Here is a 144179-nt window from a genome sequence, read left to right as displayed (position 1 = left end):
TTTTTAATAAAATTGGCTGTGATAACTGCTGTGTGGTAAATGTTTCTAGTTGTTGGCAAAACCCACTGGAGTTGTTCATCGCCTTTCCTAAGGCTATAGATGTAAACAACATGTGCACCCCAGATGAGCTATGACATCGAGGCTCCACTCTGTGACACTCCTTCACAACACCACGAGCTTCCAGACGCATGTCCTCAAGTCAGCTTGTCAGCTTGCATGCAGGCGACTCTCCAGAGAGAACTCGGAGTGACTAAGATCTTCATGTCAGAAAACGCTTTACATTCAATTTCTATCTTGGCAGGAGATTTTATATTTTATGTTATTCCTATAGAACACAATGGGGGTATATTTGGATCGGCCAGGGCAGTGGGAAACTGGAGGCAAAAAGATCGGCAAGAATTTTGGTCCTAATAAGTGTGCTGGATGGTTTTATGTCAACTTGACTCAAGCTAGAGTTATCTGAAAGGAGGAAATCTCATTTGAGAAAATGCCTCCGAAAGATCCAGATGTAGGTTATGTTCTTAATTAGTGATTTACTAGGGAAGCTCCAACCCACTGTGGATCATGGTGGCACCATCCCTGGACTAGTGGTGCCTGCTTGAGTGGAACCCTGCAGGTATCCAGGCAGGGAATCCAACCGAGGGTGAAAATTTAGTTCAGACTGACCTCATTGACCTGGATAAAAACTTTGGGGAGTCTGATATCAAGCAGTTTATTCCCAACACATTTAAGTACAGTATAATTTGGCCAGGGGTGGGGGAGAGAAGAGTTTCCTGGTGTAATACAATCCCCAGCGCCCAAGGAAGTGTTAATTACACTGAAAGTGGACTTGTCATTTCTTCCAAGAAGATGGGTTCTAGAGATTGAACCTATGGCTTAAGGCCTCGGGAGGCATCTGGCCTGGTCTGGGTTGTATTAGCCACCTCTTAATTTGGCTGTGAAAGCTTGGGGGAGCCTTTGGCTATACAGATAATGTAAGGGTTATTTAGACTATGAGGTACCTCTGGTTCTGGTTGTGGAAGCTTGGGTAGCCCCTGGCTATAAAGGTCATTTAGGTGACCTCCTGTCCTCAGTGTAGGAGCTTGATATGGTCCAAGAGATAACACAGACTACCAGGTTGTTAATCACTTCCAAGTCCTGGCGCTCTGGATGGAAGAACAGGTTTCTACCTGTTTTCCTGGTAGAAAGATAATCCTGCGAGCTTAACATTCCTAAATTTCTCCGGAGGGAGGTCTGTGGGCATGAGGAACTCTAGCCATGTCACCAACACTGGCTTCTATAAGAAAACAGGCCGAGCAAGCCATGGGGAGCAGGCCAGTAGGCAGCCTGTGCTCCTGCCTCCAGGTTCCTGCTCTGATTTCCTGCCCTGACTTCCTTCAGTGACAGACTGCGATAAGGAAGTGTGGGCCAAATGAACTTTTTCCTCCCCAGCTTGCTTTTAGTCATGGTGTTTCACCTCAGCAATAGAAGCCTTACCCATCCCTGTGTTTACTCCTTCCTCATTTTGACTGTGGGTGTTGTTTGGTTGTTGCTGCTGCTGCTGCTACTGTGTTTTGTTTTTTTGAGACACAGTTTCTGTGTAGATATAGTGACCTGCAACTAGCTCTGCAGACCTCTGAGGCTGACCTCGGACTCACATCCCTTACATTGGTTTTGTGACTGGGATAAAAACTCAGATCAGTCTACAGGACCCCAACTCAGTTCTCAAACTTTCTGGACCAGCCAGTGCCCATTCACTTCATCCAGTAGTGTCTAATTGGTAAGTTTTCCCTTACTACCCATCCTAGACCTCCCCCAGACACTGTGATAAATGTCTATATTGTGGGGCTAGAGAGAACATATCTCACTAAGGCCTTCAGAGGCCATGGTGAATTTCCTGGATGATGGTTAGGTGTGCTCCAGCCGTTCAACTAGTTTAGCAGTTTTTCTTTTACTTTTGGTGGTTGTTCCATCAGAATCCGGTGTTTACTAATCATCTGAAAATCCTGCCATCGTGGTTCCTCTTGGTGACAAAACTTGGATGATGAACCCTTCCTCAGAGAGGCCTTATCACCTACTCAAAGCCCAGAGGATGTTGGCTTGCCAGTCACAGTAGTAATAGGGTCTGCCCCTCTTATCCCAACTGAAAACCCCAACTCACACCCAACATTACTCATGTCTATAAAGCCCATGAAGCATCTGGTTTGTTAAGAGATTTTAGTCTGAGTCAGTAAAAGTGAGAATGAATTTATCTAAGGCTGGAGTGAGTGGACTGAGAAAACTGCAGGTGATACAGACCTGAAGCCACTGGGAACATTCATGTTAAGTTTGCTGATGAAGGATTTATGCTGAGGTTTTTGTTTTCCTCTCAGGGACCCAAAGTTCTGGAATCCAAACATCTTGATTTTGGGTAAGGGGTTGAAGAGATGGCTCAATGTTTATGGGTACTTGTTATTCTTGCAGGGGGCCAGGGTTTGATTCCCAGCACCCACATAACATCTCACAAGTACACATATGGTACATGTAAGCAAACCATACCAAAAAAAAAAATAATAATAACTTTAAAAAATATTGTAAAAAAATCAGTTTAGAAGAAGCACCTCTTTCCATTTTCTCTAAGGAATAGCTATGTTATAATCTTAAAGTTATAGTCTTAAGTTACACCTGCATGCGTTTATTCTGGGACCTACTGAGGCTAGAGGATGTTGGATCCTCTGGAACTGGAGTTATAGGTAGTTGTGAGACACCTGATACAGTGCTGGGAACTGATGAACTCAGGTCTCTGGAAGAGCCTTTAACCACTGAGCTGCCTTTCCACCTCTGCAACATTTTATTCTTTTCCTCTGGTACTAAGTTTCCCCTTAGAAAAGTAATATCTGAATACCAGGACATGGCCGATGTCCCACTCCATTCCTTCCCCTGTCCTGTAGACACAAAGTCCTAGCTCTTGATGTCACTGTTTAGCTCTGACTGATTAGGTGCCAGCTGGTTCCATCTGGAAATTCCAAGGTTCTCACCAATTGCATCTCTGACAACATCTTTGGCTCCCTCTCCAACCTTCCTTTGGTCTTCCAATCCTCTTCAACACCTTGTTCTCCTTGTAACACAAATCCAAAAGTCCAGAGAGCAGGCAGCCAAACCACACACTGTTCTTGTCTTGATGGTCACTTAGCTTCAGGGCAGCTTAGCCTTTGGGATGATAATTGGCAGTGATCTGAGAATCACCTTGGATGTCACCTGTGCAGATGAAACAGACATCTTTTTGTATATTGTTTTAGTATGGAGTGAAGACATTTTCCCCCAAAGTATCTGATTTCTGTTATGTCTCATTGGCCTAGAAAAAGTGACATGTTTATATTTATTACTTAATTAAATTGAGAAAAGGTATCTCTACGTAGCCTGCATTGGTCTGGAACTCTTTCTGTAGCTAAGGCTGGCCTCAAACTCTTGATCTTCCTGCCCCTTCCTTCCGAGTGCTGAGACTGATCGTAGATATGCACCACTAAGCACAGCACATTCTCTCTGTTAAAATCCTGAGCAGGGGTCTAACATAACTACTGTGATGTTAAGCCCCTGAGTTAGGGCCAAGGGTATCTCTCCTCAAGTGTAGACATCCACACGGAACTGGAGCTTCTCTATTAAGAAAGATGGGGAAGAAAGAGAAGGATGTCCTATAAGTTCCCTTTTGCCACCTTGGTCCCTGTCTTTGTAATCTACCGTAGGTAGATATCATAGTTATCTAACTTGTCTTCCAAATTCTCTGCCTTGAAGTCTGAGCCCACTTTACACTAACCTGCCAGATGTCTCTTCCAGAACATTACTGTCACATTGCCCCCTTTAAAAGAATGCTTCTCCTCAACTGTCACAGAAAGTATTCAGATTTATCACACTCTTTCAAGACATAGAACATCCCAGGAACTTGAGATGTCTTAAGCTGACTTCAAGAACTTTTATATGTGTCATAGTTAGGGTTTTACTGCTGTGAAGAGACACCATGACCAAGGCAACTCTTATAAGAACAACATTTAATTAAGGCTGGCTTATAGGTTTAGAGGTGCAGTCCATTATCATCAAGGCAGGAGCACGACAGCATCCAGGCAGGCATGGTGCAGGCAGAGCTGAGAGTTCTACATCTTCATCTGAAGGCTGCAAATAGAATACTGACCTCCAGGGAGGTAGAGTATTAAAGCCCATGTCCACAGTGACACAACTACTCCATCAAGGCCTCACCTACTTCAACATAGCCACACCTTCTAATAGTGCCACTCCCTGGGCCCAGTATTACAAACCATCACATTATGTGTTAAGCAAAACCTACACTTCCTCTCAGGCATAGAAGCACACATGTATGTTCTCTCTAAATAGTTAATTTCCCTTACCAAGGCATAATATATAAACATGTCCATACGAGAGCTCTCTGCACACTGGGTTAAGCAATTCTTCTGAGGAGGTGTATAAGAGTATGTTTCAAAACAATGAAGTTTTATACGTATGTGTATATATATGTACATGTATATACATGCATCATGCGTGTCATGTGCATGCAGGTGTCCTCAGAGGCTAGAAGAGAGTATCAACCCCTTAGAACTATAATTTTAGGTGATTGTGAACCCCCAGGGTGCTGGGAACCATACCAAGGGTCCTCTGCAATTGCAAAACTGCAGATGTTCTTAACTACTGAGCCATCCTCTCTCTATCCCTCATTTCTATGGACATCAGGCTGGTTTTGAACTCACACAGATCTTCTTGCCTCTCCCTCTAGAGTACAGGAATTAAAGGTATGCTCAGATGGTATGTATTTTCTTATTAATTGATTAATTCATTCATTCATTTACCTACTTTTGCTAGTGATAGGGTATCCTGTAGCACAGATTGGCCAAAATTTCAAAGTAGTTGAGGATGACCTTGAACTCCTGATCTTTTGCGTTCACTTCCCAATCCTCAACTTTCAGATGGATTTGTTTGTTTGTTTGTTTTAGATAGGGACTAATGTATTCCAGGCTGGTTTCTGGGACCTTGTTATGTAGATGATGATGTCCTTGAACTTCTGATCCCTCTGAGTCCAGGAATTACAAGTGTACACTGCCAAAGCAGTTTATTTTAAGATATCGGTGTTAATAACATGATGGAAGTTGTAACTTTTGCAATCATTGAACATGGAATGCTTTGGATATCCTCTACATTTTTGACAATACCTGCTTTCAAAAAACGATTTTTGGGGTATCCTAGTGTATAAAACTTTCTCTAGTATGCATTCAAGCCTTGAACCAGCTTTGGAGGAAACGTGACTGGGTTTTGTGACACACATCTTTAATCCCAGCACCCAGAAGGTGAGACAGAAGCAGTGTTTTACAGAGTACTACAGGGCTAGAGAATGGAAATCTTCAGGGCTACTCTGTCTCCTCAGCAAACAAAACAACAACAACAACAATAAAATTTGAAAAAAATTAAACATCTTTTAAAAACCCAGAACTAGAAGGAGTGATGAAGCATTATTCTGGCCCATTTCTGCCTTTTTGAGCATCCATGTCCAGAGTATCTTAGACAGGATTTAATCCAGAAATGTCCTCTGCTCACGGGTTCTTGCCAGTGGTGGGCTTTATCTAGCCCTACATCATTTCTTCTGACTTTAGAATGATTTTCTATAGACCCAAAATTGTGAATACTGTTTGTTTCCATCCTTCCAAAAGTTGTTATTTCTTGGTTGTTTTGACGATTCACGAGTTGAACATTTTCTAAGTACTTTTCACCATTTGGCTGAAAGTACAGAGTCCTGTGTATTGTTGTTGGATAGAGGAAAGGCATTATCCAAAGGAGAAATACCAATTTCTTTTCAGGACACCCAGAAATTACTTTAAGGATTCTAAAAATTATATCACTCAAGCTGTACTTAGCTATTGACTAGCACTCTTAAAGCCCTAGGTTCAAACCCTAGTAGAGGAAAGAAATCCTGGAAGCAATAGAAAAGATGATGGTAATTGCCAGCAAGCCTGATGATCCTGAGTTCATTCCCCTGAACACATACTGTAGAAAATGTCTGACCCTTGGAACACATGCTGTCCTATGATCTCTGCACAGGCACAGGGGCACACGCAAGTATATGCACACACATATACATACAAACATACAAATAAATAGATGTAAGACATGAGCCTGGTTAGTATCGTTAAGGTTATCCGCTATCTATAAAGATTCCCGAGAAGGGTCCAGGCAGGGTCACACTGGCTGACTTGAGTTTCAGCCACAGCTCTCTGGTGTCTTGGATGGGCTTTTAGGACCACTGTTTGATACAGGGAAACTGCCACTCATTTTCCAACCATAGTCCATTTCCAGGGAATGTGAAGGACCATCACCGATGACTGGAGAGTAGAGCCACAGGAGGGAATGAGTCATCACTGAGATGTCCAGCATCATGACCAGTGAAAGAAGTAGATAGGTGAGAGAGAATAGAGTGAAGGGGAGAGTGGCTGCTGGGTTCCGGCTGGCGCTACCTTCCTGCTCTTCCCATTGCTTAGCTGTTAATTTCTAGATGGTAGAGGCTAGAGGTTCCAGATTGCAAGAATTTGATGACTGAAGGCAGCTTGCAGCATATGTGCCTGGGTTTTAACATTGAGAGGTGCATCCAGGGATGGATCTAAGGCCCGGTCTCTGGGTGCTTGCCTCACTCATCCAAGTCCCTGGTTTCAATCTGGGGCAACTCTATTTCAATAGAAAAGGAAAAAGGTGAAATAAAAAAAGGAGAAAGAATGGAAAGGAGGGAGGGGAAGGGAAGAGAGGAGAGAGAGTGTGTTTTAATCAGTGTTCTGTTGCTGGGAGGAGACACCAAGACTGAAGCAACTCATAAAAGAAAGCATTTAATTTGGGCTTGCTTATAGTTTCAGAGGCTTAGTCCATTGTCATGATGGGGAATATGGCAGTCACAGGCAGACTTGGTACTGGGGATGCCACTGAGAGTTCTAAATCTAGATCCACAGGCAGTAGGAAGAGAAAGGCTCTGGGCCTGGCTTGAGCTTTTAGAACCCCAAAGCCCACCCCCAGTGACACACTTTGTCCAGCAAGGCCACACCTCCTAATTCTTTCAAATAGTGCTACATCCTGGTGACTAAGCACTCAAAACATATGAGCCTATGGGGATCATTCTCATCCGAATCACCATAGGGTGTTTTAATGATTTCTGCTGTGACAAAATGCCACGACCAAAAACAGCTTAAGGGAGTGAGAGCTCATCTTGGCTTATGGTTCTATAGAGAGAGTTCACAATGGTGGGGAGGCATGGCACAGGGTGTCAGCAGGAGCGGGGAGCTGACCAGTCTCTTTTTCAACTGTACACAGTCAGCAGAAAGTGAGAGCAGAGGTGAGGTGAGGCGATAAACGCTCAAAGTACATCCCTAGTGACATTCCACAGCCTCCCAAACGGCACCACCAACTGGGGATCAGATGTTCAGGTTCTTGAGCCATTTCTCAAGCACAAACCACAACCAGCAGGTGAGAGGGCTTCCTTGAGGTACAGGGCTTCACTGAAATCAGTGTGTTAGAGGGGAGCTAAAAAGCCCAGGGTTGGACCAAAAAATAGCAAATTATTACTTTTATGGCTATTTCTACATTTCAAATGGAAAAAGATAAACATTTATGTTTTCCTTTGTTGTGTTTACATAAGAGACACTAGGTCAACTTAAGAGAAACTAAGTCAGCTCACACAGTCATAAGAATTTATCGGTCCTGTATTTATACAGTAGCTTAGCAGAAGTAGTGCTATGCCTGCTTCAGATGTTTGTGAACCCCAAAAGACCACTAATGACTGGATTCCAGTGCCATTCACACTAGGGTTTTTATTCAAGCTTGGGTTCACCACCGCCCCTGATGCAGAAGGACAGGAGGTGAAGCCCTGAGCCCTCAGCTGGACAAGGTTCTATAGGAAATGGCAGGTAAGTAAGGAGGTTGTCAGCCTGGCAAGCGTCTAATCGGATGATTGTTATGACGCCTGCTGCCCTTTAAGCCGGTGGTCTGACAGCACCTCTGGAACTACCAGACTAATCTTGCCTGGCTGTTGCTAGGGAGTAACTCTGGGATATAGGCTAGAGAAAACCATGCAGATCTGGAAATGGGTGCAACTCATATTCAGCTGCCGGTTCATTTCTCAGGCTCCGTTTCTTTTAAAATGGAGGCCAGTCCCAAGACGAAGTAGGTTTGGGCTCTCAGCAGTATCTAGTAGCTTAAATATGTCTTTATATGCTTGCTCTGTCTTTATATCCACGTGCCTTTAATTGGCTTCTTTCACGTGGGCACTGATTTTTGCTTCATGATCAGACTCGTACTTTCCTTCCAAATGTAAGAGAAAGAAACTAAATCAGCTGTGTATGTTGTCTGTAATCTCACCACTCAGGAGGCCAAGGCAAGAGGGTTGATGTGAGTTCTAGGCCAGCCTGGATTACAGAATGAGACTGTGTCTCAAACCACAGCAAAGCTAACAAGAACAACAACAAAGAATTAGCTAATGGGGCTGGAGAGATGGCTTGGGGATTAAGAGCACCAACTGCTCTTCTAGAGGACCCTGGTTCAATTCCCAGGATCCACATGGAGGCTCACAACTGTCTGTTCACTCCAGTTCTGGCCTCTCTGGGCACAAAGCACACAAGTGGTGCACAGGCATATGTGTAGGCAAAGAATCTATATACACATAGATGACAGAGTGAGGAATAAACTAAAGTACCAACTTACATGCAGCATACTGCAGTGTTGGGATGCTAGTATTTAGTGGGTTACATGCAGTATACTGCAGCGTTGGGTTGCTAGTCTTTAGTGGGTTACATGCAGCATACTGCAGCGTTGGGTTGCTAGTCTTTAGTGGGTTACATGCAGTGTACTGCAGCGTTGGGTTGCTAGTCTTTAGTGGGTACTATGTTCATTAAATAAGAGACTTTTGTCACTACTGGGAAGAATTATATACCTAAGAACAATGGTATACAACCAAGAGTGAATCCATTACATTCTCTGTGGCCGACTGGGAGTCTTTTGCTTCCTACCACCATATTTTAAGAGGTCTGATTACAGGGTATTATTAAACTATAATCTATAGATGCCATATCAGTGTGTTAGTCTCTTGTGTCTGGGTACAGGTTAGGAAGAAAAAAACGTGATCATTGTTGTGAACAATGGTCTCAAGAACTAACTATGCTCATTAGTGTACAAAGAGAAAACAGGAACATTCGTGTAACAAGGTTAACTCACTTGGGTGCCTCTGGGGACACCCTTGCTCAATTATAACTGAACGGGCACATATGAGAGCCCTTAGGTATGATGACAAGATCCTGGGGTCTTTAGGAATGGAGACTTGAGTTGTGCTAGCAGTCTGGGTCATGCACTTTTTCTACAGAACTGAGAGCATTGAATGTGGGAAAAGGAGGAAGAGAACAAAGGGTTGTGGTTTCAAGACAAACCACATAAACAAGAACTGTGGTTTGTGTCATTGATTTCTTTCTTCTTAATTTTCACACAGGGGGAGAGGGAGAGATGGGCACAGGAAACTCAGAAAGGACCACATCCTAAAATACATGCATGTACGTATGACGTGTGATGGTAAAGCCCTGCAGGTAAATTCTTAGGGATTGTTTGGTTGCAGATAGAATCCATGGAGAGGCCCCTAGTGAACTGACAGTGCCAACAGTTTCCCCAGAAACTGCACTATGAACCCTCTGGACCGTCTCCATTGGTTACATCCAATAAGACATGAGAGCCAAGCCACTGTAGATCATCATGGGCCACGCAGTGGACAGTCATTACCTTGGAAGCCTGAGATCATTCTCTTAGAACTGTACTATAGACCACGGCTCTCAATGCCTAAACCTCCTTTTCTTTTTTCTCCAGCTGTGCCACAGGTACATCCCATATGGCTTCTTCTTTCTCCTCTTCAACCCTGGTAAGCATTCTTCCCTCCTGCTCTTCTAACTAGCATCTATCTTGCTCATCTAACTAGCATCTGGTTTCTGGTGGGTCTGAACTGACCTAATCACACACTGCTTATCCTTTCCCACAAATTCATCTATCTTTTCCCCTTCCTTCTTTCTTCCCTCCCTTCCTCCCTTCTTTCTTTATTCATTTGATGAATAGTTGCATGCTGAAGATTGGGCAGATCTTATGAATACAAGTATTGTTTCTGGTCAATTTAGTGTAATTGAACTCTCCCAAGTAGTTTCAGGATAGTTTAGATTCTACAAGAATCATAGTAGAGAAACACAGGTCAGCCTTTGTCTATTTTCAGAAGGCAAGGAAACCTTCAGGGTTTTCCTGGATTACCTTTGTGCTTACTTTCTTTCTCTCTCCCATTTAGCAGGAACTTTGCCTCCTGTATTAGGTTGCTATGACAAAATACCCACTCCCATACCCCCCAAAAAGGGAAGGTTTTATTCTTGCTCACAGTTCAAGAATACAGTGCACCATGGTAGGGAAGGCATTCCTGCTGGAGCACAAGATGGCATTGCATCTGCCTTTGGGAAGCAGAAGAGATGATAGCTGATGTTCTGTTGCAGTAAATAATAAAAAATAAAAATCAGTTTATCTCTTTATCGGTCCTGAGGTCTCACTCCTCAGGCCGGACCCTGATACAGAGCTGTGCTCACTTCTGTCGCTTGGCCTGAGCCACCCAGTCCCAGCCCCCACAGCCCAACCCTAACCACGAAACTCCCTTTCCTTGGCGGTCTTCCTCCGTCTGCCTTTCATCTCCGTCCCAGGTGTTCGTTTACCCCAAAACTCAACACAAACACAACTCCACAGCCTGACTGCTTTTCACTCAGGTTCATATATTCAACTCTCAATCCACAAACCCTCTACACAACAAGATTGCATCAAGTAGACAAAAATACAACTGCCCTTCTATATGAGATATTAGACTTATAAAATCCTTAATGCTCTTAGCTTTTTAATACCAATAAATCCCACTTGGGTCCAGTTGGTCCTTGGGAAACTCCATGTTGCCACAATCTCTAACCTCCATTCTCTGACCTTTTGTCCCCTGACCTCTTAGACTTCCCTTCTCTCTACCTCCTTTGCCTCGCCCAGTCACTGGCTTTCCTTTATTTACTAATTTAATTATTTTACTAGTTAAAATGGGAAGGTTCAGTTGGAGTCATATGACTAGGCAGCCCTTCTTGGGAAAGTGGAATTAACATTAAAATACAAACTGCTTCAGGATAATCTACAAAGTTCTGTTTTTTTTGGTTTTGTTTTGTTTTTTTTTTTTTTTTTTGTTTTTGTTTTTGTTTTTTCTTGTATTTAATCTGGAGCTCTAGTCATGGAAAAGTAAGGTCAATTAGGGTTGGTTTTCCCATCTCAGCTAATGTAGAAACTCATTAATAGATATGCCTAGAGATTTGTCCTGTCCATAATCCTAAATCCTTTCAAGCTGACAATATTAAGCAACATATCCCCAAACACATTTTCAGGAAAATGGAAATTTCTGATAGATGTGATGCTTTTTTGAGTTCAGTTTGTCGGGTGATGACAAAAGGACAGAATGCTCTTGTTTTACCCCGACTGCAGCTTGATAAACCGGACACAGGGGTCACTCCTATTGAGGTCTCTCTTGGTGGAAGTTTTTTCTTTTCTTTCTTTCTCTTTTTAAGGAAGACACCTAGGAGAGCAGTTCTTAATATCTTCCAATAAAAACAAAGCCTCTGGTGAATGGGGAAAATGACTGCCAGAATCTAAAGGCTTGGACTCTGCACAAAGGCCCTTGGTAACTTTTGGTACAAGGAGCAGGTCTTCTCGCCAGATTATGCCTGTCCTTTTAGGCAAACAGTTGGAGAGTTCTGGCAATTTCTGTGTCTTCCCCCAGTCTTTAAACATAAACATAAAAAGTGTTGGAACCCAGGTGACATATTTCAGTGAATGGAGTGTCTGAGGGAAGTTTTTCAGGAGAATCAACATAGACAGTTCCAAAGCTGTCAGATTCCAAACATTTACCTCCATCTTACTAAAAATCACTTGTTTTCTTTGTTACCTGCCTCCCCCGAAATTAATCTGTTTTGTTTATGAGATGGGGCATCACTGTGTGGCCTAGGCTGGCTCTTACTCACAGTGATCTCCCTGTCTACAGGCTCTGCCATTATGCCATTAGCTAAAACTTCTGCAATTACTGTCTATGACAGTGTCAATCGAGGCTCTTTCCCGACAGAGACTGCAATGTCAGGGGTGCAGGGTCAGAGATAATGATCACCTGCATCTGGCTAGTTAGCATTGAGTCAGCGGAAGTAGAACCGTTCAGTGGCTTTCATGGAAGGCTTCTCTATTCTGAAAGAGGGACCCACCATGGTGGTGTGGCTAGATTGCTTCTCAGTTTGCACAGAACCCTGAATTCCATCCTGAGCATCTCCCAGACCAAGTGTGGTGATACACCCCTATAACCCTATTACTGTTCAGGAAGCAGCAGGGCTGATGGGAAAGGTAGGGTCTGTAAAGGAATCCTGTGAAAACATTAGGCCCAGAAGCTTGTCTGAGCCTGTAAAAGCACTTAGCGTGGAGGGCTGACAACCCGAATCTGACCCTGAATTCCACTGTAATAGGAAGAAAACAGACAACTTAAAGGTGCCCTCTGATGTCCATATGTGTGCCATGGTTCTCAGCTGCACGGGAAGTAATAACAACGACAACAACAACAACAATAATAACAACAACAACAACAACAACAATAATAATAATAGTAACAGCGCTTGTTATTGTTACTATTGCTTGCTTGTTTGTGTTTGTTTGTTTGAGACAGGGTCTCACTGTGTAGCCCTGACTCTCCTGAAACTCACTATGTAGACCAGGTTACTCTCCAACTTGCAGAGATATGCCTACCTTTACCTACCTTTACCTCTCAAATGCTAGGATTAAAGAGGTATACCGCCATCCCTGGCAATAATAATAATTTTTAAATTGAAAAACAACTAAATAAGAAACTTTGTTCTTGGGGCTGGAGAGATGGTTCAGTGGTTAGAGCACTGACTGCTCTTCCAGAGGTCCTGAGTTCAATTCCCAGCTGCCACATGGTGGCTCACAACCACCTGTAATGGGATCTGGTGCCCTCTTCTAGTGTGTCTGAAGACAGTTATAGTGTAATTATATATAATAAATAAATAATATTTAAAAAATACCACTTAAAAAAACTTTGTTCTTTGCTGAAAGGTATAAGATATATTTAATTAGAAACAGAAAGTTTATATTGTGTGAGAAAAAGTCTATTTTCAGTACGGGACGCGGGTATTTGGAAGACTTGCAAGGCAAGCAGATGATTGAAAACCCAGATGTCTTTTCTTTGAAAATTATTAAACTACTTTTATTTCTGCTGATTCAATGTTAACTAGTCACAGCAATTTAACATTTAGATGAACTTTGCAGTCTATCTCGGAAAAGCCATGACAGACACTCTCATGGATAGTAATTACAGAATTCTTGCTGGGCACGGTGGTAAGCGGCCAAGGTCCCAGCTGCTTAGGGGGCTGAGACAGGAGACCACCGTGAGCAGGAGCTGGCCCAGACCCTGTAGTGATACCCTCATCTCAAAACAAAACAAAACAAAACAACTTGGGGCAGGGAACCACAGCCCAGCCCACACAGGAGGAAGTACTTAAGACTGATACATTTAAAAAGCTACAATAAAAACAGAATTTGAAATTCCCCAGGGTTGGGGTGAGGGTGGGTATGAGCTGTGGGGGTGGGTGGGTGTGGGGTGCAGGATCTAAGCCCTGGTACTCTTTTTATTAATTGCTCTTCTGTGGATCCTGGTTTTCTCATTTCTGTAGGAGGACTCTGAATAGGCTTGCCTACCAGTTCCCACAGGGTTCCCTCCAAAGGCATGTGTATGTGTGCTCTGTACAGTACCATATGCTATTATCTATCATTAGTATGACAGCTGAAATTTTTAATTTTTGGTTACCTGGATTTGGAGATGAATTCAATTAAATAGAAAAATTAGAACTTGCTAAGGGTAAATGCTATGTGATGAATAAATCCACCTTCTTATCTAATATTGTTTGGGAACATGTGTTTAAATTGTTTTATATTTTTAATTTATCATACATGTTCATAAATGTGTGTGAGGAAGAGAGAGGGGGAGAGAGAGGGAGGGGAGAGAGAGAGGGAGGGGGGAGAGGGAGGGAAGAGAGGGAGGGGAGAGAGAGGGAGGGGGAGAGAGGGAGGGGGAAGAGAGAGGGAGAGAGAGAGGGAGGAGGGGGGAGAGAGAGGGAGGGGGAGAGAGGGAGGGGGAAGAGAGAGGGAGAGAGAGAGGGGGAGGGGGAGAGAAAGAGGGAAAGGGAGGAGGGGGGGAGAGAGAGAGAGAGAGAGAGGGAGAGGGAGTAAGGGGAGGGGGGGGGGAGAGACGGTGTGCTTATGAAACTATACCTCAAAGTCAGAAAAGCACTTTCTTTGAACTGAATAGGGCTTTTTCTCAGAACTGGGACTAAGCCTAGAGTCCCACATACACAAGGTAAGTAAGTACTCCACCAGTAAACTCTATCCCTGGTCCAAAGGATGCCTCTTCATGAGGTATCGACAGTGGCCTAACTGGAGTCCGGACATGGCGTGGAGGAACTAACACGGTGCTTATAGAAGTTTGGCAGCCGTCAACAGGAAAAATAAGGCCAGGAAAGAGAGGTGGCTTGAACAGCTGGTGGAACCAGACTTAGGGGAGGGAGGAGCTGAATGACATCACCACCCCATGAATGTCTTATCAGGTCATAAACCCTTCAAAGCTCAGCTTGAAAGATTGCTTCTGGCCTCCCACGTAATAGGCACGCACAAAACTATGTGTTTGCAGTTTACTCAGGAGGTCCAGGATTCAGCTCAGCTCCAAGTCAGCCTGGCCTTAAGACCCTATGCTCCATCCCCAAAGTATTCATCACCTGGATAGATAATCCCCACACCTTGAAATTCCCCTCCAATCACTGCTAAGTCATTCTCTAATCGGCCTCATTAGTTACTAATAATAACTATATCATTTAGGCGTCTGAAAACAAACAGTTTGTTATATGGCATGTTCACACAGATCTAAATATACAGAGAGAAGCATTCATTTAAAATTTTTATGTTAAGTACCTGATTTTGGGTCTATTATTTCAGTATCTTTCACTCATTTCTAATGTTTTGGACAAAGTTATGATTATGCCATCGGAATTGTCCTTTTTTTTCATGAAAAATACTGAAAATGCCTTTTAAAGAATGCAACATCATCTTCATTAAACACAGTTCAGCTAGCTAACCAAACCAGAATAGGCTCTGTTCAACTGTCAGATATACCAGGCATCCTCTTCCTGTCACCTGGTCCTCTCAATAAGAAAGAGAGTAATAAAGAAGAAACAGCTTACATAAAGCACAAAGCCAGGTCGAGACACTTGCAGGAAGCAGGCACAGCGGCTTTTCCCACGTTCCCAGCCTCCCAGGCCACAGAGCGAGGCCTTGTCTCCCAAAGCAATGAGAAGGTAACTGTCATTCTTTTCCCATGGCCCAAGCACTGCTGAGGAAATCGACCGTCTTCATAGCAAGCCCACTTCCCTCATCATCAAGACATGGATGTTTACTAAGAGCAGCAGAATGTCCTGCATCTCGGGAGTCACTGCAGGAATGGGTTGCTTCGGCCTACGCTGTGATGTACGCTGTGTGTGTCACTTGTTCGGAGTATCAAGGAACCAATCGACTTTTATCTTGATGTTTAAGTAAAAATCAATCTCATTTTACAGTTTTATGGACTTATTTATTTAAAATTAGGGTTCTTATGTATTAAAGTCTTTTTCTGTGTTACCTTTCTTCCATTGCTAGTGATGACCCAATCCTGTCTCTTGAGAATGTTCTTCTTACTGATTCAGCAAGTACAGACAAGTTCTGGCCCAGGGACTTCTGGGCTGTGGTCTTTTAACAACACAGCTACCTCACGTTTTCTAACAGTTCTTCTAAGCTGGAATCAGCCACTCAAATCTAGTCGGTCATGCAGTGGGTGAGACTTTCCTAAGACAGAAAAATGGTGGATGAGTCGTTGGGACAACACGCCATTGGTCTAGCAGCCAGACACACCAAATGACCCTGTCCAGAAATACTGTATTGAACATGGGAAAACAAACAGAAACTGAAGTCATTTTTGTAGGTGCATCATAACCAAATTGTAGTGATTGCTGGTCAGATGCATTATACACATTTAGACTAAACGGATGGGTCTGGAAAGCAGAATGGGAAAGATCATATTAGAATAATTTTGCCTCCTCAGGGGAATGCCATAAAAAATGTATGAGAGTTCGAGCTCCCTAGATCTGCAGTCTAGTCTAGGGAGCAGGAGCTAATGAGGTTAAGGCTGAAATATAAAATATAGTAGTATTCTCTCTGATTATATGTCACTGGGATCAAAAAGAGAAGGACAGTGGAAATGTAGGGAGAGAACAAAAAGCCCAATGGAAACATGACAATAGGTAGAAGGTAGTTCTGAGTTGGATTTAAACACTGGAGTAGGGGCTAGTGAGGCAGCCAAGCAGTTAAGAGACTGGCTGCTCTTCTTAGAGGACCCTGGTTTGATTCCTAGCATCCACCTGGCAGTTCATAGCATCTTTAACTCTGGTTCCAATGAATCTGATTCATGACCTCTGGGCACCAGGCATGCATATGGTGCACAGACATACATCCCCCACGCCCCAGCTCTCACACACAAAGGGGTAGTAAAGGAAATATTCGTGGACCAGAGCCTGGTTGGAATAGCAATAATAATAAGTGCTATTCTTTCTTGGATTATGTGAAAAGCAAATTAAAAATTCTAGGAAGATGGCAAGTTGTTGAGAGACCTTGGATGGTAGGTTAATAGCTTTGACCTTTAGCAGTTGTTAAAAAGCTTCAGAGCCAAGGAATGACATCATGAAAATAAGAGGCCAGAGAAACCAGTTAGGAGGCTACTGGGAACATTCTGAGATAAGGTTTTGTTGTGAAAGTGTAAAAGGAAGGGCAGATTTGAGTAAGCCAGAAGAAAGAATCGATAGGATAGCATTTACTTCTGATTGGATGTGAACACATGGGTGTAGTGTGGAAGGCTGGGCAACCCAAGAGCAGCTCTAGGAAGGGTATTGGGGGAGGGTTTGGGGATGGATTCCTGGTGGAGAGCGAGAGAGCGAGATTTACATATCAGTAGGAGTGTGCTCTCAGCTGGTTATTTACAAAAATGGTGGCAGTTCTCCAGAAACCAGGCAGAAGGCACCACAGTGACTTCATGTGCATGTCTAGGCAGCAGTGCATAGCACACACAGGTCACACAGGAGGATGATGTGCTAGAGGAAAGAGCACACTGTGTGTGCCGAGCCACACATTTTTTATTTTATTTATTTCATGTTTTTGTTGTATGTATTTGGACAAAATACTTTAAAATCTATTGGACTGGCTGTCTTATCTATAAAGGGAGAATTTATCATGCCCTGGATCTTGCATAGGTCTTTATGAGATATAAATAACAGCCATTTGCAAGGCTTGTGGTTGGTGTTCTTGGCATTTTGGCTGGCTCCTATGCTGAGTACCCAGTACCCAAACCAAACAGTTTCCACTTTCTTAACCTTTAGAACAAAAATTCTGCATATAAATCCTGAATTTCATGGCAGAAAAAAAATTCATTCTATAACATACAGTCTGTACTCTGGTCTCACCCCGGCTTTGTCGGCTTTTCGGGTGCTTACCGATGTCTGTGCACTGGGCTGCTAATGTCTGTGCAGTCTGGCTGGAGACCAGCCTCAGCGTCACAGCTAGTCTTGTCCCCTCTTCCACTTGCCTCCCTCCCTTTCTTCTCACCTCTCAAATGATCTTTGCTTTTATTTATGTGAGTGATTGCCGGCATGTATGGATGTATACCATATACATGCCCCATACCATGAAGGCCAGAAAGAGCGTATCAGATCCCTGAAATTAGAGTTATAGATGGTCGTGACCTGCTCTGTAAGTGTTGAGAGCCGAACCCAGGTCCTCTGCAAGAGCAGCCAGTGTTCTTAACTGCTGAACTGTCTCTCTCACCTCCTGATATTACTTTTGGATAAGGTCTTGTCAAGTATCCTAGGCTCACCTTGAGCTTTCTCTGTAACCTAGGAAGGCCTTGATTTTGCAGTCTTCTTTCTTTAGCCTCTGGTTAGCTGGGATTAAAAACTTCCAGTAGTGGGCTCTGCTGCCAAGTGGTTCTCCCCTGAGGCACAAATCTGCCTAGGTTTTGGTTGGAAGGCTCTGGTGTAGTTTTACTACTATAGTCTCCTGGTTAAGTTAAATCTCTGGCCTCATCATATTTAAGTGGAAAAGATTACATAAAGGGTTTGAATAAAAGGCATGGATCTTCCTGGAAAGGAAATACAGTAAATAGATTTTGTGGGTGGACTGGGGGCAGGTGAGAACAGGAACAGGAAGGATCAGGTCAGGGGGTGGGGAATAGAGGGAGAGCATGTGAGAGACATGAAACTGAGGGTCAGGCAGGAACCGAGTGCAATGGAAACTTCCAAGAATCTATAAGGGTAACCCTAGTGAAGACTCCTAGTCATGGAGACAGGGAGCCTGAACTGGGCATCTTATGTAACTCGGCAAGACTTCCAGTGGAGGGATTGGGACACCTACCCAGCGATAGAACCTTCAACCTACAATTTGTCCTGCCTGCAAGATGTACTGGGGCAAAGGTGGTGCAGAACTTGTGGGAGTAGCCAAACAATAGCTGGTCCAACTTGCGACCCATGAGGTGGGTGGGAGGGAGCCCATGCCTGACACTGACTAGGGGGGCAGAAACCAGAGGCTGGATACCCCAGAGACATGAGACAGAACCGAACACTAGTAGGGGGAAAAGGTCAATGAAAAGATTCCTATTCATAGATTGGTGCCTAGCCCAGTTTGTCGTCATCCAGCAACTTATGGGAACAGATACAGAGAGCCATAGCCAAACATTAGGTGGAGCTCTGGGAATCCTGCAGAAGAGGGTAAGGGAGGGAGTGTGTAGGAGCTAGAGGATTTGAGGATGCCACAGGAAAACTGCACAGAATCAGCTAAGCAGAGTTCATAGGGACTCACAGGGACTGAAGCAACAATCCCTGTATGGGTCTGATGTAGGTCCTCTGTATATATGTTAGGGCTGTCTAGTTTGGTATTCTTTTCTGGAAGGTGGGGGAACTCCTAGCAGCACGAGAGGGGGTTCTTTGACTCTCTTATCTGCTTTTGGGACCCTTTCCTCTTACTGCATTGCCCTTGTCCAGCCTGAATATTGGAGGATGTGCCTAGTCTTATTTTATTTTATTTTGTTGTTTTTGTTTTTCCAGACAAGGTTTTTCTGTGTAGCTCTGGCTGCCCTGGAACTCACTGTATAGACTGGAACTCAGAGATCCACCTGCCTTTGCCTCTGCCTCTCAAATTCTGGGATTAAAGGTGTGGGCTACCATGTCCTATGACTATTCTTATTGCAACTTGATATGCCTTGTTTGTTTGATATTCTTGAGAGGCCTACCCTTTCTGAAGGAAGATGGAGGAGGAGTGGATATAGGGAAGAAGGGAGTTGGAAGGAGGTGGGAGGAGAAGCCTGTGGTTGGGATGTATTATATGAGAGAAGGATATATTTGTTTTAAAGGAGAGTTGTCTACTGGCTTCAGCAGATGATCGCAGATTCAGTAAACGAGGGGAGTGTGTGTTAGGTGGCTATCTGCCCTCTGTAGACGAAGGTAGCGCCAAGTGCTGTACAGCTTGTGTTCTAAGGAAAGTGTCAAGAAACAAAATTTGATTTAATTTTGTTCCTATTATTGAGACTGTCTTGTTCTGTAGCCCAGGCTGGTCTAGCAGTTTTGGCAATCCACTGCCTCAGCCTCTGAGGTGCTAGGACTAGGGGGTGAGTCACTGTTCCTGCAGGATCTCTTTTATTTTTAGACAGAGTTTCATGTAGCCCAGGCAAGCCACACCATAGCTGAAGACGACCTTCATAGTCTGATTTTCCTGCCTCCATCTCTCCAGCTTTAGGATTATAGTTCTGTCCCACTAAGCCAGGTTTTGCCTTCAAGTAGGGTATTGAGATGTAGGGAAGTCTACAAACCGAGGCATGGCTCATTTTTGTCATTGTTATTTGAAAATTTCACACTTATGTATAATGTTTTGATCAAACCCAACCCCCCATTCCTTCTTCTCCCCCCACCCCCATTCAATTTCTTTTAAACTAACGGATTCTACCTGATGCTGCCTGGGCAGAGGGCCATTCAGTAAAGTCTCTTAGATCACACATCCATGAAGAAAAGTCTCTCCTCCTTCCCCAGGTGCCACCAACCCTCACAACTCCTCAGCTAGCATAAGTCTTCATGGACTCTTCCCCCATCCATACCTGGATTGAGCTGGCTTGTTCTTGTTTCATTCTTGGCCTTAAACGTGGGATTTTGTGAAGTGGGTAGTAAGCACTATTTTCCTGAAATTACAAAAGAGGAAGCAAAGGACTAGAGTGCTTGACTGAAGTAATTTGGGTGGCTGAAGGAATTACACATTTATTTATTTATTTATTTATTTATTTATTTATTTATTTATTTAGGGGGAGGGCAGCCTCATATATATCATTGGCTATCCTGGAACTCACTATGTAGACCAGGCTGGCCTTGAATTTACAGAGATCTACCTGCTTCTGCCCCTAAATGCTGTGATTAAAGGTGTATTCCACTACGTCCAAGCAAAGGAACCATACTTCAACTGTCTTAGTTAAGGCTTTCGTTACTGTGATAAAACACTATGACTCAAGTCATCTTGGGGGGAAAAGAACTTATTTCATCTTACAGCATCCCATCATCCTGGGAAGACAGGGTAGAAACTCAAGGTAGGAACTGAAGAACACAGCACCGGGACCGCCAGTCCAGTGTTAGTACTGCCTGCAGTGAAATTGGCTCTCCCAGATCAAGCGTCAATCAGGTTTGCCTACAGGCTAATCTTGTGGGGGACTTTTTTTTTCTTCAATTGAGGTTCCTTCTTCCAAAATAGATCTAGATTGTGTCTAGTTGACATAAAACTCGCCAGCACATCTGGTTCACCACCACCTGATAGGTATTTACGTTATTATTGTTGGAAGGATTGGGATGGCAGCATATTTTATTGAATCAAATACTATCAGGTTTGTCTGTTTATTTATTAAGACAAAGTCTCCTTATGCTACCCAGTCTGGCCTGGAACTACTCGGCTCAAGCGATTCTCTTCTGCCTCAGCCTTAGACTGCAGATGCCTGCCCTATGATCAAAGATTACGCTTGTTTAGGAAGAGGAAGCTTTTGAGTTAGCAACCATTTCTGACTTATGCTGTGTTCACTGCTGTTTATGCCTTGAGACTTGGCAAGGAATAAAGACTGAATCCTTGGTTATCCAATCTCAAGCCCTATTTACACCTTTCTGAGATAAGAACCTTCTGGGAATGGGACTGGCCTCCAGCATCCTCACATCAGCTCAGCAGCTTCGGAATTAGTAACCTTTCCATCCCAGGCACTTCCTCCAGCTCCACAGTTCACTCCCTTCCTCTTACAAAGATTTTGTTTCCAAGGGACAGAGCCTCAGCAGCTTTCCCCATTTCTGTCTGTCCTTCAAAGACAAGACTTGTTTCTGGAAAACAGCAGTTTCAGATTCCTGGAAGCAACTTCCTCTGCTTATCTTGGTAGGTGACCCAGGTGCCTTTCTCTGTTCGAAGCAGAGTCTCTTAAACTCTGGGTTGTGAACTCATATGGGTTGTATAATTTATTGTGAAGCAGGGACTGTGACAAATTTGGTAACTGTGAGAGGCAGAAGCAGGTAGATCACTGAGTTCCAGGCCAGCCTGCTCTATAGAGAGTTCCGGGCCAGCCTGGTCTACAGAGAGTTGCAGGCCAGCCTGGTCTACAGAGAGTTGCAGGCCAGCCTGGTCTACAGAGAGTTCCAGGCCAGCCTGGTCTACAGAGAGTTCCGGGCCAGCCTGGTCTACAGAGAGTTCCAGGCCAGTCTGGTCTACAGAGAGTTCTGGGCCAGCCTGGTCTATAGAACAACCTTGTCTCGAGAAAAATAAAAGTTTTTGACTATATACACAGAACCAAATATTAATTCAAAATCAAACATGATTTTCATTTTTGGTAGTCAGCACTTGATTGCACTCCTGGTGTGCACACATGTGTGCACTTCGCTCTGTGCACAGTATAGGGAAGACTGCTTGACCTTCTACTGCTCAGGTTTGAATTGTGGTGGTCAAGCTGGGCATGGTGTTTGACCTTTACAGTAAGAGATGTAATTACGGAAAATGGACAATGTTTTTCTATCATCATTCCCCAGTAAGTGTCATATCAGCATATCTTTTGGTTAGGATGTTTGATGTTAAAAATGACTGAGTTGCTGAATTGACTTTCATTAAAAAAAAAAAAAAAAACATTCAATGAAATTTTGGCTTGGACAGAACTTCCAATAGTTTCTGAAATGGCCCTAAACATACTTCTACCATTTTGTATAATGCCAGTCTCAGGACTAGCAATTATAAAATAAAAAAGTGAAAAACGTTGAAGACACCCTATGCCCTGCAGTATTAATTCTGTCTATAGAAACAATCACATTCGTTTTATTATTTATTATTACTAGGGAATGATCGAGGCAAGTGCCTGCTCTGCCACAGAACCCAGTCCCGGCCCAAAACCCAGCTTTACTGTCTTTAATGAATGGCAACATTTCATTTATACTTGGGAATTGTTTTTAAATTAATTTATAATTATCAGCAAATGTCTGATTTTTTAATACAAATATAGTTTGGGGTAAGATAAATATTTTTTCGGCAAAAAAGAGTCATGAGTGGAAAAGTTCAAGAGGTCTCAGTACAAGACGACCCTGTCCTTTCCCAGTCTGTAAGGAACCTGAACCTGGAGTCACAGCTCATGAACGGGAACTGGGATAGGATACAGCTATCTCAAATTAAAAAAAAAATGTGTTGGGGAGGCTAGAGTTGGCGCTTTCCTTCCACCAGGGAGTGTGGGGGACTCGAACTCAGGTTGTCAGGATTGCCGGAAAGGACTTTTCCCAACTGAGTCAAAGTGCTGTCCACTCTCTAGCTCTTAAACTAAGAGTTATGGAGTGGCCTTTTGCCTTTGTCCCTTCCCCTTGCTGTTAGGTCATAGTTGTCTTCATTTTCCTGTAGTACTGCTGTACTTCAACTGTGGATATAATTTTCTTTTACTTCGCTCTTTAACATAGTGAGGCACCGCGCCTGCATCTGATATAATTGTGCTGACAAACTTGCATCCAGACCCGGCTAAGCAAAGTGCTTTGCATGTATTGCCTCATTTAGCCTGTCTAATGTACGTCTATTAGAACCTGTGGGTCGGGTAGGGGCTTCCTGGAATGTGACTTACAAAGCGGCCACCCTTTCTTGGAGAGAAGGAATAGAGTGGAGCAGCTGGCAGTGGGAAGGGCAAGGCCTCCTCCCTCTTCCCGGGCAGCTGTCTTACCAGGCCCGACCTCCTCTCCCCACAGGCTGGGGTCTCCACCTCTGGCCCAGGTCCAGTCCGGTGGAAGGGTGTGTGGCTTTTTCCGGGTCACTGGCACACCCTCTCCATCCCAGCCACCTGCCCCGGTTCCATCCGAGTTCCAGGCTCCCTGGAGGGACCCAGGGACATTCCAATCCTCCCACTACCCTCGCAAACGCCGCGGGAGGAGGGAAGGGGGCGCAATTGCTTGGCCTTCTAGAACGCAGCTTTGTCTCGGCCTTTTTAGTTGGAAAAAGTACCCAGATTCACTCCGTAGAGAAAACTGAGGATCGACGAAAGGTTCGAAAGTTGGTAGTTTACACTCGACTATTTGGCGAAGCCGCATCTTCAGCAACAGCGGCACTTTTTGGAAACCGTCTTGCAGACAATTGAAAGCCAAACGGCCAAGTTGTCTCCTCACCAGACCAAATAAGGTCACAAGCGCTAAGCAGCCTTCCGTGGAAAGTCTGGCCTCGCGGGTGTCTCCCTGAGCCAGGGTGCGCCCCGGTCCGACCTCTGGCAGATCCGCGCCCCGTGCCACATTCCGGGTGCTGGGCGCTCCCCTCAAGGCGAAGGCAAGCGCCCTGGACAGACTCATTCTGGGCCCTGGACCCTTAACCGCTTGCCCTCCGTTATTCCCCGATTTGGTTTTTGTCCATAACTCCTTGATTTAACAGGCCTGAACCATGTTCTCTTTGATCCCGCCCCAAGTCAGTGGTAAACTCAAAGGAATGCAGATAGAGCGCTCGGCGGGAGAGGTCGGCGCGGTGCGGCGGGGCGGGGGCACGGTCTCTCCGGAGCTGCGAGGCGCCCAGCCCACCCCCGCCAGTCGAGCCGGGGTGGGAGGAGGAGGAAGAGGAGGGGCGTGGGGCAGGCTGGCTCCGGCCAGGAGGTCATGCATAATTCAACAGCTCCACTTTCGGCCCGCCTCTTTCCTAGGGGTGGGAGTTTGCAGCAAACTTTGTTTATGGGACAGTCCGGGAGCCGCGGCGGCTACGCTGGTCTACGTCTTCTCTGTCGCTTCCTCGCGCAGTGCGAGCGCCCGAGGCCGGCTCCGGGGATGTAAGAGGATAAGCCTTCGGCTGCTGAGAATCCGCTCGGGATCTGCCAGCCGGGGCCGGGTTCCAGCTCGTCAGTTCGGGAGGCGCCCAGGCTTGGCTTCCCCGCGTGCCCAGGTAGCTCCCGCCGCGCCCCGCACCCTCCCTGGCGTCCGGCTCTTAGACGACCGCAGTCCGGACGCTTGGGGTCGGCGGTGGGCTTATTGGTCAGGGGAGGCTGAGGCGGGTCTGGTGCAGGCACCCCCCCTCCCGCGGCTGCCTGCTCAGGGGAGCTTCTCTGCTGCGGGAAAGTTGCATAATCTCGGAGGCCAGGGGCGCCCCCTCCCCCACCGGCTGGTCCCTGGACCCATACCTAACTGTCTCTGCTTTCTCTGTCCTTCCCCAGGACACCCCCCACCCCTGACTTGAACTATAAGGCAGACCAGATCGTTCTTTTCTCTTGTAGAAAGATGAATCCGTCCTCGGTGCCCCATCCGCTCCCGCCGCCAGGGCAGCAAGTCATCCACGTCACGCAGGACCTCGACACGGACCTCGAAGCCCTCTTCAACTCTGTCATGAACCCCAAGCCCAGCTCTTGGCGGAAAAAGATCCTCCCGGAGTCCTTCTTTAAGGAGCCCGATTCCGGCTCCCATTCGCGCCAGTCCAGCACCGACTCATCGGGCGGCCACCCCGGGCCTCGACTAACCGGTGCGCAGCACGTCCGCTCGCACTCGTCGCCCGCATCCCTGCAGCTCGGCACCGGTGCGGGCGCCGCCGGAGGCCCTGCACAGCAGCACGCACACCTCCGCCAGCAGTCCTATGACGTGACCGACGAGCTGCCGTTGCCCCCAGGGTGGGAGATGACCTTCACGGCCACTGGCCAGAGATACTTCCTTAAGTAAGTCTGTCCGGGCGCAAGGTTGCGATGCCGTTGCCCCCGGACGTTTGTTCCCTCATGCGTTCGTGGTGTGTGTGTGTGTGTGTGTGTGTGTGTGTGTGTGTGTGTGTGAGAGAGAGAGAGAGAGAGAGAGAGAGAGAGAGAGAGAGAGAGAGAGACAGAGACAGAGATTGACTGACTGACTCGTCAGAGGTGCTTCAGAGATCTACAAAGCTAAAAAAGTAAGGAGTCTCTGGGAGTTGGACTTGACTAGAGCCAGAAAACAATTTTGAGAAGTCAGTTTAACTTCATCCATAGTGCTTTAAGCCCTAAGAGATCCAGGACATCGGAACACAGAGACTTGGGGAAAGGAAGTTTGAGAGATTTAGGCCTAAATCTGGGTCTTAGGTCCTTAGCGCCTTCACTTAAGTTAGCTAGTTCAGAACCAGGTGAGTAGGTAGGTGGTCTGGGTTCCTCAGCCACAGGAAAAGCAAGCCGGGAAAGAACACAGTGCTTGGTGGGCTTTTCCTCTCTCAGCTGGTGACACTATGACCACACAGTTCAGTAATGTAATTACCAACCGCACTGTAAAATAGTTATGGGCTGGACCAGCGAATTGTGTGGAAATTGGGTCAGGAGTCTTACGTTACACTTGGTAACCTAAAATACCATCACAGCAGCGGTGTGCATTGTCGTAGCTCTTGCCCCATCCGGTTAACTTCTTGATGTCATGAATTTTACAGTAGATTCAGCTTTTGAATTAGATTGAACAGTCAAATGTATTTTCAGTTGCTAGAGGAGATGAGTTCTTGAGGCAAAAACAGGCTGGAACGTGAATCATTATCAGAACCAGTGAGGTCATAGGGGTCAGGCTTAGAAAAGACCTAGACGGAAGTTGTGGTTGACCGATCCACTTGGTGCAGAATCACGTCAGCTTATCTAGTCTTCCCTGCTAAAAGGGAAGCTGTCTAAGAACGAGTCTTAAACTTCATCTTAGAGCCCTTATTTCTCTGTTGGAAGCCTTGCTTCCAAAGGTTCAAATGTAAGACAGCATGTACCACTTTGATACAAAGCTCCTCCTTGGTGTTAATCTTTGGTCCTTTGATTACTGAGGCCCTCTAAGAATGAGCAATTGGCGATGGATGCTCTGGGCTTATCTGAGAGTCGTACTGGTTGTTAGCTCTTTCTTCCTCATCCCAAAGCTGTTGACATCATGTGTGTATTAAGATTTATTTAGTTTTATGTATGTGTGTGTGTGTGTGCCTGGATATATGTATGTGCACCACATACATGAAGTGCCTGTGGAGGCCAGAAGAGGATGTCAAAGTTCCAGGGATGGCAGTGTTAGCTGCAACTGTTCCCCTAATGTTCCAGGGATGGCAGTGCTAGCTGCAACTGCTCCCCTAATGTTCCAGGGATGGCAGTGCTAGCTGCAACTGCTCCCCTAATGTTCCAGGGATGGCAGTGCTAGCTGCAACTGCTCCCCTAATGTTCCAGGGATGGCAGTGTTAGCTGCAACTGCTCCCCTAATGTTCCAGGGATGGCAGTGCTAGCTGCAACTGCTCCCCTAATTTGGATTTAGGTGCTAGGAACTGAACTCCAGTCCTCTGCAGGAGCATCAAGTGGTCAAGTGGTTTTAACCACGGAGCCATCTCTCTAACCTCTTGGAGATACTTTTTATTCTTTTTCTTTTTTTTTTTTTTTTAGTCTTTGTTTTGGGGCTTAGTGTGGTGCTGGCATCCTGAAGCCAACTTAATGGCTTTTTCACACAGTTGATGTCTGGATTATTGAGCCATGGAGTAGACACATGCTTTGATTTCTAAGTGGCAGTAGAGGTCAGAGATTCGATGTCATAGCCTGGCCTTTTTTTACAAAGGAAGATACTAGTTTCTGTATAGCATAAATGTTCAAAATATCATTGTGCATTAAATTCACTTAAGTAAATGCAGCTGTATGTATTTTTTTTTTAAAGATTTATGTATTCATTACATATAAGTACCTTGTATCTGTCTTCAGACACACCAGAAGAGGGCATCACATCTTATTACAGATAGCTGTGAGCCACCAAGTGGTTGCTGGGATTTGAACTCAGAACCTCTAGAAGAGCAGTCAGTGCTCTAACCAGTGAGCCATCTCTCCAGCCCAAGCTGTATGTATTTCACCATGACTTTTTACTAAAATGACTTCTAAATAAAAACAAATTCTTTTCTACATGTGTTTTTAATGATTAAAGTTGCTCAGATGTGTTTGTGATTTAGGACAAAAGTAGACGTTAGCCTTGGGTATTGGGAACGTTGCAGTGATCCATTTCTGTCCATGCAGCTGTGGGCACACCTCCAGCTAAGCCAGAATCTTCATTTCATTTTGAATGGTAGATGGAGTGTAAGTAGTATACTGGCATGACCTGATGCCGTCCCTGGAAATTTCTTGGCTAAGTGACTAAGAATTTAAGGAATTGTGTTTTTGTGAATATTGTCTTGTAGAATAAGCATTCTGCCAAGAATTCTTGATTCCTTTTAGAGCTTTGTTTGAACTTTGAATAAGGTAAATGTTCTGTGCCCCACTTTGTTAACACAGTCTGAAGAGAAAATGGTAGCTGCTCACCCGGATTGAATTCTCTTGGAATCAGTTCCTTAGTCAGCTCTATCACCCACAGGCGGGACTAGCAGAAGATTCCCACTCTTGACTGTGGTGGTGGTGGGGCTCAGGGTCATATCAGCCAGAAACCAAAGGGATTTATAATCCACAAAGATCAATTTGAGGGTTTTGGGGGTTTATTTTGTTTTGCTTTCTCTGTGTGTAGCCCTGTCTTGGAACTAGCTCTGTGGACCAGGCTGGCCTCAAACTTAGCACTTTGAAGGTTTTAGTGGCTTTTGCATTTTATTTTTATTTTTGGCTAGAAAAATTGAGCCTAGGGGAGGATGAAGGTGTGATTTGGCAGAAGTCATGTTATTTAACAGTGGTCTCTGAGTGAAATGATTTCATCTGTTTTAAAGCAGGCTTTCTCTTTCCTTTTCAAAACTCCCCTTTTCCCATGCTGCTTCCTCAGCGGAACAATAGCTTTGTGGGCAGTAGAGCTGAGTCATCTATGAACAGTCTTCTGCCATTTTCTTAGGTAGGATGGATTATTCCTGGGTATACGTTGTCATTGCTTTCTGTTCTTCTCTTTATAAAGTAAACAGGGTCTCACTCTTGTCGCCCCAGCTGGCCTCCAACTCACACATTTGCCTTCCTTCCTCTGCCACTTGAGTGTTGGGATTCAAGGCAGCCCTTTCTGTTTCTTAAAGGTCCCTTGTAGAGTATTCGAACCTTCTTTCTGCAGTGGTTGTCTTTAAGGTACTAGATAGAGAGGAAAACCAAGTGTGGGGGAAGCTGAACCATTGTTTCTCTAAAGCTGCTGCATCAGCCCAGGTGTGGCTGGTTTGCTGATAACTGAACCACTGAAGGCTATCTCTTAGTTTATTTCTCGGGTCAGAGTTTTCAGATCCACTTGTGCTGGGAGCCCCAGTGCCCTTGGAAGAACAGCAGGCTATCAAATGACCCCTACCGAGGTTTTCATTTATTTTTAAATTTCTGATTACAATGGCATATGTGGTTTTTGTGTATGAACCATAAACAGAATTATAAAGAAAATGATGATCTTCAGTCAACATATTCAGTCTTCATTCTATAAATGTTACTGTAGAAAAGGCATAACAATTTATGCTCTTAATACAATAACACTGGCCATTCTGAAACATTTTTTACTGTTTTTCTTTTTTGAAGACAGGATCGTAGTTGTAGCTGGCCTGGAATTCCTGCCACAGCCTCCTGAGCCATGGAATTAAAGGCGCGGTTACCACACCCCGCTGTTTTGCCTTTTCTGAAATTTATGTTAAAATATTGTTTTTGAACAAGCCTCTCCACACTTGGTAACTGACCTAGTAGCATAGTCATTGGTTGAATAGCACTGGTTTCCTTTGGCCCTTTAGTGTTCACTTTTAAACTTTTAAAAATTGTGTCTGTATTTAATTTGGGTTTCCTCTTTAACCCCTCGGTGCTAGACTGATAAGATAGGGAGAGCATAGTTCCTGTTCTGCTTTTCTTCCTTTACTTATTGCGTGGCTGATGGGTCTTCGCTGTTATTTATTTGTTTTTAAGAGTAGGGTCTCACGTCTTCACCGGCTGAGAGTTACCTTGAACTTCTGATTGATAGGTCATCCTTTATTTCCTGAGTGCTGCTGGGATTTCAGGCACATGCCACCCTGCCTAGTTTATACTGTTGAACCCAGGGTTTCACATATGCCTAGCAAGCGCTCTGTCAGCTAAGCAGCATGCCTCCACCCATTCTGTCGATTTTGGTAGACTGCCCCATCCTGTAAGTCAGATGTTTAGCTTGCTACTGGTTCTTATAGGTTGTCTGTTCGAAAGGACCTTCTACTTTACCAGAGCCTAGAACCTAGAACTGGAACTTACGCTTTGTCTAATGGTTAGACAGGAGCTCACTGTGAAGCACTGGCTGTCCGGGAACTTGTTCTGTAGGTCAGGCTAGCTTTGAACTCCCAGAAAGAACTCCATTGGCCTTTGCCTCCTTATTGTTGGGATTAAAGTGGTATACCATTATACTCAGATCTTTTTTTTTTTTTTTTTTCTTTTAAAGAAATTGTTCTTACTATTTCTTATTTGTACGAGTGCCTGTGTGGATAGCATGTGTGGGATGACTCTCAGAGGCCAGCTTAGTGTCAGCTTCCTCGGGGTAAGGCTCAGAGGAAGTTGTCAACTACAACTGTTTCTCTATGCCCCTCATAAACAATTCTTAGGGCTGAAAAATCCACAGTCAACAATCTGTGATTTTCAACTTTATAAGATGATTAATTTCCTTATGTATTAGTTAGAATTGGATTTTATCTATTGTTTTGGCTTTTTGAGACAAGGTCTCACTAGACTGACCTTGAATTCCTAGGGATCCACCTGTTAATGCCTCCAAGAGCTGGGAATGAAAAGGTGTTGCCTGGCTCAGGTTGGATTTTAAACCAGCATTGTGTCCGAGATTATAAATCTTTAACCAGTCGAGAGAGTATATCCAAGCCACATTGAAATGATTTTTTTTTTTTTTTTACTGTTCATTGATTAAATTTACAACCCCCTTTCTTCATAATTTGACTATGATTTTCTTTCTGACATGGTCTTATTCTATAGCCCACATTGGCCTCTAATTCACGATGATACTCCCATTCAGTGCCTGAGAATTTGGATTATAACTGTGAGTGACCATGCAGGATTTTGGACCCTGATTTTCTTTCTTTCTGAGGGAACACTTGTTATTTATTATTCAATTACTATGCATTAATTCTATGTAATAATAGTTTTCATCATTACATTTTCATAGATGAGTGTCATGTATTGTGATTATATTTACTCCCCATTACCTTCTCCTGACTTTCCGTTGCCTGGACCTTCCTTCACTTCCCCAGCTTACCCCTCTTCCACTTCAGTGTCTTTCTTTTTGAGCCCCAGTGAATTCAGTTGGGATTGCTTACATAGCTTGGGAAGGAAGGGGTTATTTATAGGACATGTCACCTTACTAATGGTGACATCACTGAACAAAATGACTCTCCCTCTTCAGCAACCATATCCCCTCAGAGAGAGATTGGCTCTCGAGAGCTCCGCCCACTAGCAATGGTTGACTCAGGGAAGCTGGACCATGACTTTCTAAAAATGATTTTTTTCCTAGTATGTCTAAGTAACTTTTAATGTGTTTTTGCATTATTTGCCCTTATGATCAAGGGTGTGTTCCGTGCTCTGTCCAATCCATTTGGCCTTCTACCATTGAGATACATAGTTAGTCTGTTATGTCAAGATTGGAATCCAAGTGTGGATGGGGTCCCATGGGCTTCACATAGAGACGGTCTTGTAGATCCTGTAAAGGACATGACGGTGAATGGTCAGAAAGGTAGGAGGAAGTTTTTAAACAGTGTGCCTGGAAGCCTGGAAGGAGAATAAGAAGGAATGGAAACTGGATGACCAGGAACCATATTCTCCACCTAGGACAGTTTCCTGTGCTAAGGCAAAAACGGGCCTGATGTATGTTAACTTAGTATGTTAATTTAGTGACAGGGTTTGGAAACATGAAGAAAATATGAATTCAGATAGTTGTGGGCAACATGCTGTCTTACAGCCACACACGCTCTCTTACACATCTCTAGTGCCCCCGATGAGGATATTTCCCTCACTTCAAAGGTCAGGTGTTTTGTGGGGACTCTGTACATTTGCTTAAGCACTCTTCCACAATGAGATCTGAAGCCAGTGTTTTTGTAACTAAGTTACAGGATTTGAATTCTGGGGCTGGAGAGTTGGTGTTGCAAAGGGCCTAGGTTCAATTCCCAGCATCCACAAGGAAGCTCACCACAGGCGTCAGGCATGCCTGTGGTGCACAGACACACACGCTCGTAGTTAATACGTATACCCCACCCCCAAATAAGAAAAAAGTCAGATTTGAATTCAAGAATTACCATAATTGATAAAATAATCACTTGTCCTGTTTTTCATCCCTGGCTTGTGGTCAATCTCTGTTAGTGGCATGTCTCTGTTGTTGGAGTGTGTCATACTAAATTATAGCCGTAGTAAGAGCAGCTGGTTATGTTTGAAGAGCATCGTCCATACGTAAGTGTGGTTCTGGAACTATAAAGTATAGCTTTGGATGAGGGTTTATCTTCACTGCCTTTTTTTATTGTTTGCTGGAACTGGGACTTGGCAAAGGCAATTCTGAGATTAATGCAAGAAAATTCTTCTGGTTATATTTGATTCGATTAAACTGAGTTTGGTTACATCTTATAGTTAAAGCCTCTATTGAGATTAAAAGACTATTTTATGAAGCTGGAGAGATGGCTCAGCCTTAAAGAGCCCTGGCTGCTCTTGAAGAGGACCCAGGCTGAGTTCCTACACATATGGTGACTCACAACTGTCTATAGTTCTACTTCTAGAGGACCCTCTTCTGGCCTCCAGGGCCACTAAACATACATGCAAGTACACGGGATTAATTAAAGAAAATTAAAGGCCCTCTTATTTGTTTGCATTTTTCAAATTGAGAAATAACTGAGAACTGCACAGATTTAGGATTTGTATAGACATGAATTTAATAGAAGGGGTTAGGGTTCAAATAGGAAAAGATAAACTAGTTCTGTTCATGACATTCTTGAAGTTTTCTTTTCCTCCTCCCCCTCCTCCTCCCTTTCTTCCTCTCCCTACTCCTTTTCATCACTCCTCCTCCTCCTCCCCCTCCTCCTCCCATTCCACCCCTTCCTCTTCCCCCTTCTCTTCCCCCTCCTCCTCTTCCTCCCCCTCCTCTCCTTCGTCCTCCTCTTCCTCCTTATTTTATAGTGTATGAAGTATAAGTCTGTGTATATACAGCTTTGGGAAAATAGGGATTTTTAAATGATATCATCTAATGTATATTTGGCTAGCTTATGCCAAATGTAATATCATAAAATACCACAAAATTCAGCCATGAATTTGCATTGTGGAATAATCTGAAGAAATGAAAGCTAGGAATAAAGGAGCAGCTGCTCGGAGGTTGAGCTATAACTGTGATCTTTTTTTTCTTAGTCTATTAAAAAGTTACCCCATTGCTGGTGTAAGACAAGTCCAGCTTGAGTTACTGATTGGCAGTTTCTGCATGTTGCATGTGAAGACAGGCGAGGCTGGGCTGCCCCAAAGGAAGGCCTCAGGACTGATTCTTAATGTTCTCAATGCAGACATCTGCTCTTTATGTTTGTCTGTGATCCGTGATCATACAACATACAGTTGGAGCCGTGTAGTGTTGGGTCATTGTGGAAAACGGGGTGTCCGTTAAACAAACGACTTTAAAGCCTGCATCCCAAACTGAAGCTTTGTCCCGAGTCTCACGGTGTTAGAGGAGTTATGTACTCCTGCAGCCTTTGTAATTATTAGCCACAGCCATGGGAGTCAGGTGCTGCCCCATGCCTCCCATTTAACCTGTTAATTGTTCCATCCTAGTGAATTGCTTTGAAAATCACCACAGGATGCAGATTTCTCACTTGCACATGCATCGTGATACCCAACTTACCTCATGGTGAATACATAGCTTCAGGACAGTAGGAGAGCATTTCTTATGCATGCCTTAAAGCAAAGTGTGTGAGTTTTAGTGGCTTTTGCAAAGCCCTCCTTAGTCCCGGTAAACCTCTTGTGTGATTCATGCCTGCTTTATGGATCCTAGGATTGTCAGCTGAAGTAAAAATGAGTTTTTATTATATTTTTATATTACATTTAGTTATTTAATGTTTGTCTTCATAGCTTTGTGTGCCACACTTGCCTGTGCCACAGTGTGAGTGGAAGCTAGGACAGTTTGCAGAAGTTGGTTTTCTCTTTTGTCCGATGTTGGTCCCAGGGATTATGTGCCTTTACCTGCTGAGCCATCTTGCCAGCTTCTAGATGTAGCCTTTGATAGAATAAAGTAGACCTGGATATATTCAGAGATAAAATAGAATAAAGTATACCTGGATATATTCAGAGATAAAATTATTCTATATAATAACTCATTGGTATGCTAAAGAAAAATCAGATTTTTAAAACATTCATTTAGAAGCTCATATTTAAATTTTGAATGAAATGTACCTTTAGAGTGTTTGTTTTTTAATTAAAAACATACTCCTTTTCTCATACAATATACTCTGGTTACAGTTTGCCTTCTCGTTTCCAAGTTCCTTCTTGCCTCTCTTTCGCTCTGCGTCTACTCCATTTCTGTCTCTTATTAGAAAAGGAAAAACTTCTAAAGACAACAACCGAATATGACACAGAAAATATAAGATGAAGCAAAAACTATCATCGCCAAGTTGGACGTGGCAACCCAGTAGGAGGGAATTGAAGGAGTCCAAACAGCCAGAGACTTGTTCTTTTCTTTTTCTTAAAAAGAATTATTTATTTATTTCATGTATGTGAGTACACTGTCGCTGTCTCCAGACACACCAGAAGAGGGCATCGGCTCCCATTACAGATGGTTGTGAGCCACCATGTGGTTGCTGGGAATTGAACTCAGGACCTCTGGAAGAGCAGTCAGTGCTCTAACCACTGAGCCATCTCTCCAGCTCTTCAGAATCATTCTTATTGTCAGGAGTCCCATTAGAAAGTACTGTGCCAAAAGCTGCAGTATTTCCACAGTGAACCTTGTGTGGACCGTGTAGGTCCTATGCCTGCTGCTTTAGCCTGTGATCTCATGTGTCATAGTTGATTCCGAGGGCCATTTTCTCCTGGTCTTCCATCCTCTCTGGCAGGACAGAACCGGATTCTTGCCTCCTTTTCCTCGAGGTTTCCTGAACTCTGAGGGGAGAAATTTGATGGAGACCTCCAATTTAGACTCTTCTCTAAGTAATGTCTGGCTGTGGGTCTCTGCATCTGCTCGCATTTGCTGCAGAGGAAGTCTCTCTGATGACTGGATAAAGCACTGCTCTATAAGCATAGCAGAACACCGTTAGGAGTCATTTCATTGCTGGTTTAATCCCAGGTCTCTGGGCTGTCTAGTCTCTGGTTCTTGGGCAGTGTTGGGTTTTGGTTCCTTCTCGAGGAGGGAGCTTTAAGTCGAATCAGTGGTTGAGCACCCCCACATGTTCTGGGCTACCACTGCCTTACTTAGCACATTTTGCAGGTGGGACCGATTATAGGTTCAAGGTTTTGTGACTGGTTGGTTCTTCTTCAGTTGCCTGCAGAGTACCTTCCTACATCAAAGAGACTAGAATGTAGGGATAAAGACTCTTTGTAGGTACCAGCTCAAACTCTCCAGGGTGAATGAGTTGTGTGAGTGTTGTCTTTGGCAATGGGGTACCCACTGGCAGTTTGCGGAGAGCAAACTTTTGTCTTAGCAACAGCTTGGGTTGTTTGGGGATTTCCATGGTACCCTCTTGGCCAACAACTCAACTGAATGCAACCCAGTTCTGCCACTGGAAGCCTTTCCTAACTACAAGAGATGGCCTGTTAAGACTCCCTAGCTCTACCTAGGGTTGCTGGTGTTTTGAATAGGAATGACCTCCATATGGCTCAGGTTTGAATGCTTGGATCTTAGGGAGTGGGGCTGTAAGGTGTGGCCTTCTTGGAGTAGGTGTGGCCTCCTGGAGGAAGTGTGTCACTTCGATGCCTCCAAGGCTCAAGTCAGCTCTCTTGCTGTTACCTGGGAACAGATGTAGAACTCTTAGCTCCTTGTCCGGCACCATGTCTGTCTGCATACCGCCATGTTTCCTGAGTCATTACTATAATGAACTAAACCTGACTCTTCAAGCCAGCTTCAGTAAATTGTTTTCCTTTATAAGAGCTGCTGTGGTCATGGTGTCTCTTCACAGCAAAAAAAAAAAAAAAAAAAAAAAAAAAAAAGCAATAAACAAACAAACAAAACAAACCCTAACTAAGACAATCACCCTCATATGTTTTAGGAAGTTTCCATTGCTCTAGGTTTCCACACCACTGTACAAATACCCCTCACTTTCAGCCTTCCAACCCAACCCTCTGTCCTTACCAGCCCCACTCTGCCAGTAAATTTATTCTATTTCCCTTCCCAAGCTTCACTGTGTTGTATTGGCTGGCCTTTGTAGACGTTGGCTGCCTCAGTATGAAGACAGGGCTGATCTCAAAATCATGGCGACCCACCTGCCTCTGCCTCTTGATCCTGGGATAAAGGGATTTGAAGGGGATCAAATTCAGATCTTCAGGTTTCGCAGTGAGCACTTTATGTCCTGATTCTTTGAGCCTCCCCCTCTACCCCTCTTGGTGCAGGTTCTTTTTTTTATAGGCCAGCTGTCCTGAAACTCACTGTGTAATTGAGGCTGGTCTCGAACTCAGAGTTTTTGAATGCGGACATGAAAGGTGTGTGTAACCATACCTGGCTCAAAGTTGCTTTTTGTTAGAACAGATCCAAAATAGTTCTTTGGCTTGAAGTAGAACATTTCATTTCTAGGTTTCTGAGGTCCCAGTGATATCAGTGGGGATGGGTCTGTATTTGTCCTAACGAGAGAACAGCCTCTTTAAAGATGAGCCGAGATGCAGGCTATCAGAACTTTAATGAGTCATCTGAAAACTGAGTGTGAATCTGAGAAACAGTTTGTGCTTGGTGGGCTTCAAGCATGAGGCGTGATTGCATGAAATTATAAATGGTCTTAAGGGGCGTTTGTAAGAAAAGTGGCGAGATTCCTGTGAAAGAGAGCCTCCTTTGAGAGCAAGGGAGACCCAGGAGGCTGTGCTAGGACCCGTATGCTAGCATGAACTTTCAAAACTAAACTATTGGTCCAGGCGAGGAAGGTGAGCAATATCAGTAATACAAGTGAGTAACGTAAATGAAGGTCTGGAACTAGAAATACTCACGAGACTGAGGTGTTACGTAGATTTCCTTTGTTACAGGAGAGATAACTGTCTTTGCCCGCGCTTGCTGGGGTTAAAAAGAGCTTACCTGAAGAATTTTACTACTTTAAAAACATTTAGACACCAGCTACATCCTTACATTCTTACATTGTTCAGACTTAAAACAGAACAAGCCTTCAGGTACGCCGGCATGCTGGCTTCTCAGGGCGAGCCACATGAAGCAAGGTTGCGGGCAAAGCCTGACTCTTGCAATGTTGTCTGCCTTTGTTCCTAAGCATGATGTTAGAGTGGCCGGCTTTGGTTTGTTTCTGGTCTGGAGCCTGCTTGGATGAATTTAAAAACCTGTTTGTTTCATCCATCAGCCAGCTGGGCTTTACCCATAATTCCTGAACTTTGATTATGGGGGTTATTATTGGACAAGAGCGTCTTTGTCAAGGAGCATGTTTAATACTCTGGGGTCTAGCGTGACTAGTGGATGTAAATTGTATGGAAGTAATTAAATGTGAAGGAAATGTCATGTGGGTTGAATTTAAATGTTCAGACATTGTGGCATTCTTTTTTTTTTTTTTTTTTTTTTTTAACCTTATACTAAGAAGGATGGAAAGAGAAAAATGAAGGTTCAGAGAGTTAAGGAAGCAGATAGAGGGATCAGACTCCTTGTCTCTCCGGGCTAAAATGTGAGGTCAAGAGCAGGAATTAATGTGAATACCATTGCCCTTCAGGTGAACCCTTGGTGTCTAGATGCTAGGAGAGCTTGAGCCTCTTCCCAGCCAAGTGTCATTTCTCTACATGTGTGTAGAGCAAGCCGACGTGGAGGGAGCTGTGTAAAAGATGCTTGCTTCCAGTCTTTGTCCATTTGACACATAGGAATGCCACACCTTTCTGTGCGAAGGGGATGCTCTTTAGGTTTCTGGGCAGAGTTGTAATTTCTCTCCTTGCATTCAGTGCCTTTTACCTCTGTGCTGGATCATTTAAGACAGCTAGCTTCATCTCCTCCCGAACACCCTAGTGGTCCACACAAGCAGAAGACCTTTGCACCTACCTCTTCCCGATCCCCATACTAACTTAATCTCTACCTTGTAGTATTTGGCCATTAAAATGTCGTGTAATGCTTATTGTCAAAAGAAAGAGCTTCGTTCATTTCCCTGACTTTGTTATCTGAAAATATAGACTGGACATTGTGTCAGCTTTAGCTTCATGCACACCGATGCAAAGAAATTGTGTTGGCATTAAATGTTATAAAATTGTGTGTGTGTGTGTATGTATATGTATGTACACATGAGTGCAGTACCTAGGAGGCCAGAGGCATTGGATCCCTGGAGCTAGAATTATAACTGGTTGTAATCTGCCTTGAGTGGGTTCTGGGAATTGAACTCAGATCCTCCACAAGATCTCTTAACTGCTAAGCCATCTCACCAGCTTTTGAAATCGTGACATCACTGGGTGTTCAGAGGGAGAAGTGGACACAGTTAGATTGGATATGATAGTACACGTTTGATTTGCAGTTGAGTTTGGTCCTAGTAGGCTACCCTTGTCTGCTCTGATGGAAGGCACTTGTGTTTTATTTTTGCTCTTTATTTATAAGTTTCAGATAAGAATCAAATGTTGACCACTTTGTATTTTTTGAGCATCCAGCATAAAACCAGATATATAGTAGGGATTCAGTTCACATGTCTTGAAATACCCACAACTGATTTTTTCACTTCTCTACTTGATCATTGATTATTTTCCAGTTGATTTCTGTTGAGCTCATTTTTGTGTCCTGCAGTCCTTGGCATAGTAGGTATAAAGTCGATTTATATTATAAAGTAGATTCCGTTCTGTGATATGTTCTACTATTCTTGGTGTTAGCTTTCTTGTCTGACTGTACATCCTAAGAGGTAACCTCCTCAGACAATGAAGTACAGCGTGTGAGTAGCATGTTGTACACATGCATCCCCAGATTATTTTCATGGTCTACTTGGTGGAAATTTACCACCCTTACCCTCCTGCTTTCAAAAGCTCTTGAGACTGAAACTTTCCCAGCTGAGCTGGAGAAAGCTGTTTTTGTTCCAAGGGATTTTATAGGAATTTAACAGGATTGTTACATTTACTACAAGAGATTAAATGGGAATTTGGGATCTTTGCTGTAATTAAGCAGGCTAACTTTATCAATAGTGAGTTTATTGATGTCAGAGGAGCTAGTCAGTCTTGAATATTAAACATAGCCTCAGGTTCATTCTCAGTGGCCCACGGTAAATAAACTGGCAAGGAAATTTAGTTAATTTAGCCAGATAAATCCAGGGGAGACTGTACTCTTGGGTATACCCCATTCTGAATCATTCGTTTATTACTAATATTTTCAAGGAGAGATTTATCTTGAAATGTTTATCACTAACATGTCATTGAGGATTATATAGGCTGGCCCAAGAATTCCTTTACCTATTCAACCCCTTGCTGCCTGCTTCATTATTTTTAGGGGAGAGTTTGATTATCCAAAGACAAGACACTCAACAAGTTTAATTACTAAATGTACATTGTGTATGAATGATAGTTTACATTTGTTTATTTTTAGCTCCTTTTTTAATGTGTGTAAGTGTGTGTGTGTTTCTATCTGTGTGCATGTATAGATCATGTTCAAGCGTTCATGACTGTTGGACTTTGGTAGGAATAGTCATTAGTCTGTTGGCTTGTTTTCTCTCAGAAGGCCTATCCTCAGAGATCAGGGCCAAGTCTTATTTTTTTTCTAGAATGTAAGAATGCATAACTGACCCAGACACTGAAAAGGAATGTATCAGTTAGAGACTCGTGAGGCTTTCTCTTGATTCTGCTGTTGACTTCAGGAGCTGGGTCACCTAGTTACTGATGCACCTACTTCTACAGAAGCCCTACTCTGTGTCAACGTGTGTGTGTGTGTGTGTGTGTGTGTGTGTGTGTGTGTGTGTGTGTATTTAAAAATGGTTTAGGCAGCATTTCACTATGTAGCTCTGGCTGGTTTGGAACTTGGGAGGCAGACCAGGCTGACCTTGAACTCATGGGAATCTTGCCTCTGCCTCCTGAGTACAGGGATTAAAGGTGTGAGCCACTATGCCCATATTCATTCTTTTAAATACTTTCTATATTTAATTACCCTCAAAATGGTTTACCCTCATTTTACTCAGGAAACCAAGATAGAGATGTTTAACTTGGCCAAAGTCATATATCAGTCAAACCTTGGCCTTGGCTGCCCATTTCCATCCTTGACATGGTTGACTGTGCTGTCTCACCTCTTTGGGATCTCATCTTTCCTTCCTGCCTTTTCGTTCTTGCTGCCTCCACCCTCCTGTGACATGATTGTTCCTTTGTGGGCTGTAATTCCTTACACCAGACCTTAGTCCCTCTGGTTGTAACTAGACACTCCCACCCCATTGTTCTCAATTCTACCCCTGTCAGAGGAGTCCTGTCCTGTCAGGGATGACCTGGCAGGCTTCTTACCCTCTCCGGTATGAACACCCTGCTCTGTTCATCTGGGCTCACTGTTTGTTGGACCCTGAGTGCTACTTACCTCCTTCCCGCAGTATGCCCATCTCTTGTCTGATCTTTTACCTGGTGCATTCTATTATGTAGGTCTAGCTTGGCTTTATTTCCTGCCCAAATGCTCAGCTTTTAGGGTCTTTACCTCCTTTGACTCTAGTAGGAAAGGCTGTTGGGCATATCTTCACTTTCTCAGACTTAAAAACTCCAGTGAGGCATATATCCTTTTGTGGGGTTATACCTGGCCTAGCACTGAAGTGGGCTTCCCAGTGGGGGGCACTGAGTAGTGGATCCAGTAGGCAGAGTACGTTAGGAAATTGATTTAGAATCTGAATATTGGGTTTATTACTTGGTTTCCTCATTCTTGAGTGAGGAACTTGGAGATATTAGCCAAGGTTCCTTTTAATTTTGTTAATGGATTTTTTAAAGAAAGATTTATTGGAATATGACTTGACATAATTTACCTAAAGTGTATATAATCCAATCTATTTAGTGTATTCACAGATAGTTAGAGCTATTGATTTTAGAACATTTTCATTACCACGATGAAAAACCCTACTAGCCAGACAGCTGTTAGCTGTCACGGCTCTCCATCTCCACTCCGACCCATCTCTTTATCCTTCCTGGCTTTTAAACAATTATTTGAGTATTTGATGCTTTTCTACATTTGCTTCTTCTGGCCACCTTGTGCAAATAAAAGCATGTCACCATGGGCTTTGATGGCAGGGCTTTCCAGTGTAGCATGCAGCAATGGTACCTCATTCTCCGTGTTGCTAACTGTTGACGATTGTTATGCAAACGTTTGTTGATCTGCTGGGGAACACTCAGGTTGTTTCTTTTGGCAGTTACTTTTGTTTTTGAGAGAAAAGTGGCCTCTTCCTTCTCTTCAATAGTTTCTATGGTTGGCAATTGCAGTTTCTATTCACTGCATCAGGCAGAGGAATCTGGGCCTAATGGTGGTGTGTGTATCGGGTGGATAGATAGATAGGTCAGATACTTGGCTGTCGTGATCAGCAGAGAACAGTCAGGGAGTACTCATGAGTTTTGTAGTTAAACATTCTGGTTTGAATCATGGCTGTACCACTGAATGAGATTACATAACCAGCAAGCTCTCGTTTCCTTGTTTGTAAAGTGTTTTTCCTTCGAGTCAGCGCTGTGCTTGAAAGGGCTTGCAGCTCAGCAGAGCAGAGGGGCCTTATGGCTATAAATGCAAGGTAAACAGAAAAGTTATAAAGTAGGTGCTCAAGTGTCAGTTTTTAAACTAGTGCCTTCAAGCCTTCTTTCATACAACTGCAGTGGGCAAGTGTGTGTGTGTGTGTGTGTGTGTGTGTGTACATGTGCTATGTGAGTTTGTATGTCTTCCATGCATGAGGAAGGTGCCCATGGAGTCACACTGTACTTATAGAGCATTGTGAGCAATCATGTAGCTGATGAACCTAACCCGAGTGAGTCCTCTGAGAACCGCAGCTCATGCTCTTAACCGTCCAGTCTTCTGTCCAACCACTCGCTGCCCTAATTCACGTTGTCTAGGTTTCTGCTCTGGCTCCTGATTCATCAGGCCCTTTGAGAATAGCAGTCATGACTGAGGTGCCTGCCTCAGTTTGGAAAAGATGCAGAGGGTGCATGTTTTATTCTTTATGGGGACAAGATGGGTTACTTCTTTCATAGGGTTTACTTAAAGGTTGTCTCCCTGAGCTAAATTTCTAAAATCTACTCTTGTATTTCTGGAGATTCTACTATGATGGTATCAGTACTCCCCCCCCCCCCCCCCTTCATCCCTCCAAACCAACCCTCCTGCGCACATGCCCCCTCAAATTCACGGTCTTAGTAAAAAAGATGTTGGTATGTGTGTTTATAACTTTTGTCTGTTTTAAAAACACGAGGCCTTACTGTGCAGTCCTGGTTGGCCTCCGACTCACAGAAACCTGCTTGCATTTGCCTCCTGAGGACTTGGAGTCATGGTGTGCCACGCTGGTTGTAGAGTTGGGGTTCATACATGAAGCCTGAAATATTAGGACCCCCTCCCCATAATTAGTTGGATGAGAAATGGAATATAATTCGGCACTAACTTTATTTGTAGGTTGTTACTCAAAACAATTATTCTGGGTGAAGTAGTCAGTAAATTGAGGAAATTGTAAAGAATCCTTGAGAATGTAGCTTCAGATTTTAGGTAAAACTTTCCTGCACATACATATTAGGCATTTTAAAAAAGTATTTTAAAGTAAGGCCTTAAATGCATATAATTTTATATTTACAATCACTGGTCTTTAGAGAGAAGTAAAAATAAAATTTCCCCCTAAAATAAAGAAATAAATCCAAACAGCTTCTACCTTCACACTCTTAAACATCTAAATTGGATCTGTTTAAGTCTAGAGTCCCTTGACCCAGGCTAGTGGGGCAGGTCCTGCCTCAACTCCTTTGTGGCCCTTGGACCTATGGTCATGAGACAGTCATTTCCTGACTAACCATATTTTGTGTAGGAGATGCTGAAAAGGAGTGTCAGTAACTCTGTCCTTCCTGACACTAGATTGTGACCCTTTGGAGTTAAATAGAACTTAGACACTTACAGGGACACTTGTGGGCCTCTCCGTCCCTATCTTGGCCCTGCTAAAGGAAGGCTTAGTCATGGAGTCATTAGCCATTCTTGTTACCTTAGGCTCAGGCGCCATGAGTCAGCTTCCCCTTGCTCTGCTTCAGAGGTTTCCTGATTTACATGCAAACTCCTGTTCACCTGCCTAGCAGGGCTCAGGCATGTGACCAGGGCATCACCTGGAGTGGCAGTCCTTGGCCCTGCGTTGCTGGTTTACATAGAAACTAGTACCACCATGCTGCTCTGAAGGAAGAGCAAGAGGGAATTCTTACCATCTTGTTATTTTGTCCCCAGATGAATGTATAATACAAAGGGAGCTGGCAGTTTTACAATTTTATCTTTTGCTATTACCTAAGTGATTTGGGTTTTATTTACTTTATATTACTGATGGTTATTTTCAGAGCTAGAGGAAGAAACAAAATTTAAGAGTGATTTTTATATAAGTTATTGTGAGACTACTCCTTTTATAATTATCCTTTCCTCAAATGTCAGCCTTAAAGTTATTGTAGAAATAATAAAATAATGAAGTGGGATTTAAAATAAAAATGTGTGTGTGTGTGTGTGTGTGTGTGTGTGTGTGTGTGTGTGTGTTTGAACCCTGGCACAGGCTTGGCGAGTACTTTACCAATGAAGCTGGAACTTTCTTTTGGGGTTAAGGTGAGCAGGGTTCAAGGCCCAGTGAACCTTGACCTGGCTCTCAGGTGACCTTTAAGGCTGTAAGTAGCCTCGGTAAGTGGGTAGAAAATGTGTTGCATACGCTTGTGTTTGTGAGCCTGAGGAACTCCGCTGTAAGATCAAAGGGCCATATTTTAGTTTGAGAAAGAAGGGAACTGCAAACAACAATATTCATTAAAGAAGGCCAAGTATGGTGGCACATCCCTGTGATCCTAGTCCTCAGAAGTCTGAGGCAGGAGAATTTATAGTTTGAGGCAGGTTTGGGCGGCCTAGTGAGAATTATCTCAAAACAGAACAAAACCAAATGAAAAGAGGAACAGGGAGGCTAAGGTTTTCCTGCCTTCAGATTTGATAATGGTGTAGGAGGTGGGAAACACCTTTCCTTTTCTTTTGTTCTTTGAACTATTCGGCAGAGATAACTGCAAGACCGTATCTCCTGATTGGAAGTTTTCTTGGTACTGTTTGAAATACACTCCTAAATAACCATTTTCCCCAAGCCTCTGGAAACTCACATTCTCTCCTCTTATTAAGGTTATGCACATTCCACCAGTTGGGAAAGACTGTGCCTGGCAAGGATGAGCTTGCTACCTCCAGTACTAAAGCGTCCCAGTGGCCAGCGTTTGCTTCAGTGTCTTAGAATTCGTTCATTTGATTTTCTTTGCTGCTAAGGGTGCAGTTCATGAAGTTTCTCTAAACTGCCACAGTGATAGGCCTTTACAACAATAAAACTGCACAAGAGTTATACTCTATAAAAAAGCAAGGAGGACCTGACCTGTTCATGAAACCTTTTTAAATGTTGTGGCCTCATAGGCTATACAACATGGATGTGTAGTTGGTTTGAATCGTATTTGGCATGTGCGGTCTGAGAGTGCGCCTCTAACTACAGTGCTTCTTCTTAAACTGTTGCAGTGAATCCCTTTTCTCCGGGCTTAGCTGTGAGGCCCCTGGCGTATGTTCCTTTCTTAAGCCTCTTCACCTTTACAAGCATCAGGAGGATGGTATTACCATCAGAATTTGGTGTTCCTCAATGCTTGGAGTAAATACGAGGTTGACTTCCTCACATTGAAGTCTTCCTCCCAATTCCCAGTGGTGACAATGAGGTTAAATGGTTTCTGACTTTGGGTTGCTGTGCAGAAGGAGAGCAGATAATGGGTACTCAGCAGCAAAAATGCTTGCCACATAAAATGTGAATTTTTTGATAAGCATCGGATGCATTTTTTTTGTATGAGTACAACCCAAAATTTGCATGGGACATACTTGTAAAAATAATTATTTATTGTTTCCTTGAAATTTATATTTATCTGGGCCTACTGAGTTTTTATTTGTTTGAGTGAGGGTCTCATGACTAGGCTAGTTTTACGTAGATAACCTTGAACTCAAAATCTTCCTGCTCTTATGCCTTTCTCCTCCTCTCCGCTCCTTCCCTCCTTCCTCTCTCTCCTCTTTTTCCTCTTCCTTCTCTATTTCCTTGTTGTGGAGAGCGGCCCGGGAGTGGTCCAATGGGCAGGATATTACACTAGTGTGAATTCAGAGAGGGCAAGGCATAAATAAAAAGTATTGGCCAAGCAACTGCTTGGTGGCCTCAGGACAGAGTGGGTGTTCAACTACCTGCTTACTATGTGACAAGATTGGGCAACACCTTGTTTTGGATGCTATTTTTGGATGTTCTCCTGTGTTGCGTGTGTTTCACCATATCACCCACACCTTGAGAGTGGGCGCCTTTCCAGCTGATGCTCTTGTCCACATTGGCAGCACCTGCAGGATCCTTCCTGGAACTTATTTCAGAAAGGAACCAGGAACACAGAGTTTGCTTTGGGGGGCTTAATACATATATTAATAAAGTGAGGGCTGTTTATATTTGTATTCTAAAGATTACTTTGATTCTGGTCAGTTTTTTTTTCCTTTAATATGCTTCAGAATACATTTATGGTTGCATTAGGCATTTCCTTTAAATTCTGGCTCATATGAGATATATGAGGGTTGGTTTTAGTTTTTGAGACAGAATCTTTCTATGTAGCCCTACGTGTTCTGGAATTCTGTCTAGACCAGGCTGACCTCAAGGTCACAGAGTTCCTCTTGCATCTGCTTCTCTGTTGGGATTAAAGGTGTCCGCCTGGCTATTGCACAGCCAAATAGTTTTGTTAGTACTTGATTTGCGGATCTTCTGATGGGGTGTGAGATGTTCATATGTCCTGGTTTGCTCTGTAATACTGACTGTCTCTGGGCTGTTTGGGAGTCCTGATTACTAATAGTAGGATTCAGTAATACTGGCAGTAGAAAGAATTGGTACTCAAGTTACTCCCCACACAGTCTCCCCACCTTAAGACCTGCCCATTTTAGCTGACGTCATCTTAGAAGGCCAGCTAAGGCGTTTTTATTTCCCTTAGCCCTGCAGCAGAACTCCTGTTTCATGAATGACAATTACTTTGCTGTCATTACTGTGTGGTTGTATGGTTTAGGAGTGTCACCTTGATCGTGAGCTCAGCTGTGTGTCAAGCATCTGGGGTGGGACCTGTTAGATGCATAACGTTGAGTGGAGGTGTGTCAGCGATTGTGGAAGGAACACTTGGTTTGAGTCAGGGAATTTAGTGTCAGGGCTTGCCTGTTTCCTTAGGAAGCACCTCGTTTGCTGTTGTCTTAGTATCTGCTTCATCACAAAAATAACCAGCTTTTCTTAATATGACACCAATTGTGATTTGGTTCCTAAATTTTGTAAGAAACAGAATGTACATACATATCCTTAGTGCAAACATAGGTGTTTTTCTTTCTTTCTTTCTTTCTTTCTTTCTTTCTTTCTTTCTTTTTTTTTTTTTTTTTGGACTGTCCTCTTCTTTTTCTTTTAATTTAAGGAATTATTTCAAGTGTGTGGGTACATTGTTGCTGGCTTCAGACACACCAGAAGAAGGCATTGGATCCCATTACAGATGGTTGTGAGCCACCATGTGGTTGCTGAGATTTGAACTCAGGACTTCTGGAAGAGCAGCCAGTGTTCTTAACCTCTGAGCCATCTCTCAGAGATGTATATTTATTTATTTACTTTAAAACTATTTTTAGTCTGTCTCTGTCTATTTTGAGACAGGATTTCTGATCTGGAACTCCAGCTGTAGATGAGGCTGACCTTGAACTCACGGAGATCTGCCTCTTCTGTCTCCTGAGTGCTGGGATTAAAGGTAGGCAGCACCTCTGCCCTACTATTTTTATTTTTTAAACATTTACTTTATTAGATTCTTGTGTATATGTTTGTGTTTGTGTGGGTCTGTTCATGTGAGGCCAGAGTCATCAGATTCCTTTGAACAGGAGTTACACACACTTGATCTGATGTTGGTGCTGGGAATTGAACTCAGGTCCTACAAGAACAGTGCATTCTCTTAATCTTTGAGGCCTCTCTCCAGCCCGATGTTTTAGAAAGATACTGCAAATTGGGTCATTACAGGGATATATTACTTCCACGGAAGAACTAGTCTCACTGCAAATATCCAGTCTTTAGGGTTTGGTTTGGGTCTTTGGCCATAAATATAGCACAAATTAATAGTGCTCTACTTTTCTGCCTGCTGTGATCAAGAGTGACCCTGTTCCAGTCCCACAAGCCAGGACTGTTCCAGCTGAAACTGTTGGATGTCCAGTTCAAGCCCATGTACCCAGTGAGGCCCACGTTGACTCTGCATGTAGCGTTTTTTTGGACTCTTCAGCTGTTTCCTTGGTGTCTCTACCCCTCGGTCACATTCTCTTCTGCAGCTGATGGTCATATGATTTCGGGCAGCTGGGGGCTTCCACATCCCAGGTGAGCAATTTTAGAAGAGATGAGAGGTTTTCCCCCCAGCTGCAGTGAATGTCGTACCTGTTTATGTGCCTTTCCTATGGCTCATCAGAGCAAGGTATTGGATTAGTCACTGTCCAAGAATCATCTAGTTACCATGAAGTAAGAGCAGTTTCCTCAGTTGGAATGCTTATGTTGGTGGGAGGTAGGGTGGAAAGTTCTGCGGCCAGGAGGGATCGTCTGGGCAGATAATAACCACATATTACAAAGAATGCAAGCCACACAGGAGGTGAGGAACCTATTATGACCTTGTTTGTAAGCTGGAAAGAACAGAAACATACCAATGTAGTCTGTGGCATGATCTAAACTATACAGAGGTAATGAAGAAATTCTGGCGAAGTGTAAAGAACCTTAGTGATTCTGAGAGGTTTGTGAGGTTTTTATGTCATACACAATGTCCCATCTGTGGTAACTTTATCATATTCTACTTCTCTTGTCTGTACTCACTCAGGAGATTATTAGTTCTGAAGGTAATAATCCAATGTCTGCTTTTGCCAATGTACAATTTACCTGTAGAAAACATTTCTCACCCATTCAAATGTGTATGTCAGCGTTTAGTTTCATGGAAATGGTATAATTCAGTGGATAAAGGCTTTGATTCATAAAACCAAAGTCAGCCTGTTTTGTAAGAATAACCTAGGCTGTTTCACCACTGAGGCATCTTGATAGGATTTTCAGTGACTATTCAGGATTCTGCTTAAAGCTGTATATTAATTCGTTCATCCAGCTTTTCAAGTTCATATTCTAAATAAGCATAGTTTTAAAAAGATGAATTCTTTCAGAATCATTAGGAAGGATTCTTAAGACTAGAGTCACTGGAGGCAAAGCTATTGCTACCATGTGTTTCAGTAGGGATGAGGGGAAGAAGGCAGTCAGTCAGTGCAGAGCCGTTTGAATACTGAATCAAATGTATTAATTCTTTCTCTTTAAAAATGATTTATTTTGTATTCATTTATTTGAGTGTGTGTGTGTGTGTGTGTGTGTGTGTGTGTGTGTGTATGGGGGTGGTGTTGCACAAGCCACACATATGAGGGTGCCCATAGAGACCAGAAGAGGGCTCGAGGCCTTCTGAAGCTAGAGTTACAGGCTGTTGTGAACTGTTGTGTAGGTGCTGGGAATCGAACTCAGGTCCTGGAAGAGCAGCCAGTGCTCTTAAGCACTCAGCCATTTTTTCAACTCTGGGTTTTTATTTTCTTTTACTACATGGAATATTGGATTTGATTTTAAGTACCAAAATATTCTTATTGTAATTATAGTACTTATAAAGCATATTATTTGTATAAATTTATTTTAATGGCTCTAATATTTTTCTAGTTTCTGAAAAATATGTTAATTATTCAAGTTATAGCTAGCTTGAGAGATATATATTACCACTTGGGAAGATAATAACGGCCACCCAGATGTACTTTCGTTACCTGACTGTCACTAAGCATCATTGTCAGAAACATTTTGAGTGGCTACAATAAGTCCCTGTCGTATTAAAGAAGGAATGATGGCTTCTGTCAGGCCCTGGGCATGCTGTGTGAGGGTAAGCTAAAGAGCATTTCTGCATGTACAGAATTGAGGCATGGCTTTATCCACCCAGCTGCTCTAGGTGAGAGCGAATGATGTACTAACAGTGCAGAGGAGGAAACTGTGATTGACAGACATTTAAGACACTGGGACTTGGGCAGATATCCTCATAGAGTTCCATAGACGCTGCCATTCCCAAGCAGAGCAGAGAAGCTGGGAGTCTGTTTATTTTTTAGGTTGCTTTTCAGTGTTTATTATAACTTGCCTCCAAGTAAACATATTTTATAGATTGAGAGAGTTCCGTTAGAGTTATGTTTTATAAATGTGAGCACACTGTAGCTGTCTTTAGACACACCAGAAAGGGGCATCAGATCCCGTTACAGAAGGTTGTGAGCTACCATGTGGTTGCTGGGAATTGAACTCAGGACCTTGGGAAGAGCAATCAGTGCTCGTAACCGCTGAGACATCTCTCCAGCCAAAGACAAGAGTTTAGTGTTATGTCCTATACTGTATTGCATGTAAACTTTTTTGAGACTGCCTGCAGTAAGTAGTGTTATTATATACAATGTACACGGTTTTAAAACTGAACTATGGTATAAGGAGAAGTAGGCCATCTTCATGACTTCTGTCTTCTGCTGAGCTGAGTAACTTTTTTTCTTTTAATTTCTCACTTGAATTTTGTTTTTCCCACATATTTTTCATTATCTGGCAAACAGTTTCTAGTTGCACCTGGTTACTTTGATCAGCACATCAAGAGGACTGGAAAGTCTGGTTGCTAGTCTCTAAATAGTCATGGGCATAGTACCACACAACAGGCTACTGTGGTGCAGTGGCCTCCACTTCAGAGAACCCCATTTATTACAGCACTCCTGCTTAGCATTCGTCACTTCTGTTTGGGAACTGTGGTTTTCTGCTTCCTTTCAATAACATTACTTGAATTTAAGAAAAAAATTACAGAAATATAGTTTCACAAAGACTTCAGTGATTAGAATTTCTGTGTGGAATGTTAAAAAGTAGACAGCAAAGAGGCAAAAGGAAGGAGCTGAGTAGTTTAAAGGCAAGAACTATGTCTTTACAAAGGACGTTTAAAAACCACCAGGTTAGTGAATTTTGCCATTTAAAAATGAAGTTTAGTGAACTTCAAATCCATTCAAGCAAAATGCCAGGGTAGAGAAATCTTGTCATTCTGTGACATTTTCAGCACAATAAAATTGGCAACAGTGTTGCTTCAGGATCTGTTATTGTTTCAGAAAAATTGGATTCTGACATAGAATTGTTCCTATTGAGAGTGGTGTGATCCTTTAGTGATCTTCAGATTTCTGGTAGTTTATTTGCTTGATCTGTTTACCTCAGTCATCCCAAGTAAGCAGAATATCCCAAAGGCTAACAGTGGTAAGTTACAGATTTGTGCGTGTGTGCATTTGTGTGTGTGTGTGTGTGTGTGTGTGTGTGTGTGTGTGGTTGTGGTTGTGTGTGTCTTGCAGCTTTGTGATCCAGAAATATAGTTTATTCCTGCATGGGACCAGACACAGTTATAACTTTTTTTTTTTTTTTTGCTATGGAAATATTGTTAATGGGGACTCTTAGATATCTGAGCTGGCATTTGAGGTTATAAAACAGACAAGAATAAAGTTCATTTCAATTCCTATAAAATGTCCTGTCATGTTCAGCAGCTAAGACTGCATGTCTGTCTTAATTACCTGTTTTCTTGTTGTGTCTGTCTGTCTGTATGTCTGTCTCTCTGTCTTCCTTTCTGTGTGGTTTTACAGAGCAGAGGAGAAGCTGGTAGGGTGGAGCTATAAGATGCTTAAGACCCCTGAGAGTCACATCACCTTTGGAACTTAGTTGAAGGCACTGGACCCTGCAGAACTAAAAGCAGTTCTCTCCATCCGGACCTCAGTGAAGACGATCCTTTCCAGCAGACCCCTCCTTCCTCTTAGTGGGTGGATTCTTTAGTGCTTAAGCTTAAGGGCTGACGGACCAGACAGGTTTCAAGAACATTCAGCCCAGTTTGCAGCCTTCACACTACAAACCTATGACTTTTGCATGTTCCACAAGCTGAGTTCCCTTGTGGAGACTTTATAATAAAAAGAGACTAGGTACTCAAACCTCTCTTTATGGGATGTGGCCTAGTGTAGCGGTAAGTGGATAGCTTCTAGACTCTCAGTGCTTGGGTTTAATTCTGAGTTCTGTGTCTCATTTCCCTATCTCAAAATAGAGATGGTAAGCATCTTCATGTAGAGAGAGCCATTTCCTCTCAAAGCATACAAGAGTGCCAGGGGGGGAGAGTCTCAGGACCCAGAACTATATCTGTGTAGGTGTTAAATGGAGCCACATTCCTACCTGGTATACTAAGATTTTTAGATGTTCAAAGAGACACCTGGTTTTAAGAACAAAATTTAGAAATCGCCTCTCATGATCCTGAGAGACCAAGACCATTGCAAAAATGAGGTCCCTAGTTGCAGTGTGTGGGGAGATAGATGGCAGCCTTGCAGTCAGTGTTTCTGGTGTTGTCATTGGGCAGTACAGGGAAGCTAAGGGACTTCTTGGTGCCATGAGCTCAAGAGGAAAGTAAAATTTGAAAAGGAATGTCTTGTGTCCAGGAGTGTGTGGAGGTTGAATATATCATCAGCTAGAGTGTTCTACCTGGTTTCCTTTTCAGTAATCCCGCTGACAGAAACTACCTTAGTTAGTGTAAAGAGTCTGAGGGGAAGCAGTGAGGATTGGGGGAAAGAGACATTCCAGGAGACACTCATGAGAGTGTCTTCTCCCCAATTCCCTTCATGTGCCTCTTTGGACATGGTATGGTCCAAGGTGTAACTGATGGTGAATGTCATCCTTCCTAGAAAGTTGTCCTGGGAGCAAGCATGGCTGTGCCTCTTTTTCTATTGTTTGTAGCTTCCAGTCCAGTGAGGTCATTACAATGGCAGGTTTATCTTAGATAGTAGCCTGAATAGCTAGGTTGGACGTCCCTGAATATCTTGAGGATATCAAGGAGTTGGAGGGGGTGTTGTCCCCTACATTGGTTCTGCCCCGACCCTGGAGTCTAGGTGGTGGCTGGGGAAAGGAGAGAAGGGATAGGTTTTCCCTGTTTGTACTCCTAGTGGGTCCTCCCTTTTCCTTTCTGGGTTTCTGTGTTTTGGAGAAGCATAGAGACTTTAGGTCCAGACAGAATTGTGTTTGAATCTCAGCTCTGCCTTTTGTAAGGTTTCTTTCATATATATACTCACAAGTACAATCTTCACTTACCCGTAATAACAGGGCTGTTGCACATTCCCGTTTCTCTCCATTTGTCTGCAAGTACCAGATGTAAGGGCTTGACACTTCTGTCACTGGCTAAGAGCACTTTTCAATGCCTGACTCATCTGCCTTCAAACCTGGTCTCTCCTGTTTACCTGCTGTATAAGTACCTGCAGGTTACCTAGCCCCTTGCCCGCTGTGGGTGATGGTATAGGGATAAAGGATAAACTTGCTGGCCTCTGGGCCTCACCATAGCTTGGTACCCCACACTGCTCTCAGATTATTCCCCTTCTATTATTTGACGACAGTGTAGTCCTAGGCTTCCATAGCCAGGGCGATTCCAGGAGCCCTCACATTCTTTATTATCTTCAGACCTCTCACTTCAGTTCACCCTTAAAAGTGGGCAGTAGCTTTTAAAAAGTAATTCTTGAAAGTTATTTCAAAAGAAATCATACTGCTTTGTTAAGTGTGGGTAGGTCCTGCTGCATGGGACTTCCTTCATAGTTTGCCAAGTGTTTACTGTCTACTCTTATATGTCTGCTTTTGGAGTTCTATGTGCATATTCTATAATTATTCTATTTTACCAATATCCTATATTAATATTTTCCTTTGGCTAATGATTTCTCTTGACTAATTTCTTACTTTTATCCATGGAGTAGGGTGGGGTAGAATTCATTGATACTTACATGAAATTTATATAGAATTTTATTTAAACATTTTATTACGTATGCATATGTGGTTGGGAAGTCAGAGGACACCTTTTAAGAGTTGGCTCACTCCAGTGGGTGCTAGGAATTGAACTCTGGGTGCAGAGTACCTTTACATCCTGAGCGGTTCTCACTGGCCCTGATTTATATAGAATTTTAGAAGAGTCCACATACTTTGTTAAAATGGGGACAACTAAAGATTGTGAAACACGAATTTGTGGGAACCCATAGGTTCCCAAAAAACTACAGTTTGCACTTGAAATATAGTGAAAGCTCCGTTGTATAGCTTGGTCTCATCCATGTGAACTTGGAGAAAGATGGGGACAGGAAACAGATACATTGATTATGTTGTTGGTATTCCAGTCTTACCATGAGGGATTTTTGTTGCTTGTTTTGTTTTACTTTTCTTTTTGAAATGAAGTCTCAACCAAGGCTGAACTTGAAGGCTTAACTGTCCAGCTTCAGATACGTAGGTGTCTGGACTACAGCTGTAACCAGCTGCTGCAGGAGGAGATAACATTTTCATCTTTTTTCCCTTGTTCATTTTGTTTGCCAGCAGCCCTTCCGAGCGTGACTACCTTGTCATGGCACTCTGGAAAACAGCCATCTGGGTTAAAGTGGGAAAAACGGGATGTGCTGGACACGCTGAGATAAAATGAATTAAGATGGCAAAGGAAACTCTGGGTTGAGAAGATTTTCAACAGCTTCCCCTGCTTTTTACCTGATGCCAAACAAAAACCGACTATTCCCTAGTTATGCATTCATACCTGACCTAGGAATAAAAAGTAACATTTCCCTGCCACCTTAGAGGCTTAGAGGAACAAAGTATCTCTCCACATTGATCCACAGTGTCAGGAAGCTCTGTAATGTGCTAGTAGTGCGTGTCTTCAGTAACCGACATCTTTACGAGTATGAAAATAGCTTCTAGTGATGCATCTCGATATGAGATTTCTTAGACCAGGGAAGTAAAGAAGAAGAGTTAATTTGGTACTAGCCTGGGAATTGGGGTACATGAGTGTAGGAGGAAGCCGTCCCAGAGCTGAGACTTGAAAGAGCCGAGAGGAGGTTCGTTCAGGAAGCAGCTCTCCTGGTTTTAAGACTTCCCGTGGAGGCTCTGAGGGGGGCAAGGCTCATAAGAGGAATTGGAGACAAGGCAGGAAGTGTCTCCCGGCACGGAGCGAATGCTGGTTGCGGCTGAGCGCAGGAGAACTTAAGCGGTACTGTTTGGATGTTCTAGCTCATCGGAGGCCTCTCTGTTGGAATGTTCCTGCTGTGTGTTATGAAGGGATGTCTCTCACTGAGGATATTGACTCAGGAATGTTTCCGTTTACAGTCAGGATGGCCTCCACCAGACCAATATTGTTCTCAGGCCTTTTCTGTTTTGTTTTCTTATCTTGGATAAACAGAGAGAGAGAGGGTGATTCATTTTTCTGGAAAAACAGGATACAGTAAAATACTGCAAGTGACAACGAAACAGACATGTTCACATACAATAATATTTATAAAGGTGCCCAGCAGTATGCATGGCGAATGCCTCAGTGGTGTGGCCCTTCTTCCAATTCCCATGCTTGCCTGAGTCCTTGGCCAACTTGCTTGTTTCTTTGGACTTCAGTTTCCTCTGATGGCAAGTTGGGCAGTGTGAGTGTGTCGCTGGAATACTGGTGGGCTTAGAGTAGTTGGCACTCTAGTAAACCTGACTATCCTTATGCTGGCTGTAAAAGACTGATTCATTCAGTCACAGTCATACTAAGAACTTGACAATAAAAGAAAATGGCCAACCATTTGCAAAATGAAAATTTTTTTCTATCTGTGGTCCAAGGTGTTGGAGTCTCTTGATAGTACTATCCTGAAAATGAGATATCACTGAATCGATGGGAAAAAGAGGCTTCTATGGGACTCGCTCAAATATCATTTATTGCATACTCTTAGATACCAAGGGACAGGAAGATTGATTGCAAGTGACATCTTTCTCTTTGAAGAGTCTGTTTTCCACTGTCTAAAAGAAAAAGAAAACAAAAGTGTCCAGGTGCCCAGGCATACTGCATGGGTAGGTGGGTGTTTTGGTTTGGGGTCTTTGCTCTCTCCTTCTCTGAATTCAGTCCAAGTGCTCATGTTAACAAAATGGTGCAAATTGGGCAGATGTAGTCAAGGCATGGAAGGCCTTCAGAATCTTGGTGTTCAGTCTGGGTTTTATGTAGCGACAGTTGAGGTTTGACAAGGTGGTAAGAAAGCCGCATTCCTGCTTCACTATCTGCTTTTTCACTTTTGCCCCGCCTTGTGAATCTCTTGTTAAGTTGTGAAGTGGGGTGGAAAATTTAGGGTCTAATCTGGTCTTTTGGCTTCTGTATATACGGACCATGAGGTGGATCACCAAGGTTTCCTTGTTTGCTGAAGGGAATAGTGACCACCATGACTGTGGGCTCCAGTAATAGAAAGGAAAGTTCACCAAGACCCCTCCCCCACGCTCCCTTACACACATTCCATTCATCCTGTCCAGTCACCAGTCTGGGTCCTTTTCTCTCCGCCATCCTGACTCTTACAGTTTTCCTTCCCACTCTGCACTTGGAACTCTTTAGTATTTTTTTTTTTTTAATTAGACAACGAATCTATAGGATGTGAAGAAAAACCAGAGTTTAATGATTTTGTTTGTTTTTTGTTTTTTCTCATGTGGTGGGGATGAAACGCAGGGTCTGTATATGCTTGGCATGCACTTTCGTGGTCAGCCTGTCCCAGCCCTTTCGGTATCTGAGATACAGACTATCACCTCTTACACGTAGTCTCCCTTTTGATACTCATAGTTGAGTATTAATCTCTCAGAAGCAATGTCGGAGTGCTACTGTATTCAACAATTGACTTGTTTTCTGCTGTATCCAATTAACTCTGTAATTAAAATATTGATAGTCCAAATATAAATGAATGAACATGGTGAGGTTTCAAAAAAAATTCCTTATTTTAAAGCACAAAATGAGAGCTGGATATAGCTTGTAGGCTCTTGTTAGCTGACCTCTGACCCACATTACCTTCTGTGTTCTGCACACATCTTGTCTCAGCGTCTGTTACTAGATTTTTAAGGACAGTGTCAGGTCTTTTTCCTCTCGTAGTTCCCTGGGTTTTGTATAGGTAGGAAAGTATTCAGTTGATGTTTGACAAAAAAGTGGCCCACAGATGAATGGAGTCTGTGTTCAGGAGCTGGAACTTCAGAACACCCTGAGTGGCCTAGGTCTTCTCATCCTCTGTCCACCCCTCCTCCACCCTCACCCTCCTCCACCCTCACCCTCCTCCACCCTCACCCTCCTCCTCCACCCTCACCCTCCTCCACCCTCACCCTCCTCCACCCTCCTCCACCCTCACCCTCCTCCACCCTCACCCACCTCCACCCCTAATGGGGACAAGAAGATGCCCTCCCACTCCCTTTAGTAGTTACTATTTACAACTGAAATCATTCTTTATTTATGTTGTGTTAGAAACTGTTTACCTTGCTGAATTAATAGTAGGTTTATTTAAATGTGCAATTAAATCGAAAATAGCCACTTTTAACATTAAAGGCATAAGAGCTGGATTTGTGTTGTAAGTGAACATAGACACTCTTACCCATTTCCAAAGGCTTCAGGTATGGGTGTTTACTTACTAGTTTGTGTCTGACAGAGCATTACTTTGTGTAGTAGTAGAGGAAAATAATCTAAAGAAAAACCAAACAGAAAACCTTTCTCATTTTAAAATATTTTTGAGTGTGTATGAATTTTATACTTAGTTTTCAATTGCATCTCATCATTTTTTAGTGTCAGAAGATGGACTGCTTGCATGTTTTCATATTGGAGCACCACCTCAGAGGAACAGAAAATGTTCTTCATTTCCGAGCAGGGTTAAAAGTCTTCTCCCCACACAGGGTTAATTGGCTTAGCATCTTCTTTTCTGCCTGTAGAAGTGGACTGTTGGGATGTGAGTTCATTTGGGGAAAAGGACATAAACAAACCCATGTAAACTGAGTGTTGTTTCACTGAAGTAAGGCTGAAGAGGGTCTTGGCAAAGGAAGGCTGTTGTTTCCTCTGTGGAAATGTTAATCTTTGTTTTCTGGTGACTGAAAAACAATAGGTTGCCATGGGGTTTCAGTAATGGAGAAGGAAATAGCTTGTGAGTGACTGCAAGTCGGGCGACTTTCTGGAAGATTAGGTTGAACAAATCTACTTTGCTGTCTCCATTTTCTGTAAAAAGATACTAAAATGTCACGATGCTGTGTGCCCGCCTCTGCTACTCCAGTGTGAATTCTTTTAACTTGCTCCGGCTGTTTAAAAATCTGGAAACCAGTCTCAGGTCGTCTCACAGAAACTGGCGTCATTATAATCTCCTTACCGTTCTCTAGTGCGTTAGCAGAATGAGTTCCTGAAGGGGGTAGTGGGGACTGTTCTGTGTGTTTTATCAGGTAATTTATTTATAGTCAGTTAACCTGTACTGGGGAAGCCCCAGGGGTCTGGGTGACACTTGAAGAATCTGGTGTAGGCCTTGACTCACAGTGGAGGATTGAAAGATGAACCTTAGCTACCCATCTGGCTTATGCTGAGATTAGACATCACTTCTTGGCTTAATTTTTGAGATGTTTGCTAAGCTGCCCTCAAACTTTTACCTCATCTTCTTGGCTAGACTGATTACGAGCTCACCACAAGGTTCAGTAAACCACGTGCCCTCCCAGGCTGTCCCTGGATCTTACCTTTATCATGAGGTTTAGCTCTCTCTGATACTTCCTTCAGTTCATCTTCCTAAACAGTATAAGCTACGTGCTGAGAAATTTAATATTTGCTGATTGTTTGGGTCTTGATAGTGTTTGGGTTGATTTGTGGTTTAGGGAAAATGATTGCCAGAAAACAAAATATATTTTATTAGCTCAGCTCCATTTGTTTTCTACATGGTATTTATTGTATGGACTTTCTTACTATTAAAAGCAACATGATAGGTAATTAATATGCATTAAAGCAAATTAGTACAATTATATAGTTTAAGCTTCATTAAAAAATCACATAGCAATGAGGACATTTATATGTTTTACTTTATGTGTGTAAATGTTTTGCCTGAGTATATGTTTGCTATGTTTCTACCTGGTGCCCATGGAGGTCAGAAGATGGCATTGGAACCTATGGAACTGAAGTTATAGACTGTTGTAAGCTGTCAGGTAGGTGCTGGGGACTGAACTTGGTCTCAGAAGAGCAGCTGGTGCTCTAAACCACTGAGCCGTCTCTCTAGACCCTCAGATCTGGACTTATGTTCCTACTTTCACATTAATTCCTTTATTCAGCATCTGCCACTGGCACTAGTCTATTCTTGGAGGGATGAATTTCATCTCTTCTCCTTTATAGCATTTACTCACTAGCTTGCTTCAATTATTTCTCGGCAGATTTCAGTGAGATGCTTTTGAGGAAATGCCGTCAGAAGAAAACGTAGAGCCTTGCAGATCTTTGTTGAGTCTCCCAGAAGTCTCCCAAGTCGTTAAGGGTTGTGCTGACTCCTCACTGACAGAGTGAAGTCATTAATTTTGGTTTCATTAGTTTAATTGGAAAATGCTTCAGTTAAGATTTTAGGGAAGGCCAAGCAAGTGAGTCTTAGAAAATGCGACAACAGCCTCACGTGTTGTGTTCACTGGCACTCACAGCAGTTGGGCATTTGGGGAGTTCAGTCAGGACTACTGAAGATTCAGAGCTAGCCTGTGTTATATAGGGAGATCCCCTTTCCAGTGCGACGATAGTGAGTTCATATGTGTGTTATATATTGTTCTTTATTGGAAAAACCATTTTCATTGGCATAATGGTTAATCTTGGTTGTCAACACAATTGGGGAAAGGGAACCCTAGTTGAAGAGTTTCCCTTATCAGACTGGCCTGTGGGCATACCTGTCAAAAGTATTTTGTTGGTTGTTACTTGATACAAAAGGCCACAGCCCACTGTGGGTGGAACCATCCCTAGGCAGGTGGGTCTGGGCTGTTAGAAGGGTGGCTCATTGATTCAGGGGAAGCAAGTCCACAAGCAGCACTCCCTTATGATCTCTGTTTCAGGTCCTGCATTGGCTTCTCTAGATGATGGACTGTAACCTATAAACTCTTTTGTCTTCTGGATTATGGAGCTTCTCATAGCAGAAGAATGCAGGCTAGAACAATGTGAGCATTTTAGCAGATACTAAAAATGTCTTAAGAAAAGGCCGTCTGTGGTAGTACCTGCCTTTAATTCCAGGCGGGTGGATCTCTGAGTTTTGGCCTATATAATAAGTTCCAGGCTAGCCAGAGCTACACAGCGAGATGTCTCAAATAGAACAAAATGAAATAAAAGTGGTAAGAACAATAAAAAACTGAAGATACATAATAAATACTTAGAAATGACTGGTAAAGTTGCTTCATGCATGGTGCCACAAGTGTGTAATCCTAACATTTGAATGTGTGAGGCAGGAGGGTCATGGATGTTTGGTTTCAGACCCTAGTCAAGGGACTGAGGTGCATATTTTACCTATCAAAGCAAACTTGGCCTTCTGGTTCACCCAGCATCCCTCAGTTCCTACCTAGCACATCCTGCATCCAACCTTGAACTTTCCAGGCCAGGGGCTGGGCTGCCCCAGAAGCTCCTCCCTATTTAATCCAGACATTTTGCTCTCTCTCTTACCCTCCCTCCTCTTGACCTCTTTTCCTCCCTTCTTCTTCCTCTATATATGCTTACATCCTTTCGTTCTCTTCCTCCACCCCTCTCTCCCTATGGTGGACACCTCCCCCCCCTTCAATCCTTGGGGTCTGTGAACTCACTGAAACCAGCTTCCCAATAAACCTGCCTTTAATATAATCTAATCTGGCTTGAATTGGCTCATTTCACCGGCAGTGAAGAAATAACCTATGAATGAGGTTCAAGAGTTTGAGGCCAGGCTTTGCCTTCATAGCTTTGCCTTGATAACCATATTTTTCTTTCTTCTTTTTAAATATGGGAGTAGTGTTTTTAGGCTGTTAGGATGATAGAACTGTAACAATAATGACACACAATGGGAACGGTGACATTTCCTGTTATTCTTCATACTGTTGTCCTCTCAACCTTTTAGTCAGTGGTGACTTGCTAGTTTTTCAGAATCAAATCAAATTAAATCTGGTCTTAGATCTTTCACACAATTTCAGCCATCTCAGAAATTAATAACAACAAAATACCTCCAAAACCCATTTGAGAGCAACCAAGAACAAAAAAGATTTTCCCTCTTGGAATCTCTCTTTGACCTTCCTAGGGCTTGGGGACTTACAGTTCACCTTTGGTATCCTGCTGTCTTAGAGCAACTGTAATTACATATAGGTGTTTATGTCATTATCATGAGCTGTAGGAAGGTGACTCTCTATTGCCTAGCTTTTGCTATGGACAAACCTGTTAAGCTTCTCTGCCCTCCCCCCACCAAAGAAACTATTAATGTACAAAGATGTTGAGTAGCTTGCTCAGATCACTCCTTATACATAATAAGGCTGGGATGCCAAGCCCAGGTTTTATGACAGAATCTTTCTCTCACCTGAGCACTCTGATTAGAGAAGCTGCCTTTGAAGTGATCTCCTGAGAAATATTGGCACTTTCTCTTAACATAGTTCTGTGTCTTTTGTGACCTTGGACTTTTATAAGATGTATGTTTTATTTTAAAGTTACTAGATTTGCTCTTGTCACTCTTGGAGGGAACACCGAAATTTTTTATAAATACGAATGGCACAGAACTCATTGGGCTACACGATTTCGAAACAACAGTCTTGGAACAACTAGGGTATGTACCTTTGAGAGCTTCAGCTTTGGGGCTGGAGATGGCTTAGAGGTAAGAGTACTTACAGCCTGTACAGAGGATGCAAGTGTGGTTCGCAGTACCCAAGCTCTTCTGGCCTCTGGGTGTTTGCATGCACATGATGCACAGGTATACATGTACACACATATACATCAAATAAGTCTTTTCAAACACCTCAACTTGGGTGGCAGGACAACTCTCGTGTATGAAGTAATTGTGTCTCAGTATGTTCAGGATGCTATAATACAATAAGTTGGCTGGTGTATGAATGATAAACATTTGTTTCCACAGTTCTGAAAATTGGGAGGTTGAAAATGATAGTAGATGTTGTCTGACCTGATGGCTCTTTTTTTCTGTCAACAAAGGGATATATCTTTCTGACCTCTTTAGCAGGACACTAGTTTTGCTTATGAGCCTTTAGGATCTAATCCTTTCAAAGAGACTTTATCTTGGGAGTTTATATTTCAGTGGATGCATTTATTAAGGCCACAGCCATTAATAGTATCTGTTCATATTCTTATCTTTTTTTTTTTTGTTTCCAATCCTTCAGTGAACAGGCTTTTAGGGTCAGGAAAGTTCAGAGCAGGGACTGTTAGTGGCTTCTGGGAGCAGCTAGGGTTTGGTGTGTGTGTATATGTAACTTATGACCACATTTCAATAAATATGAGGACAAATCACAGCAACTCTACTCAGACAAGCTTCTGCTCTAAATCTGCAGCTTAAATCTTTGAGTGCTAGGCTTTCAGTCTGTTGGCCTTTGGTATGTCCTGGAAAGGAGCTATGGTTTGGTTCAGTTAACTTTCCAGTTGGGCCTCACACATCCTTTCCTCCTCACCAAAAACTGTCCATCTGACCTTAGCATTCCCAGCGTACCTTTTGTGTTTCTTAGCCTAGGTCTAGCTCATCACTGCCTTTTCTTGGGCCATTGCAGTCTCTGATTGGCCCGATTCTCATGAGTGCTCTTTCTTTGCTTTGGCTTTTTGTTGTCTTGCAGTGACAAGAATGTGGATGTCTTAATATTGTGCTTATGACTTAAATGTGATTGAAAGCACTTCATTTGGCATTTAGGATAAAGCCCATGTATCTTACGGTGCTCAAAAGCCTATCTGGTGTGACCAGACTTCTGTTCCCCAACCTTACTGAACTCTTCCTTCTGTACTCTGCATAGTCCTTGGGCCCTGGGCCTTCTCAGGGCTCATTCTGTCTCTCTAGTTTCTCTGCCCTTCTTTAATGCACAGGCTTAAAAGGCCCACACTCAAGTGTCCATAGATACTCCCTCCTCTTGGCTCTGTTTCATTTTCTGGAAGCCTTGGTTGCTCCTGGCACCGATCCTGCCTTGTCCTGATTGGAGTAGGGTATGAAGATGGGTCAGTACCCTTCAACCGGAAGGGCAGGACTTGAGGGCTCAAGGATAGGAGCGTTGGGGTGGCCTGACATCAGCCCCCAACACTCTGTGGAGAAACACTGAGCAGCTGGCCATCATGTGGGCTGGGAGGAATGGGGCTGGGCTGGGGGCTGGGATTAAGGCAGCCTTGTTGCAGCAGCTGTGGTATTGGGAACACCTGGCCCTCCTGGAAGTCCAGGGGCTCTGTCTCTGACCTCTTCCCTTCATTTCCTGCATTCTCCAAATTACAGCAGAACATCGAAATAGAACTGGAGGAGAACACGTCCCGCAAACACTTGGGTTTTCTGAAATTGGTCCTTCTTTGAGTTGAGGAAGCCCATCTTACGGATGAGTAGTGATCAAAGCTAGTTTAGGTGCCCCAAATCTCTTGTGAAGCTTTTCAGAGTCTGTGCTCTGTGTGTGGGGTGGGAGTGGGGCTGGGGGTGAAGATTGCATGTTGTGAGCCGCAGTGAGCAGGCCCTAGTTCACAGGGAGTTAGGCTCCGGTCTTGGTCTACCAGCAAAATTTTAGGCAAATTACAGAGCTTCCAAGACTCAATTTCTTCACCTATAAAGTAGCACAATAATACTAGACCATGGAACAAAGATCAGGAGAATCTAAAGGAAACTTCATTTTGTATATATCACTGTTAGTAGTACCATTGCTGCTTATGAAGTATGGAAATCTGCGCCTTCAGTATGTTCACCAGCTCCTAGTATGCGTGGCTGCATCCTAAGCCCGTGGTCATAGCAGTGCCCATCCCTGCCCTTGGATACAGAGAATGTATGTGTCACAGATCTCTGCAGCCTTCCCTTCAGCTGCCTTCTTTTACATGGCATTTACTAGCACCACAGAAGCATTGTTACCACACAGCATTTTTTTTAACTGACATTATCTCATAATCCAATCATTATTAGGAGAAAATGTCAGTTGACTTTCTGCATTTAGTAAGGACACGAACAATGAAAACCGTGTAACACAAAAACTTTCTGTGCGGAACAGAAAAATGCCACAACTTTCATGATTTTGCCAGTGGGGTAGTTCATGGCTCTATTTTAGAGTTACCCAGAGACTGGAATGGAATGGGGATGGGGAATGGAGTCTAATTATGGGAAGGCTGGAGAGAACCCCCAGATTTGTAATTATTAGCATTATTAGTAAGTAACTGTCCTTCGAATTATATTTTAGTTAAAGAAATGAAGCACTATTTTTATGTGACCTTCCCCTTGTGTTTTAGACATTCGTTGACAATTCTTCATGAATCTTAATTAAGATGTCAGAAGTCCTTGTGAAGCTTCTCCTCATGTGTGTTCCCTTGTACAGTTATTAACAAAAGACCCTTTATGTTTCTGCCCAGCTTGATTTCAGTCATGAACTCCATGTTCCTTTATTACTTCATAAAATCTGGTTTCTTGACTGACTTAGTAAATCAGTTCTCAAGGACTTGGTGGGAAGCCAGAGGGCCCGAGTGGGCCGTGCTCATAGTCCTGGGTGGGTAGACACAAAGGCAGACTGGCCGCTGGTAACTCCCCAGTAAAGCTTTCTTTGCCCTCATGGTTTCTTAATCAACTTTTAAAAACTTTAATCCAAAGTTAGTATCCTTTGAAGGTTGTAGGTAGATTCTTACATGTGCGGTCCAGAGTAGAAAGGAGCCTGGTTATTTTTGGCTTTCAAATTCAGCTTTTCTTCTAAAAAATACTTGAACACCTTTAACAGTGGTGAGCCCATTAGCTACCTGCAGGATTTAGTGATTCCTTAAGAGCTGTTTTATGGCAGCTCTGGCAGAGGCAGGTGGAGCTCTGAGTTCAAGGACAGCCTTGGTCTACATAGTGAGTTCAAGGCCAGCCAAGGCTACACAGTGAGACCCCCCCACCCCCTGTCTAAAATAAATTTGCTTTATGCTAACGTCCTTATTTCTAATGTAATGTCTTTAGTCACTTATGGCCCAGGATGACTGCTGGCGTTTCTAACCGTCTCCCTGAAAGGAAAACTGGCAGAAAAATGCATCAGGTTGCCTCTGTTCTCACAGCGTTGGCTGCTCTTTCTTCCAAGTGTGCAGCTTGTTCCAGAAGAGCAGAAAGACATGCAAATGCTCTTTCAGAGCACACAGAGGATTCTAAATGTCCTCTTACACCTCGGCCAACAATGAAACTTTTTACTGAACTCTGCCTTCAGTGGTCCAGAGCTTCTCTTGCAGCTCTGCGGAGACATTTTTTTTCTCCCATGAGAAGAAAGCTTTATTGTTTCTTTGTTCCCTCCCCCTAAACTCTTTGATGCCTACAAATGCATCTTGGTGGTTTTTCTCATGGGGTCTGGTTTGGCTGTTCATGGTGAATGTGAAGATTACATGTCGTTTGTCCTCTGACGGTCTTTGAAGTCAGAAGAAAAACTGCTTACCAGTGTAAACTCTGGATGGAAGATGTTGTGGGCCCATCTTTCATGTTCTCTGTGTATAAAAGATTTCCCCCAAGGCAGCCATTCCATGTCATATTACACAGCTGACTGTCTGCTTGACTGGCTTTAGATCATTGGTGGATATTTTGAACATGCACATATTATTTCTCAGTTACACCGGAAATCTCTTAGAGGCTGTCAGAAATAGATCTAATACATTCTTTAAGTCTAATTTTTTAAGTCAGACCCCATGGCATTAGCAACAGGGGTAACATGACCTAGCAGAGACAGCCAAGCCCCAGCCTCAGCTTGAGTCAGCAGGAGGGACCAACAGGAACACCAGGAGGAGTTCTCCACTGTGTCTTTCTCAGGGAAGCAAAGATCAGTGAAGATGGGAGACCCACAAGGCGTTGTATAGCTAGCTGTACTGGCAGCCCAAGCTCTCCTCCATCCATTCCTGGAGTCCTATTGATACTCTCCAAATGTCACATGTTCTTCATGTGCCTCAGGACATCCAATCAGTCGTATTCCCGGAGTCCTGACAAATTCAGCCCAACTACACAGTGTAAGGCGGATCAGTACATATGTGATAGAGTCCTTCATCATGTGTCCTTTCACATGTTTAGCAGGACATCCTCTCTCCTGTGTCTGCTTCAGTGAAATGTTCCTTCAGGAGTCTGCCTTAGTTTCTCACCTGTGTGCACTTCAGGAAGTACCTACTTCTTTGGAGTATTGATCTATTAGAACCTGAACGTGGTTCTGTGTTCTAAGAGACTAAGGACTTTGGTGTTGTTTTTAAAATAATGGTTAGTCTGCTCTCGCAAGTGCAAGTGTCATTTGTACAGTCTTGAATTTGTATGGATTTACCCTGTGTTGTGTTGCCCCACAGTATCTTTGGAGTGGCTGCACCATCTCTATACAACATGGCTGTCAACTGTGTTTATTGCTTTCTTCTCTGGGCCTCTTTCTGGATTGCTTGAGCTCCGTTATGGCATGGTAGCTGGGTTTCAAGGGTAAGCATTCCTAGAGATAGAAAATAGAAGCTATATTTGGGGTTGGAAGTGTACTTCTGTAATCTGTAACCCTTGAGGCTGGAGGTGAGCAGAACTTAAGGTGAATTCCAGGCCAGCCTGGCTTACCTAAGACTGCCTTTAAAATAAAGAAAGAAAGAAGGAAAGGAAGGAAGGAAGTAAGGAAGAAAGAAAGAAAGAAAATGCATTGTAAATGCTACAATTACCTAGGCAGGCTACAGCTCTTGTAGACAATTGGAAAGTGCCCAGTTATTCAAAATGGCTTTAAACATTTTAAAATGGTTTTTAAAAATGTTTTTCTTCTTCTTCTGGAAACCACTTTTGTAGTCTGTATCTTGCAGATGTTACCCAGACACATGAATAGCACAAACTCATGACTGTATTCCTGTGTGTATCCTGATGTCCTTCGATTGTACATTCCTACAGTGTAGATTTTAAATAGGCAGTTTCTTGACTTGCAGCAATATTTTATTGAGACTTCATTGTTACTAGATGAGTAACCCTAGTGGCACCTGTCTTGGGAAATCTGGTCTTATTTCAACCAGGAAGTGAGGGAAGTACCAGGCCTGTGTCCATTTTCCTGTCCTCATTCGAGTGAGTTACATGTCAAATACAAGGGGCCTGGAATCCAGTTTTGGCTGGCTGAGAAAGGTCCAGAAGGCATACTTGTTTTAGTACTAGGTTGGGAGGCTCCTTGTTTTCTCTCTGGTTCTGTTGGCTTAGCTAATGAAGGGCTTGCTTACACGTTCTAAGTAATTGCTTTGCTTACAGCACCCAATTTTTGGTTATATTTTCCTAGGAGACTATGGTAGGTGTGAAATCTTAGTTATTGCTATTGATTTTTGGGAGCAATATTAATGTTTGAAGATGCTACTGTTTCATTCCTTGCCAGTTTTATTACCAGGTAGTACAGATTTTGTTGCCTTTTAATGTCACAATGCTGGATGGAAATGTTGATGTTTTTAAACAAACTGAAGCATCCCTTGGTATGTTTTACGCTTTAATGATAGTGTTGAGTATTTTTGTTCAGGAAGTCAGCACACTGACGGTGTTGGCAGAATTTTACGTCTCATTTCCACCCAGCACTGTTTAAATAGTTTGAGGATTGGCTATGATGGGCAGACTCTTTTCTTTTCAACTGAGTTCAGTTGGCAGCCGGTGGCTCTTTCTTTATTTTGGTAAGGTTTTCCCTGGGCAAGTACTTAAACCAAATCCTGCTTTTCATCTCTTTCGATGGCACCAGACTGTACTTCCCAGCCATTTGCAGACAGCGTCTGTCTGGTGGCAGAGTTTCCTGGGCACTGAGCCCCTAACCAATACTGCCTGGCTTCTTGAACTTCACCGATATACAGGATTATTTGCTCTGTGTTTTCTGCCATGGGAACCAATAAGCGAACCCTTTTGAGACAGCAAAGCAGCAAGAACCATCTGTTGTTAATTAGTTACACTACCATCTTTAGCCTGTGAACTTGGCTTAGTCAGACGTTACTTCTGCTAGGGATGGTGGTACAGACCCATGCATGATTTTTTTTAGGAAGCTGAGGCAGGAAAATTGTTCTGAGTTTCAGGTCGCCCCGGGTTACATAATGATTTCAGGGTTAGACCGGGCGATATGGCAAGACACTCTTAAAAAGACAAACCAAACCAAAAATAAAATACCTTTCTTCCAATATCTAAGTCAGCAACTCTGCGGAGATCTGGGTAAGACTGCAGATTAGAAGCTGCACCCGAGGAGTGGGTAGATAGAGCAGGATTCTCGGGTTATTGCACCGAGCTGTCCTTACCCGTTTCCGTACGTGCTGGAGAACTCCCACTGATGGATGGACCCAGGCACACACTGCTGCAGTAGCTGCTGGTGCCACTTCACCTCCCCACTAGTCAGAGCTACCTATGTGCTTCTGAACTTCTCATAGCACTTGAAATAACAGAAATAGAGGTATTGCGGAGTCAACTGGAGCTGGAAAAGCTCAAGGGTATGTGTAAGTCAGGGAACTCGGGCCCGAGACTATCATGGAGAGAAAATGGCTGCCTCTTTCTCACCAGCTGGGGGGTGAGCTATGTGTATCTCTGAAACTATGCTGTGGAATCCAGTGCAGCATTCTGCCAGCACACCAAGGGCTGACATTCTATCTCTTCAGAGCCTGAACCCCTCCCCCTCTGGGGAAAGTTTGGTCCCTGATTTGCTAAGGGCAAGAGTGAAATGTGCTGGGGGATATAGTAGCTAGCAATCTTCTGTAACTCCAGTTCAGGGGTTCTGATGTCTGTGTGGGTGCCAGGCATGCATGACAACATACAAATGCATACAGGTGAGTGCCATTCATACACTAAAAACAAAAACCCACCAACCAGCCAGCCAACCAACCAACCAGTCAACCAGCCAACCAACCAGCCAGCCAACCAACCAACCAGTCAACCAGCCAACCAACCAGCCAACCAACCAACCAACCAACCAGCCATCCAGCCAGCCAGCCAGCCAACCAACCAACCAACCAACCAACCATCTAACTAACCAGCCAGCCAAACAAACAAACCCAGCCTCTTTATGTCAACAGTGAATTTGCTAAGAGAGAATAAGGGAAAAAAGCTTAAAACAAAAGTGTGGGTAATCAGAGAAACGTGAACACACTAAGGAAGGACATTGAAGACACTAGATAATGGAAAAGCTTCCAGGCTCCTGGAGTGCCAGAATTAATGTTGAGAATGGCTCTTCTACCAAAAGTAATCTACAGAGTCAGTGCAGTTTGCATCCAGAGTCTAGTTGACAGTCTTCATAGAATTAAAAAAAAAAAAAAAAAAAAAAAAACCCACAACAACAGCAACAAAAACAACAACCCTAAAATTAATATGAAACTGAAAAGCACAGATAGCCAAAGCTATTTAAACGGAAGTGGTGGTCATTGGAGGTATGGAAAATATTTGACCTTAAATTATACCGCAGTCTTATTGATAAAGACAGTGTGATACTGGTCTAAAAACAGACATGTAAACCAATGGAATAAATTAGAGGACCTAGATAAAACAACCCCACAGAGCAGTAGCTCCTAATATTTGTCAGAGGCTTCAGAAGCAGACTTGAGGAGAAAGGACAGCCTTTCCAGTAGATGGCTTTGGGGAGACTAGACCTCTGCCTGCAGAAGTGAAGCTTGATCTTCATTTGTTACCCTGAACAGATTAGCTTCAAAAGGAACAAAGACCGCAATCTAAAACCTTAAACACTAAAGCTTCGGAAGGAAAAATGGAGAGACAACTCCAAGTTGTAGGTCTAGGCGAGACCTTTGAAGGCATGGGAAGTGGCCCCAAGAATTGATGTATCGGATTCCATAGAGTTCAAGTGCTGCACAGCAAAGGTAGATGCATTAATCACTTTTCTGTTGCTGTAATAAAATATCATGACCCAAAGCAACTTACAGAGTAAAAAGGTTTGTGTTTTGTTGGTTTTTTTTTTTTTTTTTTTTTTTTTTTAGACAGTCTCACTGTGTAGACCTGGGCGGCCTGTGCCTTCTGCTTCCTCCTCCCCGGCACTGGCATTAAAGGTGTGTCCACTAACCACTAAGACTGGCTGTTTGGTTTATGTTTCTGGAACGGGGAGGCTGTGTTAGGGAAGGTGTGCTAGAAGGTGGCTGGACGGAGCAGGGAGCTGACTGAGGACATTTTACTTGTATACAGGAAGCAGAGATAATGGGCAGGAACTGTGATGAGGCCTGAAAATTCACCTCCGGTGATGTAGCTGTTCCGCAAGGCTGCATCTCATAAAGGTTCCATTCCCCCCGCCCCCCAGTAGAGTCACAGTCAGGGGAGTGAGATACCAGCTATTCTCCAGGCTTCAGATGTTAATATGCAGAACATAAGGAGAAATTCTGGCTGGAGAGATGGCTCAGTGGTTAAGAAGTCTTCCAGAGGTCCCGAGTTCAAATCTCAGCAACCACATGGTGGCTCACAACCATCTGTAATGAGATCTGATGCCCTCTTCTGGTGTGTCTGAGGACAGCTACAGTGTACTCATACATTAAATAAAATAGATTCTTAAAAAAAATAAAAAAGAAAAATTCAAAGTATACCACAGATTCCAAACTACCAGTCAACAAAATGGCCTGACTAATACTAAACACTGTTCGACTTTATTATCCATGAGAGAAATGCGATTTAAATTTCTTTGTGGTTCCATCTTACCTAGTCAGAGTGGCAAACATACAAAAAGAGAAAGAGAACAAATGCTGGCAAGGCAGAGGGACGAGGAGCCTTATTCACACTTGTGGGAGTGTAACAGGCACAGCCCGTATGGGAGGCAGTGTAGTGGTTTCTGAAGAACTTATAAATAGACGCCCTGTATGACTGAGCTATCCACATCCTGGGCATGGACCCAAAGAACTCTGCTACCTCAGAGATACATGCTCTTGCATGTCCGTTGCTCTTCTTTTCACAATAGCAAGAGAATAAAATGAGCCTGGAAGCTCATCGCCCAGACTCAGAATTCTCTCTCAGAGAAGGATTTTAGCTCTTGATGTTTCTGTTTGTATATGGGTGGGCAGGAGTGTGAGCAGACAGCCTGAAACAAGAATGGAAAAAGGGTTTTGAGGAAGGGATTTGGCAAAAAAAAAAAAAAAAAAAAAAAAAAAAAAAAAAAAGGACAGAGGACTATTGGGGGTTAAAACGTACAAGTGGGAGAGGGATGATGGGGCAAAGCCTTAACAAAAACGTTGTATGACATTGTACACTAAGACAAACACTGTACAGACGGTGTTGATTTGTAAACAGTGCTTCTGTGGGGTCTTGAAGATCTTGGTCGCTCCCTTGGTGAAATCCTTACACTGACGTACTTTAAGCATGGCAGGGTTTCGTCTTCAGTTGGTGTCTTAGTTCTTCTGCTGTGAAAGGAACATCTCTTATAAAGTGTTCTTATAAAAGAAGACATTTAATTGGGATTGCTTAAAGTTCTAGGGTGTGGGTTAGTTTACTGTCATTATGGCAGGGGCACGGAACACTTGTGGGCATAGAGCAGTATGTGAGCCTGTGCTGGTCATTCTTATTCAAACTGTCACAGTGAAATGAGGTTAAAGATAGGTTGGCCAGTGACAAACAGTTGTATATTGCAAATACTGTTTAGTTTCTCTTCTGAATGAATGCTTTCCAAAATCTGTATTTGTGATGAGCCATTTGTAATATGGCTACAATTTTTCATCCTATAAAAGTTAGCAAATATAGGACTAGTGACTGTGTGTTGGAATACTAGCTTATCACATGCCAGATCCTGGGTTGAGTTCTCAGTATGAAGACAAGAGTAATTAGGGGCAGATAAAATAACGGTGCCCTTTCACCTAACAGTACTGATCCTGGGGCACTAGCCCAAGCAGTAAGAGTAAGAAGTTTATAAATAACCAGTTGTAAGGGGCTTCATAAGTAAGTTGTGATACTTAGGCATTTTAAACAGCACAGGAATTTTGTTACAATATTGTGTTGGATAGTTTTATTTCAATTTGACACAAACTAAAGTAATCTGGGAGGAAAGAACCTTAATTAAAAAAAAAATGCCTCCATTAGATTTGACTGTAGGCAGGCCTGTAAGACCTTAGTTTTTTAATTAGTTAAATTAATTTCTTAATTTGTGATTGATGGGGTAGGGACTAACCCTTTGTGTGTGTGTGTGCCATCCCTGGGCTCTATAAAAAAGGCAGGCTGAGCAAGCCATGAGGCTCAAGCCAGTAAGCAGCACCCCGCCATGGCCTCTGGATCAGCTCCTGCCTTCAGGTTCCTGTCCTGCTTGAGTTCCTGTCCTGACTTCCTTTGATGAACTGTGATGTGGAATTGTAAGCCAAGCCCTTTCTTCCCCAACTTGCTTTTGGTAATGGTGTTTTATAGCAGCCATAGTGACCCTAAGACAGATAATAAGGAAAGTAGTTGCTCTTACTGCTTGCTAGGCTTGGTGTCAGCTTGCTTATGTAACGGTAGTGAGCTAAGCTTTTTTTCCTGTCCTTTGCAGGAGGATTTTAGGGGATGGAACATTTTGGGGTGTAGCATTGTCCTAGTTAACTTTAATTTCTACTTAACCTAGCCTAGAGTCATCTAAGAGGGAGGCCACAATTGAGCAATTGCTTAGATTAGATTGGCCTGTGGGTACATCTGTGGGGGACTGTCTTGATTATTCATTGAGAAAAGAGTCTGTTTCCACCATGGTAGAGACTTGCCAGCAGGCTTGGAGTCATGATGCTGGAGCAGTAGCTGAGAACTCACCTCCATCCAGTCAGGACGCAGAGAATATACGCTGGTCCACGTACGTGGGGATAAACCACCACGTTCTACCCACTGGCCCCCACATGGCCAGGTCTGTCACGTAATAAACCCACTTCCTCGTGGCAATTTAATATTTATTTATTTTAATAATAGTTACGTTTTCTATTGCTGTTACTAAACACCATGACCAAGGCAACTTACAGAAGGAATGGTTTGTTTGGGCCTTATAAGTCCAGAGTGACAGGAGTTCATTACCAATGTGGCAGGAGCATGTTAAGTAGGCAAGCTGGGTGCTCACATGCCAGTCTACAAGTAGGAAGCATCTCTGGGATAGTGGGATGCTTTTGTAACTTAAGCTGCACCAACTGACATCTTGACTAACAAGGTTATACCCCCAATTCTTCCCAAACAGTCAGCAACTGGAGCCTGAACATTGAGACTTATGGATGAGTCTTATTAAAGCTGCTACATCCCCCAAGCCGCTTTTATCACAGGAACAGATGAAACTAGGACAATTTACAATAGTAGAATTTACAATTTACAGTAGTTACTAGTTTGGGGAGAAGGGATATCTTTGATATTCCATTTCCATTTGTAAAGACTCACTGGCATTATTTACCAGTAGGTATTAATGAACCCTAATAAGACATTTCCTGTTCATTAATGAACCCTAATAAGACATTTCCTGTTCATTTGACAGCTGTATGTGTATTAGGCATGGGATTAAAAGCTTGGCACACCTTCTTAATTTAATTTCCTGGTAACTTTTTGGTGTATATTCTTTTGTCCTGCTAATATTGTTAGCTGATGTTTATTGATAGTTTTCTAGTGTACAAGCTTTGCTTCAAGTTGTCTGTATATCATAGGTACAAGGACCAGGAAAGACTACGCTATGTAAATGTGGGAGGTAGAGTCAGAGCACAAACTAGCTACAGATTTTGAACCACTGTTCACTAGTCCATTTTATAGGTGAAGAGTCTGAGACGTCCTGAGAGGCCGAGGCACTGGCAGAGCTACCAACCACAAGGCTGTGCAGATGGCCGAACTGTCTGTCTGTCCTCATCGTTACCTGCCATGCAGTGTAGAATCAAAGTCCATGACTGTAACATTAGATGTTTAGAAGCCTTTTTGCCATTTGTCGTCATGTACTAGGAGCAGATGCCCATAAGGGTATCTGTTTGAGCTGGAACCTTATTAAAGTCTTTGTTTCCTTATGTGCACAAATCCCTATACTCAATTCCATGTCCCCCATCCCCAAATAGATTGTTTCTTTCTTCCTTTTGGTAACAGTTACAGTGAGCTGGCTCTGTTGAAAAGTTAACCAGCGCCCTAATATGGCAGCAGAGACTTAGAGAATGACCCAGAACAAAAAATGAATTCCTGAAGCTGTCCTTTGTTTTTACTGGCAGGTCCTAATAGCTTTCAGACTGAAGAGTAGACTTTGGGATGTCTTTTAGGTCACCTCATATGTGGCTTACAACCCTCTAATTCTAGCTTTAGGAGGTCCAGTGTCTTCCTCTGACCTCTGACCTCTATGGGCAGCAGTCACGCACATGGTGCATATCATACACGCATGCAAAATACACATACATAAAAAAGTACAATAGAATGAAAAATAAACCATGATGAAAATTTCCTGGTTGTCTTAGTTAAAGTTTCTATTGCTGTGAAGAGACACCAGGACCACAGCAATTCTTATAAAAGAAAATATATAATTGGGGATGGCTTTTAGGTTTAGAAGTTTATTCTATTATTATCATGGTGGGAAGCATGGAGGTACTACACAGGCAGACAGGATAAAGAGCTGAAAAGTCTACATCCATATCAGCATGCAGCAGGAAGAAAAAGAGAGAGGGGGCGGGAGACGGAGACAGACACAGATAGACCCTGGTCTGGTTTGAGCATTTGAAACCCCAAAGCCCATCCTGAATGGTATACTTGTCAAACCGAGGCCACAGGTACTCCAACAAAGCCATACCTTCTAATAATGTTATACTCTCTGAGCCTATGGGGGCCATTTTCATTCAACATCACATCTACTCAGGTATCATGGTACACTGTAATCCCAACTATTGTAGAGGCCAAAGCAGGAGGATCCCATCTTGGTGATATGTAATATTAACTCTCTGATCACACATTATATATTACAGAACAAACCTATCATCCATCCATCCATCCATCCATCCATCCATCCATCCATCCATCCATCCATCCATGGTTTCAGTGACCCATGGCAGAGTTGTAGGAGAAACACAAAGACCTCAATTTATACACATACACATAGAATAAAAATAATAAATTTCCAGAAGAGATTTACTTTAAAGGTGGAGTAGGTGACTCATGCCTAACATCTTGGCACTTGGAAAGCTGAGGCAGGACAATTGTTGTTAGTTAGAGTCAGTCTGTACAAAATATTGAGATACTGTCAAAAAAAGCAAGGAAGCAAGCACACCCAAGAGTAGGTGGGAAGAATGAAATTGTTTTAACTAGAAAGCCTCAAAAAATAATCAGAAAATAATTCGGAAGTTTTCTGGTTTGGGATAGTAACAGTGAAAGTGCAGTTAGATAGCAGTGTACACTTACCCTAGTGTACTGTCATGTGCTGGTCACTGAATCTTGAGGGCTTTGTGTGCAGTACATTTACTGTGGAAAAGCCTGTAGCCTACAGAAAGCCAGCATCTAGCAGCACATGGAAATTGGAAGATCGTCTTCTAATTCTCTAGACTGCGCAGTGGGGGGTGGGGAGATCTTTGGCTTTCCAGTAGGCTGAACTGCAGGGATCATGCATGGTGGTTTGTGATGTCTGGTGAAGTCATTGATCACTGCTATGTTCTACACATATTAGGTTGAGTATATTCTGTGAATGGCATCTGACCGATTGTGATTAGCAATTGTAATTGTGCTGTGTCTGGAGTTTTCTGGGGAGAGTATGGGAATCAGAGGTGTGGGTTCTCAGTGTGGAATGTCCTAGTGACACTGGTGGAAAGTGACTTGTTAAAATAGAAAGGAGATTGAACAGCTGGGTTGACAGCTTGCTGCCGGCTTCCCACCAGTTGTCTCAGTAGAACGGAGGAGGAGCCACCGAGAGTGGTTTCTAGCAGCTGTGACTTCAAACCTAAGCAAAGTTTTGTTTTGAAAGCACCCTAAGAATAGATGTAGGCTCTTGGTTTTAAAGTAAAGAGGAAGATTAAAAGTTTTCTGGATACAAATAGCTCACCACTTTTTCAAACACAGGCTTGGTTTTAAGCTATAAGGATATTTGCATATTCGTATTTCTGTATCTGTGGGTGGATACACACACATAGATGCATGCAGACTCTCTCTCTCATGGCTGTTCCCCTGTCTAATCTGTGCTGGCTCTGCTTTGGGGGAGCTGGTATTGGGAGAGCTTTGGAACTGAGCACAGCATCATCATGCTTTTGAGATATGGTCTCACTATGTGGACTTCACTGGCCTATAGAACTCAGGGTGTCAGTATGTATACCAAATTGACCTCAGACTTACAGTGCTCTGCCTGTCTCTCTTCCCAAGGGCTTTGTGTGAACCATTCTGCCCAGCATGCCTAGGGACTCTTGAAAGGAACAGCCTGTGGTTTTTAAATTCTGGTTAGCTGAGAAGTAACCATATCATCTCTGAAACATCGTGAGTGCTTAGATAATGATACTCAGTAGACCCTAGCTTGGGATAAGTGGCATAAGCTGTGTTTTGGAATTTAGTTCCTAAACATTGGAATTAAGACAGAGGCTTACTACGTAGTTGAGCCCAGCCTCATTCCCATCGTACCCAGGTTCTTGAGCACTGAGGTTAACAGGACCTAAAAATGTATTTTAGCAGGACATTAGTAAACATAAAGAAAATCACACTAGAATAAATTAAGAGATATTGGGACTAAGCCAGTTCTAGATGAAAGCCTTTTAAGGCGCAAAGTCTTTCTGTATTTTAGGGGTAACTATCTTTCAGTGATTTCTAAACTATTTGAAGAGAACCTTTAGAGGTTCCGAATTACTTTTTACAGTCTCATAGAAAACCATACGTGAAGTGTGTCTGTTCCAAGAGGCAGAGACAGCCTAACCCTGCTTTTGATCCCTGAGAGCCCATAGTTCACCGCTGTGCTTGAATCAGGTAGTTTCTATGGCCGCACAGAGAAGTATTGACTATTCTCCATTTTTATTGCCTACCGACCTCCCCTCCCTCCTTGTCTCTCTTCTTAAATAGTCTCTCATTGTCTTTTATACTTTTAATGGAAAATCTCCAAGCTAAATCTAAATTTCTTGGTTTAGCAGAATATATTGTTTCAGGGATATTTTGGAACAGACAAGATACACGTTGTTTATGTAGAAGTCATGTAAATTCAGGGTTTTATTATTTTCTTCATTTCCTGTCAGGGTACTGATAGACTTCTACTGTTCATTAGGCATTTTGCATTACAATGAATGCTATACATATCTCCACATGTTTGCATTAATATTTAGTATATGTATGAGCAGCAATCATGAACCTTTTACAAAAAAAGAGTCATTTGGAATGACTTGGAATCCTTACCCAAAATAAAATCAGCGTTTTTCTCTCTCATCCATCTTTCCTTTCTTCGTTCCTTTTTGTGTGTGATATATCCTGTGACTGTGTGGGTGTATGCAGTAGTGGGTGTTCCTAAGGATGCCAGAAGAAAATGTTGGGTGTCTTCCTCTTGTTCTTATTGCTTTAAGGCAGGGCTACTTACTGAACAAGAACCTAGCCCTTTGGCCTGGCAGGCTATTTAAAAGGTCTGACTGTCTTTCTTCCCAGTGTCCCATGGTGGTGTTACTGGTGTAGGTAGCTCTTTCTGACTTTTTGCATTGGTGCCGGGGATTCAAACTCAGGTCTTTCTGCATTCATAGCAAGTGTTCTTACTGACCAACCCCCCACTTTTTCTTCATTTTCTTTTCCCCTAAGACAAGGTTGCCCTTGGCTGTCCTAGAAATCACTCCGTAGACCAACTGGCCTCAAACTCAGAGAGATCCACCTGCTTCTGGCTCCTGAGGGCTAGGATTAAAGGTGTGAGTCTGTTTTTCATTTTAGCATTAACCACGAAACATACTTTATAAATGTTATAAAATGTAAAAGTTCAGAAAAATGGGGACTTTACAGCATTTTTTAAACATTATGTAGAAAATATTTTTTAATGAAAATATTGATGTGGGCAGTGGTTGAACACACCTTTAATCCCAGCTCTCAGGAGGAGGCAGAGACAGGTGGATTTGAGGATAGCTTGGTCTACAGAGTTAGTTCCAGGACAACCAAGTCTTCACAAAGAAATCCCTATCTCAGGCGGGGAAAAGAGTTAGGTTTTAGTTAAGTAATTGTAATTATGGTTAGTTACAAAGGCTTAGTTTGAAATAACACAGGAACTATATTTGAACAGTTTTTGCCTTTTGTGTTTTTTAACTTTTACACTTGAACACTTACACTGAGTGACTGGGAGCGTTGAGAGAAGCACAAATGATGCTGGTGTGTTGTGGGAACAGAGACTGAGCTGCAGGAGGTGTTCAGTGCAGGGTCAGGTTGGCGCAGCACTGGCTGCTCAGACCCTCTTTTCTCCCTGGGTTCATGAGGCCAGGGGTTTGCATGCCGAAGTCTGCTTAGGAGAGTAGTTTGACTGTCTGATCTGTAGCGTAGAGACTTTAAGGGTTGCAATGGAACTTCTCCCACGCTAGTTTCTAGATCTTAAAAATGGATCTTAATAAGCCTGATGTGGGAATCTAAGTACTCCGACCATCAGACATCATTACCACGACGATTGTGATTATGACTGAAACATGAGTCAGCACTGCCGTGACTGTCATTGTTCGCGTCAGTACTGATTTGTTCATTCGCTCTGCACATGTGTATAAGGCCGGCATACATAAGACAGTGCATTTTCAAGGACCCTGTTGTGTGGTGCAGTTACTGGCTCAGTTAACCTGCTCACGAATTGAGGGGTAAGGCAGGGATTGCAGTGTCCTTTGTTTACTCTCTAGTTTTTATGTCCTTGGTAGAAATAAATGATCTTCCTGAGGGAGTTTTATGAATATTTGTTGAAAAACATGTTTTAGGTATGAATAATATTTCTTTGATATATTTGAATTTTTTTTTTTTTAAAGATAGGGTCTCATGTAGAAAGCCTCGAACTCCTTCCTTATCTTCCTGTCTCTGCTTCTCAGTTGCTGAGATCACAGGCATGTGCCACCGGATCTGGTGATACAGCTGATGCTGAGAGGAAATGGTTTGTTAGACTCATTCACCTTGTTCATTCATTGACTATTCCACATTCAGTGCTTTATTCATTTATTCTATTAGTAGTTTTAATACCCACTGTATGTTAGGCCTTCTTCTGAACTCTCAGTCCTGGCTGGAACTGCTCAGAGGTTAAGACCTTTTACAGAAATCTCCTTTAGTTTCAAGCCTGGTGGTGGTTGGCCAGCCTTTGGGAGTCAAAGGAAGAGGCTCAAGTGTTTAAAGCCAGTCTCAACGACAGTAACATCCTGTCTCATAAAACCAAAGGGGGAAAGGAAAAGCCTGAATGTATCCTGTATAGAAAATACCACTTCCTTCCCCAGACCCTGTGATCTGTATCCTTGCTTAGAGCTCCTCTCAAGTCAGTGGGAATTGTGCAAGGAATGTGAAGGCCGGACATGCCTCTTGGTAGGATGAGAAGGACCTGGTGGCTAGTCATGAGACTAAATTTAAACTGTTATTTGTAGTGAGTATATAATTAACACGGAATTAATGGTCAGAAGTAAGCAACCAGAGTTGGCTTCTTCCTTTAATAAAACAAAAAAGAAAAGGAAAAGAGGAAAACACAGCTAAATAGGCTGCACGCATTCTCTTTCATAAGGGCAGTTGGAGGAGGGCTTGGGGTGATGGTTCTTTTTGAGAGTGCTTGCTGTTCTTTCAGGGAGGAGGGCTTGGGGTGATGGTTGTTTGTGAGAGTGCTTGCTGGTCTTTCAGGGCACCTGGATTCGGTTCTTAGCACTCACATTAGGGAGCTCACAGTGTCTGTAAGGCCATTCCCGGGATCCAATTACCTCTTCTGGTAGGTACCAGGCATACCCATGGTGCACACATATACACACAAGCAAAACACAAACACACATAGAACGTACTCTAAAAAAATATTAAAGTTGAACGATACTTTTAATCCTAATATTTCTAGATCAAATATGTGCTCTTTTTCTTGGGTCCACAGGTGTCAGTAAGAGCAGTCCCACAGCTGGCAGGCCTAAGAATGACAGGAGCTGGACACAAGATGCCAGATTGTCCCGAGGATGATAGACAGTGCAGAAAGTGGTAGTCTCTGCCTGATGTTCCCAAGGAGAGGGCTGTTCTTGTATCTGCTGATGCCTCCTTCAGCTTGCCCTTCTCATCCAAGCGGTTGCCATAGCAGCTGCAAGATACTTACTGCTTATAGAATTTGCCCAGTTCTTCATTCCCTCTCCGTGCCAGTCTTCTCCCTTCTATGACTCCCTGGCTCCATGCACCTTCGGCTGGGCACTAAGGGAAGAGTCATCTATGTTGGATTTCCAACTAGCAGTTAAGGAACCAGGTGGACGGCTAACCCTATTCTCTGTGGAATTATTTTTTAAATACATTTTAATTATTTTAGATTTCATGTGTATGGGTGTGTTGCATTTGTGTATATCTGAGCACCATGTGTGTGCCTTTCCAGAGGTCAGAAGAGGGTGCCTGCTACCCTCGGACTGGAATTACAGGTGGTTGTGGGCCACCACGGAGGTTCTTGGAATCCAATCTGGGTCCTATACAAGAGCAGGCAATGCTCTTAACTACTGGCTATCTCTCCAGCCCCACGGTGTGATTTATTTTCAGTTGTGTGTGTATGTCCGCAGGAGTGCAGGTGCTCACATGGGTGTGAGAGGAGCCGAGGTTCAGCTTTCCTAAGGCCGGAGTTACTGGTAGTTGTAAGCCATCCCATGTGGGTGTTGGGAAACAGACTCAAACAGTTTGCAGTAACAGCATGTTCTTTAAACTGCCAGTCTATCTCTCTTGCTCTATTGCTGTGAAATTAATTTTGTGAGATTGTGATAAAGCATCTTTTTGGAAGAAGAAAGTGAATTCTGTTGAGGGGAGGAAGTGAAGCGTAGTTTTTCCAAATTAGAAAAGAAATGCTTTAATGAAGAAGATTCAAGAAAATCTAAATCCTTCTTCCGCCTCATTCATATGTATTCTATTATCCAAAATGGGATTACGTTTTCTCAGCAATATATCATGGGCGTCTTTCCATTAAGATAACTAGATCCCTGTCATCTATAAGAGTTGTTCACGTACTCACTGCCCGGACTATCGCATAATTTATTCACTCATGGTATCAACATTTGATGGAGACGGTAGTGTCTGTCTTTTTAGAAACATTTGCATAGTTTTGTCTGCATGACACTTCTCATGCCAGGCTCTCTAGCATACCACCAGGTACTATAACCGAGAGAAGCGGTGCTTTTCAGGATATGTAGGCAAGAACTTTGCTAAGCAGGCCAGCAGCCCAGGGTTTAGCCCTAGGAATCAAGAGGTGGACCTCTCTGAGAGCAAAATGTTTCTCTTTAGCAGGAGAAACTGTTATCAGAGCTAAGAGCTCATGGGGATAATCAGAATTTACAAAGAACTGTAAAATATAAACACATAAATGCGGTGATAGATGATTTTTGAGGCAGGGTCTCTCTATGTATAGTCCCCAGCTGCTCTGGAACTCACTACAAAGGTCAGGCTAGCACCAAACGCACAGCGATGACTTTACCTCTCTTCCCGAGTGCTGGGATTAAAGACTTTCATCACTACACTCAGCATGGACTAATGAAATGGACAGACAGTTCTCCAAAGATGAAATAGAAATGGATAATATGTAAGAATATGCTACATCAGGGAAATGCAAATTAAATCATCCTACTCAAAATCTGACAGGGGCTAGAGAGATGAGGACACGCGCCCTGTTCCCAGCACCCAGGTAGTTAACTGAAACCATCATTAACTCCAGTTCCAGGGGAATCGATCCAGATGCCCATCAACATGTGTTTATGTATAAAGAAAAAAAGATCCTGAAATTGGCAGGGAAATGGATGTATCTGGAAAATAATTAAATTAGGTAATGCGACTCAAACTGAGAATGAGGGAAGCCATGTCTTCTTTCTTATGCAGGTCTTAGCTAGTGTGTATGCAAATGTCATAAGTATTGGGAAAAAAGAGAAAAGACTGCTGTGGGAGACATAGGGCAGGTGTTTCAGGTCTCAAGTAGCTGGGGTTGGGGAAGTGAGATCGGAGAATACCGCAAATGTACATTGTTGGGAAAATGCCATAAAGATATGTAACATCTAGTATGCCAACTTAAACATTAAAGTCAAAGAGTATCTTTATCTCAAGGTCAGTTATTAGCCACCCTGACTATATGAAATCTAGACATTTTGCAGTAAACAAATGAGCCACAACCTTTATTCTGTCCCTTCTCGGGTTCTTTGTTAATCTAGGGTATTTGAGGATTACTTTTTGTGTCCTGCTCTCCTGTCCCCTCTTCCATTCCCGTTCTTGCCCCCCCCCCCCCTTTCTTCCTCCTTTTTCTTATTCTTTTTGCATTGTATTAGTTAGATCTATTTATGTAGCCAGGAGTGCAGATGTTCGTAAGGGAGACAGTGGAGTTTGTGCCTGGCATAGCGTATTACACCCCATAATAGATGCTCTCATGCCCTGTTGGAGGAAACCAAGGATTGACAGTGGCCTCCTAATTAGTCAGTGACAGAGGCGGAGTTCAGTGTCTCACTTTTCTGTTTTCCACCAAAGATGCCAGGGCATGTTTTATAAAACACTGTGGACTGAGTTGAAATTGTAAAGCATGTTTGCCCGGCGTGTCTAAAACCCTGGGTTTCTCCCCTGGCATTGCTGAAGGACAGGAAACCTCACCGCGCACCTCAAGATGTACTTCAAGATCCATGGTGGCATGATCTCTGCCTCACCATTTCAGTACCTTGGCATTTGGCTTTGACCCTTCTGGTTACTTCCAAAAATGGGTTGTGGCTGTGAAAAACACTTTGAGTCTGTCTTCAGCCTCTGGGGTTCACACCAGCCTTCTTGTTGTTGATCCATGTTGTCTTACGCCTTCAAAACATGAACAGAAAGTGGGTCGGACAGACCGAGCCTGTGGCTCATCTTCCTAGAATTAAAGGAGAAAAGAAATCAAAGGTAATACAGAGGGAACAGATCTCCCCAGATGAGGAGACGAGTAACTTACTAACAAAAGAAATTGGGGGTTTTAAAAAAATAATTTTTGGTGCAGATCAGATGTGAGTCTAGAGGGGGATGCTGGCAGGTCCTGTGCCTCTGAACTGTTCATTGTACAGATTATACAGGAAAGGAGGTAGTTTGTTAGGGGGAGATACAGCGGAGGTGCGTATCTCTGCTGTGGCCTGCTTCCGGGAAGCCAGGCAGGGAGAGAAAGGACAGAGACCTTCTGTAAGGTCATTAGTAGAGCACCACACTCCTGACTCGTGTGGTGTACGTTTTCTGAGTATGCGCCATGGTTGAATGAACCTCAGGTAGGGTAAGGGCTACCAGTCTTTCATTTGTTGTCCTTCCTATCTTACTCTCTAGGGAATTAATTCCCCATTAGTTCCTGTTCTCCTGCCTGGAAGGAAATGGCTTTGTCCTCGTTTTCTGGCCAAGTGACATTTACTTGATTTGGCCCAATGAGAGGGGATGATAGACGCGGCCCAGCTTGGAGACATTTGATATTTGGAGTGATTTGGGAGCAACCAAGCATTGGGTCAGTGGATGTCCCACTTCAGAACAACTGGAAAAACAGCACGGAGAAACATGTGTCAGACACAGAGAGCCTGGAAAAACAATTTTCAAAGTTATTTAAGCATTTATCATAGTTTGGTGACTTTAAAATGCACTGAGCTGCTTTCCAGATGTCAGATGTAGGCAGTGTGGTTGGTGTATCAAATAAAGAAGCTATTCAGGATGTCAGGCTCTGGACCATTTATAATTAAAGCAACAGTTCTTAGCCACCTATGGGTACTCAGTTTTACCCATTGCCCACCCTTGGCTTACCAATCTTTTGCAGGCCCACACACCGAAGGCCCTTAGAGCATCTATATTTAAGTGGCACAAATTCAATATTCCACACCTAGCAAATCTCATCAGAGATATTCAGCGGGTGCAGAATAGCTTCATCTGAGGCTGGGCCACGGAGACAGCACATACCCTACCACTGAAAAGAACTGGATGCATTGCATTTACTGATAGTATGTATGTCCTGAGCCTTATTAGACTGTGCATTTAAAGAATTTTAGTGCTAATTTTCACTATACTAAGTGGACATTTACACTACTATATTTTGCACTATATATGGAAAACTTTATTTTGGGGGTGGGACGGGGCAGGACAGAGGTCAGTGTTTCATGTGTTTTACCTCCAGCCCCCAAACTGATTTTACAGTTGGATCCCTGCAGGAATACCACCACTGTAAATGTTTGATAAATGAGTAAGAGGATGAAAACAGTCCATCTCCTATGGATGATGGACCTCGTCTTTGCGACACTTACCTTTTTCATCACATTTCTGTCATTGAGATAATATGGGATACAAACACCAACTATATATTTTGAAACTGTCGTTTAGAAGTAAGAGAATGAAGGGAGGGGGACAAACGTTTACTTTCTGCTTAAGTCCTAATAGTGGAGCTGAACATGGCCTTGCACATCCTTAATATCATTGTAAATCTCAACGTGAGAAAAGAGCAAAAATGCTGGCTGTTTATACAATGACATTGTTTGTGTAGCCAAGCTTCTTCCATGGGCTTTTTGGCTTGAATCAAACAGACAAAAACAACCAGGCCTTTCCTTCTTGTCCTCTTAGTGGGTTATGGAAAATGATGTTAAGCAAGAATTTGGCTCTACTTGCAGAGGCAAAGTCAGATTTGCTTGCCCTGGATGATATTGGTAGGCTAGAGCAGGTGATGGTCCGTCTCTACACTGGCGGGACCTCTTACCCTCTGCAGACTGGTCTGTGGGTCACACTGCTGGGCTGGATCCATGAACCATTTCTGGTTTTGTCTGAGAAATGGAACAGTTATAGTGTTTATTTCTTTCCTGTCCTGAGCACAAAACCCTGGTAACTAAACCCTTTAAGGAATCACAGATATTAAGATGTCATGGTCCCAAGCTGACTCTCAACTGTTTTCCTGTGCTGAGGGCCACCCTCACGCCCTTCTTCTGAGGTAGACAGATCACCACAGCTGACCCCAGTGCAAGGGCTGTTCACAACGATGCTGATTCTTGGCTTCTTGGCAAGGCTGGGATGGGAGTCAAGGATTAAAGCCATGGTTGTTAAAAATACAGTCCATTTCATTCATTTAGAATTCCAGAAAACTCTGAGACTGGGAACATGCGTGGAAGTAATGCTTCTGGCTCGAGAGCATCTTTTACTAGAACACCTTACAGATGCCCTATCTGTACATGACCTGGCATTCTGGTGACACATGCTGCAGTGACACCTGGATCAACTGCTGCCGTGAGAATTGACCTGGAAACTTTGGACCACAAATTCCTTGGGGTTTCAGAAGCTGAGCGCTCTCAGCTTTCTGTTGTGTGAACAGTCATCTTCATTGTATGGCACAAATAAGTTTTTGTAGCGTTGGGGTTTAGATGTTGACAATAGATTTGTCAGCTGTGCACATTTGTGGTTGGATTCTTGTCTCCATGTGCCTTGTAATCCAGGTTAGCGAGGGTGGAATCATGGGTGGTTTGGAAGATTGGAAGACGTGAAACAGGCTATAGTTGGGGAAAGCGTTCTTGGACAGGATTGATTGGAGTGAAAGCTAGAAGGATGAACTTAGCGGGGAGACGGCTCATCTTAGATGTAATAGGAAAATGTAAGCCGTGCACCTGTTCATCTCGGGTGGCAACAACCTCCAAAGCAAGCTCGCCGTCAGTGAAGTAGCTCGTGCAGTAAGCAGAGGGTAGGCTTCTGATCTTACTATTACAACCAGGATTGATGAGCTGTAGAGCTGAGCATCCACGTAGTGTTGGCTTCTGCTGTGGGCTCCCACTGTTATCACTTTCTACGGCATTCTGGTTTTAGGTGATATCAAAGGAAAAGTGTGTGCTCAGGCCAGGGAGAATTGCTGTCATTACTATTATTATTATTATTATTATTATTATTTATTATTATTATTATTATTGTTGTTGTTATTATTATTAAGATTTATTTATGAGTACACTGTAGCTGTCTTCAGAAACAGCAGAAGAGGACATCAGATCCCATTACAGATGGTTGTGAGCCACCATGTGGTTGCTGGGAATTGAACTCAGGACCTCTGGAAGAACATTCAGTGCTCTTAACCACTGAGCCATTTCTCTAATGCCCCCTGTGCCCTGAGAATTATTAAAGATCATGGCCACCACCTTTTTCTTATGGTTTATGACAAAGTCTTAGGTATCGGTTAGAAGACGTAACTGTCATAGGGCAGAAAACAAAATAAAACCAAAGGGAGTGCCCAGGAGTTGCCAGAACAGAGTAAAAGACAGGGAGTACTATGCTATTTCCCAAGTTGTAAGTCTGTAGTAAGAATGCTTCTTTAGTGTGTTGGATTACATTAGAATATGGGTAATATTTTTCTCTGAAAATATTCCAGATTTGTGTTGTAATTAGGAATGGTCTTCAAACTTTCATTCTGGAACAATCCTTGCTATCTGCTATAGGATTAAACATTGGCATAGAATCTGTTGTCTGCTTATAATGGGTCAAGTTTATTTGGGAAACCCTATCTGAGAATTTATCACCATCATTCAAAGCTGTTTCAGTTTCCCTTAAATGTGTCCTGGGACCAAGTCTGTTTTTGTCAGGTCACAAAGAACAGGTTGCAAAAGTTCTTCATTTAGCACTGTTCAATGTTAGTGCTTTTGTTTGTTTGTTTGTTTGTTTTGAGATTGGGCCTGGTTGGTCTGGAAGACCAGGCTGACCTTCAAGAGCTGAAATGACACCTCCAGGCTGTTAACACATACAGTTATTATAGAGTATTAAGAGAGTGGTAAACTGAACCAGTAAACCAAGTTTATCTGTATCTAAGTTGGGCTTATAATATCATGGGGATTTAAGATATTTTAAAATGCCCTTTGTATGTCATAAAGTTTGTTCCATGGTCATTAGAAAAGTTTACATTTCATTGGAAGGAAGTAATTCTACTTCCCCAAATAAGAGGGAGCGAAGGAAGAGGTTAAAGAGAAACTTCATCAAAATAACATTACTATGGACTTGATCCTCAGTTGGCCTCCTAGTTTCCATCTCATTGGGACAGTTCTCTTTATGTACCTTGCTAGGTTGTGGTGGGTAAAGGGGCAGGGGGAAGACCCTTTAAGTTCTGCTGATGATTGGACTGGTTCTGACTATAGTGTGAAACTCTAGTATTAAAGTAGGAGGTGCAAAGGGATGGGCAGTAAAAAGATAAGAACATTTGTAATCATTTTTACTTTTATATCTTTATGCTCTTCCAGTAATATAAAATATATCATACATTATTTCTCTTTATTAAAAATTCTCTGTTGTGTAGCTAAGTTAAGTGTACTAGGTCAGGGACTGGCAAGTAAATTCTTTCAAAAACACCAGACCTTTTATTTGCTGGGCACTGAGAAGCTGGTAGATTCTATTTTTTACAGATGGGGTTTTATCTGGGCTTTTAATGGTTCCATTAGTCTAGGCTGTATATTTATAAAATGCTTCCTGTCTTTATTTTTGCCCAGAGCGTTGTGCATCATGAATAGAAGGTGTATAATAGTCTTTGGTTGTTGAGTCAATTTTGTCAGCCTTGAAACAGGATTGTCTGACACTAAGTAAGTGAACTTGGGAATCCTGGTCATGAAATCAGGAAACCTATGACTTTGATAGTCTGGATGCTTAAACCAGACCTGCTTTATGTGAATGTATTTTTGCTTAGCATATTTGCTGTAGGGGTTTTGCTTGTGTGTTTTATGTCTCGTTGGCTACGGATGCCAAGTTTTGGGTTATCCAGTCAGGTGACACAGGGTCTGCATTAGTATTAAATGCAGGTTCCAGGGTATATTGTGATTTCAAGACTATGATCTTTTAGGCTTGTAAAGAATCTATAGTAGGTTATAGTGGCAGTATTAGCTCTAGAGAGACCTGAATATGTGTGTGTGTGTGTGTGTGTGTGTGTGAGAGAGAGAGAGAGAGAGAGAGAGAGAGAGAGAGAGAGAGAGAGAGAATGAGAATGAGAATGAGAATGAGAATGTATGTGTAAGTGTGTGTCTTTGAAGACCTATTCCCAGCGGTGATGTAGATTCTACGTGGACTTGGGAGAGGAAGAGAAGGAAAGCCAGCAGGACTGAGGGCACCTACGGCTTTCCCCATCTGTAGGAGAAGTACTGCATAGGACAAAGCAGTAGGAGAGAAGAGGACCAGACAATCCCCCAGGCACATGGGCAGGACCAGGCTTGGAAGTGAGGGGTCACCTGAGGGCAAGAGTGCTTCCTGTCTTTATTGTAGTTAATCTTTACCCCACAGACCTTATCTCATAATTAAAATGGCTTTGTCTTAATCCACAGGGAAAGAGGATTTGATACATCAGTTTCCCAGTAGCCATCTTTTCCAGTCCAGAACCTTCTAGAGGCATGCTGGCCTTCTCTTTCAGCTGGCCAGCCCCAGGTCACTGGAGCTGCCCCTGCTCATTGGTGACTGGCCAGTTCTGGGGCAAAGTCCTGCTGGAGTTTGAAGCTCAGTACAGTTCTGTCCTCCAAGGGAGGAGAACGGCCAGTCCTTCACATTTGTTGTGGGCGTTTTACCCACCACATGCTATTCGAGGCCCTTCATGGAAAACCTTTGTAGGGATTTTGTTTTAAGTCTATGGAAAAGTTTTCCTTCCTCTTAAGAACTGCTATTCTTTGTAAACTGCACTGGGCCAACAAACTTGATTTATTTTATTTAAGGCTGCATGAAGATATGGGGGAGAGGGGTAATTGTTTTTAAATATTTATTTATTTATTTTTGATTTTGTTATTGCCTTATTTGTTTGAGACAAGGTTTCTCAGTGTAGCTTTGGCTGACCTTGAATTTAGAGAGATCAGTCTGACTCTGCCTGGAGTGTTGGGACTAAAGGTGTACCATCACACCCAGCTCTAAGCTTATATTTGAAGATCAAATTCTTTGCCCATGCTGTGAGGATTTCTAAATTCTTTCAAAATGAAGTATCTGCAGTCATTCCTATTTATTACATCTTTATAGACTTTATGTGCTTAATAGAACTTATATTCTTTGGGAAAGAAAATATGACTATTCTCCAGACTAAGAGGGAGTGAAGGGAGGTTAGGTTAGAGGGAGCTTTATCAAAGGGGAAGACAGCCGACTTTTAAGTTTGCAGTTTATCTTCAGTAGCAACTATCAGGTAACCTCCATATTTGTGCATTAATTTTCCTTTGTTCATGTTGTGTGTGTGTGTGTGTGTGTGTGTGTGTGTGTGTAGGTGCATACACCTTCATGAGTATTTCAACCTTTGCCTGTTATAAATAAACACCTCATAGTCACAGTTAAAAACCTGTAAAGCACACAACCATTTAGATAGGAAAACACAACAAAACAAAACTAGTGATCTCGTTATCTGCATACGTCGTCATACATGGTTGGTTTCTCCCTTTTTACATTTGGAAATAGCATGTACTTATAGAATATATGAAAACATAGGATATAAGAATATATAGATGTGTTGATGTTAATTTCCAAAAGAGATGATGCTTTTAAAATAGAAGGCCTTTTCCTAAAGTAGACCCAGCAGGAGAATAAAGCCAGGAAGGAGGTGGGAGTAGAAAGGAAGTGGGATTAATCCAAACTCTTAGGCTTGGCACACAGCATCGGCACTGAGAAACAGAAGGGAAGTGACTCATATTAATAGAGGAGCCGGGATGACACAGGGAATGGCATCTTTCGGGGTTGGGAACTGGTGAGGGGAGCCAATGCTGAAGACTCTAAATCACTTAAATAATAGACGTTAGTTTTCTTTATTTTTTTTTAAAGCTTTATTATATATGAGTACACTGTAGCTGTCTTCAGACACACCAGAAGAGGGCATCAGATCTCATTACAGATGGTTGTGAGCCACCGTGTGGTTACTGGGAATTGAACTCCAGACCTCTGGAAGAGCATCTCTCCAGCCTGAGAAGTTGGTTTTCAAATCAAATCTTGAACAGTGTAGTTAGCCTTGTGACCAATACGGTCTTCTTTGAGTTTTTGCATTTAGATTGAGAGACATCACATAGACCAGAGACAGGTATCCAAACTTTTGAGAGTGTTGACAAGATATGGTTTACAAATGCATTGTTTCTTTTCATAGGCAATTTAAGCATTGCTGTGAGTCGTTTTCATTGCTGTGTTTGGATTTGAGAAGACTGCTCAGATTCCTAACCCTTGCATAGCAGTCTCGCTCTAGCAGCTTAGCTTTCCAGCTCTTTACCCAAGTAAGGCTCCTCTTTTATTGGAGGCTTAGAGAAGATGGAGAAAGGCACTAATGGTAGTAGTCTTGGGAACAAAGCTCTTCAAAAAGGTTTTGGCTGGTTGTAGATTTGGAATGGTTGACTTCAGACTTTACCAAAACATTGTGCGAGTCCCAGCACCTCAAGCCTTAGGGGATGTCCTTATAGCTTTGGGTCAGACCCATCAGGATGAGGCAGGAGTGTCCAACATCAAAAGCTCAAACATCTTTCCAAAGGAATGGAAGGTAGAAATCATTAACTACCACTTCATATGCTAGCTTTGTGCACAGGATGTCTCACCAAATTCACAGGCCATCACCTGCTTGTTTAGAAGTGAAGACAGTGTGGGCTCAGCTTTGGGGATGTAGCACTTCAGTTGCTATGATAATCCTTCAACTTTAACCCTGTGTGATGCTGGCACTACAGAGAAGGGTTTATGGTGCCAGAACAGAAAATAGTTATTTAGGACAAGCCTACCTTGGAAGTGTGTGTGTGTACATTTGTTGCATGAGAGCATGCCTTAGTCAGAGGACCACCACCGCAGGTGTTTTGAGCCACGTTCCAGGGATTCTCCTCTCCCTACTTCACATTTTGCCTCTGGAGCACTATGAATTAGAAGAATAAACCACAAAGCCCAGCTTTGCATGGGCTCTAGAGATTTGAGGTTCTCTTGTATATGTGCTAAGCATTTTTAACCAATCAGCCTGGAAACAAGTTTTTGATAGGACATCCTGTATGGACAATCATAAGTTTCTTAGCTTTAATTATGGTAAAGGGAATTTATTTTATTTTGAAATTTAGTTCAAAGATGCCAACTATTTATTGTCTGTGTCAGTTCCTTATTCTGAAGGCTTGTGACAAAGAACCTGGGACTTTGAGTTTCCTCTTGTCCAAAGGGTGACTAAAGGGTTTATTCAAGTCTTAAAACAGAATTTGGCTGTCATACTGAAGATATAACAAAGGACATTCTCTCTCTCTCTCTCCCTCTCTCTCTCTCTCTCTCTCTCTCTCTCTCTCTCTCTCTCTCTTTCAATGATTAGGGTCACGGATTCTCATTTCTTTAGTCTTTTGCCTTTTACAACATAACTTATTATTATTATTCTAGATCACTGATGACTCTTTTTGTAGAGTTGACTGCTGCATTTGACATTCAGTAATCAAAGTTAATCCTGACCCCACGTCTGGCACAGACCTATGCTTTGGCTCAGTCCCTGGTTTATTATTTATTTTTTAAAATTTATATTCAATATGAAACTCATCATGTCTTCACTCTTGGCAATGGAATAGTTCCCCATGGTAACATCCTAGTCTTGGAAGAAGCATTTAACTATGAGAAAAGAAAAAAACAAACAAAATAAGAAAGAAAGAAGATCGAGAAAAGCCAAACTAAGTGCAATTGTACCGAAAGGAAATTTCTAAACTTAGCATAAACCCTGAGAGTATTTTCGGGCATTAGAGATAAGAATACCTTTGTAATTCAAAACTCAGGTGTGGTTAACAGGAAGAGCACCCAGGGTTCTTTGTGTCTTAGGAAGTGTGTAAGCCCGGCTTGAACGGAAGAGGCAAACTGCTTGTAAGACTGGAACAAAGGCATGAGATTTAGTTTTGAATATCATAGTTTACTGTCTTTAATGGATATTGAAAGATTTCTGATACCATTTGTAAATTGAAGTAGGGGCACTGTATAAATTTACTCATGTTTAAAATGCATCCACTTACTCAGCTCCACCCACCCAAGGTTGATTGGTGGTAAAGTGGGGCAGGGCAGGTCTGGTTTAAAAACTGTTTGGGACCAGCTTTTGGACCGCAGCTCTCCAGTGGTATCTGTGGGTGGGGAGTTGGGAGGGATGAGGAAGAAGCTGAGGTGCTGATGTATGTTGGGTTAAGCCATCTGAGTTCTTGTCATGGCCCAGCCAGAATGCAGGGCCAAATGGACTAGGGAAGCCCCTGGGTAGAACCAAAAGCAATACATCAGCTACCTGTAAGCTGACCCAAGGGGACAATCCAGTGTTACTGAGATACTGTTACTGGCGACGTCAATGTCAAATGCGGGTGATTAAACAAGTAACTGATTGTTTTTCTTCCTTTAGTCACATAGAAAAAATCACCACATGGCAAGACCCTAGGAAGGTGATGAATCAGCCTCTGAATCATGTGAGCCTCCACCCCGCCATCACTTCCACTGCAGTGCCACAAAGGTCTCTGGCAGTGTCCCAGCCGAATCTTGGTAAGCCCCAAACTCTGACTCCTAGCTGAAGGAGTCTGGAATGAGATTAAGGATTTGACCGATCCCAGCTATGATTGAGGGGAAGGGTTTAATTGTAGATATGGGGGGAGGGGTCAGCCAGAGGCATCTGGAAGCATCTAGACTGAATCTGGCCATGAGAGGAGAGAGAGGGGAGATGAACCTAGGACTCAGAGGTCAAGAGAGGAACCAAGAGAGCACATGGCCCAAATGGCTGAGGTTATATAGGAAAGAGAAGCCGGGGGAGAAGAGAGAAAGCCCAGCCCTGTGCTGGAAAGGTTTTTGGGGTGGGATTCGATGTGCTGGGAGGAGCCACAGGTGCTGAGATAGACTTGTCCCAGGTTTCTTTGGGACCTGATAGAGGCTCCCCGGTGGACTTGGGGGTTCAGAAACAGCTCTGCTTGCCTTGTATCTCTTAATGTACTGGAGTGCTTGGTTCTTTCATTTACATCTTGATGTTTTTGCCACATAATTTGTGACAATGGCTTCAACACCTCAGACATTCTCTTTATTTCCTTGAATGCTTTGAAACGCCTTGGCCTAGTGTCTTCATCCAGACTACGCAAGGCAAGGAGAGCATACGTGTCTTGCTGTAATTTGGTTCCTGAAGAGTACACATGGGAGCCTGCCAGCAGACAAGGTGCTTGGATACTTTTCCGCACCGTGCTGTGGTAGTACGTGCTCTGGTACCATCTGCACTAGACAGACTTTCTGAGTCACAGCTTGTTAGACAGCAGAGCCGGAGTTTGAACCTTGGCTGTCTGGCTTTAGTATCAGGTACTCACTATATAGTATGCAGGTGGCTTCTTCCCGTTTGCTCTACACTGTTTCAGATTTTAGAACTGGGAGTATTTTCTGCTCCTTGACTTGAACACATCAAGGTAACGTAGCAGGACGGAGTAAGCTGTAGGGACTGGCGTCCCCAGGAACTCGGTGCCCACTCTCTACAGCTGGCCCACATGCATTGTCTCCCCAGGCAGCTGACCTAGAAAACAAATAATGGAAGATTGCCCTTGTCCTGCAGCTAGTCGGGACCCAAAACTTCCTACAAATTCCAAATCGATGAAGTGTGTGAGAAGCAAGTGTTGGGATAATAAAGAAATGCCAAATTAGTAATATGTTCCTTTTATAAGAAACTTGGTATGTGTTTGCTTATGTATGCACATTGTGTGCATATTCGGTACCTTTGGAGACCAGAAGAGACTGTCAGAACCCACAGAGTTGGATTGAGGCAGTAAACCAAACCCTAGTCTTCTGCAAGAGCAGCAAGTGCTTGTCTGTCCTTAACTCCAGATCTGGAGGACTCCAGTGCGTCTGGCCTCATTTAGCAACCGTCCTCATCGGCACATAGCTACACCATACCCTCACACTCGTGACTTAAAAAACAACTTATAAAAGAAATTAGGTGCCTATAGCTGGTGGGTTATTTCTGGATCGTCTATTCCATTGGTCTCCATTCCTGGTTTTGTACTTGAGTTTTTGTTCCTGTGTTCTATGGTGTGGTTTGAGATCACGAATTATAGCCCAGTGTTGCTATTTCTGCTTGGATCCCATTGGCTACCCAGGGTGCTTTCTGCTTCCATGTGGCTTTTGTATTATTTTTGTTTTTCTGTGATAAATTCAGTTGAAATTTTGATAAGGGTTCATTCACTCTTAGAGATCACTTGAAATAATATAGCTATTTTTACAGTATATAATTATGTTGTTTATGAAGAGAGAATGTCTTTTTTTAGTGTTTTAAAGATTTCATTATAGAGGTCTTTTACCCTCTTGGTGAAATTAATACCTCTTAGGGTGCTAATTTTAATGAGTTTTTAAAATTAACGTTGCCAGGTCATTATTGATAATATGCCACTGATTCTTGTATAATGATTGTATGTAGCGCTACTTTAATGAAAGTGTGTATTAAGAATTTTCTGACCAGGTGGTGAGGTGCACACCTTAATCCCGGCACTCAGGAGATAGAGGCAGGTGAATTTCCCAGCTTAAGGCTAGCCTGGTCTACGGAGTGAGCTCCAGGTTTGCTGGGGCTACACAGAAGGAAAACAAAAGACATTTTCTGGTTGATTGTATTTTTGGGGGGTCAGTTAAGAATATGATCCATCTACAGTTAACAATACTTTAAACTTTATTATTGTCCTTTTCTATTTGTATCTATTTTTTCTTCTTTTTTTCTTCCTCAAAGTCTTCCCTACATTGTATTCCACAGGCGAGGAGAGCAGCACCCTTGTATCATTTCTGATCTTAGAAGCTTCTCCAAGGCCTCTTAGGAATGATTTTGAATTCATCAAAGATCTTTTTCTGCATGTGTGAATAAGCTTATGTGATTTTTGTCTTTAAATCCGTTTGTTTGTATTATATTACGTTTATTTACTTATATGTTGAGCTAACCTTGTGTGGCTGGGATAAAACCAATGAGGCCATGTCCCAGGTTGACAGGATTCTTCTTTCTCTCCTTTGTTTTGTGGTTGAGCCGGGTTCCTTGGTAGCCCTGACTAACCTGGACTCATGCAGACGAGGCTGGCTGAGCGCTTACCCTTCCGTCCTTCTCTAGAAGTGCTGGAATTAAAGGTGTGCACACCACACTCACCACCACACTCACCACCACACTCACCACCACACTCACCACCACATTCACCACCACATTCACCACCACACTCACCACCACACTCACCACCACACTCCTTGTTCTGTGCTTTTGATATTGGGCTCGACTGATCCCTAGCTCAACCTGTAGTAAAGGGTGATCTTGAACTTGTCTTCCTATTTAGACCTCCTAAGGGTTTAGGTTATAGGCCTGAACTCCTGAGATGCTCCTTAGCCAGATATCTAATGAGTTCCAAGTGCTTGTAGGTCTAGCCATCCTTTATTGTGAGAGGGGAGGCCTGTTGCTTATCTCTTTATTGAGGAGTTAGTGGCTTTGTAAGCACAGGGATCCCGCAGGCGATAGAGTGCCTGTCTGCTTAGACTCTCTGTGCTTTCTTTCATGAAATAGTCTCTGAAGAGGACATTTGTAAAAACCTATTTTCTTCTACTTTAATTCAAATAATTATTTCATGCATGGTATAATTTTCACCTTAAATTTTAATTTTCAAATTTTTCACAATTGGTTGACTTGAATGGTCTACTCAGTTTATATTGTCTGAGTAGATTGGTGGCCTTTGAGTCTGAATGACCAGGGATGGAAGACGGAAGATGAGGGAGGACTGCAGATGTTAAATAAGACAGATGACTAGGTGGGAACCATGAGGGACTGTATACAAGTATCAAATGTTTAAAAAAAAAAAAAAAAACACCCAATCTTTTCACTCAATACAAGAAATCTAATTTACTTGGTGAGAAAATAACAGGGAAATAACACAAAAAGTTCTAACTATAAAGGAAATTAACATTTTAATAATATATAGATGATAAGTTGATATGCTGAATAAACCTGTTCTTCGAATAGTAAATGTCTTTGTTGGGAGTTTTGAAAAGAATTTGATAGTTTAAGTCTGGTCTATCACCTGCCTTCTTTGGGAACATCCTTGCTGTGGAGGATTTTACCTTCATAAACTTGGAGTCTTATCTCTTCTCGAGCCCCTCCAACTCTGCCCTAGTAATGCTTGGGTGACTGTCACTTAGGCACTTGCTCCAACTTGGTAAGTATTGAATGACACTTGGACACTGCTCTCGGATCTCAGCTTTGGGTCTTGGTAATGTTGTCTCTGTTCCTGTGTGATCATATACTCCCCACCCGGTTCCCAACCCCCAAACCGGGGTATCAACTCATTAATTTCTTTTTCCTGTCTAGAAGTCTAAATTTATTCCTGGGTGTTTTGCAGTTGATGATGGTTAGGGACAGCTGTTCTTCCATGCTTTGTCTGAACAGTTTTTCCATGATGAAGTCAGCAAAATAATACCATATGAGGGCCCTGGAAAATGAAGAGCCTTGGTTGGTACTCTTCCCTACTTAAGCACTAAAGAGAGAAAACTCTCTCTTCCTAACTTAGGAAAAAAAAATAAACTAACAAAAACCAAAAAGCAACAGAACAACAAAATAAGACTTTAAGCATGTTTTTGGCCATGAGATTCCAGAAGCCTGCCCTTATGAAACAATTGCTATTTGGTCATAAGCTAATGCTGTCCAACAGTCACCAAGAAGATAAGCTACTGTAATCCTGCTGTTGGAAATCCTTCTGTAGTTCCTTACATGCTGGTCTTGCTAGGGACAGTGGGAAAGGCATTTGCCTCGAAGCCTAATAACTGGAGCAGGATCTCTGGAGTCACATGGTAGAGAGAGAGAACCAAGTCTTGTGGGTTGTCCTGTGACTTCCACATGGTTCATCCGTGTGTGGACACACATACATACAATGAATTAGTACTTTGTTTTATATGTTGTGTGGGATCTGCTTCAAAAATTAATGTATCACAAATATCTTGCAGGCTTTTTTCTCTCTGTGTGTGTGTATGGGTGCTTTGGCTGCATGCGTGTCTGTGCACCACTTTTGTTTGCCTGATGCTGCAGAAACCAGAGGAGGCCATTGGAACTAGAGTTACAGAACGTTGTGAGCTGCTGGTGCTGGGAATCAAACCCAGGTCCTCTGCAGGAGCAGACAGTATTCCTCTGAGCCATTTCTCTAACCCCATGTATGATACCTTTCGATGCAGTCTTTTTATCAAAAGAAAAATTAGCATGGGGAAAAGAAACCTAAAGTTGGCTTTGAGAATGCTTCTGAACAGTAAGCCTCCGCCATGACCTCCTGCTTTCTCCCCACAGCCATCACCACCAGCAACTTCCTGGGGTAATGCCACTCGAGCACACATTGTTGCATGGATGCACATTTCCTCTTAATAGCTTTAGCATGTGTTGGAGAGCTTTCTAAATGAGTGTTTACAGAGTGATTCAGTCTTACCAACAGCATGTCACAGTTGCACAGTGGATGTGCTGTGTTTTGTTTAACCAGCTCCTTATGCTGATACTTAGCTGATTGTACATCCTAGAGCCAGGGAATGTTTATGGAGAGGCTGATTTTACTAAAGTCGAATTCTTACGAGTATATGCATGTATAATTTTAGTAATTATTATTTTAACTTCTCCTTTCCTAATCCAGTAAATACTGTCTTTTCTTATATATTGGCCAGTAATGTCTGTTATCAAACTTTCTTCACACAGTTTAATTTTTTTTTTAATTTTAGATTTATTTTATTTATGCATGTTTTTCATATAGTTTTCAATAAGTGAATGAATTTTAAGTTATCAACGGACATGAACATGTTTTTCTAGTTTCCAAGTTTTTGTATCATGTTTATGGCTGCATGGTGATCCTTGTGTGACTTTAACTAGCGAGGCCATTATCTTTATTATCAGCGGATTAATCTGCTTTATCGATATTTTCTCTTTGCAGTAGTGGAGTCTGTACTTAGGGCCTGGAAGTGCCCTCCCACCAACGGACCCTAGTCTGGCTATTGATTTCTTGAGGCAGGGTTTGTTTCACTGTGTAACTTCTTCTGACTTCAGACTCTTTTTCTCCCATCCCATCCCAGAGTTGGAATTAAAGTTTTGTGCTACTCTGTCTCCAGTTTTTAGAATTTCTCTGACCAGTTTCCTGTCGGCAGCCATCAGAGTTTATTCTCCTTTTTACCACCGGAAGCGCTGCTGCAGGATATGTGTTAATGTTTGTGCATGTTTGTGCCGGCATTTACTTTTTTCCCACTTTCTTTGGACGTTTGGGAGTAAAGATCTAGAAATTTTATTTAAAACATAGCTTTGCTGTGGTTTTCTTGTATGGAGTTACGGAGTATTGTTGAGATTCATCATGACATTCATGTTCTTTCTCTTCTAAATCATATGTGTGTGAGTGCTTTGCTCACCTCTGATGGCTGTGCACACGTGCACGCTTGATTTCTATGAAGAACAGAAGAGTGCAGTGGAGCCCTTAGAACTGGACTTACAGATAGTTGTGTGGTGCTGTGTAGGCACTGAAAGTCACACTAAGGTCTTCTGTAAGACAAGTGCTCTTTACTGCCGAGCTGTCGCCCCAGGCCCTGGGGTATTTACCTTTTAATGAAACAGTCTTCAGTAGTGGTAAAAGAAGGTCTTTTCAAGGCACCTAGTTTTCTATCCGGCTTTGTTTCTCCACCTGTGTATCCAGATGCTTCCTGCCTCTGTGTGTGTGTGTGTGTGTGTGTGTGTGTGTGTGTGTGTGTGTGTGTGTGTGTGTGTGTGTGTGTATCTCCACGTGTGTCCTTTCTATATGTCTGTTTCCGACCTGTGTGACCGTTTGCATTCGACCCATATATCCAGATGCTTCCTACATGTACATCCAGATGTTTTCTAAGCCATAGACGGGAATCTCAGTGGGCGTCACTCGGCTTCCTCATGGACTTTATGCCGTATTATTTCCTTTTCTCAGTGTTGTATTTCCCAGACAGCAAGTTGTGAGGTTTGAATTGTGCCAAGAGTTTAAATATTTGCTGAGCTGGAAAGAATAAAATTTGAAAAGAAAGAGAGGGAGAAAAATGAAGAAAAGAGACGTGAACATGGCTGATTTAGTCCTGCCTTAGTTGCATGTCGATGTTCCAAACACTGTACTCAAGTGTGAGTGCTCGAATTAATTAACACGGTGGTTTTCTCTCTGAGTGTCATAGGCCCGTTCCATCTTCTTCACAAAACAAATGCCCGGAGCCGTTCCATTCTAAAGTTCCCTGGATGCTGATTTACATCCTGTAATATTTATTGTATTTCTTTGCCGCTGCCTGGGCTACAGGAACCTAGGCATATTCCTGAGAGGTTTCCCTTCTTAGACCTCCAGCATGCATTATATGCTTGTGCCCTCTCTGTAGTCAGTCTCTTAAATATAATATGTATATGGCAGTCTGAGGAAACATCAAGGTCTAAATTATATGAATAACAAAATGGCTCTGCTTAAAATATTTCTTACTCTGTATGTTGACGGTCCTGGTTTCTTCTCCATTTTTCTTTTGGCCCTCTGTGCCCTGTTTATTTGTTATTGTCATAAGGGCACAGTACCACAGCGTTACAGTGCCACAGCGTTACAGTGCCACAGCGTTACAGTTCCGAGCTTTTATGGAAGGTCTCCATTGTTACTGTGAGAATTCTTGGTGCCTCAGGTTCCTCCTAAGAATTTCCTGACAGGGATGTCTTGGTCTTAGTGACCACTTTTCAAAAGATTCCTTATAAAAGGCTACTAGTTGTGAATTTGTATCTTCTCTTACTAAGCCATTTGTTTTTATTTAAGTCACAGTTTGGTTGGGATCTGGAGGGAACAGCAAATGTAAAGTATAAGTCCACACAGACACACACAGACACACACAGACACACACAACTGTAATGTAGCCCATTTCATAACCAGAGTTCTGGTATTCCTTGCAAACTCAAGTCACATAACAAAAGCATTGTTTAATGGGCGTTCCTCAAAGTCCAAGCCCTTAATGGAAACAACGTCCCAAATGCAGACACAGTTTCTCTGGACCAACCAGGCAAAAACTATTAGTCTCTGCAGTTTGAACTATGTCCACATAGGTTTTATTTAAGGAAAACAAAATCTTAATTTTCTTTGAATCTTAAACCTCAGAACAGTCTCAAGTTCGGTGAAAGGATCTGCTGCGTTCATCCTTTGTCCTGTATGCCTTTGTTAGTCGTTGGTGATTTGGTTGTCAGCATAGCTTGGTTTGTTTATCTGTATGTATATGATCTTTTCTTTAGCTGGAATACAGGCACGCACTGCAACACATCATAGTAAGAGTTTTGTTTGTGTTGCTGAAGACTAAACCCAGGGCCCAGAAGATTCTACAAGTATTCTACCACTTTGCTATCCCTCTAGCTCTTTCCTTAGTTGTGGAAGGGAAAACTGGAGACATCATGATTTGTAACTGTAAACATCTGTAGCGCTTTATATTGTGTTTTCAAAGCAAAGAACAGGTATCAGAGTCATGGGACCCCACCACTGATTCAGTTCCGTATTTCATGTGCAGTCCATGTGAGTCTGTGTTCAGTTAACATGCGTTGGATTTAGTCTGCTCCTTCTCCCCTTTCTCCTTTTCTTTCTTGGGTGCTGGGATCAAATTTAGGGCCTCAGCCAAGCTATGGAAGAACTTTATTATTGAGCTGTATCCCCAGCCTGTCATTAAATTCTTTTAATCTGGAATAATTCTCCAATTCTAGTTCTTTAGACCTTGACTTTTTTTTAAGACTATAGGCCAGTTATTTGGTAGACAAGTTTTGCATTTGTCTCATGCTTTCTATGACGTGGGTGTTGGTCATACTGTTACACCTGTTTGGCAGGAAGCAACAGGAATGTATTATCATCACGTGATCCTCAGAGGCGCGACGTGTTGATTGGCCGTGGGACTGGGAATGTTAACTTTGATCATTTTGTCTGAGAGAATGGGGGTGGAGACAGTTACTGGGTCACTGGCTGCAGTACCTTTAATACTGAGTACGGAGAATGAGCTATAAGGAAAAGCATTTCCAACTTCAGTTAATGAGTTGTGCTCAGAGGCATGCAGATGCCCTTAGGATGCATGATCATTAAATGATAATTTCTAGCTTGGTTCAGCTAAGCTTCATAGGATATTTACCTGATGTAATTTACATGACAAACAATACATTTGTATATTTATCTGCATAGATAAGTTTAATTTTAGCCTACTCAAGTCTATTATTGAACTTAGAAATATTGCCCGGATTTGCTTACATTTTCCTGCATTAGTTTATTTGTAGCTTAAGAACTTCAGTTACTTTCCTTGGATGTTTCTGCATGCACATTTTAATTCATTCTGGAAACATTAGTTTGGATATTTTTGTGCTACTTATTTTTATTTCTCATAGCATGGGAGCTTTTGGCATATTTCATGAGTTCATTCAGCAAATATGCCTGCTTCATTCTTTAGGGCATTTCAGAAATGGTATATGCATAGATTTTGATGTGACCTTTTAATTATAAGGACTTCTTGTGTAACTTTTAGGATCTTTGTTTCTTCATAAACTATGCTAGTTGTTTAGGTTTCTGTTCTATTGCTGTGAAGAGACACCATGACCAAGACAACTCATAAAAGAAACAGTTTCAGAGGTGAGTCTGTTACCAGTCATTACAGGCATGGTGCTGCAGAGGTAGTTGAGAACTCTACATTGTTGCCTGCTTGGTGTGCCTGCAGAGAGAGAGATTGGGCCTGACATGTTCTTTTCCAAGCTTGAAGCTCCTCCTCCCACATGACACACTTCCTCCAACTAGGGCACACCTCCTAATCCTTCTAATTCTTTTAAGCAGTTCTATGCCCTGTAGACTAAGCTTTCAAATAAATGAGCCTATGGGGGTCACTCTCATTCAAAGCACTGATTCTTTTTGGTGGAGACAGGAGGGGAGAAAGAAACTGCTACTTTGATCCATTCATTTCTTTCTCCTTTATATTTGTAACATTTGAAAGAATAAAAGTAAATAACCAAGTTAAATTGGACTAAGGGGAAACTATGACTGAAAAATGGAAAGAAAACCAAAACCAAACTCATGGAGCTAAAGGGGAAAAAATGAATAGCGGAAGCCTTATTGGTGACAGATGGAACTTGAACTCGCTGGGCTCAGATGGGTCTACTTGCAGGAGATAGGTCATTCATGAGAGATAAATACGCTTTTTTTTTTTCTGGGTATAAAGCACAAAGCAGTGATTTTTTTGGACACTGTCTAGAGTATTTTCAACAAGCAGGGCCAGTAGGAGTTCTCAGGAGATTCCTGTGATCTTCCTCCATAGGAGCTGCATTGCAGGTCTGATCTCAGATTAATGTGGATCAGAATTAGACAACTGAGAGCTGTAATTCCTGTCTTGAGTGGTTTCTGTGTTGTTTCATTTTTTACCTGTGGCCAAACTTTGCTGTGTGTTAAAGGCAGAGCTTGCCCTTTCTCACTTAGCTTCTGTCTCCCAGTATGATCCTGGTGTCCGTGTGAGGCGGAGAGAGGCAATTGAGAGACATTAGTTATGAGGTCTCTTTGGCCTGATGTGACTGAATCACTTGGCAGGTTTCTGTGTCATGTAAGCAGAATGTCTGAAGGAGATTTCTGTGCCTCTGGAATTGAGGCTGACATGCTGCCTTCCATAGCCTTTAGTTCATGTATGTCGCCCCTTGCCCTCTGCCTTGGAACACATGGACTGTATACTTTTTTTCTAAGTACCTTAAGCCCATCGGTCAGAAATGTTCTCATTTCCCCACCCCCACCCTTCTTTTTAAAAGATTTATTTACTTATTTTATGTGAGTACATTCTAATTTTTTTTAAGACAGACCAAAAGAGGGCATCTGATCCCATTACAGTTGGTTGTGAGCCACCATGTGGTTGCTGGGAATTAAACTCAGGACCTTTGGAATGGCAGTCAGTGCTCTAACCATTGAAACATCTTTCCAGTCCAGAATGTTCCCAACTTAAAAAAATGTCTTTATTAAATCTTCACCCCCATTTCCTTTAACTCCCCCCAGATCCACCTGTATGCATCTCCCTATCCCAATTCTGTATTCTTTTAATTTTAATTTAATAACCCATTAATTCTCATTTGATTGTTCATATACTACTGTGTAGAACTATTCATTGGAAAAATCAACCTATCAGGAGCCACATTCTTAAAACTGATTCTCCTTTCCTCGGAAGCTGTCAACTGCCTGTGGCTCATGAGCCTATGTGGGCCACTCTTGTTCAGAACACTCCACTCTGGAATGGCCGTTGGTTGTGCAGGCAGCCACAGTGGCTGTGAGTTCACACCTGCGGCATCTTGCCATGTGCAGAACACACTGTTTTGTTGGTGTCCTCCTGGACCCCTTTCACTCCTTCCTGGGCTGTGGTCCCCGAGTAAGAGGTTATGATTTACATGCTGTTTGGAGGTCTGCCCTCTGGATATTAATCTCCAGAGGGGGAGGGACCCTGCTGTCTTTTCCATCACTGAATTCTAGAAAAGATGAACAGATCAATGCAGTTCAACATCCCCAAATCACCACTATTTCTATTGATCATTTTTATTTCTAAAGAATTGTCTGTTACTAGACATTCTGTTGTGAGCTAGGTACAATGCTCTGAAATTCACACATGGGCAAAGCCACACAGTTTGATGAGCTTCCTTCATCTTGATACTCGGGGTTAAATTATAGTTTGTTAACTCCGTGTCTGGTCCCCCATCCCCCAAGTGGTTCCAAACTGAAAAGTGCTGATGCCCCATTGGCGGCTTTGTTAACGCCTCACCATAGTTTCTGTGATTTCTCACAGGGCCAATAATTTCCAGTGTTTGATTGTTACCTGCAAATTCCCCTTGATAAAACTCCCCAGATGTTTGGACTGCCTCTTGCCCTCTTAGTGTCTCTAGTGCTGACCTCTGTAAATAGTAAGGGCATGTACTAGAACAATATACAGAGAGCAGATCCAAACAAGCGTGGCGGCAGCATTTTCTCTGTTCCTTGTGGGAGTCCATTTTCTGCTCTTTCGTTTGGGCTCCAAAGCTTAGCGCCTGCAGTAGTTTTGAAAACCATTTGGCAAAGCTGACCAATACAAAGTACCCATCGCTTTTCCTAATGAATAGAAATGGCTGCGATCAGAGTTACCATTTCCTGTCAGGATAAAGATACAGTTACTATCTAAAGATAGTAAAACAATTTTGTTTTCCCTGAGAGTGCCCACCCATGGAAACAGGGTCAAATATGGAACAGCACATTAAAGGTCCTAGTTTCTACTGTTCCCTACTAGACATTGCTAAGCTAAGCACACCATCTCTGTAGAAGTGCTTCCTGATGGATTGCTGGATAAATCTTGAAATATTCCAGCAAGTAGGTGGAATTGGGGTTGGCCATTCTAATGCTGCTTTAGGTGGACACACACACACACACACACACACACACACACACACACACGAGAACAACTGAGGAATTAACATGACAAAAATGGGAGGGTTGGTTGCTGTGCCCCACCCCAGTCCACCCACCCCTTTTCCTGGATATGTTAGAAAGATAAGAGTCAGTGTCCTTTAGTTAGATCCATACTGTTAGTAACCTGTACATCCAAGGAGTGTGCTCACTGAGGAGAGCACAAAGCCAGTGGCACAAGCACTTGTCGTCCTCCGAGCAGAGTGGAGGGGCCCAGTTCCGTGAGCCCTGGCCTGTGGCTAAGATTACTATTCAAATGGACAAGCAGGATTATAAGCAGGAAATAATTTCTTGGTGCTAAGAATTCAAGGTTGTCTGCGGGTTATAAGCTCTTTTACTAGAAGAGTCTGGAACATTTGGAGTGCTGCAAAACCCTAGGTCAGTCTTTGGGGATCCTGTTTAGCTGAATGTGTATTGTCCTTGAGGTCTGTGCTCATCAACTGAGCCACCTGAGAACCTTCTCTATCGTAGTGTCCCCAGAATTAGACTGAAGACTTTAGTGTGAAGCCTGGGTAGTGAAACTTCCTGGTTTAGTACTTTACAGATTTTTGGAACCAAATCCACCCGGAAGTGAAAAACTGGTTTCTTTCTGTTCATTTGTTTGTTTGCTGACATCGTTGGATGGCAAATACTGTTTCTGGGAAATAAGAGATACAAGTAGCTCGCTGTTGACAAACACTGATAAATACACAGGAAGACATGAGATGGGTTATTGCATCATTACCGAGTCGAGGCTGTACTGTGGCTGGGTTTCCTTTCCTCTGCGGACATGTGTTTTCCATCAGACAGGCTTGCGTGAGGTTGGCCAGCATGAGGCAAACCATGCATTGCATATAAACAGAGTTTAGAAAAGGCCTGCAGCTGTACTCAGACACTCTTCCTCCTGGAGTAGTTTGTGAACTTGGTGCACTGAGTCTTTTTGTAAGTCAGAAATGATTTACACCTCCATGTTTTGGCTTGGCTTCTTGTACCTCTGTATCGTTACATGAGTCAGGTCTAGTATTACCTGTCAGCAGTGATGTGGATTTGATATGTAATCTTTCAAAAGTGCATCTGATTTTGTCTCTCTTTAAATTCAAGAACAAAGTGCTATAAATTCTGTGTGTGTAAAATTAGATTATACAATCAGAGCACCATTAAGACGTCATCCAGGTCTTTATCTTTATAAAGGGGCTGCATGACTTGTCTTGATGAGATAGCACAAGGGAACCTATCTATCCACTCCAACTGAGGTTACCAACCATTCCTGACTTCTGGATAAGGGCGGGGCAGGGATAGGTGTCCCTTAGTGATTACCTAGGCAGCATTCTGGTGTGCCCTGCCCTTTCAGGTTTCTTGAGGGGAGTATTAAAATTTCTTTGTGTGATTTGTGCTGAGTATTCCCAAGTTTCTTTAGTTTTTAAATTAGTAAATTGGTAGAAATTGTCAGTTTTAACGTGGTGTGTCCTAAGCCCTGTGCCAGAACCCTAAAGGGCCAATGCGGTAGCTAATATAGAGTACTGTCTTCAAAAGCTCAGTGTAAAATTTTAACATGGTAGCTGACACATGCCTGTAGAGTGGAAGTGATCCCTAGAGACTTTAGAGAGCACAGTCAAACGGCTGATGTTCTATGATGGCCCTAGTGACAGAAGCCCCTGGATGTAATAGAACCCTGGCCTCAAGCTAGATAGGGCTCATGGCAAAGATGGTTTTACTAAGGAAAATCTGATAAGGGCAGCTCTAAATGGACTGTGCCCATCACCTGACCTTTTCTTGTTGACAACATACAGAGTGAATAAAATAATATGCCCTCCATCAATAGCGGGTGTTTTGAAGCACGCTGACTGCCATCTTGGATTGCTGGCCTTATTTTAAATATCAACTGGTTATGGCAGCTGGTTCTATACAAGTTCTGTCTTGCTTGGTGTGTTTGATACTGTTTTATCACAGAAGCAAAGTTTTTTGTTTTGGTTCAGTTTTTGCTTATTTTTTAGACAAAGCCTTACTTTGTACTCTTGGCTGTCTGGGACTCACTATGTAAATCAAACCTGACCTTGAATTTATAGAGATCTACCCGCCTCTGCCTCTGGAGTGCCAGAATTCAAACTGTATACCACACCCAGCTTACTGCTGCCTCCTTCCTGCCTGCCTGCCTCCTGCCTGCCTCCTGCTTGCTTTCCTGCCTACCTGTCTCCTTTCTGCCTGCCTGCCGAGTAGAAATGGGAAGTTTAGGGAGACCTCAGTGCCTCAAATAAGTGGAACGATGCCACTGGGATGTTAAGGGAAATGTAGTTTCAAAACTAACCCTAGGCTGTTGTCAGCAGAGGAGGAGAAGAAACTGAGAATTTGACGGGAATTTGCTAACCATGCATATGGCCTCCTCTCCTGCATTCAAGCAGGACTTGCAGAGAATTATATGGGAATAAACTCACGTCTGTGTCCCTCTTTGGCTTCTGTGTAGCACCTGGCCCCTTGTCGTGGTTCGAATATGCTTGGCTAATGTGCTCTTGTTGGAGTAGGTGTGTCACTGTGAGTGTAAGACCCTATCCTAACTGCCTGGAGGTCAGTATTCTGCTGGCAACCTTCAGATGAAGAGGTACACATCTCAGCTCTTCCTGCATTATGTTTGCTTGGATGATGCCATGTTTCTACCTCAATGATAATAGACTGAGCTGCTGAACCTGTGAGCCTGCCCCAATTAAATGTTGTTTTGTATAGGAGTTGCCTTGGTCATGGTGTCTGTTCACAGCAGTAAAACCCTAACTAAGACACCACTGGAGTGGGGTTTTTCTTTGCACAGTCTACCTACCGATGGCTCCATTCCTGCCTACGAAGGTTTTTATAATGTCGCCTTATTGTTAGCCCTTGTTCTCTCCACTTTGCCTTCTGTGAATGTAGAACCAAAAGCTGTTTGAAAATAAGGGAAGCAAGGCTAGAACCCAGAAGAGCAAGCCACTGGGTGTCTTTGAGACCAAACAGTTATTTGCCAAACATCCTGAGCACTGTGCCCAGCAGCCTCTGAGTTGCAGGTCTCTCTGCTCTGGTTCCAGTTCTTGGACGGGGGAAGTTCTTTGAATAGTCTGTTGTGTGTTTCCTGGTTGCTGCAAAAGGCAGTAATTAAAAAGCAAAGACTTTTCCCACCTACACAGAACTGAATTTAGGAACATCCTTCAGTTTGAGCTTATTGTACTCCTAAGGTTTTGTGAAAATGACTGGAGGGCGTTGTGCCAAAAGGGTACATACCCCAGGGCAGCATTTACCAGAGGGTCACGTCCCTCCTGAGTAACCCTTACCCATAATGCTTCACAAGAACACTGTTGGTGCATCACATGCTAGGTGCTCTGGAGTGGTATTCCCCCTTCCTTCCTTCCTTCCTTCCTTCCTTCCTTCCTTCCTTCCTTCCTTCCTTCCTTTCTCTCTCTCTCTCTCTCTTTCTTTTCTTTCTTTCTTTCTTTCTTTCTTTCTTTCTCTCTCTCTCTCTCTCTCTCTCTCTCTCTCTCTCTCTCTCTCTCTCTCTCTCTCCCTTCCTTCCTTCCTTCCTTCCTTCCTTCCTTCCTTCCTTTTGTTTTGAATATAAAACTATTTACTGACCACTGTTCACTATTATTTACAACAAAGTAAATACACAGTTGGATGACATTCTGATACTACAAAGTTACTTCTCTGGCTCATTGAACCAGATCCCAAATCCTAAAAATATTCAGTAAGGCACGAGTCGGGGTGAAGGAAAAGCCTGCAGGTCATTGATTGATATCAGCAAATTTTGTTCACTTAGTCAGCAGGGCTTAAGTTCCCAACATCAGCTCAACCATGACTCTATTTCCACAGCAAACAGGTTCCATGAATCATAACCTTTCAGTACAGATTTTAACTTTCTGCAGACGAATGTTGGTTCATCAGAGGAACCTTTACAGACTGGTTGACCTGGCCCTGCCTCTGTAGACCAGCTGGCCTCTTAAATCCGAGCTCTACAGCGCTGGGATTAAAGGTGTGCACCACCACACTCAGCCCAATCTTGTTACTGAGTCACACTACTACATCTAATTCCATTTTCTGAAGGGGGAGTTGATATAGACAACATTCTGTAAATAAACAGCTGTATTTACTTGATAATACATCAATTCTCATGTGGTTGCTTTTAAACTCTCCAATAAATTACAGACTCTGCTTAATCTGAATGGTTATGGTTTATGAAAATGTTCATAAAGATGGAGTCTCATCAACGTGTGTTTTCATCTTCAGTTGTTTTGAGTATTTAAAAAAGACAAACAAGTTATGTGTTTTATGTATACACCACATACGAACAAACAAACAAACAAACAAACAAACAAACAAAAAAAACCCAGAATGGTCCTTCTGTGTCCCAGTTAAGAGTAAATTCTGACCTTAGTAATGACTGTAAAATCTCCCCAGCATTTAAAAAAAAAAAAAAAAAAAAAAAGCTGTTCTTCAAAGCTGAGGAAATACAACATGGTATCAAATATTCTATTGTTAAAGGAAGCAACTACAGAAAGTTCTTACTTGTTCAAATGAATCAGTGCCTTTTGATGCCGAACAAAACCCCAAAATATCCCAGCTACTGTCAATACTTTAAAATCAGCATATCAAACTTGATTTCCATTAGAATGCCATTTTTCCACACTAGTAATTCAAAACCCAAGATCCAGTTTATGTGTGTGTGTGTGTGTGTGTGTGTGTGTGTCTGTGTCTGTGTGTGTGTGTGTGTGTGTGTATGAGGTATATATGATGATGTATGTGATGATGTATATGTATGTATGTGCCTCATCTCCGGGACAACAATGCCAAGTCATCCTCTCCTCGTAGGAGGCAATGACAATCTGAGGACACTTCATGTTCGCCTCCTTTGCCAGCACCAGGTCAGCCTCCTCTGAGTCCTTCCATGTCATGAGAAACATGAACTCTCCACTGCTGTCTGTGGCACCGATTATTCGTTCAGGATCAAGGCCTCTGGCCAAGCCCCTTGGTTTGTCAGCGCATCTCTTTTCTTCTTCGATTTGCTATCATCAGATTCACTGTCAGATAAATATTTCCTTTTTGTAACATCGTTTTCTTTACCAGCTTTTTGAGAATTAGGAAATACTTCAATTAATTCTAGACAATCTAAATTTTCTTCTCCTTCCCAAGTCGATCAGCATCTGTGAACCCTTCCACTTCAGGAAATGCTCCACCTTCCCATTCACCGTACGATGATCCAGTACTTTTTCTACCACAAATTCTTCAGCCTCTGCCTCCTGAACTTTTCAACTCTTCACATTCTGTCCCCCCCCCCCTTTTTTTTTGCAATGTAGTTTTATTGGAGGCCATTTTTTAAATTTGTCGGAGACTTGAAGAATTCACTGCTCAGATGCTCAGGGTTGCAGATCCTGCTGTGTCTCCTGCCTGCGCCTGTGAGCTTCAGCTCAGCCACCTCTGGAGAGGAGAGGGGAGGGCAGCTCTGCTGGAGGGGGAGGGCACCTGTGGTCTCCCCTTTTTATTATAGAAAGCCTTTTTTTTAAAAAAAAAATTTTAGCCAATTTCCAGTAACAGAAGAAAACCAATTTGTCTCCTTCCCGTCAAGTAGAAAAAAAAAAAAGATGAAAAAGATAATTTTACTCTCCCGGAAGCAGGAAAAATAGATGGCTCAACTTGAATTTGATGCTATCTTATGTCAGTAGAGAAATTATGTGTTTGGATTATTTTTTTCTTTGGAGGGTAGTAAAGGTCTTGAACCCATAAGGCCTTTCTGAGGAGTTCATGATAGTTTGGCCTCATTCTGCATAGAGGCACTCTTTTTAAGAGTGGGCATTGTTTCCTCTCAAAAATGTTCTGGAACATCATCCCAAGGAATATTTTGTCTATTACAAAGTCAGATGTTTTGACTGTGTTTTCCTGGTGGCCTTCTTTGCTATGGCCCTGATCTCCAAAGGCAGTGCCTCGAAAGTTACTCAACCAGCAGTGAAGGTCATGAGCAGTCTGGTGGCTTCCCAGTGGGAAGGAACAGAGAGGAATTGTGGATGCCTGAGTTAAGACACCGGCCTCCAGGCTGCCTCCTCTGGGTTTTGTTTTCCTCATTTCTGCATCGCAATCTGAGCGGTTGCAACAAGTAGACTCTTGGGGGTGACAGTTTTACCTCCTCAGCCTTATTTGTTGTGTTTGAAGTCGTTTCAGTGCCATTTTAATCCATGACACCAGGGAAATACTGAGTTTGGTATTTGCAGGGCCATTATTTTGGTGTTTTGAACTTTTGAAGAAAGGATTTATTTTCATTTTATGTATGGGAATATTTTGCCTGAATGTATGTTTATGCACTTCATTCATGCCTGATGTCCAAGGAGGCTAGGAGAGGGCACTGGGTTCTTGGGAACTGAAGTTAAGGAGGGCTGTAAGCTGCTCTGCATGTGACAGGAACATTGTGCAAGAACAACCATTGCTCTTAACTGCCTGGCCATCTCTCCAGCCCTCGTTATTTCAATTTTTAATTAAAAAATGTGTATTTTACATAAGTAGTACATGCATGTTGGCAGACCTTTAATGACACAGAGTGGGAAGGTCTTCCTTCTTCCACACTCACCCGGTCCCTCCACAGAGGGCCACTGTCACCAGTTTTCATGAGTAGTCCCATGTTCAGATACATGCTCTGTCCCTTGTGGTTCTGTTCCTGTGACTCACAAAGTTATCTGTTTCCTTATGTTCAGGGATTGTTGTTGTTGTTACTATTATTATTATTTAGAACACCCCTGAAAGGATGGACTATAACGTGGGAATGATAGTTTGATCATGTTTCGGGGTCTGGAGAGGTGGCTCAGTGCCCCAGAGTGTGTTGTTCTTCCAGAGGACCTAATTCAGGTCTCAGTACCTATGTCTGCTGGTTTGTTTGGCTTTCTGGGCACCAGTAGATACACAAACACATAAATAAAAAGCAGTAGATAATTTACATTTAGAAGAAAGCCAACAGTATTAACAGCCCTTTTTTAACCTCGCCCACACCCGATCCGACACTGCTGATATCTGGATATTCTTCGCCTTTTTCTCGCCATAGCAGCTTTGTCAGAAAAGGAGAGATGCTCTTTTCCAGAAAGTTCAGAAAAGTCTGTTCTTTTTGAGATTATGTTTAACACTTCCTTCCTTTGACTCGAAACAGATTTTATGAATTAAGCGCTTCAGGATGTCTGTGTTTTTGTCTTACATGAAACTGTATATGAGGGAACATTTTCTATGTGACACCACATGTGCAAAGTCCTTCTTCCTCCTGCCTTCAGCAAAGGTTGGCCATTCCAAGTTCTGGAAGGAAAATACACATTTCAAATATTCTGCCATCAATAAGGACTGTGGGGTTTCTTTTTTTGTTTTGTTTTTACTTTGTTTTTCTCAAACTAAGGGTGGGAGAAATGCCCATAAGGTTCCATTGGGTGCTCATATCAAAGCTTAGTATTGAGTTGGGACTACCTCCTGTGTCTTGTACACGCTTTAGACACAGAAGCTAGACTGCTTTGTCCTTCATACAAGGAACTCCAGTTCTACGACCTGCTTCCACATAATACCACTGCAAACTGAAGATTAAAAAATTCACGTGGGGTGGAGTGGTACATATTCTTTATATACAAGATCCCATCCCCCAAACATATAAATACAGACCTTTAACTTTTGGGCTTTAATTGAAGCATCTCATTATTTGGAGGCAGAAATGGTCATGGTTCATGTATCAGCACAACCCTGACTCAAAATGTGTGTTTGTGTGTGTGTGTGTGTGTGTGTGTGTGTGTGTGTGTGTGTGTGTACTAGCATATATGTCTGTGTATTACCTTCATGTTTGGTGCCTGTGGAGGTCAGAAGAGGGTGTTGGATCTCCTGGAACTGGAGATGATAATGAGCTTCCATGAGGACTGGGAACCTGGTTCTCTAGAAGATCAGCCATAGGGCTCTTAACCAAGGAAGAGCCATATTTATATATTATAAATATATAAATTTTCTTTTTTTGAGACAGTGTTTCTCTGTGTAGCTCTAGCTGTCATAGCTCTGTGCACCAGGCTGGTCTCCATCTCAGAGTTCTCCTTGCCTCTGCCTCTGGAATGCTGGGATTAGATGTGTGTGCCACCACGGCCCGGCCTCCCTGACAACCCTTCCGGACATTTTTGGACAGAATTTTATGTAGCCAGAATAGGGCTCAGATTTGCTGTATTGCTGATGATTGCCCTAAATTTCTGACTCTCCTGTTTCCACACTTGAGCGCTAGGATTATAGGAACACACTTTCACTCCAGGATTATGGGATGCTAGGGATGAGCCCAGAGCTTCCTGCATGTTAGGCAAGAACTCTGTTAACTGAGATGTGCTTCCTGTCCTAAGAGCTATTCTTTTATGATTGACGTCTGTTTAATTTTGTTGCTCTCGGTCCACCAGTTCATCCTGAGTACTCTTGTATAGCTATTGGACATTGAAAATTGATTGCATGCCTTCTGTAATGCTGCTACAGCTATTCGGGATGTTTGAAAAGTTCACCCACTCCTGGGTGTCCTAACTTATGACAAACTTTGTGCGACATATTCTGACAATTATGTTTTATGTGAAGTTTAATATGTACTTGAGAATGGGGCTTGTGAGATGGCTCAGTGGGTCTTACTTGGTGGAAGCCCAGCCACCTGAGTCCAACTCGGGACCCACATGGTGGAAGTAGAGAATTATGGCTTACACCTGTTTGAGCCCACACATGCATGAACACAAAACACACACACACACACACACACACACACACACACACACGTAATAAAAATGCATTCTAGGCATAGGAAACATGAAATAAGATGTTTAACTGTACAGAAATCTAACACTAGATAGCATGGAGCTGATACCTATATCTCCATGAATTGAATTAAGACAATAATTGTTAAATAGTACTTGAAAGAAACTCAGGAATCCATACTCCAAAGCACAGCACATTTTGATGGTCTCTTTATGATGAGGTACCATAGGCCTTGGCCGTTGATCTGTTTGTTATTCCCTTCTGTAGCGATGACTCATCAACACCAACAAGTTGTGGCCACAAGCCTGAGTCCACAGAGTCACCCATCTCAGAACCCACCCACGGGGCTCATGAGTGTGCCCAGTGCACTGACCACTCAGCAGCAGCAGCAGCAGAAACTGCGGCTTCAGAGGATCCAGATGGAGAGAGAGAGGATCAGGATGCGTCAAGAGGAGCTCATGAGGCAGGTATGGTCTTCCCTGGTACCTGCTGGAGAGTCTGTGGCCTTGGGTGGCTGTTTGCTTTCAAGATAATGACAAAAACTCATATTCACAGCCCAGTTTCTTCTCTCAACTCTCTCTGCTTGAACTATCTTCAGGGCTGACCTTTGGAGCTCAAGGACATGCTCATATTAGCATGGCTGTCTTGACTTCCAGTGATAGTGTTTAAAAGGAGAAAAAGGAGAAATTGAGAAAGAACATCTTCCTATTAGCTGTTTGTAACAAATCATCCCCCAAGCTTGGAGACTTGAAATACTCATTTTAATTTAAGCACAGTTATATAGGTCAAGAATTTAGAAAGGGCTGAGGTAGGTGGTTCTTCTGTTGTGGTTGACTTGAGGTTACCTAGGGGTAGGCAACTGGCAGGTGGTTTGCAAGGTCCAGGAGGAGTTAGCTAATGGTGAGTATTGCTGGCCGGTTGGGCTTAGTTGGGATTATTGGAAGCACAGCAATCTCTAGAGTACCAGGACTGTATAACAGCAATCCTCCAGAAGAGAGAGAGATGAGAGAGAGAAGCTGCCAGTGTTGTAGTGTCTGGTTCTAGATATGGAGTCACCTTTGTCCCCTTTCCCTCATTAAAGGAGACAGTGGACAGGAATTCCATAAAGCAAGCTCCCAGTAACCAGCCATCCTGTTCACGTTAGAGCATGGACAAGGTAGAGTGAAAGCAGAGTGAGAACGAAAACTGGTTTGGATTTGATCAGAACGTTCTACAAAACCACATGGGCATCAGTTAGCCTTGTTTTATTTTAAGATTTTTGTCAAGTCTTATAAAGACAACATTTAACTGGGGCTGGCTTACAGGTTCAGAGGTTCGGTCCATTATCATCTAGGTGGGAACATGCATCCAGGCAGGCATGGTACAGGAGGAGCTGAGGGCTAGATGTCTTCATCTGAAGGCTGCTAGTAGAAGACCGACTTCCAGGCAGCTAGGATGAGGGTCTTAAGCCCATGCCCACAGTGACACACCTACTCCAACAGGGCCACAACTCCTAATAGTGCCACTCCCTGGGCCAAGCAGCATATACAAGCTGTCACAATTGTCTTACTGTAGCTGGGCATAGTGGTGCATGCCTTTAATTCCAGCCCTTGGGAGGCAGAGGTGGGCAGATCCTCATGAGTTCAAGACCATTCTGGTCTACAGAGTGAGTTCCAGGACAGCTGGAGCTACATGATGAGACCTTGTCTCTAAGAGGGAGGGAGGGGGGAGGGAGGGAGGGAGAGAGAGAGAAAGAAAGAGGAAAGAAGGAAGGAATAAAGGAAGGAAGGAAGGTAAGTCTTGTGCATTCCAGGCTGGTATCAAACCTAAGTTCCTCCTACCTCAGCTCCTAAATCCTGGGATAAAGATGTGCTACTATGTCCGGCTCAGTCTGGTTACTGTTTGCCTTCTATGCATATCTACTCACCTGTTCGGTCAAGAGAAAACTGCTGTGTGTCTTCTAAGGGTTCAGCATTGTACTTCATAAACAAAATAAAAAAGCCAGGCATGGAGATGCATACCTTCAGACCAGAACTCAGGACGCCCAGTCAGGGTTGACAGTTTGAGGCCCCCGAGTTGGGTGGGTATTTGCCTAGAGCATTCAAGGTTCTGGTTCCCAGCACAGAAGGAGAAAGAAAGAGAAGGAAAGAAGGGGGCATGGGAGGGAGGAAGAAAGACGCCTGGCTGAGTTTGAGCCTCTTTGCCACTGTTAAGGAAATAGTTTTAACTGTTCTGAGAGTATCCTTAGAAGGGAATATGGAGGTGTTAAGACTCTCTCAAGTTACAGCTGTTATTTTAAAATCTTTACATCTTTTATCAATAATAATGTATTGCTCATCAAATACATACATGTGGAATCAATCAATTTCTTATTTGGAAATATAATGTGACTTAGCATTTATAAATTCTCCCAGGTTTTGTATTTAATTGATCATTCATGTGTGTGTGTGTGTGTGTGTGTGTGTGTGTGTGTGTATGTTTGTTTGTGTGTGTGTGTGTGTGTGTGTATGTTTGTGTGTTTGTGTGTGTTTTCCAAGTCACTCTTTTGTTAGGAATGATTTGTGTTCCTTTCTTCCTCCTTTCTGTTGCCCTGTCTCCTCCTTTCCCACAGAAAGAATTTTTGAAAAGGGGTGTGGAAGAGTGCCTGAGATTGTTTCCTTTATTCTAGCTGTAGGTGCCTTTGAGCCAAGGATAGTTTTGATGGTTCATATTACAGAAATGCCAACACAGTTCCTTCAGTACTGATCTCTGGGAGCTGGGAACTTGGTGCATTTCAGGGCATCACAGTGTACAGTTCTTCCCACAGTGCAGCAAAAGAAAAGGCTGGCAACGTCTACCCAGCTCTGTCTGTCTGTCTGTCTGTCTGTCTGACTGTCTGTCTGTCTGTCTCTCTGTGTGTGAGTGTTTGTGTTTAGTGCATGTGTGGGCACATGTCTAGTTAAGAGGTAGGATGAATGGGTTTTGATTTCTTTAATTTTGTTACTGGAGTTTAGGGGAAAAAAAACAACTCTAAACAGAACTAATCTCACCCAAACCCCACCCAGAAACAATGATTCCTGTTATAAGTCGTAGGTAATAAGGCCATATGATGATGGTGTGAAAGTGTTTTCTGGAGATAGTGATCTTGAAAAATCATGTTGATGGGCTTCAATATTTTAGAGAAGATGTATCTTATCGTACACGTATGAATGTTTTATCTGCATTCATGTGTATGCACCATAGGCTGCCTGGTTCCTTTGGAAGAGGTCATCGGAAATCCCCCCCCACCCCTCCCCACCCCCAACAAGAGTTAAGGATGGTTGTGAACTACTTGGTGGGTGCTGGGAACTGACCTGTATCCTCTGCAAGAATAGCAGTTGTTCTTCCTGGCTAGGTCATTCCTCCAGCCCTTTGATAGGCTTTTTGATAATAGTGTGTGCAGGCATACTTGTAGAGGTCAGAGCAGTCTTCAGGAGTCAGTTCTCTCCTTGCAGCCCGGAGTTTGAGGGGTTGGCCACAGGATGGCTCAGAACCTTTACCTACTGACCCAGACTGCCAACCCCTGGAAGGCTTTTCAACTTCTTTCTTCTGGTGATTTTTTACTTTTTTTATTTGTGCCTTAACCAGGGTAGAGGTAGGAAAAGACTCAAAGTAAAAGTGAACTTTGGTTCTGCTTTCTGAATGGAAATTTATAGTGTGGAGGACTGGTTTGATCTGAGATGAGATCTCTGGGGTTTCTATGAACTCACATCTCTTGCTGACTGGGGCTGACTGGGACCAGCCCACCTCTTCTACCTGCAAATCTTGAATTGTGCAGCCTGCCTGCTCAGACCCTGTTCATTTCTCTTCCTTATTACTCTACCCTTAAGAGTTTGCTGTTGCCCATGGAGAGATCTCCTCCCCCGTCTGTGCAGCAGAGCCCAGGCTAGTCCTCCTGTCTTAGTTCATTGGTGCTAAAGTTTCTCAGGACATTAACAAAATCGATTTGGAGACAGGTTTGACTGCAGTTTTAAAGTGAGTTTGGTTTAGGATGTAATTCTATCCCCGGCACCCCTTCCTTTATCTCCCTAATGATTCCCTCAGCCAGTATTGAAGCGATTAGAAGGAATACAATGATAAATGGGACATGCCTTCCTGGAAATGGCTTTTATGGTTGCAGATGACACCATTACCTTCTTGGGTCCCAGTGGTTACCTCTTTGACTTTTGTTATTGTCACTGATCCTAGAACTTCACTTCCTGTGTATCTTTCCAATGACCACTCCTGGCCAATAAGCTATTCAGCACCTGCTGTATAGGGGTCAGAGTAGGAGCATCTCCACAGATTTAGCATCTTAACTGAGGCTGGGCCTCGTGGTAGCAGGCCTCTAGTTCTAAGTCCTTGGGAGGCTAAGGAAGGAGAATTGAGAGTTTAGGCCATCCTGGCCTGCCAATTGAGTTTAAAGCCAGCCTGGGACAGTTAGTGAGAGACGCTGTCTCAAACTAGGAAAATAAAAAGAGGGGCCTGTACAAGGACCCAAAGAGTAAAGACACTTGCCACCAAGGAAGACATTGCATCCCAAAAACCACAAGGCTGAAAGTGACCAACTACTGACACCTTGTCCTCTGACTTCTGTGCATGTAGTGTGGCTTGTATGTATGCATAGGTGGTAAACACATACACTGCACACATATATGCATATATATACTCATACATGTTGTGGAATTTTTCTAAGAATATAGCACATGTAGGTGATTTACTTGGCATGCATGAGGCCTTAGGTCTCATCCCCATATTATATCATACACATATACTTTCTGTCTGTCTGTGTGTGTCTCTCTCAACCTGGAATATTTCCCTAAGTGTAGTCCCTAAATTTAGCCTTATTTACTGAAGCAACAGCAGTGGTCTTTGAGGGCCTGCGGTGTTGAGAGACTGTTACTATTTTCAAGCAAAATTCCATACTATTTCCCCTCATCCTTTCTTTAATTGGCACTTTGGGGTGAGGGGTGGGAGGTAGGGGCCCCGAGAGCACAGCCTGTAAACAAACTGCTGACTAAGGCTGGTCTTTAGTTTCCAAGGCAACTGGAACACAGAAGGAGGGAAGCAGGCATAGAATTCTTTTAGCAGGTCTTAGGGATTTCTGTCCAACTTGACAGCTACTGGGCCTGGGGGAGGCAGATCAGTAGACAGCTTCACAGGGCCATTTCAGATCCGTGCTTCCAAGGAGAGCAGTGCTGAGCTCAAGAAGGTTTAAAGGTCTGTTTTCTGTCATGAGTGTTTAAGAGATTTTCAGAAAATTTAACATGTAAGGTAACCAGTGGCTGTTTACACAGCCTTTGGAACACTGTTCAGTTTTTTAGGAAAGCACACTGTAGAGCTAGGTTTGAGGATTGAGTAAGGCATTTGACAGCTCCTGTTGTCCTACATTTACCATATACCTGCACATCATCTGCAGTGAACTGGCTGTTTTAAGTTCATTTATTCATTATATTGCTCAACAAATGTTCTTATCACACATGTTGGGCAGGAAACAGTTTGTCCCTAGAACATCTATTTCAGTTTCTAGAAAGTGTTGAATTTGTCCAGGAGTTGAGTACATCTACTGTGTCCCACCATGAAGGAAGGTAGTATATTATCTGTAAAAAGGACTACTGCCAGCTACAGGCCAGCCTGAAGTTCGCTGGTCTACAGCAGATTTCAGGCTAGCCAGAGCTATGTGATGGGACTTCGGTCCAGGTAAGGGTAAAAAATGGGGAGGAAATAGGAAAGGTGCCAGTTCAAATCTTTCAAAAGGACTTTCCCCTCATCACTGCAACCTGTTTTTGATACTCACTTGTCCCTTTAAATAAATACATACATAATAAAAAGCCCCTTTGACAACAAATTGGTCATTGTTTTAAATCAGACTCACTTTGTACTAAGGAAAATGAGGTCACAGAGGTATGAGGAAGTATTTCGTTTCAAAAATCTACTCCACCTTTTTGTTTAAGTCAAAAGTATATGGGAATTTTGCCTTCCTTTGAGAGATTCTGGGAGATAACAGGCTTTGGATGATAGGATTCAACAAGTATTTTCTCCCAGGTACCCACGTTTCGATCTGCACTTTCTCGTACAGCCAGCCTGGCGGCTGTGCTTGTGTGAGGAGTGTTTCCGAGACACTCCAGGAAGCATGGCTCTGAATTTCTAGAATCACTTGGCACAGGGTTTAAAAGAGATTGACATCAGAACCCCTTCCCAGGCAGATGGCAGCCTCCATGGCTTTGAGACAGAGGGGGCTGCATCTCTGCACCGAAATAACTCTTCCGGTAGGATTGAAACTACTGCTCTCATTTCTTTTCATTTGTTCCTATTTGCCCCACCCTTTATAATTAAAACAATTCGGGCCTTCCATTCTGTAGAATCCCCGCCACACACTTAAGTCGAGCTGAGTGCTCTCTGGAGAGGTTATTATCATCCAGTTAGCTCTTTGAAGTACGTTCCAGCCAGGGCAGGAGCTGGCTGGTGGGAGGTGCCCTTCGAGCCAAAACCACTCCAGGCAGGCCCCGCTTTCCATTGCTGCTTAAGGTCTAGCTTCTTCTGCTGATTTATTCCACAGAACTGCAGGCCAGTGGGGGAGGGGGTGTCGGGGGGGGGACTTACGGGAAGGAAGCTTCCAGAACATCTTAACTCACAAACTGTCTGATGCCTTTCATTATCCCTTGCATTCACCACACAGCCTGCCAGCCCTAGGAGGGTGTCTTCTGAATCCACAAATGATTTTTGGTTTTGTTGTTTAAGGGAGCTGACAGATTACCATAAACTCACGAAGATCCCAAAGACCCCACTTTACAAAGGCTTTCCATTCCCAGCTCTCTGGGAAGAAAACTCAAAGCTGGTGGGGGGAGGGGGTGGAGCTGGACTACCATGGCAGCTTGTCAGAACTTTCTGAGACTGGCCTTTAAAAAATGGAACCTTAAAACTTTGCTAAATGTGGTGTGAATTCCCAGGACACTAGCTCCACCCACATACACCGAGAAGGATCATAAAACACTTTCAATTCCATCTTCGCCCCAGTCCGTGGAGGAAAAGTGTGCTCAGTACTGTTGAATAGGCTGGTTCATTACGTTTTCTTCTAAACAAGCTGAGTGAGGTCATGGGGTTGGTATTTCCATTTTATAGCTGGGAGAACAGGATCAGAGAAATGAGGAAACTTGCCCAAGTTTCATATCCAATAGTAGGTGAAAGGGCCTGAATCTCAGGCCTGCCAACTTCAGCTCCCACTTCCTTCTCCCTGGTGCTCTTGTCTGTGGAAATTACTGGAATAGCTTCAGAGGTCAAACGGCCTGGATCTAGACACTGGCTCCACCTGCTGTTAGCTATGGGCCCTGGGAAACCCACGTGGCTCTCTCGGGCCCTCAGTAAGTTAATGGAGTCCAGTGTGCATTATGAAGCACACGTAGCTAGCACATTGCAAAGTCTAGGCCAGTCCCTCTGCCTCTCAAGTCTTTCTGTGCCGTCCGTGACGTCTTCTGTTTGTCTCCCTCTGCTCTTTGTTTGGTCCATGTCCAACGAGAGAGGACTTCCTAAAGCATATTAAACGAACTGTCAAGAATCTGGTCCAAGGGGCTGCAGAGATGGTTAAGGGCACTGGCTGCTTATCCAAAGGCCCAGAGTTCAGATCTTGGCACCCATATGGCAGTTCACAACCAGCTGTAACTCTAGTTGGGGGGGTGGGGGAGCACATCCTCTTTTGGACTTCTTGGACACTGCACACATTTGCTGAACAGACATACCTGCAGGCAAAAAGCAAGCAAACAAACACCAACAAAGAACCCAACCCCATTCATGTAAAAATAAATATCAGTTTTTAAACATTAAATTAAAAACAAAGAATTTAGTCCAAAATCTCACAGCTATATTGTAACTGATCTGGGATTTGAACCCTGATCACTGTGACTGCTTTCTGTTATGCCAGGCTTAGGACAGGTTCAACAGCATCCTTGACTACTTCTTGAGAATTCCACTGACCAATAGAGCTGAGGCGTAGCCAGCACCTTAGTGGTTACAACTAGAAAGTTCTTCACTCTATCTGCCACAAACCTGTGACTGCAGGAATCTTGTAATTCATTAGCAGTTTGAGAGCCATTGCGAGGCCTTGGGTTTTGTGATGTCCTGACTCTTTTTCTGGTGGTCACACATTACATGACTCGGTGCCAGTGTTGAGACAGAGCTTGCTGGCATGGCAGGGAAGTCAGCTGGAGGACTTGCACAGCAATGAGGATCCGTTACTTGGCGTGGATGAAGACTGGAGACCAGACAGGGATTAGGTGAACATCCTAACACCCGTTCACTGCCCATTCTTTATGGTGGTTTGTCTACCCTCTAGAATCATGTAATTGATGTTTTTATATTCTAACTAGCCCTTATAGAAGACATACAATCCAGGTATTTTATTTACATGCTATAGGTCTAGATTGGGCAAATTTTGAAACTATTCTAACTTATGCTCCAGCCATATGGCCCTGGTTTCTTGTTTCTCCTGGCCACGTGCTCATGGTCTGTTTCCTCATGGCATTACCCTCTTTCCCCACAGCCCCCAGCCAGGTATCCAAAAACCCACCTACCTCTGTCTATTGCTCAGTCAGAGGCTTAGCCTTCTTTTCTGACCAGTGAACTTGGGGAGAAAGGTTTGCAGGACAAAAGCTAATCTGTCTGAGATATAGTATTTAGCTTCATAGAAGCACCAGACAAACCCTCTACAGAATCTTCTAGGAAGGCAGGCATTGTCTTAGTTGTTGCTGAGACTCGTACCTGGAGTGTGACAGACAGGGAGGGTCACGGTTCCAGGAGATGCATCATAGTATGGAAGGCATGGCAGCAGAAAGTGCTCACATAGTGTCTAGTCAGGAAGCAGAGAGAAATGGCGTGCAGTTAGCTTGCTCGCTTTTACATAGTCCAGGATCCCAGTCCATGAATGGGTACTGCCCAGATTTAGGGATCATCTTTCCACTTCAGTTAACCTAGATTGTTAATTTAATCATAGGTAATTCTTCACAAGTATGTCCAGAGGCTTGTCTCCAGGGTATTACTCTACATCCTGTCAAATTGACAGCCCCAGTCATGTTTGACCCTGCGTGGTAGTGATGACATTAGGTAAGATCTGAAGAGAATAAGAGGAGCTGTTTGGAGCCCAGTAATTAGGCATGAGTACTTTTGAGTACCAGCTAGGTGTTTGAAGCCAAGAGGGGAATGTCGCCACCCTCTGGGGGCTGTGATGGTCTGCGAAGACACCTGGATTGTCACTGTATTGCCTAAATACTAACATTGGGTAAGATGTGTCTGGAGGAAGAGACCTGAAGTACTGAGATGTGGAGAAATCAGAGGCTGTTAGAGGCCAGGAAGGGTGAGGTAGAAATGACAGGACTGGTGGTGTCCTGTGACGGAACCCAGTATCGCCCTCGGCGCTCACCAGCTGTCCAGCTGTGCTAGCTTGATTTTCTGTTGCTGTGGTAACTTGAAGGAGAAGAGGGTCTCACCAGCTACAGTCCTTCCTTTAGGAAGAAGCTGAGGCTGGAGCTCAGAGCAGGAACAGTGGAGGAGTGTTCCCCACCTGGCTGCTCAGTTTGCTCTCTGACAGAGCCATTTGCCCAGGGATGGCCCTCCCACATCTGTCATCAATGGAGAAAGAGCCCCGCAGCTCTGCCCATAGGCCAGTCTTACAGAGGCAATTTCTTCTCCCCAGGTGACTCTAGTTTGTGTCAGATTGACGTAAGCTAACTAGCACACACCTGCCAAGACCAGAGACACTGGTAATTAGTCCTGAACACTCTTCTTGGTGGAGGTAAGGTTGGGTGTTTGCCCTTTTGCTTATATAAGGACTGTAGCTGTCAGGTGATAGCATACTGATCTAGACTTTAATTACTCCCATTTTGATAAGGACATACTGGTGAGGTTGGTCCTTTATGTTTAGCCTTTGGTATTATCTCCCCTCCCCCAAATTTGTGGGCAGATATAGAAATTTTTTTTTTAACTTAAAAAAAAAAAAAAAAAAACAGAAGTATCTTACTTATTGCTGTGATTAAAACATCATGACAAAAAAGCAACCTGGGAAGGATGGACTTTATTTCATCTTACACTTAGCCCATCACTGAGGGAAGTTGGGGCAGGAACCTACAGGTAAGAACTGCACCGGGCCTGGAAGCATATTTTCTGGCTTACTCAGTCAACCTAGGACGACCTACCTCGGTACCGCTGTGCTGCCCCTAGTGAGCTAGGCCCTCCCACATCAATCATTAACCAAGAAAACGCCCCGCAGACTCCCTGCTAGCTCTCCCATGGAGGCATTTTCTCAGTTTGCAGATGACTTTAACATGTGTCAACTTGACAAAAACACCACACAACAGCAAAAAAGCCGGCAGGTGGAATTTTAAAAGTCTTCAATGTAGAACTGTTATAAAACACAGTTCTCATCACTTTATAGTTAAACCTAACTTTAGGTGGTATTTTATGTTTTCTTAGCCTGGTGATGCATTTTCACATATTGGTTCAATTTTTCTAAAGTGAGAGGAAACTCTTAGGTGTCCAAGTGGGTCAGTTCCCCACAGCAGTCAGGGATACTTTTAAAGTCATCTGTTTACATATGTGTTTTTGTAGTTCTGGGGATGGAGCCCAGGGATTTTCTTGTACCTCTTAGGCAAGTCCTCTACTGCCGATGTGTTTATTTTGGTCTTTAACCTTTGTTCTTGAGATTGGTATGCAGGACACGAGCATTGGTGCAGTGACTTCTGAGCATCTTTGTCATAACAGCAGCACCTTGCATGTGTGGCATTACTAACCCCGCTGTGAGGTGGCAAGGGACAAAATTGTGAAATGACTCAATGATATCTGGTGTTCTGTCTCTGTTACTGGCCACTCCGCACTGTGTATGTCGTGTTAGGCACAGGCGAGGAGGATTCAGGTGAACTGCCATCCATCTAGGCAGAGTGTATACTAATTTGTGGTTGAACATGTGATTTTTTTTAAATTTCTCTTTTGTTATTACCAGCATATTTTTAAATACTTCTATTTGAATATATACTATTTCTTATTTACTTACTCAGGATTTTATGGGTATCTACTGCATACTTCATATGGTTACAGGTAGTGGATATGTAGGCATGAACATGGTGAATAAGGCCCCCTTTTTTATGGGAGAGGACAAGATAAAACCCAAGTTTCTGTGAAGAAAACAGCAATAGGTTAAAGAGCAGACAGTGATGGGAGGTGGGGGTGAGCTTATAGGCAGAGGTAAGGAGGACTTTTTCTTAACAACTCTGTTTTATTTGAGGTAACTTTTTGTCTGTCAGATGTTTTATTTGAAGGGATAGAGATGTTTCTGGGGCTTGGGTCCTACAACTTTGATGTTGTAAACACGTTCTCTACCGTAGGGCTGCAAGACAGGATTCTAACTATGGTTTCAATTCACTGGCTCGGGCTCAGTCATTGTTACATAGCAACACAGTCCTCAGAAAACATAGATTATACAGTGAATATCTAATAAGTGTAACATTGATTCATCATAAAAACTGAATCTTTGTGATCATTCAGTGAAAGCTTATAGCAAATGACCTGGAACTTTGTCAACTTGCAGCCTTTCATTGGAAAAGATAGTTTCAGCTAGCAAAGCATTGCTTCAAGCAGATAAATATCAGTAGAATCTCAGTATTAATGTATCATCCTTTCTTCTTCTTTATGTACTCAGCAAAATCTCTAAACAGCTCAGCCAGGTCACCTAGCATGTTCACCATCCTTGATGACTAATAAGAGTCCAGGATATTTCCAATGAATGAAAACACTGCTGATATGTTTTTAGAGCATGATTTGCAGAGTTAGTGATTTTATATGTGGCTTGTTTCTATATTTTGATCATATTTTTTTTTTCTCTAGTGAGTTTACATGGGCATTTGGGGGCTAAAACAAAGTATTGAGAACGTCTTTGTAGCGTGCGTGGGTGGCATTTGTAGGTTAGTAACTGAGGAGAAAGGACTTTGTTGGGAAGCATGTTCCAGACAGAGGGAATAATATTTTAGATTCAGGAGGGTGAGCAGAATTAAAGACAGATGCTAAGACTGGGCGACAGACAAGATAAGCCTCCACTGTCCATCCTGGGAGTGTAGGAAGCAGAGGCGTTCCTTATATTTAGCTGCTCTTTGGAATGGCCTGTGACCCAAGAATGATCCTATAGTAATCTTAAACAAGCTGTCCCATTGTTAATAATAAATAGTCCAATTTATTTTTTAATGCCACTAGGGTTAACACAGCCCTCTGCAGTCTCTTGCATTTTGTTATCTGAAGAAGGTAGAAACATGATCCTGTAAGCCCCCTACAGACAGGATGTGGCATTTCATCTTTTGGTGACTTAGAGATTGGTCTAACCCAGTGATAAAGAATTAAAATACAGAGACTCAGAGAGGCTCCCCCCCCAGCATACTACAGGTTCTTTATCCTTTATTATATATAGTCTTTATTTTTTCTTGGTTAGTATACAAAGAAATGGATTTTATCTTGACATTTTCATATATATATATATATATGATGCTTATTTACCCCACTCCACCCTGACATCTTTCTACCTACCCTCTGCACTGTCTCCTCCTTCCCTCCAGGTAGTTCCCTTTCTCGCTTTCTCTTTGTTTAATTCGTGTCTGAGCACACTTGTGCCTTGGTGCACATGTGGAGATCAGAGGGCAGCTTTCAGGAGTTGATTTCTCTCCACTTGGTTGAGAGGAAGTTCATCTATCTTGTAAATTGTGTGTGTGTGTGTGTGTGTGTGTGTTCACTTGAAAGGGTCTTTCTTAGTTGCTTTCTTTCTGCCTTTTTTCCCTGACACAGGGTCTTTCACTGAACCTGAATCTGGCTCTCCTGACCCAGTCGAGGACTCTGGGTCCCCTCTTCTCCTGGCTCTGGTGTTCGAGGTGTGCACTGCTGAGTTCAGCATTTTAATAGGCACTAAGAGTCTGAACTCAGGGCTCTGTGCTTTAAGGTCATGTCCTCAGGATAAATAATGTTTGTATTTATAAAAAGATATTAAATCCTCGAAGACAGTGGTGCATCTGTGCCCTCTTCTCTTAAGAAGCTGAGGCAGAAGTTCAGGGTCAACCTAGGCCACATAGTGCAATTCTGTATCGAAGGGAAAATGGGAGGGAGTTTAGATGGACAAAACCCAAAAGGGACATCTGTTTTATCCTTATTCTTAGTAGTGGAAGAGTGATATGCTAGGTAAGTCGCCACTGGATAGTGAAGATGTTCGCCAAAGGAGTCTTGTAGTTGCTAGAATGTAACTCACTGACCAATCGTTTTCATGGGGAGAGGTTCAGTGTATGTGAGTGCTTGTAAGAGTTTGTGGTAGTCTCAAGTTTACTCACCTCGAGTTCAAGCCTTGTCTTCTGCATGAGACTTTCAGGAAAGCCTTGTTGGATAGTAAGGATTCTAGAGCATGCAAGGACGACTATAAGAAAATGATTAAATTTTTCTAGATCAATTTAGAGGGTATTTTCAAGTCTCCATTTTTAACTTACTGTTTTGTGTATTGTTGAATGAAATGTATTCTAATTATTTGCATCAAGATAAACAGGAGTGGACCGGGGCCCTTTTCTAGCCAGGTTATCTTATTCCTGCTCATATCAACAGTGCAGTTTCTTAACAGATCTTTCATGGGGTCTAAGAGTTAGACCGCCATTATAAGCTCTAGTAAGGGCACAGCAAACATGGGAACCAAATGTTCTCTAGCTGGTGGCTTCACTGCATACCTGGCAGTGCTTTAACCATCACATGAAGAGATCTAACCAACATCCTAGAACTCAGATAGCTGGAATGTTCTCTTTCATGAATTAGGAGTCTTAAGGCTGTACGATCAATGACTTCAGTGTGGAAATTGTATAAATGTGGCCAGGGCCCAACCTTGGTTTTGTAGGTAAGCGTAAGCATATGAGAACATTCTTCCCTGGAAACAGCTACCAACTTGAAAGGGGTCTGACCCCTGATCATCTTTATCTTTAGTGTATTACTACAGGTAGGTTTATAACATTTTGAACTGATTCTTCTTGGTTTTAATGGTAGTTCAAAAATAAAATCCATAATCCATCATCCATCAAACATCTAATTTGGGGATTTTGTTTAACTCTCCAGTTTTCCCCAACTTTCAGCCACTTCAATCAGCTCAACAATATCATTGTTCAGTGGATATACACAGTGAAGGAGTGTGTTGTGTGTATGTAAGTACAGGCATACTTGTATGTAGAGGGTAGAGGACAGCTTTTCGAAGTCAGTTTTCCCTTCCATCCTATGTGGCCTGGAGGTTAATTCACGTTGCTCGGCTTATACAGTAAGCAGATTTACCCATGGAGCCATCTCAACATATACATTCATGATGAAACATGCACACCACCTGTTATTGTAAAGCAAACTTTTAAACTGGTTGTTTTGTTCATCTGGTGATTAACACCAACCACTAAGTGTAAATTCATGTAGATTGTGAATTCTGAACCTCCCATTTACACGAGCATGTAAGTGGGAGAGACCAGATGTTCGTGCTAGTCCAGACGTATCCAGTTGCTCTGATTAGATTTAGTATGAGACCCTAGAACAGAACTAACTTGTGGATGAGAAAGTATCTAGAGAGGCTGTGATATGACTTGTGTGTCTTAACAATTCCATGGGCAGGTGTATGCTTTCAAAGTAGGTGCCCAGAGGCCCAATGTCTCCTTAGGTTCTGTTAGCTGGAAGTGGAAGGGAATGACATGCCTTGAAGACTGTGGAGAAAAGACACTAATGACTTTGACCTACTGAAATAGATAGGAAGTGTTTGTGTTTGATGAGCAGTTTTCCCAGTAGGATATTAAGCAACCTTTTGTGGCAACTGAGTAGCTCCTTTCCCTTTGACTCTTGTACAGGAAGCTGCCCTCTGCCGACAGCTCCCCATGGAAACTGAGACCATGGCCCCTGTCAACACGCCAGCCATGAGTACAGACGTGAGATCTGTCACCAACAGTAGCTCAGACCCTTTCCTCAATGGGTAAGTTGACACTGGGGACTATTGGCTTTTGCTTTCTTACCTATGGTTTAGACTGTAATGGGGATTTTGTTTTCAATGAGGAAAGGCAGGGAGCTTTGTGGGGTGGGGAGAGAGCTTGGGCAGATGACAGAATAAAGGAAAAGAAAGCTTTATGGAAAAAAAGAACTCAATTTCAAAACTTTGTCACGTGACATGGAATATATCCTTTAGTGATTTGCACATGAATATGAACTTCACATTTAAACAAGACAGTTCTGTTTGGTAATCACTCGCAAGAATCTTGAAATTCTTGCGAGTAAGGGTGGGGCTAAAAGCGTGTCGTGGCAGACAGTACAAGAAAATTCACAGGTATTTATTTTATGGTGAACAATGAATAATGTTTATAGTCTAGTTGATAATGTTAATTTTCTGCCTAATTATGTTGCGAGTATGAAAGCTGTTTTAATTAAGGGAGCCAGATGGAAGATATATAGAAAGAGTGTTCTTTTTGCATGTTTGGTAGGAGTTTTAAGTTCTTTCATAATTAAACAAATTATTAGTTAAAACAAAGAAATAATTGGCTTTAAAAAGAGAGAGAAAGAAAAGTGGTAGCAAAAGAAAAAAGATGATTTAGCTAGAAGTATCTGATCAGTAGAAACAGTAAACCTTAATTGGACACCAAATAGAGGGTGGGGGAGGAGTGGCTATGTTTCATCATGGTTTTGCTCTTTTCTCCTCTTACAAGGCCCCTAGCAAATAAATACAAATAAAAATAGAGGTGGAAAAAGAAGTGGCCAGAACAATAAACAAATGGGTTTTAAAAGGATGTTTATTTTAAAGAAGAGAAAAACATGAAAAAAACTGTGGTACTCACCACCAGGCTTGCTGTGTCCAAAGGGCTCTGTTGGAACCCATCTCTGCCCGACTAAGCTTCCTCGCTTCCCTCTTTCCCCAGGAGCAGCCACGCTCCAGAAAGTAGTGTGTTTATACACAGCGAACTTTGCTATTTTTCTGGACCCCCTTTCCCCATCCCCTTGAATGTTGAGATTATAGACATGGACCAGCAGGAGTGGCTGTATACATACTTCTACCATGAATATGCATATCTATGAGCGTAATTCAGCACCTTTCCTGGTTTTTAAAATATTTACATAAACAATATCTATATATAGAGTAGGGTTCAAATGGATATTTTGAAACAACAAGGAAACCAGTGCCCTTGTATGGTGAGTGGCCAGTTTTAGTGCATATAATTGATTGGTTTCTGTAAGATCCGGTTATATTTTTCAAATTTTAAAAGGGCCACATATACTTTTCTCCCTTTCTCTGACTGAGTTATGTGACTGCATTTTAATTGTGAGCTTTATTGAATAGACTCACATTGAGACTCCTTCATTTCTATTTTCTGCAGAGGGCCGTATCATTCACGGGAGCAGAGCACAGACAGTGGCCTGGGATTAGGATGCTACAGTGTCCCCACAACTCCAGAGGACTTCCTCAGCAACATGGATGAGATGGACACAGGTGGGCATACACCTGCAACTGTCTGTAGTCAGCTTTCATTTTCAAGTTGTCCCTCAGTTCTTAATTCTGAGATTCCACTGGGAAACCAAGCCCTCAACATAAACTGACGACTAAAATTCCACTCACTCAGCTAGTACTAAATGTAGACCTTCCAGAGTTTACACAAGCATGGCTTCACACAGACGTGAGATTTTAAGACCTCCCCCATCCTTTTCAGTTTTTCCCTTCCTCAGAACAGTACTATACATAACTATAGTGGAGGTGACTGTGCCTTTTAGTTGTAAAAAGTAGTCCACTCTTTCTACTGGGAGACAATACTCTTTTTGGTTCTTTAGGCATGCCGGTAGTTTTGTTTTACTTACTGTTTTGGAAGGGATTGACAGTGGTCATTTAGAAAATGAACAACTCAGAGGATTCTTTAACAGAACAGCCGCTTCAGCAATTGACAAGAAGACAAAAAGCGTGAATCTTTTCTTGTGCCCATCCTGTGCATCCCGCAGAGTAGGCATGCCCAGACTAATGACATTGTGACGTGGTGTCCTCTTCTGCTAAGTTCAAATTTAAAACCTGCATGATTGAGCTGTTGATATAGAGATAAGTAAGTTTGCACTTCAGTGTTGAGACACAGATTTTCTTCCCCTTCTGTTGCAGTAAATATTAAAAATTAATCTGCTGCTACTGGTCCCGTGAGGTCTCACTCTGCGTGAGCTGCTCTGCGTCTCTTTCTCTACCAAACGGTCCACTCCTTGTGCCCTGGCTGCTTTTGCTCTGGGTGGCCCATGACAGCCGCAGCATGCTGCTTTCATTCACTTTCCCTTGGCAGGCTCCTGTGACGCCTCGAACACACATCCCACCTCTGTGCTGGGTTTTGTGCGTCTTGCCACTTTTGAACTCAACTAAATCGCTATATCAAAGAACACACCAAACTACTCTGATCCAATTAGTATAATATAATTCGCCCACCTAGATAAGTCAGATAGATCATTCTGTACAATTCCATCCCTTATAAAATACTCATAACAACCTTTACCCATGTGGAGATGTGCAGAGAGAAACGCATACCTCTGCCTCCGTGTTGCTTCTTGAACCTCCTGCTTTCTCCTCTCCCGCCTTACCAAAACTTTGTCTCTGCCCCACTCTCTACTGTCCAATCATGTATCACTTTGACATCAACCTACGCCCTCCCTCCCCGTTCCTCCTTCCTTCCCTCCTTCCCTCCCTGCCTACCTGCCTTCTTTCTTTATTTTTAATTTTGAGACAGGGTCTATGTACTTCTTGCTGTGCTGGAACTGGATGTGCAGACCAGGTTGACCTTGAACTTCAAGAGATCCACCTGCGTCTGCCCCTGGAGCACAGCACTAGTGGCAGTGACAGGCACGGACTACCGTGCTCAGCTTACCTATAGCTCTTCTTGGTCCTGCTAGCTAAGCCAGAAATAAATGACAGCTTGAATCTATGCTCGTTGTAAACACCTTTCTTTTATTTATGAAAAAAAAGCAGTTTTTGCACTGGAGGGGATGGTTCAGCACTTGCTGCTCTTCCAGAAGACCTAGGTTTAGTATGCAGCATCTACAAGTGGCATACAACTACCTGTAATTCCAGTTCCAAGGGATGCAACAACCCTCCTCTGACCTTTGTAGGCACCAAACATTCAGGAGTCACACCAACATTTATGCACGCAAACACTAAAACACACATAGTAGTTCTATGTCAAAATGAAAGATTCCCTCCCTAGTCATTGGTTTGCAGTGCCTGAAGCTTGGCATACTTTGTGCATGGCCAGCCACTGAGTAACAGTTCAGCCTTGTGAAAATATGGAGTGGATGCTGGAACAGCGCCCCTGGGTCTTGTCGGCTGGCAGGGGTAGGAGGAGAGTATAGGATGGATTATGAAGAGTCACACAGGAGCGGTTTCATTCATTACTGCTCTTCCCCACCCCTTTTATGTTTTCACACACCCTTCCCCCCACATTTTGCTTCCTTATGAGGTGGCATCTTCCTTTGCTATTTACTTTAATTTTTTAAACACTGGAAATCCAGTGAGGGTAAAAAAGAGAAATATGGAGTAAGGGTAGGGGATCTTAAAAAGATAGATCGTCTCCTGTAGGTTTCTAAATTGATATTAAGCAAGTTAATAAAGAGTGTTTTTAAAGATGTATACACAGTTCCATGTTGTCTTGCAAAGAACACAGGCAGCATTCAACGTGAGTCGAGTCTATGTCTCTCCACTCTCCGGAAGCTCTCTGGAACCCCCGTGAGCTTCAACTCTCACCAGTGAAATAAGTGTTCTCATGTGTGCCCCGCCATTGAAGAAGTTGCTGATGAAATAGATATGAGAACACACTATGGTTCCTGTTAATCAGGCTAAGTGAGTTTGAACTCATCAGTTAAGGGTCACCTCGGTGAGGTAGGTGTTTGTAGGAAATGGACATAAACTGTTAAAGAGAGACATGGAATATTTAGTAATTAGCTGAGGGCAGAGCTCACTGGTGGCTAGAAGATTGTCGAGTCTGTCAGTCACATTGACTACTCCCTATGAGCAAGCTGGCTAAGAACCCTCTTCCTTTGCAACAAACACATACATCTGGACTTGGATGCAGATGGAACAAAGGAATATTAACATAAGCAAAATCTGGGCAGTCATTCATTCTTCCAGAATGTTCCATGAAAATCACACCTCCAGAAGAATTGCCTGTTTTTTTTTTCTCCTTAAGCAGCTTAAATAGCCAACTCAAGTAGTTAAATATACAAAGATTAAAACACACACACACACACACACACACACACACACAATGACATGTAGAATCAAGGCAAAAAGAAATACGTTAAGATTGTTAAGCTCGATAAAGAAGCGTGACTTAGCTACTCTTGCCTTCATTTCTGGTGAGGAAGAATAGTAAGAATTCTTTAAAACAAAGACTTTGTTTGCCTAAAGTATGTATTCTCAAGAATTAGAAGACTGTTCATTTTGAACTTTTAAAATGTTTTATTTATCTTTATTTTTGTGCATGTGTGTGCCTGTGTGAGTTTATGGGTCCCACATGTATTCAGGTGTCTGGAGTGTAGGGGGACATCAGGTTTTCTGAAAGTGGAGGTACAGGTGTTTGTGGGCCAATATGTAGGTGCTGGTAACAGAAGCCAGGTCCTTTGGAAGAGTTGATAACTTTATTAGTTAGCTGGCACAGCCTTGGATATGGCAGACACTAATTCTATGTGCCTAACTTTCTAGTGTTTTTCTTTTTTAAGATTTATCATTTATATGAGTACACTGTAGCTGTCTTCAGACACACCAGAAGAGGGCATCGGATCTCATTGCAGATGGTTGTGAGCCACCATGTGGTTGCTGGGAATTGAACTCAGGGCCTCTGGAAGAGCAGCCGGTGCTCTTAGTCACTGAGCCATCTCTCCAGCCCTCTAGTATTTTTCTTAATTTGTGTTCTGCAGAACTCTAGTCTTATTGGGATAAACACTTCCAAGATAGAACTAGGTCACTAATGTGGTGTCTGTAGACATGAAACGTGAGTTATATTAAAACTTGAATTATTCGTGCCCTTCGCAAGAACGTAAAAGGCTGGTGAGATGGCTCAGTGGTTAAGGCCATCAGCTGCTTTCCATAGGACCCCAGCTCAAGTCCCACTGCCTCCATGATGGCTCACAACAGTCTTTGTTACTCCAGTTCCGTGCGTACTTTACACTCTGGTCTGTGGGTACATTTTATCGGCAAAATACTCATAAAAATTAAGAGTGTCACGTACCTTTAGTCTTAGCACTCAGGCGGTAGAGGCAGGTAGATCTCGGTGAGTTTGATGGCAGCCTGGTCCACATAGTGAGTTTTGGGACAGTCAGAGGTACTAAGTGAGACCCTGTCTTGGACAACAACAAAAATTTAAATTAAAAAGGAAAAAAGAAAGAACTTACAAGGAGGAAATAACCCAGTTATCCTTCCTTCTATTACAGGCGAAAACTCAGGTCAGACACCCATGACCGGCAATCCTCAGCACTCCCGCTTCCCTGATTTCCTGGACTGCCTTCCAGGAACAAACGTTGACCTCGGGACGTTGGAGTCTGAAGACCTGATCCCCCTGTTCAATGATGTAGAGTCTGCTCTGAACAAAAGCGAGCCCTTTCTAACCTGGCTGTAATCACTACCATTGTACGGTGATGCAGCTGTGAGCTGACCTGTCCTGGGCCTTTCGGACCAAGTGATGGAGCGAAGCGGGCCTGCAGCTGCCCCGCCTTCTGCCTCCATACTCACACTCCTTGTCCACGTGGCCACTTAATCATTGCCTGGTTTTGATTTGCAGGAACTTACACATAAATAAATATTCTCTTTCCATTTTCTGCAAGCCTGCATTTCTGTGGCAGATGAAGCAGTGTTGATTGTGCAGAATAACTTTTTAGAAAATGCCTGCTGTCCTATGGCCGAGCTTTATCGCAAGTAGCTTAAATTCTTATATCCATTGATTCTAAACCATAAAAAGCTGACCTCAGGCAATGAATTCTCATAGGCAGCTTGGTCCAGGAAGTGTGCAGAAAGGCCTGATGTACAGTTTCAAAAACTGTACTGATAACAGTAGTAACAAATGCTTTAAAACGTATTTAACTTGATCTTTAAGTCTCACTGTATGGGTAGTCATTTTCTCCTGTAGGAATACAGTGTGGGTTGGAATCTTTGCTGGTTCTGATGACTTCTCTCCTGTGTTTACACAGAGTCCTAATGTTATCCCTGTCATTCTCCGGCTTCGCAGCTCAGTGCTGTGAGCAGGGGGGTAACAGCCACATCTGTCATGGTTCGTGCCTGGCAGATTGTGTGAAAGAGACCAGTTTGCTGAGTATGAATGATTACAGAACAAAACTACTTTTTATTGCAACTTGCATTTTTTTTTCTCAAAAATGCAGCTTAGAATTTGATGGTTTTTTTATATATATATTCTGTAGTTTTGTAGCTATTACAAAGGATAGCCAAATGTTTTTGATAAATCAGTGGCAAATATATTTTTGTCTTTTGAACCTATTCTGAAAACATCAGGCCAACATAGATCTCGGCCTGATGGCACATGAGTTTTGTATGCTGCATTTTGTATTCCGAGGCATTATTAATTCTGCTTTCAAGATTTCAAGTGTTGAAAATAATCCTGTCTGTGAAACTTTGAAGAATGAAGCAGACCTCTGATTAACATATACAGAAAGGCCCTGGTCAGGACATGTGGTGTAGATTTGTACTTCTGAATCCAGTAAAATTGATTCCCAAGTACACTACCCTAATCCTCTTTCTAACTTGGTAAGAGAAAGTATAAGGTATGTACTCAATACCTTTTATGTAACCAACATACTGTTTTGTTAGCTTTGAAGGACTGAGAGTTCCGTGTTCATCTGGCAGGCAGTCTGCCTACGCTTGCAATGAAGTCCTTAGCTGTCTAGTAGTTTGAACTGACATTATTTATGATCTATGAATTTAATCTGTTTTTTATTTTTTGGAAAGACATTAAGAATCTGGAAGGAAGCTTTCAGTTGCTGTGAGGGTGGGGGCTTCTTAAGGATCTTTAGTAAGATCCCTTTTGATCCATTGGAATATAAATGCACAGAGTACATTTGATCTTGGCGGGAAGAGGCAAGTCGAAAGGTCAGAGAGAAAGTCGCATAGCCTTTCACATGGTGGGAAGGCTAGTTGATGTGAAATGAGGCAGACATGTCAGAACCCCTCAAAAACAGGGCAAGCAAGACATGTGAGAAGTGCCCCAAAGAGCAAAGCAACCATTCTCTCTCACCGCCTTTATGCCAAAACACACCTCTGTTAGAGAGAAGAGGGTTAGGGTGCACTTTACCAGGAAGGCACAGAAGAGGAAGGGGCGGGGCTGTGACATTGCCCATGTGTACCAAACAGACAGGAGCATGGACTACTGTGGCTTCCGGCATTCTTAAAGTGAGTTCTCTTTCCTTGAAGGAACCCCAGTTTATGTCCACGTAATTCCTTGCTCTCTCTGATCACTCAGAGAAAGGCATGTAGGTATTTATGTAGCTACTAGGTTGAAAGGGAGCATTGTTTCATTTCCTCTTTTGTTAGCAAAAACTGCAAGAAAAGAGTTGTACATTCTTTCTGAGGAAAACCAAAAACATGCCAAAACACAAGGGACCTAACAAAACTCGACAGTGTTACTGTATTTAAAAATATTTTTATAGATGCATTTCAGGTTATTAAGTGTAAAAAAAAGAAAAGACATTCTTTAAAAAAAAATTAGTTAAATCATCTGTGATTTATGTTACCAAGTTTTAGAAGCAATTTTGTATTAAGCTTGTGGCATTATGAAATACTAGAACAATTTTTTTAGTAAATTAGTTTAAATCTTTTTAATTAATACAGTATTTTTCTAGACTAAAATATGGCCCTTGACTGTTTACTAATAGATAAAGTCAGATATAATTGTTGTTGTTTTTAAGAACATAAGATGTTGTTTGTTACAGAGCACTAAGCTAGAAATCAGACCTTTTTTTTTCTAGTTCAGAGTGAACCCAAGACTTTGTGTGTGTTAGGCAAATGCTCCATCGGAGCGCCATTCCCCAGCCCCAGAGCAGTCTCTTAGTGGTTCTTTGGTATTATTATGAGTATTAATATTTTCTAAGAATTCATAAGAAGGTGCTATTCATATACTATATCATACTCTAAGCCAACTATCAGACTATCTAGTCTTCTTAGTCCTAGGTCAATAATTTACCATGTCATCTCCAAATTTTGTCATAGAATAGACAAGTTTTTAAAAGTTGGATTCAAAACACGTTTTTCAGTAGGTGACATTTAGGCCCTGTTTTACTGTACTATCTAGGATGTAAAATGTATTCTTTTCAATGATTTCTCAGTGGGTGAGAAGCACATAAAACAAGCCTTAGCCTCCTGGGCACTGCTCAGCAGAAAGGAATCTGCAGAAGGTGACGTGAAGTGAACAACGTGTCACAGAGAACTGCGTTCTTATGGTGTAATTAGAAGCAGCTTCTGAAAGTACAACTTTTGTGGAACACACAAGCCATTCAAAAAGGAAAGCAGTTAATTTAAGATGGTGGTTGGCGGAGACCCCTTCTCTGAGACTGTATATACAATGTGCTAATACTTTAACTTAATTTTTTTTTTAACTTCTGCATTTTACCAAATGGGACCTGTGTTGTTGGTTTATAATCCAGTATGTTCTACATACACGAAATGTGCAGCCAAATCCATCCGATCAAACCAATTTATCTAGAGTTTGGTACAGGTTTTCCTTTTCAATTCTATATAAAAAAATAAATATGATTGAACTGCACTTGGCCTTTGTTTCTGTCGTGTGGAATGGTTATTTCCTGTGGGCTTTGGGTGGAATTCAGTGACTTCTACAGCCCCCAGCTGACAATGAGAAAGACAGGAAGACCCGAGATTCTATAGGCAAATATGCTTATAACTATGTGGCCTTCAACGATGTGACTGTCCACAGATTTTTACATTGCATTTGAGGTATCCAGGAAGACTTTTAAGAGTACGGATTTAAAAATCAAGCAAGCAAGCAAACAAACAAACAAAAATCCCTCATTACCCTTCCAACACCTTCATGAAATATGTTTTTAACAACATGGTGTATTTTCCCAATCCTTTATCTGAAAACAAAGCAAACTGCTATCATTCATTCTGCATCTGGGCTCTGGCTGCTGTTTGCTTCTTACTGTAGCCGGGGCTTTTCCCAGCTACCTGCTCGCAGTGCTGGGGCCAACTGTTGGGAATGAGGTGTTTGCCACCGCCCAGACCAGGCTTAGGTCATTTTTAGAGCCTTTTCTTCCTCACTTATTCCCTGTGTAGTACCAAGTGCTGAAGTCAAAGTCTTACATGTGCTAATCAGGTGCCTTACCACCAAGTGGTAGCTTGCTTGCTTTTTTTTGAAGTTATAAGGGTTTTTTGTTGATAATCCTAAGTACCAGCATGTGTCAAGCTCAAATAATAAATGGTTTATATTACCCAAATCTCAGATATTTTTTAAAAAGGCTTGTGTTTTAACCCCTATGGCATAATAATCATTTTTAATAGCATAAAGAAATTAGGTGGGCTGTTTGATACTTCATTTTTTTGGCTTAGCAATAACATGTCATTTTTGATGCTTTATTGAGCACTTACTACATGCCCAGACTTCACAAGGCATCTCTGTATTGTCTGGTTTCATCTGTATAGTGGCTGTCTCAACACCAAGTTTCTCACATTGTTGTAGATGATGAAGGTATTGTTATGCAAAGCAATTCATTCCTATGACGTCACTCAGTAAGCAGCCAGTGTCTCCTGAGCAGCCATTGACTGGTACCTAGTGCTGTATTTTGTTATTTTAAATTGCAGATAATATATTGTGTAGGTGCCCCTGATTATTTCTTGCTGCAGCCTGCGGCTAGAAGTTAAGTTCTAGGATGGAATCCTGTCTCAAAATTTATGTGGCTTTAAATTTGATGTTTTCTACCAACTGTTTTACCTAAAAATGACTGCCATTTTATTCTCCCAACAACATACATGGAAAATCCCTTGTCACCGTCACCAGTCTAGGGTTGGACATTGTATACTTCTTTAATCTTGGCAGATATGGTAGAGGGAAATATTCTACTCAACAGTGCGTTCCTTGTACCATTGCTGACACAACTGTTTTTCTTGAGTGCATACTGTCAGTTTACTCAGTTCACTTTAGACCCCATCTTACCTGAGCCCATCTGAGCCTCACAAGCAGAAAGCTAGACATGCCCTTAGCCAGTAACAGACTGACTCACTCCAGAGTCTGCTGAGGGCCCAGCCTGAGGGAAAGCTCCGGCTTGTTGTCTCCCTGTGTTAGTTACTTGTTATCTCTGTGTTGACACATGACCAACATAAACTTAAGGAGAAAAGACACAAAAGTCTGTTCCAGCAAGCAGCAGACTGGCTGTCCAGAGTAGGAAGCTGAAGGCTCAAGTCTTCAACCATCACAGCAGGGGTCTCAAGGCCAAGTCCAGTGACATACTTCCTCCCCATACCTTCTAAGTTTCCCAAATGCCCCAGGCTGTGGAAGATGCTTCATTTCAACCACCGCAGCTACTTTTCCTGCTTTCCCTACTGCCTTCTTCCAGTCTCCCTTAGCTACTGCATTAACTTTTTATTGCTGTGACAAAATGCCAGAGTTTAGAGGAGAGACGGTAGGAAAGCCTCCCTCAAGTGATTGGAGTGGATTATTTATCCCGTCGGGGAGCAGGAGGGAGGGAGCGAGTGGGGACCAGGGAATGAGGCTCCATGTTTGAGAGCTGGCAGGGGGTGAGGAGAGAAACGGTCCCCACACCGACCCTCTCCCCTGCTGGTTGGACAAGTTCGTCAATTAATTGATGGAACAATGTCTCAGTGAGTTCATGTAGTGGGTGAGTGGAGTTGGAGGAACAGCTCTGTGGCAGACACTGCAGCTGACGTATGTGTTCAGTTTATTCTCTCTCCTCTTCCCTCCCTCCGTTCTTTCATCTCCCTCTCACCCCTTCTCCTTCCTTCCCTCTGTCCTTTTCTTACCACTTTCCTTTTCCTCTCTCTCTAAAATTTTTTCTTGGATCATAATGTACGGAGAATTTGTTATTGCCAATGTTACAATGTATGGCCTGAGATGGGCGTGGTGGTTCATGCCTTTGATCCCAAGGCTGCAGACAGATGGGTGAAGCTAGTGTGGTCTACAGACACGGACAGCTGAGACACACAGAGAAATCCTGTTCTCTCCCGGTCCCCCAAATGACTACTGTGTTGTAGCTTTTTTCCCCTTGGGACACTTGATCTTTTAAATTACGATTAAACACTGGATGGATGTGTGGCCACCAGAGCTGCTGGGTGTATAATTTACTTGCACTCTACTGGGAGCATATTTGACAAATCTTTCAGGGGTGATGCTAAGACTGGAGGGTTGACATATGCCTCACCCAGAATAAACAAGTTTTTAAAATCTAGTAGCACGAATATAGAGTCAAGATCAGAAACCTTTTCCCCTGTGGATGAGTGTCTGGTCACTAGAGTGAGTCAAGTCTGTGAGCTCTGTTCCTGAGACAGAATGAGTCAGCCTGATATACTCAGGTCCTTGAAGCAGAACTCAGTGTAAGCCAGGCAGAACTTGATCAAATGTTCATTTCCGTATCCACCGGTTACTGTAAGATGTTCCCACACGAGCACACTGAGTTCCACACAGCTCATAGATCAGAGTCCCCAACTCTATTCCCAGGACGGTATGGTGCCAAAGAACCTGGACCTGACTGGGGTGTCAGGGGAATGAAAAAGGAAAAACATAAAGAAAAGCTGGGGCCCGAGAGACTTGGTTCTCGGCTGGAAGAGAAAGAAACAAAACAAAACAAAACCTACAAGTGTTTGTTATGTAGAGCTGAACAGAGAGGCAGAGTTTTTGCACACAGCTCAACAGGAGGTAAGGTTTGTGGACATAGAGCTGGATCAAGGTGCCAGGTTTAGCTAATTTTCATGGGAACCATCTTCAGGCCACAAATTTCCAGGGGCAGAAAGGTATGCTGGACAGTTTTGCGCATACTATCAGCACCTATACTTGGGCTCCAGAGAAATACTTACTTCCCTCTAGATCTGAGGCAAAGGTGCTTGACACAGTCATATGTGCCAACAGCACACACTGGTTTATAACTTCATCCACTCCTTCCTCTGCCCTCCACAGCATGGTCCCGAAAAGCAGATAAATCTCTAGAGAGGAGTGAGTTTTCTTTAACCTTGTGTTTCCCATGCCTAGTCAAGCAAGGAGCCAGTGCTCGTCAGCAAGCATGTGGCCGAGTCTTTGGTGCGTCACAGGAGAACAGATCTAGGTAGAAGTAAACCTGATCGTCTTTCTCGAACCCCGAAAGTGCGATCAGTGCTCACGACAGAGTTCTGGGAACACACGGACAGTGTCAGGTGCGGGGTGCCGGCCTTTGTCTTTAAGAGTTTCCCAGGCATCTCGAGGAAAGAAACCAACACAGAGAATATGGATAGTCAAACACCGAAGTCTGAAAGTCCATGGCTGTGGATGAGGGCGGTGGGGTGGGGGGGTGAAACCAAGTAAACCGGGTACACGGGAACCTTGAAGGGCCTGTGCAGTTTCAGAGTTGAAATTTATCGTATGCGGTAGAACCTACTAGAGCAGTGGTTGTCAACCTGTGACTTTTGACCCCTTAGAGGGCCACATATCAGATTCACAACAATAGCAAAATTATAGTTATTAAGTAACAATGAAATAATTTTATGGTTGGTGGGTCACCAGAGCATGAGAAACTATATTAAAGGTTTGCAGCATTGAGAAGGACTGCACTAGAAGGCTTTGGTGGGATGGGCTTAAATGGAGAGAAGTTGGCCCTTTCCCTGCCCTTGGACCTGTATGGTACCAGGAGCATTAGGAGTAGGTGTGGCCTTGGTGGAGGAAGTGTGTCACTGAGGGTGGGCTTGGAGGTTTCAGAAGCTCAAGACAAGCCTAGCGGCGCATTCTTCCTGCTGCCTGAAGATCCAGATGTGGAACTCCAGAATCGTATCTGCCTGCATGCCGCCATGCTTCCTGCGTGATGATAATGAACTAAATCTCTGAACTGTAAGCCTGCTCCAATGAAATGTTTTCCTTTCTATGAGTTGCCGTGGGACAAACTTCCCCTGGTCTTCATTCCCACAGCCAGTTAAGACATTCAGTGCCACACAGTTGTTGTTATGTCTTAGCCAAATTTGTTAAAATTTGGTTTCTTTATAAAATTGGTATGAGAAGCTGGTGAAGATAAGGGGCGTTGACTTGTGTAAAACACCGGTGATGTGGTCAGGATACAGCTCCCTTTCTGTTGGCATGTTTTCCCTCTTCCCAGGCCACATGTCTCTCCAGAACTTAACCATTGCTATCTGGCAGCACTGTGAGTCAGAGATTTCTGTCTGCACATGAACCATGGACCCTCTTATTTCTGATTGGGTTTGCTTTTTATCACTTCTATTCCTCATACTTCAAGGTTTTTTTTGGATTTATTTATATTTGTTTTATTTATTTATTTAATGGGAAGCCATGGAGAAGAGTTGAATTCTCCAGGAAAGTACCTTGGACAAAACTGCAGCCATTTATTGACTGAGCAGAGTTGTCACTAGAGGGCAGCAGATAGTCTTGTCTAGGTGTGGCGACAGCTCTAACAGCAGAATAGAAGGACATCACAAAACAGGACAATATGTGTGGGGCAGACATTTTGGCTCCTTCTTTGCACGTACCTGTGCATGGAGAGATTTGTGGGTTTTAGTGCTAATGAGGTTATTAAAGACAAAGAAAATAGGAAGAAATAAAGTTTTTATAAGAGCAAGTTCACAGCAGTGTTGATGGCATATAGACATCTTGAGTTTTTAGCATAAAATCAGACTTCTTAGCTCTGCAGGAGACTGTGGGATAGGAATTTTCTCTTACTCAGATAGCCAGAATGCCCTTACATTTGAGAAGCACTGCATTTACTGAAGCCAGAAGTGGGTATGTTCGCTTGCTTACTTTTTACTTTGGGACATGTATAACTTACTGGTTTATTATAAAACACACATAAGCATAAAAATTTAAAACATAAACACCAAATTGAAGTGTACACGGTAACTTTCCGGATAGCATCTGGAGGACAGTGGAAAGAACAGATGCCAGTCAGTGCGATCTGAGTGGCCATTCCGGGGTCGTGATTTCGCTTTTCCCAGCAGGCAGCAGGAGGCAGCGTGAGCCTCTACCGAGGGTTACTTCTGCTCCTACTACATCTTCAGGAATTCTACCCTTCCTCTTTCCCTGGCATCTCACAATATTAACATCTTTAAAGATTTACTTTTCTTTTATGTACATGGCTGTTTTGTCTACATGTATGTCTATGCACCGTGTGCATTCTTGGTGCTCTTGGTGCTCTTGGAGGCCAGGAGAAGGCATTGGATTCCCTGGAACTGGAGTTGGAAATGGTGGTAAGGCACTATGTGGGTGTTAGGAATTAAATTACAGTTGCCTGGAAGAATAGTCAGAGCTCTTAACTGAGTTATCTCTCTCATCTCCCATTTGATGTTTGAAAATGTCGTCTTTACTATATACGATCTTAAATGCTCCCCGAAGGCCCACGTAAATAAAGAATTTCTGTTTCTCCTGAGCAGGAAAACTTTGTTCCATTAACAAAACAGCTTAATATCTTTTTAAATGATCACTTACTACATGCCTGGCCCAGTGCTCAAAAGAAGTGGACATGCTGAGGAGCCTCAACTCTGGAGGAAAGGAAAAAGAACGTAAGAGGTCTGGGTTCACCAAAGCTCCTACCCAGATTTCAGAGGAAATGGTGGGAGGCCAGGGCATGTGTGGTAGGTTTGAGGTCCCCTCAGGCACTGAACAAACTATGGCAGCATAGCCAAAGGTATTATGGGAGAATCCAGGAATATGGAATGTCCACTGAAGAAGACTGCAGGCAGGGGCGTACCCCACGAAGAAAGAGAAGCCACATGGGCCAAACCCTAACCCTAACCATAAGTGGACGGGAAAGGAAAGAATTTTAGGTGCTATGACCATGATAAGGTATATAAAGGGTATCACGGGGGCGTATAGTGGAACTGGCAGTGGGTATAGACGTAGAGAAACCCTGGCCTAGACTTAGTAACAACACAAAGGGCTGGATGGCTCAGCAGGTTAAGGTGCACGCTACCAAGCCCCACCACCTGGGTTCTATCCAGATGACAGAGAGAACTGACTTCTCAAAGTTGTCCTCTGACCTTTACACACAAACCTCCCTACATACACAATAACTAGAGGTACTTCTTGAGAAGAAACAATACGTGTACACACATAAGAAAACCAAAACCCACTTTCCTCCTCTAAGTTTGGCATGGCGGCTTTGTAATATGTAAGCTTGGCTCAGCTGAGTGACAGCTCCTTATACCTGCTTTCTGGGTTCCCTCCTGGGACTCCTGAGGGTGCGGGTGGCAGGGGAAGCAGCAGCTGCACATTAACTAGGATGGAGTGGCAGCTACTCACTAGCTCATATGGACTATTGCTGTTCTGTAACTGCCTCTATGATACACAAAGTGACTCTGCAATGCCCCACTTTCCCAGGAGTCCTCTCAGTACCTCTGACCTCTGGTTGAGAAGGTGTGTTCTTAGTCCTGTGATAAGGGCTTCTCATTTCTACAGGACATATCATGGATGTCACCAGGAAAAAGAACAGCATGTTAGTCCATCCTCATGAGCTGCAGCTCATGTCCGTGTTTCAATTTCATCTTGTTCTTTCTGATTTTTACATCCGTATCTAATTGCTGAACTGACAGCGTTCAGTGAGTGCTTCAGACATGAAGGCAGCAAGCTGGCTGTTTAACTCATGTTGATAATTAAGTTGTTGCAAGTGAAGTCACTGTAACAAGTATGTGTGTATGTACACACACACACAAACAATTTAGAATTGCTATGGTGTGTGTTACAAGATCCTGGTTAAGAATTCTGGGAAGGAAAAGTACAATATCTCATCAAAGGAATGATTATCTTCTTAAATTCCTCATTGCTTAAGGTGAACCTGCTTTCCTAGGGGCGATCCTTTAGCTAGGTCATTGGTCCTGTTCAATTACGGGTGCCCACTCAGATCAGAGGTTCTAGACTCCTGACCAAGAGTTTTCCCTCAATGGGCCTTTAATGATAACACTTGGGACATTGAGTGTCCTTCCAAAAGGCTCATTGTTGAAGGATTGGTCCTTGTATGTGGTATTGTTGAGAGCTGAAAGGAGTCTTTTGGTGCTAACTTTCCCAATGGATGAATTCACTGGTGAGTTCATAGCTGAAGAGGATGCTGGGACTAAAGGCTAGCTGGAGGGTATGGCTCTATGGGTCAGTAGGTGTGCAACTTTGAAGACATCTTTTATTCCTTCTTAGCTGCCATGAAGCAACTTTCTTCTGTGCTGTCCTTCTACAATACTGTTTCTGCCCTTCCACAGACAGAAAGCAACAGAGCCTGCTGTCTTACCCTGCAAGCAGAAACCCAAAGTTTCCCTACTTACTACATGGCTTATCTTGGGAATTTTGTAAGTAACTAATGTGACACCTGAAAGAGCAGGATGGATTAATTTTGTAGAAAGGCAGATACTTCCTCCTCACTTTCAGTCTGTAGGTCCTCTCAGTGACTGTTTTAAGCCCTGCACCCTGTCTTTTCTTTGTCCCTACCTTTCTACTTTCCTGTCTTCCTCTCTTCTGTCCTCTCCTATTTTTCCTTCCTTCCTTCCCTCTCTTTAATGTTTGTGTCCTATCTCCCCTCTTGGACAATTACCATTGCAGACTACATGATGTTCTAGAAGTTTCCCTCCTCTGTCTCTAGAGCTTCTCAAGCTTACCATGACTCGTTGGATAAATTGTGGTGTAACTCCTGTTCAGCCCACAGCCTTCAGCCCTTTCTTGCTGCCACCTGGTTTTGGGTAGACTGAAGACTGGTGTCTGTCTTGTGATGTTCTATCTAGTCATTTGGTTATTTGGCCCATTTTGAAATCTTGTGGAGCCTTTATGTCTTTCTTAAGCTGTTCGAGGGAGTGAAGCTCTGACTCCTGGGCCAACAGCACCAGGGCATGAGCAGCAGCAGGAGGTGGAGCTGGTCTTGCTCTACCGTTCACTCCCCTTATTTAGCAGCTTTGGCAATCTCTTGCCTGTAGCAGGGTGCATGGCTAGTGTGCTTGACTGAGTCTCAGAGACATTCCCCTTCTCTGCCTCCATTGCCACAGTAGTCTAAGTCCCTTAGATTATGGGAATGCCATGGAAATTTTTTTGACATAACTCTTTCCCCTTCTACTTGTTCCCTTCTCCTGTGCAATTGGTCTGATGCTCATGGGCAAAATACAATGCTACGGTAC

General features: G+C 42.9%; 1 protein-coding gene and 1 pseudogene across 3 annotated transcripts; one reads left to right on the top strand and one right to left on the bottom strand.

Annotated features, from left to right (window-relative positions):
* Nucleotides 1-24317: 24317 nt before the first annotated feature.
* On the top strand, nt 24318-135619 carry WWTR1 (WW domain containing transcription regulator 1; the record flags this gene model as incomplete). Of its 2 annotated transcripts, none has more annotated exons than XM_080929251.1 (7): nt 24318-24484; nt 24926-25357; nt 91102-91238; nt 112139-112338; nt 126721-126842; nt 128233-128345; nt 132302-135619. In XM_080929251.1, 7 exons carry the CDS (start codon nt 24318-24320, stop codon nt 132484-132486), a joined length of 1356 nt encoding a protein of 451 aa, XP_080785377.1. In that variant the 3' UTR covers nt 132487-135619. The 2 variants fall into 2 exon arrangements, with proteins under 2 accessions (XP_080785377.1, XP_080785376.1); XM_080929250.1 differs by having other exon boundaries at nt 24464-24597.
* LOC308430264 (chromobox protein homolog 3-like) lies at nt 108078-108457 on the bottom strand (annotated as a pseudogene). Its single transcript has 2 exons — nt 108297-108457; nt 108078-108222 (listed from the first exon to the last, which is right to left on the bottom strand). The product of its transcript is annotated as a chromobox protein homolog 3-like (transcript).
* Nucleotides 135620-144179: the final 8560 nt, after the last annotated feature.

Source organism: Micromys minutus, assembly GCF_963924665.1.
Source record: "Micromys minutus genome assembly, chromosome: 15".
Lineage (NCBI taxonomy): Eukaryota > Metazoa > Chordata > Mammalia > Rodentia > Muridae > Micromys > Micromys minutus.
This window is presented reverse-complemented; position numbering and strand designations above follow the sequence as displayed.